The 139,030-nt window shown below is 36.0% G+C and overlaps 4 protein-coding genes and 2 pseudogenes across 4 annotated transcripts; 3 read left to right on the top strand and 3 right to left on the bottom strand.

Annotated features, from left to right (window-relative positions):
- Positions 1-40,287: 40,287 nt before the first annotated feature.
- LOC105977494 (pentatricopeptide repeat-containing protein At1g62350) lies at positions 40,288-42,465 on the bottom strand. Its single transcript, XM_013002800.2, has 3 exons — positions 42,240-42,465; positions 41,600-41,959; positions 40,288-40,753 (listed from the first exon to the last, which is right to left on the bottom strand). The coding sequence occupies exons 2-3, from the start codon at positions 41,921-41,923 to the stop codon at positions 40,349-40,351; spliced, it is 729 nt and encodes a 242-aa protein (XP_012858254.1). The 5' UTR covers positions 41,924-41,959; positions 42,240-42,465; the 3' UTR covers positions 40,288-40,348.
- Positions 42,466-48,165: 5,700 nt separating this feature from the next.
- On the top strand, positions 48,166-49,537 carry LOC148772211 (uncharacterized; annotated as a pseudogene).
- Positions 49,538-50,061: 524 nt separating this feature from the next.
- LOC105977284 (uncharacterized) lies at positions 50,062-52,613 on the top strand (annotated as a pseudogene).
- Positions 52,614-61,056: 8,443 nt separating this feature from the next.
- On the top strand, positions 61,057-62,225 carry LOC105977482 (transcription factor bHLH149). The gene is made up of 2 exons (XM_013002789.2): positions 61,057-61,265; positions 61,369-62,225. The coding sequence occupies exon 2, from the start codon at positions 61,410-61,412 to the stop codon at positions 62,025-62,027; it is 618 nt and encodes a 205-aa protein (XP_012858243.2). The 5' UTR covers positions 61,057-61,265; positions 61,369-61,409; the 3' UTR covers positions 62,028-62,225.
- Positions 62,226-93,987: 31,762 nt separating this feature from the next.
- LOC148772210 (uncharacterized) lies at positions 93,988-101,361 on the bottom strand. Its single transcript, XM_088826477.1, has 2 exons — positions 100,237-101,361; positions 93,988-94,186 (listed from the first exon to the last, which is right to left on the bottom strand). Exons 1-2 carry the CDS (start codon positions 101,267-101,269, stop codon positions 94,152-94,154), a joined length of 1,068 nt encoding a protein of 355 aa, XP_088682603.1. The 5' UTR covers positions 101,270-101,361; the 3' UTR covers positions 93,988-94,151.
- Positions 101,362-109,109: 7,748 nt separating this feature from the next.
- Positions 109,110-109,926, bottom strand: LOC148772209 (uncharacterized). Its single transcript, XM_088814934.1, has 2 exons — positions 109,692-109,926; positions 109,110-109,411 (listed from the first exon to the last, which is right to left on the bottom strand). Exons 1-2 carry the CDS (start codon positions 109,924-109,926, stop codon positions 109,110-109,112), a joined length of 537 nt encoding a protein of 178 aa, XP_088671060.1.
- Positions 109,927-139,030: the final 29,104 nt, after the last annotated feature.

The following is a 139,030-nucleotide window of genomic DNA, read 5'->3' as shown; positions in this document are numbered from 1 at the left end:
TTCATACACCATATTGAACTTGAGGTAATGATGTACATATTTAGAAGTTGACCTAGCCAAGCGCGGCCGGACAGAGATTTCTTCATATGCCATGCTCTGAGCCAATTTTGTAGCCGAGCTAAAAACTCTGATTTCATTTTGTTAGCCGCTCTATAATGGTTTTTGTACAATATATATATATAGCTTTGAGAAAGTACAAAGTTTGATTTCTTTTCAAAGCATATTACGTATTTTTGTATTAAAACCATAATGTTTTAAGTATATATAAAAAGGTTAGCATCCCTAACTTAATTGTGGTGATCCGATTGGATTATGTTGTTAGGTTGTGGGCTCTTACAGTGTGTGTGTGCGCGCGCTTTATTTGTGTGTATTTATTGTCGTGTATATGTGTTTTGAGTGCCATGTGTGTAGTGCTTGTTGTGGTGTGCACAAGTATCCTAGTTCCCCTAATTGCAATCTATTCTCCATTATTTTGTATATTGCAAAAGATCCCTCAAACCCTCCTATAAATAGATTCTTTCTCTACAGACTTTGAGCACAAAAAACCAATCATCCTCTTCTCTATTTCTCGTCCAAAAACAGCCCCAAGTAGAATTCATCTTCCACTTCTAAGCCAAGAAATCTCCTCCACAAAGACTTTGTTTCTCTCTTCAAATACTCCATTAAAGTCTCTCTCTCTCTCTCTCTCTCTCTCTCTCTCTCTCTCTCTCTCTCTCTCTCTCTCTCTCTCTCTCTCTCTCTCTCTCTCTCTCTCTCTCTCTCTCTCCCAAACTATTCAAGAATAGAAGTCTTCTAAGGTCTCCAAACTCATCCCAAGATCATCAATGGCCAAAGCTCAAAGATCACCATGTCAAACCTCCAGAAATCTTTCGATTTCCCCTTCCCTTGTCTTCGATTTTGATCACATAGATAAGAACCTTGGTCTTTACTGAGATTGTAATAAAGAATAATAATATTATTTTTATGTGTTATAATTATTTATACAATTAAGAATTAGTTTGGGTAATTAAGAATTAGAAGATATGAATTTTGATGAACACTAGTTAAATTCCAGATTCGTAGCCTCCATTTTAAGCACTTATTTTATTGATGATTTCTCTTCAGAAAATTATGAAATTTTAGAGGTGTCTAGATATCTCTACTAGCTTCAAATTGTTATACAGTTTGAATGAATCGAAATTATAATGATTAAGTTATGAATTATTTTATGAAACTGCATTATTTCTGAGTCATTCATGAATTATGTGTTTAATACGACTTTATACTAATCGAATTTATGTGATTCTACTTGGATATGATTATATACTGATATTCCTTATTTTTTTTATGTAATTTCATTGTGTTTCCTTGAAATAACGAATTGTTTGAATTTTTTGAAGTAGGTTGCTTTGTTCTGGAATTTTGATTGTGTTACTTACCTAAGCTAATTATTTCTCTTAAATGATTAAGTATTTTGCTGAACTGTTTTAAATGGATGTTTCCCACTAATAAGAGTATTGTTTTAAAGTTTCAGAATTTTTAGAGTTATGGTTTAAGAGAAACGGATTTTCAAAGTTAAAGTACCAAAAACTATCAGATTTTCTAAAGTAAATTGTTTTGAATAAGAAGAGATGATTGAAAGAAGAGTTTAAATCTTTGAGGCTGAAATTAATAGACAAATTGAACTTAGATTAAGTTACTAAGAGGATTAAGTTTATGTACAATACATTAAGTTTAGTTTCAATGTTCATTAAATTGTTACGTGCTACTACCTATATGTTTCGATTAATTGAATTAGGTGAAATTCATCATATTAATGTGAAATATGTGTTTGCATAACCGTGTATGTGTTTCTGCAATATGTGTTGATTTAATTAGTCTATGTGATAATATGTGACTAATAGTCTTTGTGTTATTATATTGTGACACATTTGATCGATATTTATGACACTGATTGAATTATGGTCTTAGTGTTCATGTCCGTGCATATCAAGCGTTTTAAAATTTGGAAAATTAATGGAAATCTTGAGTGAAAAAACCGGATATGGTAGGCCCGTATCCAACTAGGATAGAAAAATGGGTAGCTCTTACCAAGAAACGGGCTCAAAACACTTTATAGTTTATTGCTCGAGTACATAAATTAGTTTTCTACAGATCCGATAAAGTGAAAAAGATTTTTCCATGTATTGCAGTCAAGGAAATTTTGATCATTTTGAATAATAAAGCGATCTATGTGGAAAGAATGTGTTTTTGTGACTTATGTGGAAATAATGTGTTTTTGCGATTTATGTGGAAATGATGTGCTCCGATTGTACTGCAATTATGTGCTTAAGGTATTAAATTGATATTGCATGGACTTTTAGTCTATATGTACTATAGGGACTTTATGTCCGGAAGTAATATAAGGATTTTGTATCCGTATAATACGAAGGAGATTGTGTGTCCACTATATCTAGGTTGAGGTAAACGGTATTATAGGTTTATCTGTAGGACTATATGTTCGACTATGTGTTATGTGATTCCGTGGGCATCTATGATACTATTTCATGATCCAGTGTTCTTATCTTTAAAGCATAAAAGTATTTGTACTTATATGTGGTGATATGTGCTTTTACATATATGATCGAATGTCTTGATATGGATGAATAAATTGAATATAGATGACATAGAAGTTTTAGGCTTATCACTATACGAAAGAACATATAGACAATGACTTTAGGGCTCCTTTAGGACGTGAGTGACGCGTTGAGAGAGGCATGAGTATCGTCAGGCCAAAGTTCTTATTGAGCTAGTGGTTGGGCTCAAGCTTTATGCGAATCCCCTTTTCAGGTTCTCGAAGTAACCAAAGTGTGCAACAGAGCAGATTCAAGGAATCACGAACCTTGATGCCTAGCATGCCTTATCCGGATTTCGTAAAAGATTATCTTTTCACTGTCGCTTTTGAAACGGTCTTATATAAAAATAGAGATTTTCATAATTTTAATTTGTACTTTGATTTAGGAATCTAGTCTATTAAACGAGTGTATTTAAATAAATTTTATTTTCCTTCCGTTGTCTTACAAGTGTTTTCTAAACCCCGATGATGTTTTAGGTATCACTCTTTATGAAAATCGTAACTCTGAGTTGTTGGTTATATTGAAAGTAAATGAAAATACTTTGATAAATTATAAATTGGTTTTCAGAAAGTTCAAATTGAATCCGAAATTTTTAATGAAGCTCATTTTTTTAAATCGTACATTAAAATATTTTTTAATTACGTAAAATTCATAGAGAGTGTTACATATAAGTATGATTTGAGTGTACAGATCCTTTAGATACCTCATACAAAGACTGTTGTTTGAATTAAATATAAATTATTTTTTGGTCGGCTTTCGTATATGATTCTATTTTTATTACATTTATATTTGTCAAGTAACATTCTTGATTAACTTATGGTTGACAGTGCAAGACACGGGTTAGTTTACTTTATTTCATATATCGTTTATATAACTAAGTCATTCATATCCTAAAATTCAATAAGTAATGAGTAATTAGCATCCGAATTGAGATTACACACACAAACACACACACACAAACACACACACACACACACACACACACATATATATATATATATATATATATATATATATATATATATATATATATATATATATATATATATATATATATATATATATATATATATATATATATATATATATATATATATATATATATATATATATATATATAAAACAATGCAAATGAATCATCAAGTTGAGATATATGCATACCATGCAAGCTTATTCACAATTTTATGGAACTTTTACAATTGTGATTGAGTTTAATTTTAAGTTATTAACAACTGTCGAGTTCGGACGAGTTTTAATCATCGCTATGTACAAAAAGTGACATTTCAAATAACAAACATTAGGATTTTTAATATTAGTTAGAGCGGTCAGTGTTCTTAGATAAGAGAAGTTTTTTTTATTATTAACCAAAATTTCATGAAACTGTAACAATTAACATTCATTTGCGTACTTTTGCACATACGCCCTCCTTTGTTTCTTTTTGTGTGAAAAAAAATGGTCTCACAACATACGCACAATTAAGACTGGTCCCAGAATTTGTTGCTACAGGAATGGAAATGTACCACTTGATCATATGGTTAGCAGTTTTAATTTGTACATATGTCTTTTCACTAGTTTTGGATGCCATTGTGGACTAATTTCACAGCGTGCACTTATTTATATAACTATGAATTTTGATTTGACATGCTACACAACTCCTGTAAATAGTGTATACCATCTATGTAAACACAACATAAAGAGAAAATAATTAAGAAACAACGGAGAGAGAGAGAGAGAGAGAGAGAACAGATGATTAAGACCATAAGGAAAATTACGATCCAAAGATGATCATCAACATCTGTTAATCTGTTAAAAAGAACTGCATAAAAGTTTTCCTAAAATTTTCATTTTAAACGTAACGTATATATAAACCAATGGGTATTATATTGGATTTCTTCTCATTTATTGTTAGCGCATAAAAAAAGAATACTAATTATTCACTCTATAATTGTGTTTGGATATTTATCTTATATTAGCAAATAAGGTATATATAGTTAGTCTACAAATCTTATAGGTACTTCATGCATCGATTTTTTTTTGTGGCGTGAATTAAATAGAAAAAAAAATATTTTTTGGTCACCTTCGTTTATAAATCTATATATTCGAACAATTAGCCGAAAATTTCATGAGTCCTAACCACAGCTAGCTAAAAATCGGCATACAAATTTGGTTATTCATTTTAAAACATAACTGCTGAAATCATAAATCATTAGATATATGAATATATTGAAAAAATGTTGAATTTTTAGTTGAAAATTCTATTACATCTACTATATAATTGAGGAATCAAGTTAGGATATGAGTTCGTCTTACATTCTTATATGAATTAAACGTTTTGGGTTGTCCGAACCAGGGTCAATGATGTTGCTATGTATACATTTTATTACCATAATATTCTGCAAATCTCGGACATATTTTCTTGTTATTCATAATGGGGGTTTTTGTGCATAAGTCCCCAACCAAACATCTTTATTATTCTAGGTTTATGGACTATATCTCTTTCACCAATAAGCCCCTCCCTTTAATATTTATTATAAATAAAGGAAACATTCATGTATATGCCAATATTACCCTCAACCCTTTATACCCAATTCTTAATTGTAACCCCAATTTAATCAATTTTGTCCACAAAATCCAATTTTGACCACAAAATTCAATTTTGACTTTTTCTGGAGCATACTTTAATATGCTCAAATTTCATCATTAACTTAATTTAATCTCAATTTGACCCCAAATTTCACAAATTATTCAATTTTAACCCAAAATTTTTTTTTGCCGTCGGATTCTGACGTTGACTTTTCAAAAAAAAAATTTGTTTTTTTTGCGTTTTTTTTTTCTTTCGGATTTTTTCGCCGGTTTCCGGCGGTCTCCGACGTTGACTTTTTTAGTGTATTTTTAAGTTTTTTTTTTTTTTTTTTTTTTTTTTTTTTTTTTTTTTTTTTTTTTACGTCAGCCGCTAAACGTTGAACGTAATTGTGCTGTCACTAACACTAAATTAACGTAATTATACTGTCAATGACAGTTAATTAACGTAATTGTACTGTCGTTGACAATATATTTATGTAATTGTGCTATCGTTGACAGTAAATTAATGTAATATTATTATTTTTTTTTTGTTGTTTTTTTTTTCTTTTGTTTGATTTGTTGACAAGTCAACGTAATTATATTACTGTCGTTGACAGTAAAATAACTGTAAACACAATAATATTACTGTAAACAACATCAATATTATTATTTTTTTGGGTTTTTTGTTTTGTTTGAGTTATTCACGAAGTAACGTAATAATATTATTGTCTATTATTGTTATATTACTGTAAACACAGTAATATTACTGTGGTTGACGGTAATATTACTGTTGTTATAGTAATATTGCTGTCAACCACATCAATATTATTATTTTGTTTGGATTTTTTGTTTGTTTGAGTTATTCACGGAGTAACGTAATAATATTACTGTCTATTATTGTAATATTACTGTGGTTGGCGCTAATATTACTGTTGTTATAGTAATATTACTGTCACTCACAGTAATATTAATTCTTTTGGTTTTTTATTATGTTTACATTTGTTGAACAGCCAACATAGTAGTATTACTCTATTACACAATAATAATGAGTTTTGTTGTATTAATATTACTGTGCTAGAGATTAATATAGCAATATTACTGTGTTAAACTGTAGTTTAGTTTAATTTTACTGTGTTTAACAGTAATATAGTTAATATTATTGTCAATCACAGCAATATTGCTGTTTAAACGGAAAAAAAAAAGTTATAGAAAGAAAGAAAAGAAGAAAAAAAAAATCGATAAAGTCAACGCCGGAAACCAGCGAAAAAATCCGGAAGGAAAAAAAAGTTTGAAAAGTCAACGCCGGAATCCGGCGGGAAAAAAAAAGTTTTTGAAAAAAAAAATTTCAAAAAAAAAAACAGTTTGGGTCAAAATTGAATAATTTGTTAAATTTGGGGTCAAATTAAGGTTAAATAAAGTTAAGGATGAAATTGGAGCATATTAAAGTATAAGGGGTTAAGTCCTTTACAAAAATGTGGACCATGTGTGGACTTATTGGTAAAGAAGTTTTTTGTTTGGAATTGGAATTATATAAAATAAATTTGGAATTTTCGATTTCCGATCCGATTTGATTTCCGAAATTAATTCCGAAAATTTCCGATTTTTTTTTTCTTAAAATACACCTATAAATAATAAATATTATATAATATTTATTTTTCTGAAAAATATACCTATAATTGTTTTTAGGATTTTGACATAATGAATTGTTGTTAGAAGTTTTATTAGATATTATGTTGTATTTATTTTTATTTATTTTTTGAACTGAAATTTAGTAGTTATTAGTTTTACTTTTATCGACGTGGATGTTCTTATTTTTGGAAAATTATGAATATTTTAGAAATTTTTCGCTAAGTTTTGAAATTTTTAAACTTATGTGATTTCCGATTTTTTTCCGAAATTCCGAAATTTCCGGGCATTTTGGAATCGGAACGAATTTTTAGATTCCGAAAATTTTGGAATTGGAATTGGAATTGATTTTGTACTTCCGAAACTTTTTGGAAATTTTCCGAAAAGGCTAATTCCGATCCGATCCATCCGACTTTCACCCCTAGTAATTACAAAAAGAAACAACCATTACTAAAAAAATTAAATATCGCTAAAGGAATTACAAATACCGGTTAAGAATTTACATTATATTCTAAACTAAAACGATATTTTTGTGATTTTAAAAGTTGGAGGCATGTATTTATGTTATAAATGAATTCAAATTACATTTAAAGAAATATATATATGTATATATGCAGTGTGATATGTCTATTGGCCCAGCCCAATAGACCCATATTTACTGGGTCACAGGCCCAACTTAATAGCTATTTCTACGGAGGCCCAATCACATCCAAATAAGGTTGGGCCCGAGAAATTGATCTCGGCCCAATCAATAAAGTATAAATAGAACTTAAACTCATTTAATGAAGGTACACATTTATTATTCAATCACTTCTTCTACTCAAATTCTCTAGACTATTATCGATTATCCTCACGTCTGACTTGAGCGTCGGAGGGGTTTCCGCCGGATCAACCCCCGGCTTAGATTACGTGTTTTCTGTTCGCAGGATCATTGAGTTAATTAAAGTGTTTCAGGATCATTTAGCTCGTGAGCACGTGACCCATTTTGCTCTCCCAGCTTTAACACCCCTGGTGATTTATTTTTAACATCATCACAGTGGTTACAAATTATTTATTAAGAAGATAAGAAATTTAATTTGATTTGATTTGCTTTCAACTTGAGTAAAAGGAGAAAGTGATTCAAATAATTCGAAAGGGTGACACATAATTTGATCTCATATGCAACACGACTTGCGCTAATACGAACCACGACTTGCGCTAATATGAACCACGACTTGCGCTATGCTTGATGTATGAGGCAACCTAGAAGGATGAAACGAAAGTGCAAATATTGCGAATAAACCTAATATAAATCAAAATAATATATATTTCGAATTAATGTTCATTAAATGAAACGACTCCGAATAAACAAACCGTGGAAATATATATACATATAAAGGAAGGAAAATGATTCACCCATTAGGGTTGTTAGATGGTGAAACTTACCTAATCAGTCAATTATCCGATGAAGGAAAGTCGTCTTCCAGTTCGTACGAGTCAGCATTACTCATGCAGATTCCCATGCAGATTAGTGACTTTATAATATCTTCCTTTGACACATACCGCCACACGGTTTTCCATCTCTAGCGCATGTCTACGATTAATTGTGTTGACGAAGAACTTCTTTATGCCGTCGCTTATGTAGTTGTCTTGCAACATGAGAACCTCTGTATGTTTTTGATACCCCGTAGGACAGTGCAGATTTTATTCGGTCACAATTACCTATTTCGGTAAAGTTTATGATACCATCATCAGTCAATCAATTCGCGAAATTAAGTTACTAAATAGTATGAATTTTCTTTTATCAACTGAATTATTTAAAATTTTATCATGTTGGAAACATGTTAAACTCACAAAGATTGCGATCTTCTGGTAAATTGGAAAAACAAAAGTTTTATCATTAATTATGACTTCACATTTCACTATACCACATGAATCGAATCTCTGTTCCAAACAAGTGCAATCAATTCCTCAGTAAAACAACAACAAAGAGCAGGCACAGTGCAATCTATTCTCTGATTATAAAGCAATTTTCGATATCTTAATAGTGCATCGATACTTTACGTGAGATGGTATTTTTGTAATAGAAAAACTTATTTAGGAAATTGAGTCTCATTTTGGGACACTTCCCAGAAAGGAATGAATGTAAAAAATTAGCTCCGGAAATATTGCATTTATATGAGCAGACTTTATGATAGAATCTTGCAAATTGCTTCCGATATATTCCGGCAACTTTTGCATTTGTTGCGCACCCCTTTACTAAATAGTTTTTACTTGTCTGGCCCAAAATTGCCCCTTATATCAAGTATGCAAATAATTATCTTATTATAGCAACTCTGTAGAACTCATTTAATAGAATAAATTATAGTTCCAAACTAGAATATGAACCGGATACCAATAATCATGAATGCTAAATCATTGTTAGCAGATTTACTAGCAAAATGAAACGTATAAAATTAATGTCATAATAATGTAAAAAATTATAACCTATGTAGTACAGACACGTTAACGTGGACGCGAACATATATGGGCAAGGGGAAACACCATTTTAAACACGTGTAAATATATTAAAAAAATTATAGGGGTTCATTTATAAATTATAAAATACATGTCTCTATTCATTTACTAAAATGACCCACTAAGGGTCCAACGGGTGTCCGCAAGTATCCGACATGCGAATACGTTAACAAGTTTAAGTGTTCATGCAACATAGCTTATAACTACTTCCTCCTAATACCTATATCATGTATATCTCCTATTACCCTTGCAACAAGAAACTTTTTGTACAGTCCCAAGAATAATTTGGTCAAGAATCATATTGAAATTCTTTTTTTTTTTTTTTTTGGTTGCATAAAAAATGCTTAACATGAACTTGTATTTTTTTAGCCGCATATGTTATGACCAATGTTGTCAAGGGAGCTAAGGCGCTAGTATATTACTGTCTATTATTGTAATATTACTGTGGTTGACGGTAATATTACTGTTGTTATAGTAATATTACTGTCACTCACAGTAATATTAATTCTTTTGGCTTTTTATTGTATTTACATTTGTTAAACGGTCAACATAATAATATTACTCTATTACACAATAATAATGAGTTTTGTTGTGTTAATACTGTGCTAGAGATTAATATAGCAATATTACTGTGTTAAACTGTAGTTTAGTTTAATTTTACTGTGTTTAACAGTAATATAGTTAATATTAATGTCAATCACAGCAATATTGTTGTTTAAACGAAAAAAAAAGTTACAGAAAGAAAGAAAAGAAAAAAAAATCGAAAAAGTCAACGCCGGAGACCGGCGAAAAAATCCAGAAGGAAAAAAAAAAGTTGAAAAGTCAACGCCGGAATCCGGCGGGAAAAAAAAATTTGAAAAAAAATGTTTTGGGTCAAAATTGAATAATTTGTGAAATTTGGGGCCAAATTAAGGTTAAATAAAGTTAAGGATGAAATTGGAGCATATTAAAGTATGAGGGGTTATTTTAGTCCTTTACAAAAATTTGGACCATGTGTGGACTTATTGGTAAATGAGTTTTTTGTCTGGATCTCTTTATAAATAAGTACCATTGATGGGTTTATTTGTAAAGACCCCTTCATAATGCTTGTTATAAACGAGAATCAAATATTTGTAAAAATTAACAAAATATTTCATCTTCTTGAATGAATAACATAAATCCAGTCGTATTCACAAATGCATTTATGGTATTTTATTATAATTCACATACTCCTAAAAACAAGCAATTATAGCATTTTTTTTAATTCGACAACATTTCACTCATCAAAAGAAAATAGCAATATACTAGTTTTGGACACTACAAGCAGTATTTATTTTTTCCTATATTTGCCCCTACCTTCACCACTAATGACAAATTTTCATCGCCCTAATTTGCCCTTGTGGACTCATTTCCAAACCCTAAAGTTATGTGTATATATTGAAGGCACATTTGCCTTTTGACTTCACATTTCGTAGCAAAAATCTAAGGGGCATATAGTAATTTAGTGTTTGTTATTAGAGTGTGAAGACAAAAATTCACAAATAAAATTAGAAATAAATCATAAAGATGAAGATCAGAGGAAACTCAAATAACCAACATAAAGATACCACATGAGCATCAGCATCCGTATCTGGTAAAAGTTGCACAAAATAAATTTCCTATCATTTTTTTTTGAATTCGATAAAATATGTATGATGAACAATGTTAATTTAATTTTCTGTTGTACCGGCAATCTAACATTCATGCTCTTAATTTAACAGTTTGGATCTGCTTTTTTATTATTATCTTATATAAGTACGATTCAAGTTTAAAAATATTTTAGATACCTCATATAGAGCCTGTTGTTTTAATTAAATATAATTTTTTTTTGTCGGCTTTCGTATATGATTCTATTTTGATTACTTTTATATTTGTCAACTAACATTCTTGATTAACTTATCATTTGACGGCGCACGACACGCGTTAGTTTACTTTATTTGATTTTGCGTTTATATACTTGAATTATTATTTTTCCTTTTATTTTTACCTTTTTGCACGGTATATCTTAAGTAGATACGTCACAAAAAAAAATAGTGTCTCTGTGTTTTTAGTAAAATGGCGTTCATGATCGATGTACACAAAAGGGACTGGGATAGATAAAACGGGAAAAGTCAATCTTAAAAAAATTATTTTAGTAAAATTTGATAATATGTTGCATCTTGTGGATTTTATTTATACATGTCACGTATGTACATATTCATGAGGTGTATTGATAAAATAAAATGAGAGATGATATATATATATATATATATATATATATATATATATACATGAAGTGTAATAGAAGAATCAAAGTGAAAGAAATTAATTGTATTTTTTTGTTGTTGAGAGTAATTAAGTGCAATAAATAAGGGGTTATATTTGCTTTTTACATTGGCTATTTTTTACATGAATTAAGAAAACAAAAACTGGTCCGAAAATGTAACCAAACATTTGTTCAATGTTAAACATTAACATTTTATTTTTTTCCCTTAGCAATCGGGGCCAATCCAATTGGTCTCTCTCTCTCTCTCTCTCTCTCTCTCTCTCTCTCTCTCTCTCTCTCTATATATATATATATATATATATATATATATATATATATATATATATATATATATATTTTGATATACCTAAATGGGCCGGCCCAATGGGCCCTCAAATTCATATACCAATTAGGCCCATTACACGAAAGCCCAAGCTCCTTCAAAATAAGGCTTGGGCCCAACAAAGTAAGCCCAACCCATTCAACGATATATAAATAGATATTTTATTCATTCGAAAAGGGACGTTCTCATTTTATTGATAATCGACCACAAGTTTATTCTCTCTACTTTTCTCTACGATCCGTACATCTGACTTGAGCGTCGGAGGGGTTTCCGCCGGATCAACCCCCGGCTTAGTTCACGTGTGCTCATTTTGTAGGGACCTCAGGATCATCGAGTTGAATAGCTATTGATCAGCTTTGCTCTCCCTGCTTGTTTTCTACATCATCCTAGGTGAGCTATACTTTAGCATCATCATTTTGGCGCCGTCTGTGGGAACGATGCAAACCAGATCACGTAGCCAACAAGATCCTCCTGAGGCGTCAGCTCGGAGAGAAAATGACACAGCTAATAACCTCCCAGCCCGTGGAGGATCTGGCATTCCACCTCCTCCACGCGCCGCGGAGCAACTTCCTCCACGTGCCACGGAGCCAGCTCCTCCACGTACAGCAGATCCACCTCGCGAGGTTCAGGTAATCCCCCCTCGGGACCCACCACTCGCCGATCCACCACTCCCTGCTCCTCGAACGGTTCAAATAACCGAGGACGCACTCCAGCGTATGATAGCGGAAGCTTCTACTCGCGCCGCCACGGAGGCCGTAACTCAATATATCGCCACGATAGGAGCAAACGCTCCCAATGCGATACCGGCGCAAGCTCCACCTATAGTACCACCTGTGGCTCCACCGCCAATCCAAAATCAAATAAGCGTCTCCTCCTCTACGTCGGACCCACGGTCCCGAGTGCAGCTATCTACTAATCACAGAGGAGCACAGCCCAGACAACTACGTCGGCGCTCACCCCTTCGGGGGAACGCATCACCACCGAGAGTCCCTCTCTTTAACGAGGGAGAAGGCGAGGTAAACAGCCGAATGTCTCGCCAAAACCCTTTCTCCCAACCAAATAATCAAATGGGTGAAAGAATGCCTCTCCCAACAAGACGTAGTCCCTTCACTGTAGACATTCTCAACGAGGTATTACCTCAAGGAGTAAAGATCTCGGGGTTACCTCAATTTGAAGGGACCACCGACCCACAGGAACATATAGAGAAATTCAGTGCCATGGCGGATTTATATGGCCCGACGGATGCTGCGATGTGCAAAATGTTCCGCACCACTCTCTCCAAGAGGGCAATGAATTGGTTCAACTCCCTACCCATAGGGTCCATTGACACCTTCTCTCGGTTGTCGACCCGATTCACCAACCAATTCGCCATCAACAAACAATATGCCAAGACCCCCGCTCATCTTTTCTCTGTAGTACAGAGAGATAACGAAACGCTCCGCAACTACATTAAGCGTTTCGTAGAGGCCGTCCATGAAGTCCCCAGTGTGGGGCAAGACATGCTTTCCGGGATTATGCAGCAGAACTTGAAACCTGGTAGATTCAAAGAATCTATCGCCGGAAGACCCCCAGGCAACTTAGAGGAGTTGCTGAATCGAGCCGAAAAATACGTCCGGATAGAGGAAGCCTCTACCCATGCTCCTCCTAAAAGAAAAAGGGAAGATGACCGTCAGGACAATAGGAGGCGCGATGATCGACGTCCACCACTACCACCTCAAGGCCAACCCTCTTCCTCCTACAATAGGTTCACTCCGCTAAACGCTCGCCTCACGGAAATCCTTCACGTGATAGAGCAGAAAGGTTTAGCAGAACCTCCACGTCCTATGCAGCCAAACGCAAAGCGAGAAAAATCGGATCGTTATTGTCGATTCCATAAGGACAAAGGGCATACTACGGAAGAGTGCGCACAACTCAAAATAGCGATTGAGAGGCTGATCAAACAGGGCCATTTAGGCGAATACGTCGACAAGCCGCGAAATAAACGCCGTGATGATCCTCCACGCCGAGATAGCAATCGAGATCAACAACAAAGACGAGAAGATGGGGGTCACCGACGTGACCTAGATAACAATGATAACCAGCCTACCCGGGGAATCATCTCCTTCATCTCCGGAGGACCAGCGGGAGGCGATTCACAGAATGCAAGACGCACACTCGCTCGATCAGCGCGCATGAATCAAGAACGCGCTTCTCCATCCGAACGCGTATATCAAATACGAAGACCTGATCACAGCATAGTCTTCAACTCCTCCGACCTCGAGAGTCCAGATGAAGACCATGTCGATGCATTGGTAGTAACAACAACAGTGGCCAACTTCTTGGTCAAGAAGATATTAGTGGACGGTGGAAGCTCAGCTGACATCATGTACCTCCACGCTTTTAAGCAGCTAGGCATAGATAATGCCCGGTTTAATTCCGTCTCCACACCCCTGAAAGGATTCACAGGAGAAGGCATCTTATCCATGGGAGAAGTGGAGCTACCAGTTTCTTTAGGGGAAGACCCCTGTCGAATCACTAAACTAATCAAGTTCCTCGTCGTCGACAGGCCATCGCCCTACAACATCATCCTAGGGAGGCCAGCGATCCATACCTTCAAATCAGTACCTTCCTCCTACCATCAGAAGTGGAAATTCCCCACTCCATACGGAATGGGAGAAGTACTTGGAGATAGACGTCTCGCTCGAGAGTGCTATGCGAGGGCCCTACGAGAACCCTCAAAGAAGCCTAAACCACCCGGAAAGGGAGACGATACCCAAAAATCCGACAAACGGAAGTGGGTCAATGCGATCATTGAGGACAATAAAGAAATCCTCATCAGTGTACCAAACGACAACGTCAAGTTAGCGGCTGTCGAAGAGCTTAAGCTCATAGAGCTCACACCTGGAGATAATTCCAAACTCCTACGCATCGGATCCGATTTAGATCCTGAGACAGAGCAGCAGCTAATCAACTTCCTGCGACATAATGGAGATGTGTTCGCATGGAAAGCCCAAGATTTATCAGGCATTCCCCCACAGGTAGCCCTACATCAGCTTAACGTCGACAAGAGGATGAAGCCAGTCAAACAGAGGAAACGAACGTTTGGACCCGAACGCAACAAGCATATCAAGGCAGAAGTGGCTAAACTACTAGAGGCGGGTCATATACGACCAGTTCAGTATCCTGAATGGTTGTCGAACGTAGTGCTCGTTCCCAAACCCGGAGGAAAATGGAGATTATGCGTAGACTTCACTGACCTCAACAAAGCCTGTCCTAAGGACCCATTTCCTCTACCCAGAATCGATCAGCTCATCGATTCGACCTCGGGGTGCGAACTCCTCAGCTTCCTCGATGCATACCAAGGGTATAACCAGATCTTACTTGCACCAGAAGATCAAGAGAGGGCTAGTTTCATCACTGACCAAGGCATCTACTGCTATCAAGTCATGCCATTCGGGTTAAAAAACGCAGGAGCCACCTACCAACGTCTAGTGAACACAATGTTCGCAGATCAGATCGGTAAAAATATGGAGGTGTACATCGACGACATGCTCGTCAAAAGTGTCAAAACCTCAGATCACCTAACCGATCTGGATCAGTGCTTCGCTACCTTGCGAAAATACAAAATGAAACTCAACCCCCTCAAATGCTCGTTCGGAGTTCGAGGTGGTAAATTTTTGGGATACATGATTTCACAGCGAGGAATCGAAGCTAATCCCGCAAAAATCGAAGCAATTACCTCCATGCCTCAACCAACATCCATCAAAAAAGTCCAACAGCTTAACGGTTGTTTGGCATCTTTGAATAGATTCATTTCTCGATCAGCAGACAAGGCCCTACCCTTCTTCAAAATCTTAAGGGGAGGAAAGAAATTTGAGTGGGATGAGACATGTCAAAAGGCATTCACAGAGCTAAAGTCGTACCTAGCATCCCCACCCCTACTCACAAAACCTCACCCAGGAGACACCCTCCTACTGTACTTAGCTACCTCAGCTAATGCCATCAGCGCAGTCCTCATCCGAGATGGAGGAAAAGGCCACCAACCCATATACTACATAAGTCGCGCCCTCCAAGGAGCCGAACAACGCTACACCAACATGGAGAAACTCGCTCTCGCCCTCATCAACGCAGCTCGGAAGCTTCGACCTTACTTCCAGTCGCATCAAGTGGTGGTTCTCACCAATTATCCTCTGAAGCAAATACTAAGAAGTCCTGAGACATCCGGGCGATTAGCGAAATGGGCGATAGAGCTAAGCGAATACGGGGTCGAATTCAAACCCCGCCCGGCTATCAAAGCGCAAGTATTGGCAGATTTTCTAGTTGAAATGACCTCCGTAGAAGAAAGTACCTCTCTTCCAACTTGGTCCGTCAGCGTCGATGGATCGTCCACTGCCACAGGAGGGGGAGCAGGTATCGTCCTAACGAACCCTGATGGAGATGAGTTCGAATATGCTCAACGATTCGAATTCACAGCCTCAAACAACGTCGCTGAGTACGAGGCCCTGATAGCGGGAATCCGCCTCGCCCTAGCAGCTGGAGCGCGCAAGCTCCTAATCCAAAGCGACTCTCAACTCGTCGTTAACCAAGTACTCGGAGTTTACGAGGCCAAAGAAGACACCATGGCGAAATATTTAGCTCTCGCACACACTCTCCTATCCAAATTCGAGAGCTACGAAATAATACAAGTACCCCGCTCCAATAACGTCCATGCGGACAAATTAGCTAGGCTTGGAAGCTCCATGGCTAGCATCGGAAGTCGGAAGGTGACGCTCCTCACCTCACCTCAGCCAGAGATAACTTCACCCACTGAAGTACAATACACTGATAAGGATGACCCATGCTGGTTCACTCCAATCCTGAAGTATCTCAAGAAGGGAGAACTTCCAGCGGATTCCACCGAAGCACGAAAGTTAAAAACGAGAGCCGCTCGCTTCGTCATAGTGGGAGAAGAGTTATACAAACGAGGGTTCTCGTTCCCTTACCTCAAGTGCCTCGACCCAACCACAGCGGATTACGTACTTAGAGAAGTACACGAAGGCATCTGCGGAAATCACTTAAGCGGGAGAACTTTAGCTCTCAAACTACTGAGGCAAGGCTACTATTGGCCAACGATGCATGAAGACGCGAAGAAGTTAGTCCGGAAGTGTAAGCCCTGCCAAGAGCATGCAAATATCACTCACCTACCAGCGGCATTAATGCAACCAATTGACAGCCCCATCCCTTTCGCCCAATGGGGGATGGATCTAGTTGGACCATTCCCGCCCGCCACAGGAGGACGCAAATACCTAATTGTAGCAGTGGACTATTTCACCAAATGGGTGGAAGCTGAACCATTAGCACGCATCCGAGAAGAAGAAGTTATCCAATTTCTGTGGAAAAACATCGTGTGCCGCTTCGGAATCCCACGTTCCATCATCTCGGATAATGGGACCCAATTCTGCGGTGACAAAGTAAAAAATTGGTGCATCGGCTTAGACATCAAGCAGTTCTTCACGTCCGTAGCAAATCCACAAGCTAACGGCCAGACGGAGGTCACGAATCGCACTATACTCCAACACCTTAAGACAAGGCTTGGAAGTGCCAAAGCGAAGTGGGTGGACGAATTGCCTAACGCGCTATGGGCATATCGCACAACCCCACGAGCAGCGACTGGGGAGTCGCCCTTCAATCTAGCTTTCGGAACAGAGGCTATCGCACCCGTCGAAATCGGAGAACCATCTTGGCGAATCACCAACTATGATCCAACAACTAATGAGGAGGCTATGCGGGGAAGCCTCGACCTCGTAGATGAATTACGTGAAGTCGCATACATCCGGCAACAGATGTATAAATCACGCATGGCCAAGGCATATAACTCAAAGGTCCGCCCTCGCTCCTTTTAAGTTGGAGATTTAGTCCTCAGAAAAGCTGAAGCCTGTCACCCCATCGGTAAGCTCGACCCAAAGTGGGAAGGACCGTATAAAATCACCAAAGTCGTCAACACCGGAGCATATCGCCTCGAGAACACTGACGGACACCCTATACCCAGAACTTGGAATATAGGGAACCTCAAACGGTTCTACGCCTAAGGTATACATCTACCTTACTTCAGATCAGTTGAGATCATCACCCATATTTCTTCTATAGGAAAATTACTCACGAATTGCCACCCATGCAGGCTCCACGACCTTCCACGTCAATTTTCTTGTAAAGCTGCTTATACATGGTTGGAAATTTGACAGCACATAACGAGGTACGTTAACATCCCACCTAAACTGGGGGGCTAGTAAATTTATTTTCACCAGCAATTCATCATCACATCCCACCATCTTAATACAGATTGAGATCCATTACGAGACGATGCATATTACTCAAGCAACGGCCCAAAACGCGAGAACACTCCATACCACATCGCCAAGGGTAACTATAATTCCACTAGCATTCAACACACGGATGATCTTATTTACTCCTACTAACTTGAAAAAATAATTCCACTAGCAGGCATGATCGCATAGTAACTCGCAGCAACTCACGAGTTGATTTCATATCTCGAAGTGCGAGGAAGAAAAAACATCCCCGTAGTATGGTACGTAAATCGGCGATGCACATCCCCTCAGCTTCAATTAATAAGTTTTCAATTCAAATGCTCAGACAAAATTCTTTTTTCTCAATTATATTTGACAGGCATAGAGACGTCAAAGGAATTCATTCTACCATCAGCACAGCAAAACGAACGAGTACAAGAAGACGTGGAAGAAGAAGAACAAGTGTAGTATAATCACTTAGAACAATTTTATCAAGTTCAAATTTTTTTTTTGTTTCTCTCGCTCCACCAATAGTTATTTATCTTCGCCTCACGAAGGCCTATCGCATTAATCATTTACTTACATTCGCCTCACGTAGGCATGTAACAATTCTCCTTTGCTATCGTTGAATAAATAATACTTTTCGTTTACTATCTACGCCTTTACGTCTATACAAATTACCTCTTACCATGAGTTCAAGTCAATACCACCCTAAAAACACTTAGAGAGATTTAGATAATCCGTATAGCCTGGCCAGCTGGATTAGCTAAGTCCCTTTATTTGTTTCATGAGGTGTTAATTTTAAAACGTGGCCACGGACAAATATATTTAAGACCCAAGCGGTCCGAACAAAGGGCACAACCCTTAACAAAAACCTTGGGAGACTGATCCCCTCCCCAAGTACATCGCGTATAATGCTAATGTAGTTACATATAAGCAACGCATTAAATCTTGACAATGTCAGAAAATTAAATTAAAATATTAAACTTCAAAGTCAAACAAGGAAGAAAGTCAAACGAAATCATAGTGGACATACCCATCTACATCAGCACAAAAAAAAAAAAAAACAAGAAGGGAAAGATAACTATCCTAGCAAAAATAACTAAACTCCACCACCACGGGCAGAAGACGCCCTCACAGTGGATTCATCAACAACCATGTCATCCACGAGCTCTGTGCGCGTTTCGTTGCCATCGACCTCATCTTCATCTTCATCGGATATACCAGCCTCCATCCCACGAATCACTTCCTCGCTGATCCCACCCGCATCACGCAGATATTTGCGACAAGAACGCACTAATGGCTTATAAACCACGGCCAATGCATGCTCCTCAACCATAGCAGCACACTCATCGCTACCTCGGAAATTAACCTTCGTCTCCTCCACAATGGACTCTTTGTAAGCGGCACCACCCGATGTCGTGAGGAACCTTTTCCCCGTCGTCTTCTCGACATCGTATTTCTCCTTGAGCTGGTCGTAGCATTCGTTCAACTTGTGAACATCATCCTTATACGCCTGCACATCACCTCGGATGACCTCGAGCTCCTCTGTCTTCTCGGCAAGCTCCGCTGTCCTCCGAGCCAACTCTTCCGACCGTTGAGCAAGATCGAACCGCGCTATCTCCAATTGGCTTAGAAGCTCATCCTCACGCGCTTGACCTCGAGCCCTCTCCTCTTCCTTCATAGCTTCCGCATTCCTACCATGCTCCATGAGATATCTCCAAGTCGCTACCAACTATAAAAAAAAAAAAAAAAAAAATTAATAATAATAACAATATTATTCGCAAGCCAAAAGAGAATTTAACATAAAATCTTGTTTTAAATAGGCAAGTACTCACCCGACATATGTCTCCACCAGCTAACTCTAACATATGAGAAGGACCCTTACCAGACATCCGAGCACGATCATACTCTCGAACGAAACCCTCGGTACTCAACATCGGCAAATCATAGTCCGACACATCCCAGTACGACTCCTTACCATCGCGGTTTACTCCATAAGTAAACAGCTGTTTACCTCCTCCACCATGGAAAGCATAAGTCTCCTCTGGATCTACCCGTGGACGCTTAGGCACAGCCACATACTCGGTATCCACCCTCTTCCCCTTGGCACGGTCCCTCGTCGGTGGACGCCCCTCCACTTCACCAGCACTGCTACGATCATCTGCAACTACTCGAGGAGCTTCTACATGGACCTCCCCACGAGGCAAACCATTTGAAGAACCTCCCAAGGTAGAGGGTACCTTCTTCGATGCCTTCTTCGATGCCTTCTTCGACGTCCCATTCGCCTTAGCTTGAAGTGCCGCAAAGGTGATACCCCCATCTACAAGAGATAACGAATACATAAGAACCATGGGATATAAACTACAAAAAAAAAAAAAAAAAAAAAAAGAAAAAAAAAAAAAAAAAAAAAAAAAACAACAAAGAAGAGGAACACAAGTCAAGGCAACAAAATGATATACGATGCTGACCCTTCACCGTCGGTATCAAACTCCTCGGATCAAATTCCACATAACTCCTCGGATCAAATTCCACATCACACAACCCAGATTCCTCAATCCTCTTCGCCATATTTGCAGTCATCGCGAAACTCTCACACGTAGGATTCCAAACTACGGGAACGTCAAAAGTGGGAGCCCTCACGTAAAAAAAATAGGTCTTCCATTTCCCCAAAGATAGCTTCACAGTACTCTTCACGAATTGGTAATGAACACGAGGATGAAAGCAAAAGAAAGGCATCTTATTGGGCCGATGTAACGTAAATAACGCCTTAAATAAACTCACAGACACAGGCAGACCTACTCGAACCACCCTAAAATGAAACGCCTGGAACATCAGAACAGCACTGGGCGTTAGCTGACTATACCCAATCTTGAATTCCTCGCAAACCTTCAACAAGGTCGGATGCGGTGTAATCTGAGATGTACACGTCAAGTAACCCAAAAACACCGTATGAAATCCATCGGGTGGCGAATACAAACGGTCACCCTTCTGAGGTAACAACAACTCAACGTTACTTGGCGCTCCAGATAAACGACGAATAGAGTGCAGATGCTCTTCCGTCAACACACTATCAAAATCAACTAAGTCCAAATTAATTGACTTAATTTTCTTTTGCTTCCTCTTATCAATCTCAATATCACCTGGCGGAATATCATCTTCCTCCTCCTCTTCATCGGTCAGCTCAACTTCACTACTTGGCACAGCATAATCACTCACCAACGGGGCTTGATCAGAATCATCACTATCGCTCCCGAAATCCACGATTTGGCGTCGAGAATAACGCCCACTAGCCGCAACTCCATCTACTTGCTCACTAACGTGAATACTCGCTTCAACATCATCACTCCAAGATTCAATGATTTCTCGCCTTACGGAACCCCTAACATTCACATCATCTTCAACTAAAATTCCCTCCTCATTTCGCCCGACCCGCTCGCGCGAATCGCGGCGAAAAAGAGCCCCAGACGCTCTCCCACGCGCCGGATCTGCGCTCCCGGACGCGCCGCCACGCGCAGAAGCACCCCCACTCAGAGACGCGCGCGAACGCGCCGAAAAAGATGGCGCAGACGCGCGCGCACGCGCGGACACGTCAGACTCGCACAACGACGCTCGCGCGTACTCACCAGCTCCGTCCCCGGACGCGCGCGCGCGTCCACTCTCCGCCCAATCAGCCGCGCGCGTCCCGCTTCCTCGACCACCAACCGACGCGCGCGTGCCACTTCCTCGACCACCAACCAACGCGCGCGTCACAAACTCCCCAACCCTAGCAGACGCGCGCGCGCGTCCATCGGCCACCGTGCCCGACGCGCGCGCGCCACCTTCTCCAACCGCGCCACCGGCTCCCTCGGGCTGCGCACCCTCACAAATCCGGGAGTTGGAGCCTGATCGGTCCAAGCCAACTCCTCCAGCCGAGCCACTACCTCTACTAAGCTCCACCTTGCTCCTTTCGATTCGTGATTCTACTGACGCAGATCCGATTTTACCGCCGGATACTACAAGTTTCTCGCGTTCCATACCCACAGTACCAAAAGTTTTCTTGACACCTTCAACCGGATCTCGAAGTTTGATTCGCAAAGATTTCGAATTACCCGAGTTCGACATGAGAAAAATTTTTGCCCCGAAGAAATAAAAAAAAAAAGGGGAAGAAAAATTTTCAAGAGAAGAAAAGCACAGAAGAAAACCCAGAGTTAAAAGAACATACCCATATTTATTGCAAGACGTTGAAGTTTAATACTCTCCACCGCACAAGGAGTCTACTTATATGGCCCTGGTATAATATTTAAAACCCTTAAATATATACCTCGCTGCCAAATAAATACAATTATCCCTTATTTAATTAAGGAATTACTTCACCACCAACGAAAATAACGCAATTAACTCTCGACACGACCCGGATCCCTCTACACAAGTCCCCGTCTCGAATCGAGAGTTGGGGGCTTAATGATATACCTAAATGGGCCGACCCAATGGGCCCTCAAATTCATATACCAATTAGGCCCATTACACGAAAGCCCAAGCTCCTTCAAAATAAGGCTTGGGCCCAACAAAGTAAGCCCAACCCATTCAACGATATATAAATAGATATTTTATTCATTTGAAAAGGGACGTTCTCATTTTATTGATAATCGACCACAAGTTTATTCTCTCTACTTTTCTCTACGATCCGTACATCTGACTTGAGCGTCGGAGGGGTTTCCGCCGGATCAACCCCCGGCTTAGTTCACGTGTGCTCATTTTGTAGGGACCTCAGGATCATCGAGTTGAATAGCTATTGATCAGCTTTGCTCTCCCTGCTTGTTTTCTACATCATCCTAGGTGAGCTATACTTTAGCATCATCATATATATATATATATATATATATCCTATTTTATTGAATTGATAATTTTTTTTTCTCAAATCACTATTTTTCTGAATTAATGGGATTAAGAGATAGATAGTCATTAAATATCCACCTTATCTCCTCACCTAAACATTGGGTAGCATTTACTTCATATGCTTTTAAATAAAAATATACAATTCATTCATTTCAAGCACAATCAACCCGGAGGCAGTAGCCGCTAACCTCCCCACAACAAATATCGGCGATCAGAATCCGGCGCCATCGCAACACTTCATGCTAGACTTGACCACCGGTTCCGGTTCGGTTAGAACCGGAACCGGACCAGGGTCAACGATTTTAGAACCGAACCGGAACCGGTTTGACCGGAACTGAAAAAACCGGTTCGGTTCCGGTTCTCTCTCTCTCTCTCTCTCTCTCTCTCTCTCTCTCTCTCTCTCTCTCTCTCTCTCTCTCTCTCTCTGTATATATATATATATATATATATATATATATATATATATATATATATATATATATATATATATATATATATATTTAAGTATTAAGAAAAAAAAAATACGTATTTTAAAAAAATATTAAGTTTTTTAAATATACTTTCAACTTAAAAAAAAAAACTATTTTTAAAAGTTTTTTTTTCAAGTTTTTTAAAGTTTTTTTTAAGTTATATATATATATATATATATATATACATATATATATATATATATATATATATATATATATATATATATATATATATATATATATATATATATATATATATATATATATATATATATATAAATAAAATAAAATAAAAGTTATTATTAAGAACCGGAAAATTCTACGGTTCTAACCGGGAACCAAACCGCAACCGGTTAGGAACCGAACGGCAAGGAACCGGTTTTTTTTCGGTTCGGTTCTGGTTCCTCCAAAATCGGAACCGAAACTGAACAAAACCGTGGTCAGGTCCACTTCAGGCGTGATGCATATTTGTATATGCCGATGACCAACATCGTCCGAGTCTTACGTAGGGCGCTCCTGCCCCATGCAAAAATTTCCTATGATGCGAAAGAGATTATTCAAGAGTGTGTCTCAGAGTTCATATCCTTTGTAACCAGTGAGGCCAATGAGAAGGCCCACCGTGAGTAAAAAAAAAAAACCATCAACCCAGAAGATGTAATCGCCGCCATGGCCTCACTATAGGGTTCGATTTCTACATGGAGCCCCTGACGGTATTTATCAATAAATATCGGGCAGAGGATCCCAAGCGTGGGGCTTCGATGCGAGTTCAATTGTTGATGGTCATGCGCAGCGCCGCCCACCAACCGCCAGCTGCTCCAGTTGCTCCACCCGTTCCACCACCACCTCCGGCACCACTAGTGATAATGGGTGATGGGTCGGTGATAGTTGATGATGGCGAAGAAGTGGACCCCGAGGAGTATAATGGGTTCGCTGAAGTTATTAGAAAGTACTTTTTGAACGATTAGGGTGGTAGTGACGGTGAAGGCTCCCCTAGCGGCGGTGGCGATTAAACCATTTAGGATTGTTCGGCGAGGTTTTTGTCCTTAATCAAATACTAATGTTCTAGTTTGCAGCGGATGTTGCGTAATGACTTTGGATCATTTTATATTTACAATTTATTTTGATGAAATCTAATATTTTGCAAAATAATCCACATCCTATTATTTAACTACCACGATCCGATTGACTTTTATATTATTATTTATTAAATCTATTTTGTATATATTGTATGGGCATCAATTTATGAAATACTAGGGTTGTACTAGCTCTGCACCTAAAATAAATATACAAAATTAATTATTAAGTAATTTTTATGCACAAGACCAAATCAATTGGCTTATGTTTCGAGAGGTCTGGCGTTCTTAGATCCTAGAGATGCAATAGTTTGTATTCCTACATTCATTAATAATATTGAAATGCTATTCATAGTGCAAATTTTACCACCTTGTAGTGCATTTTTGGTTCATTTGTAACTTTTTTCAAAAAAGAATGAAAATCCTCTCAAATTCTCTCCAACACTCTTCCAATTCCCGCGTATTAAACGAGCAATCCGACAACAATTTGAGGTAAAACTCGAACTCCATTTCATTAATCCAATGTTTTATAATTGTCTATTAACAAAATGCATCAATTATCAGTTTCGTGAAAAAACAAATTCGCGAAATTAAACAAAGAGTTTCGTTATTTTTCACACGAAACGTTGTTTATTTCTTTGTTTCCTCTACTTTTCGTCTATAAAACGACGAAATTAAGACTTAAGTTTCGTAAATTTTCTTATGAAACTTAAGCTTTCTTTTTTGATGTACTATACATGAAACATGTGTATATATGTAGTTTATTTTACGTTTCGTGGCGAAAACTACGGAATATAAGCTTACGTTTCTTGTGTTTGCTCACAAAACAGGGCATTTTTGTTGCTTTATTTTTTCTTTTACTTAGTATTTTTATTTATACATTACATTTACTTGTTTAATGTCTTATCTGACAGATGGCAAGTCAAAGGCACTTATGCGAGCAGTTCGTGATGAGGTCGAGCATCAAGAGCGCGACGCGAGCGGGAGCGGATGACTATGTCTACACGATGTGTAGGAGAGAGGCTGAGAGAGCTGGTGTTGTTGGGTCATTGGTTACACATTGCCGATGTCGGGCCTTCCCATGCTATGGACGAGGAGGAGGCGGTGGACCCCGTTCACGAGACCGAGGTTGTAGCTCGTGGAGGTCGAGCACCGGGCCGTGGAGGTCGTGGTCGTCGAGGTCGTAGTCATGTCTATCCGTTTGTGCTAGATGGTCCATTTCCCGGTGGCCCCCGGGATCCGATTTTGGTTCCCAATTTCAAATCGCACGTAGCGGCATATATTTGGAGGGGAGAAGTAAGTTAATTAATTGTTTTAATTTTAATATTATAATTGTTATATCTTATTTTAAAATATTTGAATAGTTGATTAACTAATATGCGTTCTAACTAAATGATTGCAGGAAAGTCCGTTTGGACGAGTGGACTCCCGCATCAGCTCCCTGACCCATTTTAACTATGATGCGATTGGAGATGCACTGGCCCCGTTAGATATAGATGTCATTGTAAACAAGGATTTTTTTGCGGTTGACAGGTTTGTATCCCCTAGCCCGCTCTTTCATACAACGCATAAATGGTCCATTATTGTTTGTGTTCGTGGAGCGGTAGCAGCCAGTGACGAACAACTTCCATATGCCGTGGGGAGAGATGACTCTCACTATCCACGATGTCCAGATGATACTAGGTACTTATGTGGATCGACAGGTGGTCGCGCCTAGGTACGACTAGGACACCGAGCGGACAAACTGCGTGTATACAATGTCTAAGATTATGAACCTCGATTATGATGAGATTAACGACGCATGGAAGCATGAGGGCCCCACATGGAGGATGATACATGCACAACTGTTGATGCCCGACACGCCCATGAGATACCGAGTTCAGATATATTTGGTGTTTCTTCTTGGGTCGGTTTTATTCCCCGACAAGATGTGTGATCAGGTAAAGCCGTGGTATATGAACATGCTCGAGGATGCCGTACTTGATCAGGTCGGCACGTATTCGTAGGGTTCGGACTGTCCAGCCAATCTATACAAAGAGCTGGGTATATGCAGTCGAGCACAGTCGAGGAGCATGGCGGGTTGCATCGCCCTTCTTCACGTAAATTAATATGTTTTTTTTTTGATAATTTTTTTATATTAATTTATTCTATTTTTTATTTTAATTAAATATTCTTAAATAAAATATCACGGTGCTAGTTATACGAGTACTTTCCGAGATTTCAGCCGCCAGAGGAGAGCGATCAGTACCACAACTTCCAGCCTCGATGCAAGAGGTGGAGCATGCCTCCAAAAGTGGGACAAGTCGAGCATATTCGAGGTTTACTCGACAATATGAGTGCGGATGATGTAAGTTATTTATTTACGTGTATCCATATTATTTTTTATTTGAATTTATCGATTTATGTATTATTGTATACTTCAATTTTTTTATTTATCTATTTATATTTTACCTGTTTAGCTCTAGTGGCTTCCGTATGGTCGGGATATACACGAGAGGATCCCTTGTTCGTTGTATCATGGCACCATCCAGTACATGTGGGTCGTAGAGCTGCGTCCGATAATTCGGGTGGGTTCATGATAATCCACGCGGCTTGATTTCATCGATGGAGCCATGTTTACGCGGTCCGAGATGAGGTGCATCGTACAAGGTGAACTACCCATTTCCGGATGGTATGTGCGACATGGTCCATGCTCATTCCATTCGGACATAACGACTACATGATGCTCGACAACGGAGAGAAGTGGACGAGCACTACATGGAGTTGTACACCGATCGGACTCATCTGATGATCACCAACTCCAATATTGGCCCGGTTGTACCGCACCGAGAGAACGTGAGGCCACCAGATCAGCCGACTTATTATTAGATAGTACGTGCCTTGTACCCGATCACCAAGAGCACTAGGACTGTATGCAGCAGTTCGCCGATTTACGCCTGACCTTGGAGATATTATGCTTCCAGCCGCCCGATATATTGGCATCGACCACGACCACGACGATGATAATGATGTTGGTTATGAGGTGCATCCACCGAGGGGAGCGAGGCGGTAGTTTAGATTTTTTTTTATTGTATTATTAGGAACTATTTCATTTACTAGTTTTTTTATGTATTATTAGAAACTATTTCATTAACTTTTTTTTTTATTATTATTATTAGGATATATTTAATTTACTATTTCTTTTTTATGTATTATTAGAATCTATTTGATTAACATTTGCTTTTATTATTATTAGGAACTATTTAATTTACTAGTTTGTTTAATATTTTAATTTACTAGTCACTTGATTTTCTTATGTATTATAGGTAACTAATTTCATAAATTTAGCAACTACGCACAAGTTTAAAAATTAAAATACAAATTTAAACGTTCCAAAGCATAAGTTAAACAATAAAATAAAAAACACAATATTACAAATTTAAACATTACAAATTTAAACATTTCAAATTTAAACGTTCCAAATCATAAGTTAAACATTAAAATACAAAAACAACATTATATATTCAAACATTACAAATTTTAAACATTTCAAAACATAAGTTCAACATTAAAATATAAAAACAACGTTACAAATTTAAACATTTCAAAACATAAGCTAAACATTAAAATACAACACACAACATTACAAATTTAAACATTCTAACACATAAGTTAAACTTTAAAATACGGCCGATGGTTATTACTACCATCACTCACACTCAATCGCCTTAACCCATCATCCTTTGACTTTTTGCCAATTAACTTGAACGGACAATAATGTTTCTTCAATAGTCCGCATTGACGTCAAATAGTGTAATTTATGTGTTTTACAATGATTAATCAATTCATGATGATGACTAATTGTTGTGTCTTTTACGCCTCTCTACTATCAAACACGACACCACGTTGAAAGAAGTGACTATGATCATGAGATTTTTCTCTTTGTTCCTGCATAAATATTAAAACTTAAAACAAATAGTTTAGGGATTTCATGAGATTTTACACGAAATGCAAGGTACAATTTCGTGGAAACAGGTACGAAATCTAAAGAAAGACGTCGTCCACAAACTCACGAAACAAACATAAAACAGATAACAAGATACATTTCATGTCGTAATACACGAAATTCAAGCTTAAATTTCGTGAAAAAACAACACGAAATGCTTACAAATGTTGAAAATTGACAAAATAAAAACATGTATTTTCACCTCAAAATCGAAGTCGCTTTCATCCATGTTCATAATTGTTGTGCTCGAACTGATATTGTTAGAAAAAAATATACGATTTGCAAAGTTTCTAAATTTAAAGGTTTGAGAATGTTTGAGAGAGGACTTGGAGAATATTAGAAAAATAGAAAAAAATGAATTATTTTGCACTGCGAGTGGAAAAAAATGCACTGATAATAGCAAACTCCTTAATAATATTTATAAATGTCCCTACGGACATGTCATAGTGACAAAACACGAATAACGTAAACATAAACATAGCGAATTATAATTCGCTTGGAATGTTTCAAACCATATAAATCATCCTAGAGTCCAAGAAAATATTATAAGAAATATTTTTTATCATAGAAGAATATAGATTATTGGCGATAGCTTAACATATATATTTTCTTAAAAAAAAATTAAAAAAAAAAAGAAAAGAATATGTCTTGTAAAGGTTTCGTCAAAAGGCTTTGAAATAAGATGGGGTTTTTTCAGAACTATCTCAATGCTGGTTGGCTTGGTGTAATGGTAAGTTTGTTCGCTATGCGGGTTACTTCTACCCAATCATAAATAAAAGGGTAAATTATAAACACCCCCTGAGGGATGGTCAATTTACGAAAAAACCCCTCTTGTTTGGATAATTACATCTACCCCTCAACTATGATTTTTTTCTTTTATCTCCACCCTAATGGTGTCAAATTCAACATAATCATCTAGATTTCGTGGAATGTGCTCTAGTTTGTACTCGTTTTGTGTAAAAATACAGTTTCTCATGCACCACAATCTGATATATACAAGCCAAAAAACACATATAATGATCATCTTGCTTCCACATGTGGAGTTCGAATATGATAAAACGGGTACAAAAGTGATAATATTCCATAAAATCCCGAAGATTCCACTAAATTTGAAGTCGCAACGGTGGACGTGTAAGAAGATTTATAGTTGAGGGGTGGTTGTAATTACCCAAACAAGAGGGGGTTTGTAATTTAACCATACCTTAGGGGGTGGTTGTAATTTACACTAAATAAAATTGGTGAAAACTTGAAGAAAAAATTTGGATATTATTTAATCTTGATGAGATGTACTTGAATAAAAATTTCTAGTGTAACTAATTATTAAAGAAATTCCTTTAAACATCAATCTCCTATTTTTCATCCTTAATCCTCTAATTATTCTGCAATGAAGTCTTTGACTTTATATCCTTCATTGCAAATTGGATATTATATGGTTATGGAGTCCTTATTCGGGCAACCCTAATCGTGTATTTGTACATTATTTTTTTTCTTATTTCTTTTCTCTTCAAAATTTGAAATTATACTAAGTTAAAATGTTTAAAAAGTTCACGTGGAAACCTTTCGACATCAATCTCCTATTTTTCATCCATTTTTCGTAATTATTGTGCAACAAAATCTTTGACTCTATATCTGTCATAGCAAATCAGATATCAGCTGGTCATAAAATCTTAATCCACTACCAACAGATGATTTTTTTTTTCTAATTAGTTTTTTTTATTAATAGCATACACCAACATAAAATCCTTCATCCATGATTAGAACGGCAAAGGAAGGTATCTTATATACATTAGGGATGGCCATGGGGCGGGTTTGGGGCGGGTTTTGCATTCCCCGTACCCGCCCCGTTAACAAACCCGTTCAACCCGCACCCGTCCCGCCCCGCAACGGGTTTAAATTTTCTCAACCCGCACCCGCCCCGTGGAAAACCCGCGGGTACCGGCCCCGCCAAAAGACCCGTAAAGCTGAAGAAAAAATTAAAAAAAAATAATAAAAAAAAAAAATTGAATAACCCTAATGAAAACAATAATTTTAAATCAAGATATTAAATATATTATAATGATATTATAAAATAATATATATATATATATATATATATATATATATATATATATATATATATATATATATATATATATATATATATATATATATATATATATATATATATATATATATATATATATATATGCGGGGCGGGTCTATGGGGCGGGTACGGGGCGGGTATATACAAACCCGCACCCGCCCCGAACCCGTTTTCGGGTGAAAAATTAGAACCCGTACCCGCCCCATTTATTTGCGGGGCGGGTATTACCCGGAAATTTCGGGGCGGGGTAGGGCGGGTACCCGCGAGTCGGGTAAAAATTGCCATCCCTAATATACATACGATCTTTCCTCAAATTAGAGACTTTTTTTTTTTATTTTAATATTATTGCTCATTTAGACAAAATTCACTCATGAGCTCTTGAATTATTGCAACGTGAGCACAATTTTTCTATTTCAACCAATCAATGTCAATCCTAAATTAAAACAATAGAGGTCTCGTCCATAAATAATTTTGCTCACTGGGGTTCGAGGTCTATATATAAAAGAAATAAACGCTTAGCAACCCTAGGGTAACCCTACCCTAATGTCATTTTTGTATTTTCATTCTAGTTATATTTGAAAAATCTGTGTGTATCTTTTTTTTTCGTAGACAAGAGGAATGCACGTTTGGCAACCCTAGGTAACCCTAAATTCATTTTGTAAAAAATCAATTATTTCTGAAAAATACATGTGTATCTTTTTTATTTTGTGTTATTTTTTTTTTAAAATCCCTATGTATCAGTCAATTATGCAATTTTTTTTTTTTTTTTGTTATTTTCCATGGTCGTTCTAATTGTTATGCACTATAAAAAAAATTAGTTTCTTCCCTTTTAGAATGTTGTAATTTTTTTTATTCTAATTATATTGTTTATTTTTATTTTCTATACTAAAAGTTCGTTTCTTTGCCATCTCAAGAGAAAGATTTTTCACTTTCTTGATTTTAGTGTTTGAGATGACTTATCTCGTATCAACCGTAACACACAATGCATTGCCTCTCATATATTTTTTTAACTTCTAACCCGTTCACTACTACAAAAATCTCAATACTCATACACAATCGACAAACAAACAACAAGCTTTCATTGGCAAAAAAACTGGAGCACTATCATCGTTCCTCCATCAGAAATATACTACGTTAAAAATCATTTTAAAATTATCATGTAGCCAACTACAGAAAAAGTGAAATATATCGTAAGATAAGCGGTTATTTGTTGGAATTGTATCGGCACAAGCAAGACTAATTATATGTATTCTCCACTATTAGAGGCATAAACTGAAACATTTTGGAGCTAGAAAGATAGTAATTAAATCGTTAGCACCGTGTTAAGTGTATATTTTTACACTTTATCGTACCTTTTTATTTGGGCTTTTGGTGTGTTTTAATGATAATTGGTGCTTAAAAGTTGATTTATTGTATTTTAGGTACAAATTGAAGAATTGGAAAAGTATGGGGTCAAAACTGCAATTTTGGCGAAAATATGGGTCAAAAGTGAAAATATCAAAATTCTGAAGAAACAAGGCTCGGACCCCCGTCCCAGTTTTAGTGCAAATTATGGGACCCCCGTCCCATACCCCGAAGTTGCGCAGTAAAGGGATTTTAATTGCACAAGGAAACTGCCTTCTTCCCCAAGTTCTTCACCCTATATAAGACCAATCCAAGCACACAATTAGGGATCTTTTTACTGAATTTCAAGAGCAACAAAGCAATAACGAAGACGAAGAATTCGAAGACTCTAAGCAAAGATTTATCGTCTATGATTTATTTTATTTGCGTTTTTGCTTTAATCATGAGTAGCTAAATTACTTGTTTCTAGGATTTTATTTGGAACCCTATGTGAGATTTATGAACCCTTTTCTATGATTTTATGCAAGTTTTAATTCCGGATTATTTCTTCTACTTGTTTTATTAAGTTCATGAAACTGGCCACTTTATGTGCTTTTATGTTATTGTTAATCGCATGAATCGGAAGATCGGGTTAATAATTAGAACTGTGATAGAAGAGCCTTTGTGGTATTAACATAGGAATATAGTTAATCTCTTAGGTAGCCATTATTGAGATTTGTGTTTAATGCTGTGTTCTAGAATTAATTGCATAGGAATATAGTAATTGAATCTAGAGGATTAGAATCGTAATACACGCGGAAGCGGGTTATGATTATTTTAACATCTCAGGTTAATAATCCGGGTTAATTGCTTGCATAATTGAAGGAATTGGGGGAGTAATAATCACATAGGGGGAAGAATAAAATCCTAGGCTTGCTTATCTTGATTAAATCTTCGTTTTAAATTGCTTTCTTGTTTTTGCCTGTCTTTTAATTTATTTTAATTTAGTTAATTCTCTTTAAAGTCGACTGTGTAGGGTGGGCTTGATAATAATTGGTAGAATTTAGCGTCTAGGATTAAGTAATTAAATATTCCCTGTGGGTTCGATATCCGGACTTAATTGTCCACTATATTACTTGTACGATACGTGCACTTGCGTGTAGGTTTTCGACCAACAAGTTTTTGGCGCCGTTGCCCGGGGAATATTTTAATTATTTATTTTATTCTAGCTCTAGATTTGAACAATTTTCACGATTCACCCATTTAATTTTTGTTTTATTTTATTTTTGTTTTAGGTACGGTGTATGCCTAGGAGACTCGATCTTGCTAGAGAACCGTTTGATCCCGAAATCGAACGCACTTTTCGAGCCGCTAGGAGACTTCAACGCGAAAATAATAGAATGGAGGACGAAGAACGCAGACGCGCAGAGGGTAATTTACTCAATGCCAACGGAAACCAAGTCCAAGACCCACCCCTTCAACTTCCATTACAGCCAGCAGCTAGGCCACGGGCACTTCAAGACTACATAATCCCGACTCATGACGGATTCCGCCCGAGCATCCAATATCCACCCATTGAGGCGCACAATTTTGAGATCAAGCAAGGCCTCTTGACGATGCTCCAAAATAACGGGTTATTTAGTGGATTGGCAGGTGAAGATCCCCATCTTCACATTGTCAATTTTCTAGATACCTGTAACTCTCACCGTCAAAACGGCGTTTCCCAAGAGGCGCTTCAATTAATTCTCTTCAAGCACTCGTTACAAGGAAGAGCTCGCCAGTGGTTGATGTCCCAAGCCCCCCACTCTATCTCGTCGTGGCCTCAACTTCTCAACCTCTTCATGAAAGTTTATAGCTCACCCGAGAAGGACGAGAGAATCCGACGAGAAATTCATAATTTTTTCCAAGAGCAAGGCGAGTAATTATACGAGGCATGGGAGAGATTTAAAACTCTTTTGCGGCAGTGTCCAACACATGGAGTCGAACAATGGCGGCAAATCCACATATTCTACCAAGGGATTAACGAGAATGCAAGAACGGTCTTAGATGCATCAACCGGGGGAAATTTTATGAGTCAATCGATACCGGATGCTTTTATCATGTTGGATCAAATTGCTCAAAATCGGTTTGCCAAGTCAAGCGAGAGGACGGTTAGTGGAGCCAAGAAAGTACCCGGAGTGTTGGAGTTAGATGCAATTACGGTCCTTCAAGCTCAAGTGACCCAAATTGCTCAACAAAATCAACTCCTTCTGCAGCACATCAAAGCAAGTCCACCACAACAAGTCCAAGCAATCGATTCTTCATGCTGTGAAATTTGCGGGGGAAATCATTACACGCTCCAATGCCAACAAGATGTGGAGTCGCTCAACTACGTCAACAACGCGCCTCGCCAATTCCAAAATCAAGGGTGGAGATCACAAGGGCAATATGGAGGAAATCAACAAGGCCAAGGATACCAAAGACCTCAAGGTCAATTCCAAAATCAAGCCCCTCCTCAACAAAGCTATCAAGGCAACAATCCACCGGCCCAAAAATCAAACACGGATGAAATATTGGCCCAATTCATGACCGCTACCCAAGCCTCGTTGCGAAATTTGGAGAATCAACTCGCTCAATTAGCTTTGAATCAAGAGAACCGTCCGCAAGGAGCATTGCCATCGAATACGGAAGATCCTCGAAAGCAAAAGTTCGAGACGTGCCAAGCTATCGATGTCAAGATCGAAAAAAGGGAAGAAATTCAAGCCAAGCCGCAAGTCACGGTAGCCGAATGGGTGGAACCAATCCCATATCCACAACGATTGCTAACAAAAAAGATCGAGGTCGAGACGTGCCAAGCAGTCACCTTGAAGAACGGCAAGAGATTGGAGGAAGCCCCACGAAAAGAGAAGAGAAACACGATAATCGAGAAGCCGAAAGTGAATGAGGAAAAGGAATCAACTCATGAAGAGCCACCATCAACGGTTCCTTCACAAGTCCCTCCAATTCCTTATCCTCAAAAATTTATAAAGAAGAAGCTCGATGTTGAATATCAAAGATTTTTGGACAAGTTGAAGGAAATTCGCATAAATATTCCTTTCATTGAAGCACTTCAAAAGATGCCAAAGTGGGTGAAGTTCCTCAAGGACCTCGTGAAGAAAAGTAAGAAATTGCAAGGGAACGAGATGATCCAACTCACGGAGCAAATTAGTGCAATTCTTACTCGGCCTCTTCCACAAAAACTCGGCGATCCAGGTAAGTTCACTATTCCTTGTACTATAGGGGGTAAAAATTTTGGATCACTCGTTGATTTAGGTGCTAGCATTAATCTTATGCCGTACTCTACTTTTAAAAATCTTGGGTTAGGAGAAATTGAACCGACGGCTATAACTCTTCAATTAGCCGATAGATCTTTAGTTTACCCAAAAGGTATTTTAGAGAATGTGCTAGTGAAAGTCAATAAATTTATCTTCCCTGTCGATTTCGTTATACTTGATATAGATGAGGATAGGGAGATACCTCTTATCGTAGGGAGACCGTTTTTAGCCACGTCGAAAACTCTCATTGATTGTGCTAGTGGTGATCTTACAATGACTGTGCATGATCAAACAATCAAATTCAATGTTTTTAGTGCTAATAAAAATCCATATGATAATAATGATTGTTTTGCTATTGAGCTTATGGATTTTACAAATAATGAAAAGTTTGATGTTTCGATCTTGGACAATGGCAAAGCATCTTTGAGTGCAGGAGATGATGGCGGAAACGGGAATCGGACGGAGCAAGTTTATTTCATGGACTCACTTTTAAATCCTCCGAGAGAAAGTCATGCGAGTCGAGGTCTTAACAACGATGAGAATGCAAGGAAGATGTTGCCACCCAAAAGCTCGAGCAAGTCACGAGAGAAGGATGAGTCAAGCTATTGTGGTCGTAAGGAGAAAATCAAAAAGGAATTGCACAAAGGACTATCGGTGTTATTGTGCAAATCCCGTCTTTGGATATTTCCAAGAAAGCGCAAATCAAAGTGGTCGCGGCCATTTATTGTCCAAGAAATTCTTCCTCACGAGGTGGTCAAGATAAAGGAGCGGGATTCAAATCGTACGTTCAACGTAAAACGGAGCCGGCTCAAACCGTATTGGGAAGCGAGTGAAGATTGCCAAGTGACTTCGGTCACTTTTGCTTGAAAATAACGAAGCAATGTCCGGCTGAAGACTTTAAACTTAGCGCTTCTCGGGAGGCAACCCGAGTTTTATTGTTTTTCGTATTTTTCTTAAATTTTTCGTTCCGTTTTTAATATCATAAGCATGCATTCTAACTTATTATTTGAATTTTACTTTTCAGGGTCGAAAACGTGATCGAGGGTCGAGTCGGCTGTCCGAAAAAAAAAAAAAAAAAAAAAAAAAAAAAAAAAAAAAAAATTGCAGCACTGTATTTGGGACGGCCGTCCCAAAATATACCTTAAAAACGGGACGGCCGTCCCACAACCAGAAGGAACAAGTACCCTTGGACGGCCGTCCGAGTTTTAGCCTTAAAACCGGGACGACCGTCCCCAAACCAGTGAGGGCAGACAAATTCTCGGACGGCCGTCCGAGAATTAGGCAAAAACGTGGGACGGCCGTCCGAGCTCAATAGGGGGCGTTTCAATTTTCAAAAATTAGATTTTCTCCCCCATTATTTCTTAAACCCTCCTCTTTCGTTCTCTCTAACTCCCACACACGAATTTTCGAATTTTTGAATTTCTCGTCCAAAAATTCCTCAATTTGACACACATAATTCACTCACGCACTCTCCAATTATTATTTTGTGTTGGTATTGATAGGGAGGCTCGAGAATCGAACCAAATTCTTCAAAATCTACTCTTTCAAGGCACGTCCACAAGGTGTTCGACAATTTGCCTCAACCAAATTTGGAGGTCGATTCTTGTCCAATTCTTACCGCATCAATTCCAAACGTTCTCCCAACTATGTCGTCCAACAAAAGAGCATGAGCGTGAGAGAGCGAGGGAGGAGCACCCTACTTACATCGACTCCGACTAAATCAGGTGTTTTCTATTCTTAAACTTTGTGCTAATTTCGTTGAGGGCAACGAAAATTTTAAGTTTGGGGGTGAAAAACATGTTATTTTTGTGCTTATTTGTTTTAGTTTGCATGCATAAGGTTTTATTTGTTTTTATTGCTTTTCTCGTTTTTCCGGAATAAAAAAAAAAAAAAAATTGCTTGAGTCAAATGCATCTATGATTTATGATGATGAGAGATGATCAATGTTTGATGATGAAATTGCTTGTTTTATGTGATAAGGAATTGATGTTTGTTTAGCTTTTGATTCAACGGGACTTAGAAGCGAATTATTGCTAGGAATCACATTTTGTGCATTGCTTTTGTTGAATGTTTTGTATTTTAAATTTGGAATTAATTTGTGCTAGATCATGCTATGTTCGGTTTTAAGACTCACCTTAGGAAATTTATGATACGAAGTATTGAGTAGTGAGTGATTTGGGATATGATTTGGGCCTTCTTTGAACCGTTTGAGCCTTTCAAGCCGACCCTTTTATCGAAATTCCTTAGAACCTTGATTTGAGCCTCGGAGAAAAGGTGTTCTTTCTTTTAGCCATGTGTATAAGGTAGAAAAGTGGAGACTCTTGAAAAAAAATTACCCCTTGGAGTTCGGTCGAAATTTTCATAAGGTCCTTCTTCTTCTTCGAAAAAAAAAAAAGAAAAGAGAAAAAAAAAAAAGAAATAAAAAAAAAGAAATAAAAAGAAGACAAATATCTATGCTTCTATATATATATTTAAAAAAAAAAAAAAAAAAAAAAAGTAAAAGAAGAAGAAGAAGAGACTAGAAGGGAGAAATAAGGACTAGTTGTTGAATTATTTTTGAAAACTCGATCCATTGCCTCAAAAGCAAAAGTGGAGACTTTTGAACTTTTGTGAATCGAGTTTATTAAAGTCCGTAGAGGTGAATTCATTGTTTCAAACGCCTATCTTTCAAATTTTGGCGTAATCACCTAAATTCAAGAAGAATAGCCACACATACCCATATTTCCTACCTCGAACCAAAGAGCCTAACAATTGAAAGCCACAAAGCCCCAATGATCCCAATAGCTTAATGTTCGATATTAGTAGAGTAGAATAATTTGGTGAGTATTTGGAGTCAAGCATATGCATGTAAGTATAAATTCTTTCTATCTTTAATTTGCAAATATTGGATGCTTGAAGCAATTGTATGAATTGTGGTTTTTGGTAATGGTGAGTGACTAAGTGTTGTTGAATTTTGAGCTTGCGAATGCCTAAGAATTGTCATTATAATTACAAGTTCTGAAAACGTGAAGTTGATCATTGATCTATGTGATGAGATGTAATAGTTGAGTTATTTGCTTGAGGACAAGCAAAAGTTCAAGTTTGGGGGTGTGTTAAGTGTATATTTTTACACTTTATCGTACCTTTTTATTTGGGCTTTTGGTGTGTTTTAATGATAATTGGTGCTTAAAAGTTGATTTATTGTATTTTAGGTACAAATTGAAGAATTGGAAAAGTATGGGGTCAAAACTGCAATTTTGGCGAAAATATGGGTCAAAAGTGAAAATATCAAAATTCTGAAGAAACAAGGCTCGGACCCCCGTCCCAGTTTTAGTGCAAATTATGGGACCCCCGTCCCATACCCCGAAGTTGCGCAGTAAAGGGATTTTAATTGCACAAGGAAACTGCCTTCTTCCCCAAGTTCTTCACCCTATATAAGACCAATCCAAGCACACAATTAGGGATCTTTTTACTGAATTTCAAGAGCAACAAAGCAATAACGAAGACGAAGAATTCGAAGACTCTAAGCAAAGATTTATCGTCTATGATTTATTTTATTTGCGTTTTTGCTTTAATCATGAGTAGCTAAATTACTTGTTTCTAGGATTTTATTTGGAACCCTATGTGGGATTTATGAACCCTTTTCTATGATTTTATGCAAGTTTTAATTCCGGATTATTTCTTCTACTTGTTTTATTAAGTTCATGAAACTGGCCACTTTATGTGCTTTTATGTTATTGTTAATCGCATGAATCGGAAGATCGGGTTAATAATTAGAACTGTGGTAGAAGAGCCTTTGTGGTATTAACATAGGAATATAGTTAATCTCTTAGGTAGCCATTATTGAGATTTGTGTTTAATGCTGTGTTCTAGAATTAATTGCATAGGAATATAGTAATTGAATCTAGAGGATTAGAATCGTAATACACGCGGAAGCGGGTTATGATTATTTTAACATCTCAGGTTAATAATCCGGGTTAATTGCTTGCATAATTGAAGGAATTGGGGGAGTAATAATCACATAGGGGGAAGAATAAAATCCTAGGCTTGCTTATCTTGATTAAATCTTCGTTTTAAATTGCTTTCTTGTTTTTGCCTGTCTTTTAATTTATTTTAATTTAGTTAATTCTCTTTAAAGTCGACTGTGTAGGGTGGGCTTGATAATAATTGGTAGAATTTAGCGTCTAGGATTAAGTAATTAAATATTCCCTGTGGGTTCGATATCCGGACTTAATTGTCCACTATATTACTTGTACGATACGTGCACTTGCGTGTAGGTTTTCGACCAACACACCGCATAAATAGAAGCTTTCAATTATGGCTCAGTTTCCTAGGTTTATTATGTCGTCCATAATCCACCCGGCGATGGCACCAACAGCCCGGCACAAAGCACAGTTTACCGAAAAACACTAGGTCTCACCGGAAACACTCGCCCAAGCCCCCAACTTCTCACATTTGAACTCTCTCGTGTTCACCTCACTCAGAGTAGATCTCATGCGCTCACAACAGAGCAGAAACCCTAAGAAACCAGAGATTCAAATTGCGTCTCTCACTCTACCTCTCTCTCCAAGGTTGTTTTATAAATAGAATGAAAAGAAGAATTGTCTCTGAAACAGAGGGCAAGAAAGGAGATGCTTCATCATGGTCAAACGGCTCTGTCGTCCGAAAATGCCAAGAGGCATTGAATGCGGTAGTGCGGCGGAAAGAAGTGAGAGAGGCAGAAGAGGCAAAAGTTTTAGGCCTGAGAGAGGTGATGTTTAAATACCTCAAGTGAATGGCTCGGATCAAACGGTGGAAAGCAACGAACCAGATCAAAGGTCTAGAGGCTTCTCAGAGTTGGACAGAGTGAAGAGAATGGGCTTTGCTTTTGCTAGGCTTTGTTGCTTGGACGCCTTAAGTGGAAATCGGCTAATTGGGCTGGATATCTAAATAATCCATTTTGGGCCCAATAACTAACAAGAGTCTCTAATTGTTTATTCTGAAGTAAAGTGTATCTTTCAGGAGCATGAATATGATGGATTTTTGCAGACATGTCATCTAGCCAATTAACAAGAACTAAATAAACATTTGCAGTATAATAATTAGGGCAACGAAGAAAAGTTATTACACAGAGTTCACTAGTTACACTTTGGCAAGGTCAAGTCCATCTCTAAGAAATCGGCATATTGGCCGTAATATCTGTGAGCATCCTGTTGTATAACAGCTAAAATATCGATTTCTTTATTTGCTTCTAAACCATCTATCAGAATTTTAAACGACAGTCTGTCGGGGTCACAAGATACCGATTTCATCAAATAAAAACACTCGATCGCTAAACCAGTGAGATTTAAATTCATTAAGCTTTGCAGCAAAGCATTAAACCCCTCAAGATCGGGATTAAGAAGACAACTTTCTGCTTTAAGTTGGGCGATAACAAGTTCCGCCTCTTGAAGCAATCCATTGCTCCCCAAAACCGTAACCATTTCGGCAATCAGCAACAACTTAGGCTTATACCACTCTTCTTTCCTCACGTCCTCGAAAACCTACATCCATACATCAATACAGATTATTACACTATATAAACGGCAGATAGACACAAAAAAGACTCAGTATTCTGATGCCAGAATAAGCATTCATTCTCTCGTATTTTCATGTATCGTATTTGTGCCAATATAACTATCCTTTGAACTTTGAAGTTCGTTCATTCTTTCAAGTTGTCTTTGGCAAAATGCTTTCGGAGCGTTATTTATAAAATTTACATAAGACGACTCGAAACTTCTTGCCGAGCCCTAATATGAGTTCTGTCTTATCTCTTTATTGGACAAAAGCAACAACAACGGCTTTAAGGATTCTGATTACAGTATATTGTGATTGAAGGCTGATAAGATTGTACTAAAAAGGGAAGCACATAGGACTACAAAAGCAAGAAAGTAGTTATTAAGAGCAAATATGGGGAAAACACAAGAAATAATAATTCATAGGACAAAATGCACTTCACCCGCTATAAATTTCCCATTTTCACACTTCCCCCCCTAAAAATTTCAAAAAAGGGATACTCCCCGTTCGAAATATTATTTTGGTTGCACTCCCCAGAAGCCAATTTTTGGAGGGCATTGTGCAACAAAAATAACATTTTAAAGGGGCAACGTGCAAAAAAAAAAAGTCGTGTTTTTAAGGGGCAATGTGCAATAAAAATAACATTTAAAGGGGCAATGTGCAACAAGAATAACATTTTAAAGGGGGGCATTCACCTTTAAAAATTCGGTGGGAGTAAAGTGCGAAAATTAAAAATTTACAGGGGGTGATATGCAATTTTCCCTAATTCATACGACAGTGTCCATTTAAACCTTAACATTCAACAACAAGATGGTGGGAAAAAAGACGAAAACCTTAAGGGCCAAAAGGCATTGGTTCTGTCGAAGGAGTTCGCGGAGAACAGCAATCATATCAAATTTGAGTAAACGCCTGAATTTGTTATCGTACACTTGCTCCAGGGATGATGCATCCCGGGATGCTCGTTTTAACGCTTGAACTGTTTGGATAGCTTCGATGCTAAGATTCCTCCCCTTCTGAAGGGGCTTTCTGTTCTTGCTTCTGTCTCTCATCGTAATCATGCTCATCGTTCTCCGACTTTTCTGATGATGCTCACTTGAATTCATTTGCTTCAAGTTCACGAGTCCCGTAAAATTCCCGATACAGTACATTCCGGTCATTCGAATCAACGCAGCCTCTCTATTTAAATTAAAGAGCTGCCAATCACAAAATTGACAGTTCATATTTCAATCAGTCAATCCTATTTAATTTGGCAAGAGCCTACTCCTAAGTAATTCCAATTCCTTAAATTCTTAAACCCAATTTCATTATTGTCCAGTTTGCCCCCAAATCCCAATTCCCCAACCCTAATTTCCCCAATTTTGTTCGTCTTTCTCTTACTATCCAGAAGTAAATTTACAATGCCCAGAAGGCGATAATCATCCGGAATACTGAAATAGAGTTAAAAAGACGAGAAAGAGCGGAGAAATGACAAACCTTTTTTTTTTAGCGGCGGGCGTCTTCTAAAATTTAAAAGAAGCGATTTATCAGCCGGAACGGCAATATATGCCGCTCACGCGCACCGTGGCGGTGGTTTATCGGCCGGTACGGCTTCTGGCGGTGTTCGTGGTGTAACTGTGTTCTTCGTGGCGGCGGAAATGAAGTAGAGCTGTTGGCGCCGATAATTTTATATTATTTCTTATTTGGGCAGAGTCGATTGCATGAATACAAATCGGATTAGGCTCACATAAGTTTTCAAATGTTTCAACTTAGTCCCTACATTTTATGATTTCTATTAAAATAAACTGATTTATTCAGAACATACACTTTAACCCTTAAATTGAGATTTTCTGCATTTTTGCACCCTTTCGCAAATTTAAAGTTTTTTGGGGGGTGTTGTTTGTAACGTTGATGATTGATATAACATTATTGTTCTATTGTAATATTATTCTGTAAATAATTATATTACAATTTCAATATTACATATAGTACAAGGAGTACCCACAAAGGATCACGAGTTACAAGGAATTACATGGGTATAATCCTTTTTTAACACAACTAGCCTACATAATGACTTATAATTTATGGCTTATCAAATTTTTCTTTTTTTACTAAATCAAGTCCTTTAATGGAAAGTGGGGGAGAGGGACTCGAACGCTATATCTTTACCCTATTGGTAAGGCTAAGTACCAAATCTTCTAATAAGGGTTGGTAATATTCAAATCGATCAATTACGAACTGGGGAAGTAAAGGTCGGGTAGGATTCGAACCCTAAATGTTACTCTAATAGTAGAGGCTAGGTATTAACTCTTCTAAATATAATTAATTTAACTTATGATTTTTTGACATTCGTATGTTATACAAATATAAAATACAATTATAACATAAAAATTCCTCACATAAATTGTATAACAAAGATTAACGATTAAGATTATATAACGAGTAATAAAAATATTACAAATACTTTTTTAACTTGTTGAAAAATAACCACTAGTTGTAACTAACAATATTTACTTTATCTATTATCTTTTCCATTTTGAATAAAATAAAGAGTTAAATACAAAAACATCCATGTACTATGAACTTTATTTCATATTACCTCATGTACTGCATACAAATAGAAAAACTCCCCTCATATTGCATTTTTTCCAATCTATAACGTATATATACCCATACTCAAGTTTTATATATATATTTTATTTTATTTTTTCTGAGCCATTTTTCACTATATATTTTACCATTTTTAGTCAATTTTACGTGAGAAATTTTGGTCATTATATTTTTGTCTCCAAAACATCTAATTGCTTAGATTTTTTTTTATTTTCTGAAAAACCTTTTATTTTTGTCATTTTGAGTTTCTTCATGTTTTTTCTTAAATGTCTTCTGGTAGTTTAAACATCCTACAAACATCTTTACAATCCGATGATTGTTGAAAATTTGAACTACCGAAAGTCATTTAAGAAACAAATGAAGAAATTCAAAATGACAAAAATAAAAGGATTTATTCAGAAAATTAAAAAAAATCTAAGTAATTAAATATTTTGGAGAAAAAAATATCAAAATTTCCCAAATAAATTTGATCGAAAATGATAAAAAATATAGTGAAAAATGGCTCAAACAAACCCTTATATTTATAGGCTTGGCAGGGCTATTTTCGCCAGATTTTGGAAAAAATATAACAATAGGGAGGTTTTTATATGTATATGTAGTACATAGGTATATGATACAAAGTCTATAGTACATAAGTGTTTCTGTATTTAACCCTAAAATAAATTACTTATTAAAATATAATTATATTTAGTATTATAAAATTAATTATATTTCCTTATAGTAGTCGTACTTGTAGATAATCAACAATGTGGGTTTACCCACCACTATTAACATTTACGTAACTTCCAGGCGCTTATGGCTATATTAATGAGAAAACTTTCTTACTATCTAACCCCTATAATTTTCTCTTTACGAATTTGTTCTTTGCATTCTTTCTTTCTCTCTTTCTATTGTTGTTATTGTACTGTGTTTCCACAATAATCAAACCGAAGAGCAAGACGAAAAAGCTGTTTACAACACATTATGAGCACGAAGTGCTCGTCGTGATCGTGGAAAGACAATCGTTCGTTGGACTAGAATACTTCAAGAATTTGTGATTCGGGTGCTCATGGAAAACGAACCATTTTTGGGTGGACGCTTGAAAAACTTGTCATTCAAGTTCGTTTGTGAAATGGTAATCTTGTTCAAAGAATACAATATATTCTTCAATATTTGGGTTTAAGCGTTTTAAGTAAGCCATAACCCCTTGCAATTTCGATTTCGTAAGAGATGCATGCTAAATCTATTTACTAGTATGAAATGTATGAAGTATATTTATCTTCAAGTCATTACTTCATTTATACCGTGGCTCATTAAAAATATAATGTGATTCGTAATTATTGGAAGCACGATTAATATATTATAGTATGGTATAAATATCAGAAATAATTGTTTTTGGTATCTGATGCATGTCATGTTGTAGCAAATTATTTTATTATTTTCATCGGATTCAATGAATTGTAATAATAAATATGTGATTGCATATTGTCAAATGATTATAATACCTTATAGATTTATTTTATGCTTTTTGATAAGAAATTATATTATGAGTGCTTTATTATTACATTTAGAGTATAGTGCACTTACAAAACTTATGAATAAGTATGCACTGTAGAATGTGGGGTGAATATATTTGACGATGAGTATGAAATTCTTTATGTTTCTTTTTTAACGTGATTGTAGCCACATGAATGGAATTTTCTTTGCGTGGTTGAATTTATATCGCATGAATTTCTATAAAATTTTGCTCCAATAACTTGGTCATTTCATTTTAAGATGATCTAATGCTTTGTTGATACTTGATAGTATGCATTGGACAGTGCTCGTGAATTAAGCTTTATGGGTCTATTTAGTTAATTTATGATTAAGTGCCGAAATAATGTTCGTATTAGTTCGTGGAATTTGTATGACATTATACGTGCTATATATGGTTTATATTATTGAGCGTGTTATATTTTATATATTTGACGGTTTCATAGTCTTAATTGTATGAAGGTTTTGGTCTATCTCTAATGGAGAATTATCTTCAATTGATCCATTATTTATCTGCCATAAGTAATTTTGTGATACAAAAATGGTAAGCAATATTTCATTCGTCGTTATGCTTTCTCATATGAATGTCATGAACGTGCATGAATATGTAGTACATGAATTATTAAACCGGAAGTTCTGATATGTTAAAATATTCATGAAATTGTTTATGGATGTTACATTCCCATAAAAACTAATACTCTACATTTTATTTTATTCGAGAATAAACTTGAGTTCACCCATCTTAATGTATCTGGTGAAAGTTATATTAATTGGAAAATGGATGTTAAGATCCACCTTCTTAGTATGAAACTGAGAATTGTTGTCGAGTGCAATTTGCTAAGAAAAGTCCAGAAGACTGAGGTTATGATTCTGATCAAGAGACACTTAGATGAAGTCCTTCGTTTGGACTATATTCATCGAACAAGGGTCTCCATAAATTATGGGATATACTTGTTAATCTATTTAATCGCCTTAAAATTATAATCTTGCCTCAAGCAAGGAATAAGCCGATTCTATTATGGTTCATGTAAAATCCGAATCAAAATCAGATCATACATACACATTATATATGTGGTGGATTCGGTCATTGTCGCATACCTGAAGTGCGAGGAATGTTGTGATGCAAATAATAATGCAGCAACATAGAGTGATTTGGTGGATGCCAATGTTCTTAATGTGGAGCCCGTTGCTCAACTCCCATACTTGGGCACATTTAACCAAATGATCCATGTTGGGATATGATTGAAGTATTGATTTCATGAAATATGCATTATGTTAATTTACGACTCTAGTTGATTAGTTTATTGGATTTCATTCGTTTTATATCATATGCTCATCGATTATGTTTAGCTTATGCTATGGACCATATTTTTATGTGACTATATATTTTAAATCAGTCATTATGTTATTCACTGGTGTTTGCTTGTTGAATTCTATTTAATATTTGAAGTACTTAATATATAACTCTCTTGACATGACATGTAGGGATAAATGTATGGCAGATAGTGCGACTTCACATGCTATCCTTAGTGATAAGTATTACTTTATTAATTTCATGTCTAGTAGTAGTAAGACCTCTCTGACAAATATATGAGCCACGTGTAATTTTCTAGATGGTTATTGTAATGTCGACATTATGTTATCTCATGGCACACTTTTGGCCATTAAAGTAGCTCTCTATTCTCTATGTTCCAGTAGAACGTTGTTGAACTTTAAAAATATTTGAGCTACTGGTTATCATATTTTGAAACAATTAAGAAAATAGAACAAATATATGTGGATCACCTCTAACGTGTATGGAAAGAAGCGTACATGGAAAAATTAGAGGGATTTTTTACACAGTTGTATAGAACCACCATTTGAATGCCAAAAACATAAATTGTCGATTGTTCTAAATCAAGTAACTTGATTATATGCTATCATATGCACATACTTGTAATCGTTCCCTTGCTTTCTTGGAGTTAATCCAAAAACATATATTAGGACCGTGGTAGTTAATCTCACGATATATCACGATACGGTATGCTTTCAATCAAAACGATACAACTCGGGCTCCGTATCGATTATTCATAAGATATCGTATCGTATCGCAATATCACGATACGATACAATATTTACGATATTAGTCCAACAAAAAAAAAAGGAAACTCAATCGGTTGTACATAAAACCCAAATTTGAACAAATCCCTTCAACATCCCAACCCCAACTCACACTCTTCTCTTCAATTTCTTCAACAATCCTCACAATATCTCAACTCTAATATTCAATTTCTATTGAATCCTGCGATTTTTTTTAGATTAAACACCAATTCAATGGCGATTTTGACTAGGTTTTGCACAATTGGAACAGGCTTGCGATCTAGAGCCTTATTTCTTCAAATTTTCATTCACTCAGGGCTGGGTTTGTTCGTTTTTGTCATGGATTTGTTCAATTTGAGGTGGGCTCATTGATTTGTGGTGATTGATTCAAATTTCACCATAGTTGGGGGGTTTTGTGGTATTTTCAGCATTGTTGGGGTGTTTATGCAACTTTCAGCATTAATTGGGATTTGCTTGTATGATTTTTAGCATTGTTGGGGTCGTACTTGCATTTTCTAGCATATTTGGGGTGGTTTGGGCAATTTTCAGCACTTATTTTTTCATAAAGAATAGATTTTGTGGTTGTATTAACTTTTGGGTGTTTTGGATTGTAATGGCTCATAGAAAAGAATGAAGTAATTGGATATTGCATGAAACCATTGTGCAGCCGTTGTTGATCCTTCGTAAACAAAACATCTTCGATGTAATTATTGTGGTAAAGATTATTGGGGTGGTGTTACGAGAATGAAACATCATCTTGTCGGATTACGTAATGAGTGTACCATTTGTGAAAAGGTTCCAGATGATGTAAGAGAAATATTTGCTAAAATAGCAAAAAAATGAAGAATGAGGCAAATAATCTTGAATTTTTGGATGAAGAAATAGTCGAAGATGTTAGCAAAGAAAGAGGAGGATTACATCCATTTTCTCTAAAAATGGAGCTATTTTGAAACAAACAACGATGAATGGAGCACTGAAAGATAGAGAGTTAGTGATTCTTGACATATATAGATGCATATACGGTAATGCTCTACCTTTCAACTTGGTGAGAAGCCCCTTATTTACTCAAATATTAAAGTCGGATGGGGAATATGGTAAAGGTTTGAAGCCTCTTTCTTATAATGAGGTAAGAGTTTCTTACCTTAGGGATGTAGTTAAACATGTCAAAAACTCCATGGAGAAATATACAGATGAATGAAAAAGATGGGGATGCACATTCATGTGCGATGGTTGGACCCACGAAAATCTCGATCAATCACTCACTTTCTAGTCAATAGTCAAAGTGGCACGGTATTTTTTAAAATCCATCGATACTATTAATGTGATCAAGGATGGTAAAAAAATGTTTCACTTATATGATTTTAGAAATTGGGGTTGAAAATGTTGTTGAAGTTGTAACTGATGGTGCTTCTAATCTTGTGTCTGTTAGGGAGAAGTTGGAAGAGAAGTACACGAGCTTATGTTGGTCTCCTTGTGCCGCCCATTGCCTTGACTTAGTGCTTGAAGATATTGGTAAAATTCCGATCTTCCATTCCACCATTACATCGCCAAAAGGATCACCACTTACATATATAGGCATCAATGGGTTCTAACATTATTCATAGATTATTCTCAAGGAAGGGAATTTGCAAGACCGACTGTAACAAGGTTTGCAACTTCTTTTCTTACTTTAAGTTTCATCTTGAATCAAAAAAGTGCTCTTAAGTCCATATTCGTTTCAGAAGAATGAACTTCAAGTTCTTATGCTCGTAAGCATGATGGTAAATAAGCAGTGGAACTTGTTTCGTGCAATGCCAAATTTTGGAGTTCTATCAAATATTGTTTACGAAGTGTGAGTCCAATTGTTAAAGTATCGAGGCTTGTAGTTGGTGACTCACAACCAGCAATGCCTTATATTTATGAAGCAACGGATAGAGCCAAAGATTAAATATCTCACAACTTCAATAATATTGAGTCGGGGTATAAGAAGATATGGGAAATAATTGATCCCCGTTGGAACCGGCAACTTCATAGACCACTTCATGCGGCGGCATATTATCTTAATCCTAAGTAATAATTTTTTTATTTCTTTTTGTTAAATTTGAATTTCATAAATAACTGTTTGTTATTAATTTATTTTATTTTTATTAGGTTTCATTATGCTGAAGGGTTCGAGCGAAAAAATAACATTATATATGGTTTACATAAAACCATTGAGATGATGATTACGGATTATACTAGGACAAGAATTTTGATTGATTCACAATTTGAAAAATTCAAAAGAGCATACGGACTATTTGGATTAAAAATGGCTAAGAAAACTTAGGACAAAAAACAACCTCGTATTTTTTTTCTTATGGTTTTACTTTTAAGAATTGTAGTTTCTTAATTAATTATTACTATATACTTACTAAATATATTTCATGTTCTAATTATATTTTATGTTAATTTTTGTTTTCATAACTCTTTGGTGGGAAAGTTATGGTAGAGAAGTAAAGGAGTTTCAAAAGATTGCTATGAGAATTTTGAGTCTTACATGTGGTGCTATCAAATATGAGAGGAATTGGAGTACATTTAAATAAGTGCATACAAAAAGAAGAAACCGCTTGGAATAACTGATGCAGGGGTGGCAGAGGTGGAATTGTGTGGGGCCAAAGATTTCCCAACCAGAACGACGAGGGGAGCTAAACCCATGGCTACGCCGTAACGTGCGGTGGATTTTGGCGTTTCGAGGTCGTTTAGGCCTTCAAAACAACGTTTTTGCTATTTTAGGAAAAATTTAAATAATTCATAATTAATTTTAGAAAATTCGGATTTGAAATCCGCAAGTTGGGATGTTCCCAATTTTTGGTATTCTACTAGGTTTGGGAGTTATTTCGTTTTTTTTTTTCGTTTTTTTGGTAATTTTCTCGTTTTCCAAGTTGATTAGGGTTTTTCGTTTTCTTTAGTATAAATTGTTGCTCTAAAGTTTATTTTTCCGCATCTTTAATTATCAATAAAATTTCTGAGTTTTCTTTCAATTATCTGGTGGCCTCCAGAATTATCGTGTTCTATAGGATTAATTCGTAGAAATTAATTCTTTTCCGTGCTTCCATTCTGCGTTAGTTGGCATCAGTAACGAGGTTTTTTTCCTGGTTAGATGGCGAGAGGCGTGAATCATGAAGATGACAACCGCGATGGCGATGACTTCGATGTTGATAATATTCAGGCGGCGGTCGAACTCGCTCGAGTAGAAAATCAACGGGCTATGAAAGAATTTCTAGTAGAGGTTCGAGGTAAGCTGCGGCAACTTTGGCACTTGCTAGAGGGAATTGCCCTCAATGGCAACAACAGGAGGGGCGAACCTAATGTAGCGCACGCTGGGGAATTAGCCCGAGGCGCGCATGTTAGGAATCAGATTCGTGACCAACCATGTCTTCACCAGGACAGTGATGAAGACTTGGATGAGAACGACAGAGCGATAATCGACGAAAATCAACCTAGACATAGACAAAGGCAGTACGACGATTATCCGACAAGGGCTGAGATCCCATATTTCCATGGAAACCTCCCCATAGAGGATTTTCAAGATTGGGTGGTCGAAGTGGAGAGCGCTTTTGATGTAATGAACACCCCACCCGACAGGATGGTCAAGATGGTTGCGTACAAGTTGAAAGATGGTGCGGCTGTATGGTGGGACCAGTTTCAGCGATCACGGACTCGACAAGGGAAGGGCCCAGTGCATTCTTGAAGGAGGACTCTTCTTCATGATCGATTCCTACCGCCCGACTACAAACAACACTTATATAATTTATACCATAATTGTTCGAAGGGTAGCAGGTCTATACACGAATACGGTACAGAATTTCTGAAACTAGCAGATCGAAATAATTTACGGGAGTCGGAGAACCAGCAAGTGGCCAGGTATCTGAACGGGTTGAAAGCTAATATCCCTGACCGAATAGCTTTGCAGCCAGTTTATACCATTCAGGATGCTCAGAGTATGGCGTTGCGAGCAGTAGAATTTGAGCGACGGAACAATGCGAATAATTATCGTAGACCGCCAAATTATGCCCCACCGCCGGTTGATAGGGGTAAGTTTGTATCCTAAAACCCTAATCTTGTTGCCCCACCAACACGGGCACCACAGATCCAGACGAGAGCCGGTGCCAGTAGTTAGTTCGAGCACGCCCGTTCAGCCTCGAACAAACAATCCTTATGCGAGACCAGTCCATGAAAACTGTTTTAGGTGTCACAAATATGGACATCGTTCCAATGAATGCCTTGAGAGGAGACCCGTGATCTTAGTAGATGGGTCGGAGCAGAGAGGCGAGAGTGATCAGGAAGGTTATGATGAAGACATTTTTCAAGGAGAAGAGGATACGGCAGAATATCATAGTCAAGAGGATGGAGAGCAAGTTAACTGTGTGGTACATCGAGTTCTTTGCACAGTGATACAACAAAACCAGCGAAATAGCATATTCGTTCTAAGTGCTCAGTTAATAAGAGTGTGTGCCACCTGATAGTTGACAATGGTAGTTGCAAAAATTTTGTTGCGATAAGATTAGTTGATTATTTGAAGTTACATGTGGAAAAACATCCAGTCCCTTACACTATTGGGTGGGTTCAGAGAGGGCCAACGGTTAAAGTGACAGAAGTGTGCCGTGTGCCTATCTCAATTGGAATGAACTATGCCAATGAGTTAACATGCGACGTGATAGACATGGATGCTAGCCACGTACTACTCGGTCGGCCTTGGCAGTTCGATGTTAATATGACCTATCAGGGGAGAGAAAACTCATGCATATTTGAGTGGGGTGGGCGCAAGATTGTGATGTTACCCCGACCGGAGTCGACGGTCAAGCTTGCCAGGATAGTGGGAATAGAACCAGTTTTTGTGGTCTTTCAATCTGAGAGCGAATTCATAAAAGATGTCGAATTAGCAGCTGAAGTGTACGTGACGATGACGAGGTCTTTGGGGATTCAAAAGGAAGAAGAAGTTCAGAAACAAACCATCGAAATTCCTGAGAATGTGCAACCGTTGCTTACGGAGTTTGATGAGTTGATGTCCGATGACCTTTCGGATTCGCTGCCGCCTATGAGAGACGTTCAGCACCAGATTGATTTAGTGCCCGGTGCTAGCCTGTCAAATCTGCCACATTATCGGATGAATCCGCAATAATGTGAGGTTTTGCGAGAGAATGTGGAGGAGCTGCTGAAAAAGGGGTTTATGAGATAGAGTATGAGCCCGTGTGCGGTGCCTGTGCTACTAGTGAAGAAGAAGGATGGCAGCTGGATGATGTGTGTTGATAGTAGAGCAATAAATCGAATCACCATAAAGAATCGTTTTCCCATTCCGCGGCTTGACGATATGTTGGATATGTTGGAAGTTGCGAAGCTGTTATCAAAAATTGATCTTCAGAGTGGGTATCATCAGATTTGGATTAGACCCGGGGACGAGTGGAAGACATCGTTCAACAGAAAAGATGGATTGTACGAATGGTTGGTGATGCCGTTTGGATTGTCGAATGCGCCCAGCACTTTCATACACGTGATGAATCAGGTATTACGACCATTTTCCGAAAATTTGTCGTTGTGTATTTCGATGATATTCTGATTTATAGCAAACACGAAGACGAGCATATAGGACACCTGCGTGAGGTCTTAACTGGTTTAAGGGATAATCAGCTATTTATCAATTTGAAGAAGTAAACTTTCATGGCTAGTCGATTACTGTTCTTAGGATTTATAGTTGGGGTTGAAGGAATTCATGTCGATGATGAGAAGGTTCGGGCGATTCGTGAGTGGCCCACGCCTAAGAATGTTTCGGAAGTCAGGAGTTTCCATGGGTTGGGGACATTCTACCGACGGTTCATTCGGAATTTCAGCACCATCATGGCACCAACTACTCAATGTATGAAAAAGGGAAAGTTTATGTGGGGTGACGAGGCAGATCAGAGTTTTGCAGTGATCAAGATGAAATTAAGTAATGCACCTGTCTTAGCATTGCCTAGTTTCGAGAAGGTGTTTGAAGTGGAATGTGACGTCAGTGGAGTAGGCGTTGGAGTTGTTTTGTCCAAGGAAAGGCGTACGGTGGCTTTCTTCAGCGAGAAATTGAGTGACACACGAAGGAAGTGGAGTACTTACGATCAAGAATTTTATGTGGTAGTCGGGGCTTTGAAACAGTGGGAGCACTATCTGATACAGCGGGAGTTCGTGCTATACACCGACCAACAAGCTTTGAAGTTTCTGAATAGTTAGATGAATGTCGACAACGTGCATGTAAGGTGGACGAATTTGCTGCACAAGTTTCCGTTTGTCATCAAGCATCGGAGTGGGATCATGAACCATATCGTGGACGCACTAAGTCGGCGAGCTGCATTACTTACCACTCTTAGTGAAAAAATGGTCGGATTGGAGTGTTTGAAGGAGCCTGTACGAGGGAGATGAGGATTTTGGAGAGATATGGTCCAAGTGTGTTGGGCAACAGCCGATGGATGATTACTATATTAATGAGGGATTTATGTTTAGAGGTAACGAGCTGTGCATTCTGAGGACTTCTCTTCGCGAGAAGTTAATTGTGGATCTACATGCGAGCAGGCTAAGCGGTCATTTGGGACGAGACAAGACGACGAGCAGCGTCGATGAGCGGTTTTATTGGCCTCAACTTAAGCAAGATGTTGGTAAGGTGGCTGCGAAGTGCTATGTTTGACAAGTTTTGAAGGGTCGGTCTTAAAATACGGGGCTGTATACACCTCTCCCGGTCCCAAGTGGTATGTGGGAAGATCTGTCGATGGATTTTGTGTTGGGTTTACCGCGGATCCAGCGAGGAGTTGATTCGGTTTTCGTGGTGGTTGATAAGTTTTCCAAGATGACTCACTTCATTCCGTGCCGAAAGACTTCTGATGCGTCTCATATTGCGAGACTGTTCTTTCGAGAAGTAGTTCGTTTACACGGCGTACCGAAGACCATCACATCCAATCGAGACGTGAAGTTCCTTAGCCTCTTTTGGCTTGTCCTTTGGAAGATGTTTGACACCTCCCTCAAGAGAAGCACCACAGCGCATCCGCAAACTGATGGGCAAAAGGAGGTGACTAATCGAACTTTGAGAAATTTGATATTGTGGCGATCGCCCGAGGCAATGGGATCATGCTTTACCACAGGCGGAATTTGCCTATAATAGCGTTGTGCATAGTGCCACTGGAATGTCCCCTTTCGCGTTGGTTTATAGAGCAGCTCCGAAACATGCAGTGGATTTGATACGCCTCCCTCAAGAGCACCTAAAAGTATGGCAGCGGAGCGATTGGCTAATGCAGTGCGAGACGTGCAAGCGGAGGTTAAGGAGAGGCTCAAGCAAAAGAATGCCAAGTATAAAGCTGCTGCGGACCAGCATCGCAGGCTGAAGACTTTTGATGAGGGGACGATGTCATGGTATTCCTTTGGAAGGAACGATTCCCGGTGGGAACATATATCAAGCTCAAGCCAAAGAAGTATGGACCGTTCAAAGTTCTTCAGAAAATTAATGATAATGCTTACGTAATCGACCTCCCGGTTCACATGGGTATTTCGAAGACTTTCAACATTTCAGACTTGCACGAGTATCAGGAGGATACTCCACTTTATCCCGATACAAGCTCGAGGTCGAGCTCTTTCGAAGAAGAGGGGATTGATGCAGAGGTGGCGGAGGCGGAATTGTGTGAGGCCAAGTTTTTCCGAACCGGAACGACGAGGGGAGCTAAACTCACAGCTATGCCGTGAAGTGCGATGGATTTTGGCGTTTCGAGGTTGTTTAGGCCTTCAAAACGACGTTTTTCCTATTTTAGGAAAATTTTAAATAATTCATAATTAATTCTAGAAAATTCGGATTTGAAATCCGCAAGTTGGGATGTTCCCAATTTTCGGTTTTCTACTAGGTTTAGGAGTTATTTCATTTTTTTTGTTTTGGTAATTATCTCGTTTTCCTAGTTCGATTAGGGTTTTTCGTTTTCTTTAGTATAAATAGTTGCTCAAATGTTTATTTTTCAGCATCTTTAATTATCAATAAAATTTCTGATTTTTCTTTCAATTATCTGGTGGACTCCTGAATTATCGTGTTCTATAGGATTAATTCGTAGAAATTAATTATTTACCGTGCTTCCATTCTGCGTCAATACAATCTCCAACTTGATGCGCGGCAAAAAATTCGAGCAGAGAAGGGAGAAGCTTATGATCCATACTATCATTTACTATTATTTGATGTATATATATATATATATATATATATATATATATATATATATATATATATATATATATATATATATATATATATATATATATATATATATATATATATATATATATATATATATATATATATATATATATATATATATATATATATATATATATATATATATATATATATATATATCCAAGTTTGAGACTGATAAGAGAAGAACGGGAAAGACCAAAGTTCGAGTTGATGAAGTTGAAGAGATTGATAAAGATGAAGATGCAGACAATCGTTTGAAAATGGTGGATGAGGAAGATTTAACTAATATTGATCTTCAAGATTTCGAGTGATGGATTAGTTTATAAATTAGGGATTTGAATTTGAACTTCGATTGATGTTATTTAATGAACAATTATGATTTTTTTCATATTTTATAATTTGATGTTGAAACTTGAATTTGGATTTTGAACTTATTTTTTAATTAGTGTTTGAATTTAAAATTTAAAAATTTACATGTTTATAATATTTTTATTATATATATATATATATATATATATATATATATATATATATATATATATATATATATATATATATATATATATATATATATATATATATATATATATATAAACCATTTTAGTAGATGGTTAAATATCTCATGGTAAACGATACGGTACAAGATGTGGAGCAAAACAATACGAGATATTTACGATCAGATAACCATGATGTGGACTATGTATCACCATCTATAACAAATATTTAAAACCTTAGATAGGCGATTCTTTACAGCTCATATTGCGGACTGTCACTTCGATGAGACCGTCTTCCCGCAGTTAGAGGGACGAAAGAACATCCAGACTAACGTTCCTGAAGAATGGCGTAAAGTCAAGATCCTCTAAATTAGAGAATTGATATATGAATTAATAGAGCATCCAAACTAACATTCCTAAAGAACAGCATGAAGTCATGTAGGATGACCATATAGATCTGCATGTAACGTCCACACTAGCGTTCTCGAAGTACTGCGTAAAGTCGTGTGGGACGATTAATAAATATGCAAAGAACAACCATACTAATGTTCCCGAAGAACAACATGAAATCGTGTGTAACGAATAATGTCAGATTCGTTCTCTGATTTAAAAAAAAAATGACGATATCTCAAGTAAGCCTGCAAGGATAGAGGTCCTAGGGGTAGGCCACCAATCCATGCTACCCGGTCTTGCCTCCCTGCCCAAAAGAGAGGGAGAGAAATGGAATCAAAGAATTCTCACACCCGAAAGTGGATAAACCCAACAATGGAATCTTGTTAGCCCTGGAACCAATGGGATCCCACCTAATCCATCTCATGAAATAACTATGGAATATGGATTCGTCCAGGAGACGAAGTCGGGGAATGCCTCGACGTCAATATGCATTTTCGAGAATAGAAAAATCTTGGTTAGTTATTCATGCATGAATGAGATGTGGTATCGAACTAAAATTATCATCGATGACATACTTGCTTGCGCAGTATATATTGTACTTATATTGAGTGATGAGATAAAATCTCGATCAATTAATAAGTGTAAACAAATGGATGACGTGGAGCCGACATTAGAAAATCAATCCGATCTGAGTTTGATTCATTGATAAAATAAAGAGGTAGAGATCAGTAGTTCCTACACCTCCTTGAATTTATCCATGGGATATAAATGAGTACAAACAAAGAAATAAATGAGGTTTTGAGCCAGAAGACTCGTGTCATAGCTCAAATGATATAGGAAGTCAGAAGTCTAGTCGCATAGCTCAAATGAGATTGAGAGCCAGAAGACTCATCTCATAATTCAAACGTGATTGGGAGCCATAAGACTCGTCTCATAGCTTAAATGAGATTGTGAACCAGAAGACTCGTCTCATAAGTTTAATAAAAATTATAAATGTAATAAATAAGTTTTATGAATACTTTTTGCTTCAATATGTTTCTCTATTGTGAATTTGGTTTTGAAAATTTGTGCGAAGACAATATATTCTGTATTATCTCTTACAAGATGGATGAAGCTTGAAGGAGTATTATCGAAAGAAAATACACAAAAATTATAAATGCATAAAAAAACAATGCCGAATCAGCAAACTTAGTAACGAGGGAGATAAGTGTTACTTCAGTAACATTAGAGGGAAAGTGTTACCAACCACATACTCCTGAGATGATCTGTAATTAGCCCTAAATATATTTGATAACCTACCATTACCATTGGGTAGAAATCTTTGGATAAGCAATATATTAAAAAAAATCAAGTCCATGAATATGATAATAGAGGAATATATTAGAAGTATATTTATCATTACAATATAGTAGTAGTAAAATCTTATATATAAAAGAAAGAAACGCTAGGGCAACCCTAAGAAACCCTAATGTCATATTTGTATTTTTTTTTTCAATTTTTATCAAATTTTTATCTCCTTAATATTATTTTAAATATTATTTTTGAATTTTATCATATTTGTATCCCCTAAATATTATTTTTTATTTTTATCAGATTTTTGTCTCCTAAATATTATTTTTTATTTTTATCTCCTAAATATTATTATAAATAATATTTTTTTAATTTTATCAAATTTATATCTCCTAACTATAATTTTAAATATAATTTTCAACTTTTAGCAGATTTTTATCTCCTAAATATTATTTTCGAATTTTATCAAATTTATATCTCCTAAATAATATTTTAAATATTTTTTTCGAGTTTTATCATGTTTTTATTAGTTTTTTATCTCCTAAATATTAATTTTTTTTATCAGATTATTGTCTCCTAAATATTATTTTCGATTTTTATCAAATGTTTATCTCCGAAATATTATTTTAAATAATAATTTTGATTTTAATCATATTTTATCTCCTAAATATTATTCTAATTATCATTTTCGTATTTTATCAACTTTTATCTCATTAACATTATTTGAAATACTATTTTCGATTTTTATCAAATTTTTATTTCCTAACTATTATTTTAAATTTTATTTTCGATTTTTATCTCCTAAATATTATTTTTTGATTTTTTATCAAATTTTTATCTCTTAAATATTATTTTAAATATTATTATCGATTTTCATCAATTTTTTATCTCCTAGATATCTTATATATCTTATATATAAAATAAAGAAACGCTAGGGCAACCCTAAGAAACCCTAATGTCATATTTGTATTTTTTTTTCAATTTTTATCAAATTTTTATCTCCTTAATATTATTTTAAATATTATTTTCGAATTTTATCATATTTGTATCCCCTAAATATTATTTTAAATATTATTATCGATTTTCATCAATTTTTTATCTCCTAGATATCTTATATATAAAATAAAGAAACGCTAGGGCAATCCTAAGAAACCCTAATGTCATATTTGTATTTTTTTTTCAATTTTTATCAAATTTTTATCTCCTTAATATTATTTTAAATATTATTTTCGAATTTTATCATATTTGTATCCCCTAAATATTATTTTAAATATTATTTTTTATTTTTATCAGATTTTTGTCTCCTAAATATTATTGTTTATTTTTATCTCCTAAATATTATTATAAATAATATTTTTTTAATTTTATCAAATTTATATCTCCTAACTATAATTTTAAATATAATTTTCAACTTTTAGCAGATTTTTATCTCCTAAATATTATTTTCGAATTTTATCAAATTTATATCTCCTAAATAATATTTTAAATATTCATTTCGAGTTTTACCATGTTTTTATTAGTTTTTTATCTCCTAAATATTATTTTTTTTATCAGATTATTGTCTCCTAAATATTATTTTCGATTTTTATCAAATTTTTATCTCCTAAATATTATTTTAAATAATAATTTTGATTTTAATCATATTTTATCTCCTAAATATTATTCTAATTATTATTTTCGTATTTTATCAACTTTTATCTCATTAACATTATTTGAAATATTATTTTCGATTTTTATCAAATTTTATTTTCGATTTTTATCAGATTTTTATCTCCTAAATATTATTTTTTTTATTTTTTATCAAATTTTTATCTCTTAAATATTATTTTAAATATTATTATCGATTTTCATCAATTTTTTATCTCCTAGATACCTTATATATAAAAGAAAGAAACGCTAGGGCAACCCTAAGAAACCCTAATGTCATATTTGTAATTTTTTTTCAATTTTTATCAAATTTTTATCTCCTTAATATTATTTTAAATATTATTTTCGAATTTTATCATATTTGTATCCCCTAAATATTATTTTAAATATTATTTTTTATTTTTATCAGATTTTTTTCTCCTAAATATTATTTTTTATTTTTATCAAAATTTTATCTCCTAAATATTATTATAAATCATATATTTTTTTATCAAATTTATATCTCCTAAATAATTTTAAATATAATTTTCAACTTCTTATTGAGACACCCTAGCTTAATCAAACTATTTATTGGAAAGGATCTTATATGCGCTAAAGATTATTTATGTAGAAACATACCTAAACATCTTTATAATACAATTCATCAGTTTGGTTAATATACGCTTGAAGCAATCAAGGAAACCTATATGGTTCAATATAATACCGAGGAGTGGTATGAATGTGGAATTGGAGTTATTACGGAATGATTTTAATCATATTTTATATCCTAATTATTATTCTAATTATTATTTTCATATTTTATCAACTTTTATCTCATTAACATTATTTGAAATATTATTTTTGATTTTTTATCAAATTTTTATCTCCTAACTATTATTTTAAATTTTATTTTTGATTTTTATCAGATTTTTATCTCCTAAATATTATTTTTTGATTTTTTTATCAAATTTTTATCTCCTAAATATTATTTTAAATATTATTATCGATTTTCATCAAATTCTCCTAGATATTATTTATAATAATCTGATTTTCGATTTTTACAAAAAAGGGTAAATAAATCTGATTTTCATCTCTAGCGGATTTTGTGACATCGTTTTACAGAATGTCTGCAATATTTGAATTTTATTTCTTCCCTACCTAAGGCTTCTTCTTTTGGTAACCCGAGTTTAGATTTTGTTTCTTATCTTCTTCTTCATCCTATCGACTGTGTGGCAATTAGTTTACATCTTTTTCCATCATGGCTTATAGGTAATTTCGTTTTGTTAAATTATGTGTTTCATTAATTTATACCAAAGTTTTCAAATTTTATGTATAACAATTATTTCATTTTATATGTTATTGGACATGTTATTAAAAGGGATGATTTGAGAAAATTAACCAAAAATGGGCGGACCCACAAGCTATTGGAAATCGACCTTCAAGACTTATTGTTTGTATGCGATATTTAATTTATTGTTTGTATTTATTTTTGTTTCTTAATTTTCCAATTGTTAATTCCATAGGCAAAACAGCCTTAAAATGAGGCAGTGGAGAAGGGCTTAGTTCCGATGCAAGATGTATAGATGGCCTTTTACGATGGTATGTTGTCGATAGTTTACTTTTGATTATGTTAACTTAGTTATTAAATCTAATTACTTTTAAGCTCAACATGAAAGACATAATTGATGATTTTTTTTTGGTTTAAATTTTCAATCTACTGGTATTAGCTTATTCAATTCATTTAGAAAATTATTCAACAGTAAAGTTATGTCCTTTTTTTTTTGTGTAGTATACTTAATCATGTTCCAGTATAATAGAATTTTGATCATACGATACATCAAACGTTTGTTTATATTCTTACAACATCAAAACAATGCAATTTGTTGTCCCGTGCATCGCACGGGTACAATTACTAGTAATAATAAAAGTAAAAACAAATAGTGATGATGTGGTGTAATGGTGGTATTACCTCGGCCCTTGAAAACGAGAGAGGGAAAAAAGTGTATCGTGGCAGTGCATTCAATTCATGAATAGACAAAAGACGCGTGTCTTGTCGTTTCCTCCCCCTCTACCTCAACTAGTGCTCCACTACACCACTACTCTCCCTCTCTCTCTCTCCTCTTTCTCTCTCTTACTAAACCATTTCCTATTTCATTTTCTCCTCTCTTCTCATATACACCCAAATTATCTCTTTCTCTCTCTCTCTCTCTCTCTCTCCCGAATCCCCACCCTTTTCTCAATCCTTTCTTGCAGGTGAGGCACCCTTTTGCCTCTCTCCCGGAGTTCTTTTTCAGATTCATCAATCAGGTATCTCTCTCTCTCTCTCTCTCTCTCTCTCTAGTAATAATTCTTTTATTTATTTAATTAGTTTTTGCTTCTTCTTTATTTATGTTTTATTGACTTTTCTCAGTCAGTTTCGGATTTGGCAAGAACAAAAGGAATAATACAACTATGGCGGAATCCTCTTCGGTGTCGAATAATCCAGACGGGAATTCCGACCTATCGCGCAAGCGTAGAAAAATTGAGCCGGAACACCCAGCCGGCGCCGGAGGAGCTCCCACAGAAGCCGGCGGGCCGCCGAAATGGCGAACTGAAGTCGAGCAACAGATCTATTCGTCGAAGCTCATCGACGCCCTTCGCCACCTCCGCCGCCCTGAATCCGCCCAGGCCACCAGCAGCGCCGTCCGCGACGCCGCCGACCGGGTGCTCGCCTCCTCCGCCCGCGGCAAAACACGCTGGAGCAGAGCCATCCTCACGCGCCGCCTCAGCCTCCGCCTCGCCCACATCAACAAGAAGCACAAAAGGGCGGCTAAACCGGCCGCCGCCGATTGCCGGAGAAATAAACCGGCCGGTCGCAACGAGCTGCCGCCGTTGCGGAGGAAAGTGAAGGCCTTGAGCCGATTGGTTCCCGGCTGCCGGAAGCTGAAGCTGCCGAACCTTCTAGAAGAAACAACTGATTATATTGCGGCTCTGGAAATGCAAGTCAAAGCTTTGACTTTCATCACGGCTCTACTAAATGGCGGCGGTACGGTTACAGCCGCCGCCGCTGCCGCAGCCGGCAGCTCGTGAGTCAATTTTAGTTCTTAGGTGGTTCTTTCTTTTTTCTTTTTTTCTTTTTTTTTATTTGCTTTCAAAATTATTTTTGGGAATGAATTATAGTAATAGTAATTAAGGTTTATGTTAGAATTAATTAGAAGGTTTAAAATATTCGTGTATTTTATAATGTGTATAAATTTGCCTGCGTTTTAATTATTTCTTTTTCTCGAATTATCTTTCTTTGACTTTGAATTGTTTTATCTTTTATGAAATTGGAAAAAGCCAAATTGCCAACTAATATAGGGTGGATTTTTACGTTATTAAATTGTTGATATTAACTTAGGGGTGCAAGTTGGAACAGAATTTCCAATTTCCGCCGGTTCCGATCCGAAAAGTTCCGATTTTGGAACAACTTTTTTCATTCCGACTTCCGAAATTCCGATTTCCGAATTTTTCCGATTTTTTTGGATTGGAATTGGAATTATATAAAATATATTTGGAATTTCCGATTTCCGATCCGATTTAATTCCGATATTATTTCCGATTTTTTTCCGAAAAGTACACCTATAAATAATATATTTTATATTATACTTATTTTCCAAAACAATACGCCTATAAGTTTTGTTTTAGGATTTTGACATAATGAATTGTTGTTAAAAGTTTTATTGGATATTATGTTGTGTTTATATTTATTTATTTTTTTGAACTGAAATTTAGTAATTATTAGTTTTACTTTTATCGATGTGGATGTTCTTACTTTTTTAAAAATATGAACATCCTAGAAAATTTGGCTAAGTTTTGAAATTTTAAAGCTTATGTGATTTCCGATTTTTTTCCGAAATTCCGAAATTTCCGGGTCTTTTGGAATTGGAATGAATTTTTAGATTCCGAAATTTTTGGAATTGGAATTGGAATCGATTTTGTACTTCCGATTTTTTTTGGAAATTTTCCGAAAAGGCTAATTCCGATCCGATCCATCCGACTTTCACCCCTATATTAACTAATTCGTAATTATCTATTAACTTGTTCAATGCTTTATTAGGGCATCTCATGTGGAGGCTCTATACTCCACATGTTTCTTTACTTTAGAGATTTTTATTTTAGAAAAAAAAAAAAAATAGAAAAAAAAATACCAATTGTGGTCGAGTCTCTAAAATACAGAATATTCCAAAAGTTTCTATATACTTTTTTTTAAAAGAAACTCTAATCTATAGTTGTCCCACTGCAAATTAATAAAAAAAATGAAGAAATTAGAACTATTTTTTTGTTTTTGTTTCTTGAAATTTGTACGTTTATTGTTGACAAAAAAAACTATTGAAATTTAAAATTTAAGATAAAATGCAAAGGAAAAATAACTATTGAAAAGGTAATGCACAAAACTAAGATATAATCAAGTTTATAATATGAAATAACTCATAAATTAATACAAAAAAAACAATTTTATAGAGCCCCTTTCTGAAGATTGATACATGAAAGGCTTTCTTAGCTTATAGGAAACATATAATTAATTTGGAAAATGTTCATTAGAATTTTTCTTTTAATTTGATATTATTTTTGGATTAAACTCTTGGATGATGGATGATGCAATTATTTACCGGTCAAAAAAAGAAAAATGACTTTAAAAGAATCCATTTGAATTGAAGTAACTAATATATTATTTATCAAAAAAAAAAGAAGTAATTAATTTATTGTTTCATATTATTTGATAATAAACTTAAGTAGATTATATATGTGATCGGGTACCATGAATTGTAGCATCTACAAGATAGTTGTAGCATTTGCATGACTGCAAGGCCACGTTGAAGTAAGTTGCATAATTAAAATTGAGCGAACATAAATTAAATTACTTGTAATGTCACATTCTTTACAAACACCTTATGTTAAATTAAAGCCAACATAGTTGTAACATTTGCAAAACTGCTAGGCCACGTTGGAGTAAGGTGGTGTTTGCAAATGCTTTTTGAAAGTGATTATGCGATTTTTTTTTGCTCATAATCTGTTTTTAGGTGTTTGCAAAATCTACTTTTGCTTTTACTTCTCTTAAAATAATATGTTTTAAGCTATTTTTTTAAAAGCACCTCTAACCCTGCTTTTTCGATTTTAGTCCGTTTTCCGAAATATTTGCAAACACCCCCAACTTTTAGAAATAAACACTTAAAACTAACTTAAGGTGGTGTTTGCAAATGATTATTTAAAAGCAGAAGTTAGTGATTGTGATTTAAGTTAGTTTTAAGTGCTTGTTTCTAAAAGTTGGGGGTGTTTGCAAATATTTCGGAAAATGAACTAAAATTGAAAAAGCAGGGTTAGGGGTGCTTTTAAAAAAATAGCTTAAAGCAGATTATTTTAAGAGAAGCAAAAACAAAAGTTGGTTTTGCAAACACCTAAAAACAGATTATGAGCAAAAAAAACCGCATAATCACTTTCAAAAAGCATTTGCAAACACCACCTAAATCACAATCACTAACTTCTGCTTTTAAATAATCATTTGCAAACACCACCTAAGTTGTATAATAATAAAAAGAAAAAAAAAAAAAAAAGCAACTATGTTATTTACAAACACTTTATGTTAAATTAATAATACCAACATAGACTTGTTGAGGAAAAAAATTGCTCGTTAATTATTCTAGTTTAAAAGGGGAGATATACTTGAAAGAAAACTCTCGAGAGTACCTTATATATAAAAGTAATTAACGCTAGATCAACCTAAAAACTTTAATCAAATAATCGTAATTTTTTAAATCATTTAAAAAAAATTTACCTCATATTTTCCATCCTTCAAATAAATTTGTAAATTCGCAAGCAAAATTCTAATCCACTCGCATTTTTTTTTAATCTCCTATTTTCCAGTTAGGTTGTTACCAACACACGAATTCTAGGCGGCATATTTGTAATTATATATATTTTTTTTCTTTTTTTTCTCTACTAATTCTCTAACTTTCATTTTTGAAATATTATCCTGCGCATCGTTTGAAAAAATTAAAAATAAATAAATAAATAAAAAAGAAAAATGGTGGGATAGGGAAAAGCCCCACAAGTTTGAAAATAGACAAAATCAGCCAAGAGAAAAAACAGGCTGATTAATTGGCAGCAATATTTGCCTGTCATGTTCGAGGCAGCCCCACCCATTTATGGCACATGTGAGTTGCCTACTAAAGACTAAAGATTCGAAACATTCAAATTTAATGGCCTACTTATATTATTATTAATATAATTATAATAATTATTATTATTATTTATATATCCACCCCCAAACATTACTTTTTTTTTTTTTTTTTAGTAATTCAAGTCATTACTTTAATATATCGTGCAAAAGAATGATATGTTATTAATGACGTAGGTTGAAAGTGGGAATCGAGTCTCTAATTAATTTCTCTCGATTGCGTTCTATAACTTTTCAATTAGATAGTTCGAATATGTTCTTTCTTTCTCTATTCCGAGTTTTAAACTATATTTGGGTTATATCATTATTTATGATAGATGTGGAATATATAGATGACTTAATTTTAAGTTTTCTTCGAGATTCACAATGAGTAATTGGTGAAACTAGTTGTATTGATTTTTTTTTTTTTTAAATCTGATCTTATTTTCTGAAAGTTTATAAAATTTCCAAAAATTTCGAGACTTATCAAAATTTCAGAAGTTGAGTGATTTCAGAATTTCTAAAACTTTTGGAACGGGAAAGTAATTTGGACCGAAATAACTAAAATTGGAATTATATTTGAACTTCCAAAAATAATAGTAATTCTTTGGAAAGGTCTACTCCAATATGTTCCATATTTGAGCTTCACCCTTAGTTAATGTAGATGATATAATAAATATACTATGTTTAGTATATATTTGAATGTCTATTATTATAAAATTATGTTTAGATAAGAAGTCCTAGTTAGATTGTTATTACGCCTCTTATAAATAGTTATCTCCACGAGTGAAGAATACACAAATCAATTTACCATGATCCAATGGAATCTCGATCAGAATTATTGTCTATTTACAACAATTTTGCAAACATGGTTGAAATCCAGTTTTCTCAATATATTAAAACTTTTATATCTGATAATGCCCTTAAATATACACAATATACCTTTCATACTATTTTACAATCCTATATTGTCTAGGAACCTTTCAAAAAGAATGGTTGGGTCGAACGAGAACTTCGTAATATCCTTGACACTGTATGTGATCTCCTTCACTCTGCTACGATTCTTGCACCTTTGAAGGGTGAAGTTTTTCTTCATGCAGTTCATGCTATCAATTGTATGTCAAGTCCTATTATTCATAATAAGACTCCTTATGAGAATCTTTTCGATAAACCTCCAGATTGTCATGACCTTTGCTCTTTTGGTTCGCCTTGTGTTGTTCTTCTTCAATCACACGACCACAACAAACTCAAGACTCGGTCTAGACTTTGTTGTTTCTTTTGCTATGGAAATACTCAAAAGGGTTGTCGGTGTTATGATCCTGTGTCTCATCGTCTCCGTGTCTCTTATAATGTGGTCTTTGGGAACATCGCCTCTTTGTGGAGATGTCCCATTTTCGTTCTTCTTTAACCTCTTCATTCATGTTAGGAGTATTTCTAGATAAGTCTCATTATCATTTTGACTTATTTGAACATATTTATATTCCTCCTTCTAGTTAACCCCTTGGTGAGCTGGTTGGAAATGCAGAAGTCGAACAGAAAAATGTAAAAACTGAACAGATGAAAAATGAACAAGTAGAAACATGAACTAACCAGCTTTGACCATGAGTCCCATCCACTGATGCACATGCTCCGCCTGAAGATCTTGCAAAAATTACACAACCTCCTTGTCATTCAAATCGGGAAAGATACTCATTTACTTGATTATCATTTCAACGAGATCCCAATTAAGGTTTCTAAATAATGCATCAAGTTCATGTTGGTGAAAAGGTACGACGAGCGTAAAAAAGGTAGGGTTGTATCTGTTGATGAAAATACATATACGCCAGTGCACATATCGTACAAGTAATATAATGGATTAAAAGTTCGAGTATCGATACCACGAAAAATATTAAACTGTGTAATTCTAGGCGCTAGATTCTACTAACTATTTTCAAGCCCACCTTACACAGTCAAATTAAGAGAAGATTAACTAAATTATACAAAGAAAATAAGAGCAAGTAAGAGAGAATAAGCAATTAACAAGAAGGTTTATCGAAAATAAACAAGCCTAAGATTTTATCTTCCCCTATGTGATTATTGATCCCCCATTTCTTCAATTATGCAAGCAAATAATTTGGAATACTAATCTGGAATGCTAATTTAATCATAAACAGCTTCCGCGTGTATTACGATTCTATTATTCGGGACTACATTACTGTATTCCAACGCTTCAATCAAGAACAAATCATTAAGCACAAATTTCAATAATGGCTAGCTAAGAGGTTAACTATATTCCTGTGCTAACTTAACAAAGGCTCATTTACTATAGTTCCAATTGTTAAACTGATCTTCCGATTCTTGCATTCAACAATAATAATAAAGAACATAAATTGATCAAGTTCATTCACTTAATAAATCAAGTAGAACAAATAATTTGAAATTAATATTTGCATAAAATCATAAAATTTGGTTCACAAATCCCACATAGGTTTCAAATTAGAAACAAAAAGTTAGCCACTCGTAATTTAATGATAAACAAAATAGATTTTATAAACGAAATAAGAAAAAACTATGGTTGAGTCTTCGTCGATCTTCGTTCTTCGCATTCGGTGGTGTAAAATTTATTGCTTATGATGTCGATATATTCTTTTCTTGATAAGGAAGTGGTTGACACCTAATATGATTCAATTTCCGTCACTTTGCCTCACTAGGATATGTTCTCTGATTTTGACCATGTTAGAGTCTGCATTTTGAACAATTGCATGAAATAAGAATTGTAGTCCTTGAAAATATATTTTCATTGTCGGTGGATTAAGATGATTTGGAGCCCGAATGAGATAAATATTTCCCGAATAGTGGACACTGTCAAAGTTGTTGCAGGATTCCTCTTCAAAATTGATTTTATTTCCCTAATTGCAACTTTTCCCTTTCTTTTTATCATTTTTCCTTCATGAACACCTAATTCACGATTTTCACCTATAAAACACAAAATGCATCAATTAAAGTACGAATATAATTAACTCTCAACAAAAAATTCACATAAAAATAAACGTATTGCGTGTAAATTACACACTCAACGGTATCCTAATTTTTTTACGTGATTTTTGAATCAATTTTTTCTTATAAAAAATAATTATGAAAATTATGTTTTCATGTGACGCTATGCATAAAATGAAAAACTCTTTTTCTATGCCGTTCATTTAAATAACACGCAATGGGCATTGTGAAAAGTCATTTTTCTTGTTATGTGGAAAATAGAAGTCACGTGGATGAGACGTGCAAATTCTGTCAAACTTAACTGAAAAACTTAACGAAAGACTACCTTTGTTAAATAATAGCATGATTAGGGACTGCTATTGTAACTAAAAAATGTGTAGGGACAATATCGAAAAATCAAGTGAAATTTGAGGACGAAAAAAGTAAATTTTCCTTCCTACCCAAAAGATTCATTTTCCAATCCTTCAAATAACCCATGAAGGGGTAAAAAATAGAAAGAACAAATTATTGGTCGAGGGCACAACAAATCCGGAAAAGAAAATTCTGTCCCCAACACAAAAATTATTTCACATAGCATGCGTATGTCGATTGTGCATTTTGCTGCTTTGTGCCAAAAAGCACTAAAAACGCCAAAACAAGTCTTGTCTATCTACATTGTGATGTTTGTATTTCCACAATTAATTCATTCCCTTTAGACCACATTAGTTTGTCAAATTAGAATGTTGTGCCCGATTAAGTCAGTCCCTCTAAACAACATTTTTGTGCAATGTTTATCATAAAGGAATTAGAAAGGATAATTACAGTTTTGACCTCCCAAGTTGGCACGTCTTTCGTTTTTTATCATCCATTTACTATAATCAACAAGATACACTCTCATGTTGCCACATTTTATCTCATTGAGCTCTTCCATCTGTTTAATCGTCAACAACTAACTATCAACGGCCGAATCATTGCTGAATTTTGGGATTTTTCTTTGAACAAATTGCAATAAGACCCCTGAATTACTTCGGACTCCTAATAAAGTTCTTATCTAAAATTTTGTGTCCGGTGTACAATTAAAAAAAAAAATCCTATAAAGCCCTAATTTCTTCCTCCGAAATTTCTTCCTAAAATAATCTAAAGGAGGGAATGCTACACATCACCATATGGCCCGAATCCTTTTGAAAAAGGGAAAATGCTACAAATCACAATATGCACATACAATTAAAATGGAAAAGAGGAAATAATATAGATATTCAATATACATAATCTACTTAGAGCAGTTCCAATTGAGAGATATCAAAATGGAGCATTAAACATTCATTAGATACTTGATATAATACTTTGATACTTCTAGAAAAAAAAATCACTCCAACCACAAGTCAAATAGAGTATCAAATTTTAAATATATGAATAATTATATTTTTTAATTCCACATGTCAAATAGTGATAGGTTAATGAGATGGTTATATTTTTTATAACTTATTTTCCAGGGAGTATTTTTGCACCTCGGGGTGGTTGAGTATCAAAATAATTCTCACTTTAATGCCTCTATTGGAGGAGGATTTTTTAATTTTGGGAATCAAAGTGGTGGTTTTTTTGTTTGATGCTTCATTTAGTTCCTCCATTGGAGTTGCTCTTACTACTCTTCTTAAAATGTCAAAGAAATCACGTGTCTCTTTGAGTATCGTTTAAATATCTATTATTGCTCTCGAATAAACTTTCATAACTTTTTATTTATTTTTTATTGTTATTCTTTTCTTAAAAAGAAAAAAGATGATTTTTTATCCGGCAAGTCAGCACCGCCAATCTTCCACAATGACTTTTTAAAAAATAATTATTTTTAAACTATTTTTAGTAACATTACTGTGTTAATATTACTAATATTGTCTCAAACAGTAATATTACTGTGTTAGTATTAATATTATTGTCTCAACCTGCAGTATTATTGTCTCAAACAATAATTGTACTGTATGAGTGTCTCAGACAATATTTGACAGTAATTACGCTGTCTCAGTGCAAATTGTCGCACACAGTATTTTTACTGTCTAAGACAGTGTTGGTTGTTATTATAAATAAAAAGGAAAGTCAACATTGGAAACCGGCAGTCAACTCCGACGACAATCGAAAAAAAAATTGGAAAAAAAATATATTTTCTGAAAAAAAAAATTATTTTTAAAAAAATTTGTAAAATTTGAATGAATGTGATATGTTTATTAAATTTGAGGTCAATGTGCAATATTTATGAAGTTAGGATTTAATGGATGAAACTGATTTAAATTATATCATAAGCGGTCTCTTAGAAAAGGAAAACAAGATAAGAGACAATTTGAATTATATTTTGAAAGAAGAATTTGAAGTGTAAAATAAGTTTGCTGCGTATTTTAGTGAACAATTTTGACTGCAACAGTAAAATCATGTTTGTTAGAGAGTCATATTTTTCAACTTCTTTTGAAAAACTTTTTGGAAAAAATAATTTTATTTTGAAGAAAGAGTGAAAATAATTTGAAATATGAAGCAAACATATCCAAATTCGATAGATGTAACACACAAAAAGTGTGCCACTGCAGTAAATCCATCCTTAGCTAGTGACGCGAAACGGCCTTGCGCTGTTTTGACAAAGATGTTTGCTTTTTCTCTATTAAATGCCATTGAATTGCAAAAATGTACAAAAATAAAAAATAAATCTCTGCAAACCCCAAAAAATTATAATTTATATCACATGAAATAAAGCCCAACATTTCTCCACATGACTACTAGTACTTGCTCGCTGCTGCTACCAAAGGGACAAAAGAGAGTGAGAAAATAAAATTAAATAAACCCTATTTTTCATGGTCTACGAGGTAACACGTCGTACGTGCACAATGATTTTGCAATGGAGGGAGGAGGACCACCTCTCATGTTTGTCGGCAGGCTTATCTCAATTATTTATTACAAAATTTGGTCCAAATGTGCGATAATTATACTTTTGGTTATATATACTTGCCACCGTCTAAGTCTTTAAACTTTCGTCACCATGAATTTAGTCATTAAAATTACTATTTTTCGACTGTTTTGGTTTGGCAGTTAAGTTTTACAGTTAATTGGACAGGTTTTGTTATGTGTGAATCAATTCAAATCAAATTGGAACACACCCCAAGTCCATTTGGCAGTCTAAACATGAGGTAGAGTAACACTTAGGGGTGCAAGTTGGAACGGATTTTCCAATTTCCGCCGGTTCCGATCTGAAAAGTTCCGATTTTGGAACAACTTTTTTCATTCCGACTTCCGAAATTCCGATTTCCGAAATTTTCGATTTTTTTGGATTGGAATTGGAATTATATAAAATAAATTTGGAATTTCCGATTTCCGATCCGATTTAATTCCGAAATTAATTCCAAAAAATACACATATAAATAGTATATATTATATGACACTTATTTTCCGAAAAATACACCTATAAGTTTTGTTTTAGGATTTTGACATAATGAATTGTTGTTAGAAGTTTTATTGGATATTATGCTGTGTTTATTTTTATTTTATTTTTTTGAACTGAAATTTAGTAGTTATTAGTTTTACTTTTATCGACGTGGATGCTCTTATTTTCGAAAAATTATGAACATTTTAGAAAATTTCGGCTAAGTTTTGAAATTTTCAAGCTTATGTGATTTCCGATTTTTTTCCGAAATTCCGAAATTTCCGGGCCTTTTGGAATTGGAATGAATTTTTAGATTCCGAAAATTTTGGAATTGGAATTGGAATTGATTTTGTACTTCCGATTTTTTTTGGAAATTTTCCGAAAAGGCTAATTCCGATCCGATCCATCCGACTTTCACCCCTAGTAACACTTCATCCCTCTAAAAATTATCTCAACTCGATGTGTAAATTTACTAAAACACTTTAAGTCTAAGTTAAAGATATAGCCTATGCACCGCATCTATTGATTTTCTTCATATACGCGCAACAATAAAAAAACGAGATATAAAATGGAATGGAGGGAGTATGAACGTTTGACGAAAAAATTAACATTATCAAAATTCACAATAGCTATGACATAATATTATATTTTTCTTCCAGTATCAGATATATATTTAGTGACTACCACACAATTTCAAGAAAATCTAAAATTTACTACTTTCTATATAAAAGAAATCTATAGCATTATATATGCATTTGGTCAGGGCCGTTCTTGATAATTAAAAAAATTGTAAAAATAGGGTCCTATTGTAAAGTTTACACATTTATTCGCTCTAACGAGCACGGTTGAACAATAATTTTTTGATTAGTAGTTGAAAAATGTGGAGATAATATAACTAAAATATAACTCAAGTTAACAAGGTAAATCAAAAGTTTACAGGGGTTCGACGCCTAACCTACAAGTTTTTTTTTTAAATACTCATAAAAATATTATCGAACAAACAAATATATGTAACGTTAGTTTAAATGCAATAAAATAAAATATTGTATTATGAAATTGCCGAAATTCCTTGAAGATGGTTGATGCGAAGAAATTTATAATATTATGAAATAAAATATAGATTATTATTATTAAATAATGCAAAGAAATTTATTGAATTTGAAAAGGGGTTAGACTAAATGGTTCGATCCTCTTCTCTTGATTTCTCGAACCGAGACTTCCATGAATTGAGATCCTGATGGATATATATATTCAAATGGTCCAATGCGAGCAAGAATTTTCAGGAATATTTGGAACATTTCGTTTCAAGATTGCTGGAGAAAAAAGAATCTTGAAATAGACATAAATAATTTTGATAAAAGAACCTAATATGTAACTAAATAAAATTGTTCTAAAATATTCCATTCACATCAATTACAAGAATAAGTATACAAATTTCCAACAAATATTTAACCTACGTCAAATAATATAGTTATGGTCATTCAAAATGATGAATTATTGATATATTTTATACATCATATAACACATTGAGTACAAAAAAATATTTAAAACCCCTAATTTTTTTTTAAAAATCGGCGACCGCCTCTTTCATCTATAATAAGAACCAGCCATCACCTGGTAAATCCAATTTCGTGCAGTAAACCACAAATAATAAGAGAAATAAAAACCGAACACTCACACTGAGCAAGTTTTGTGCGACGAGCTAAACCTAAAATTTATAGTTCAAAACATACACTAGGCTGTTGTGAAGCCAACAAAGCAAAACGTAGCCAGGCAACATAAAATGTAAATGCTGAGTCACATTTAGCAGCCCAAGAATTTGTTTTTGTTTTAGTTTTTGGAGTTTTGCAAAGACAGATGAGATGAGTATATGTATATCATCATCTCTTTTGCTCCCTCTTTAATTGGAAATAAAAGAAAAACACAAAGAGAAGTCCAACAGTATCACATGCATCCATGTGGCTTTAATTAAGGCAGCCATCCTTTTCTTTTGGATGAATTCAATTATTTAATTATTAGCCCACAAATAAAATAAATTACTCGTGCACACCTTTCTTGTCATTTTCATTATGTTTTTTTATGCATTTTTTAATGACTGTGTTAGTACGGTGGTGGGACCGCCTCTTCTCTGCCAGCTCTGTGGTTTTATATCTATCATGTAATCCATGTAATAGTGTCATTTTCACATAAATTGTAAAGCAGATGTGTCATTCAATTCTATGTGGTAGTACAAATATTGTTTAAAAAAAAAAAGAATTGGAGAGGATAAGTTGCTATATTTTAATTTGTTTTAAATTTATTTTTTAGTTACACTGTAACTATGCACGGGACCATAAATACTTACGGGACCATAATGAGTATTTTTGTAGATTGCAATTCATATAGTCTTGATTGGGTGAAAATATTTAATTAGAATGAGTAATTGTTGTATATAATGAAAGTACAATTTAAGAACTTTTAATTGGAAGTTATCGAATTGCATAATTTAGTTAATTGGAATTTTACTTGGTATTTTTGGATATAAGAATTTCATTAGGACTTTTTACTATTTTATCCTAAAAACTATTATTACATTCTTCTCAATTTATTGGCTTAATTCCACTTTGCACCCTTGAAACATACCATTTTGGCATTTTGCACCCTCGAAAAATAATAATAGCACTTTGCACCCTCAAAACACAATAAACCATTCACAATGCACCCTCAATTGAATAATAAAGGCAATTTCATTTTCCATTGGTGTTTTTCTTTTTGGGGTACAAAATAAAAAAAAATGTTATTTTCTTGAACCTCAAACATAATTTCGAGTGGACAAAGTGCGAAAAAATAAAAATTACACCGGATTATTTAAAAAATCTACATTTTCTTACAAAAGAAAAATAAAAAATAAAATTTTATCACTAAATTATTCGATTGATAAATCTTTTATGTAACTGTTTGAAAATATTAGGTGCAAATAATTGGAAGAAAATATAATTTTCAGATAACTTGATAACGGAATAGCGGAATGATTTTTTTTCGTAAAATATTTTATTTTGATAAAAAATATAATTTTTAAATATGTTGATGAAATGTATTTTTATTTTTGAACTTTATAGTTTCAGAATGATTTATGAATAAAAAAAATATTTAACATTTGGCATCCTAAAAAAATATCACTAAAAATATTAAATTTATATTTTTTAGCTTTAAAAATTCATTTGGGGTGCATTGTCGTTTTGGGCTAATGCGCACATAATAAAAATTTAATAAATGTGCCTGGACTCTACAAAAATTATAATAAAATGACTAAAGAAATCCTCTCAGTAAATTGTCTCACCATTTATTATCTTAAAAAAATAAGGGCAAAATTGAGGGAAAAAAACAATAAATGTTTTATCAGAATTTTAAAGTGACGAATATTTTGTAATACAAATATATTTTCTGAAAAGACAAATAAAATGCGAAAAATGGAGAATTGTCTATGTACTCTAGGGGTGCCCACTCGACTGACAAATCGACTGAACTGAACTGCATCGAAAATTAAGTACAGATCGAATGCATAAATGTTTTCTCGGTTCGATGTCTGCTAATAAGAGTTTTTAAACATATTCGGTTTGGTATACTGTTGAGTGTAGATATTACACTCAATACGTTTACTTTATGTGGATCTTTTGTTTAGATTTAATTATATTTGTGCTTTAGTTGATTGATTTTGTGTTTTATAGGTGAAAAACAAGAATTAGGTGTCCATGAAGGAAAAAAGATCAAAAAGAAAGGAAAAAGTTGCAAATAAGGAAACAAATCAAATTCGAAGAAGGAATCCCGCCACAGCTTTGACAGTGTCCACCATTTCGAGCATATCTCTCTCATACGAACTCCGAATTAGGTGATTTTGACTGTATTGGAAAGATAATTTCAAGGGCTACAATTATTATTTACACAACATTCCGAAATTCGGACTCCAACGTGGCACAAATCGACGAACAAATCCTGATGGGGAAAGTGGCGGAAATTGATTCCTATTAGGTTTCCACTACTTCCTTATCAAGAAAAGCCTATAAAAGCAACAAGTCTCTACACCATAAGCACGTAATTTTACACCACAAAACGCGAAGAACGAAGATCAACGAAGACTCAAGCATAGTTTTTCTTATTTATTTTATTTATTCTATTTTGCTTATCATAAGAATTACGAGTAGCTAAGTTTTTAATCTAAGCTAGGATTTTTTTGGAACCCTATGTGGGGATAGTGAACCCGTTTTCTTGAGATTATGCAATTATGATTTTATGATTATTTCTTCTACTTGTTATGATTGTTAGTGCATGAAACTGATCAATTTATGTGCTTTATCTGTGATTATTGGGATTGACTCGACAGAGCTATTTTGATAATTAGACGGTAAGTAGAAGAACCTTCGAGTAGTTTTCACCGGATGAGTGTGTCAATTGCATGTGGTGTCGTAGACATACAGATATCACCTTAGGTAGCCATTTACGAGACTTGTTAGTTAATGCTTCATTCATAATTGGTTTGCATAGACATATAGTGAATCGTTTATGAATAATAGACTCATAATACATGCGACAGCGAGTTATAAGTAAATTAGTGTCTCGGGTTAATAATCATGAATCATATATTTCATAATTGAGGGGTTTTGGGTGAGCAATTCTTGCATAGGGGGAAGATAAAATCCTACGTCTGTTTTCATTGATATTTTCTCGTGTTATTTGCTTTCTTAATTAATTTAGTTTTTTAATTGATTTAATTTGACAAACTTGCGTAGGCTGGATAAAAATCATAGTTGCTAGAATTTGGTACTTAGGATTAGATAATTTAAGTATTCCCTGTGGGATCGACATCCGACTCTTACGAGTCCACTTTTACTACTTGTTGCGATACGTGCACTTGCGTGTTAGGTATTTAGCCCCAACATATACGATAGTGAAATCCGGTGTACCGTACTGTATGGAATACCGATTTTTTTTTTCTATTTATATCATTATATGTAATTAATGGCCCAGCTTTTGTGTTTAAGAAATGGGATTTGTTGAACTATTTATATGTAATTAATGACTGAATATTGTTTCTTTTGCTTATAGTAGTGATGTCTTAATATTGTTTCTTTTATGCTTTCTTAGAGCAACTCCAATTGTAAAATATTAAAATAGATCAAAAAATATTTATTTGATGCTCATATACTCCATCTATACTGTAAGCCTTAAATGGACCAAAGAAATTGAGGTTATATTATAACATTTGCTTGAATGGGAAACAAAGGAACATATGAGAGAAAACTCTTGTGAACGTGAAAAATAAATATTAATAACAATGGAAAATAAATATAAAATTGTGTGTTCTTTTGAGAAGAAAACTATTTACGTTAAATAGTCCTCCAGAAACATGGTCCTTACGAATCATATATTCATAATAGAACTCTTAATATTGAAATATACATGGTGCAAATTAAATACGCAATGTGTGTAAAATCTTAGTTAACTCTGTGCCAGAAAGTCGCACAAACGGTTTGAGACACACTCACAGATATATACTAAAGGAAATCTAGACGAATTGTTTTCCTAAAAATAAAAGAACCAAAAAACGCAGATAATCAAGAACGTAGTTATGCTACATTGTGCGTGAACATTTTTCAAAAACAGAAATGATGTGCTAGTGAACAGGAACATGAAACTTCGACAAAGAACGCTATTAATTATACTACATTTGTTTTGCAATAATAAATCCAAACAAATCGATTTCTTAAACATAAATTTTATGTCAAACAATAAATGCTTTAAATGTATATAAGACTCGTGCATTCAATCTAGTCAATTAAAACCATCACAATGTATTATAGGTACTTATAGGTATCACGAATAGTAGACAATCTGATTCCAAACAACGTTTGCAGCAATGTGTTTATTCCTCCGTCAAACAGTAAGATCTGAACCACTCACTTTATTATCCTAATCATAAATAAAACATCCAAAAAGTAAAATTATTACATAATTAAATATTTTATGTATTTTATGTTATGATATATTAGAGTCTGCATAACAAAATCAATCTCTATGAAACTCATAAAAATGTTCACTTGCCTACGAGAAAATTTTCATCGGCACCATCTAGGATATTATTAAAAATCAAAACTCACTGTATATTGGCAACAAAGCTAATCTTGTATATATGAATGGCGTATAAAATAGAAACCTGTTCGAATCTAGTGCTTCTTATTTTCAACAGTTTCTTAAACTTCTTGAAATAAAAAATAAAGTTAAAGTTCAGATGCAAATAGATATAATGCATTCACAATAATGATACAAATATCAACAATGTTGGTAAAATTTGGAGCCATTCTGCATGAACATGACAACAACATAATCCATATGATCAGAATACACTCGTTAACTCTCAACATGATGATCAAATGTGTATGAGATGTATTGGAGATATTAATATTAAATGATACATTTCACTAACAACTTAAGATTTTGGTTGAGATGGTCATTCAACAGTATGGAATACAATAAAAATCACAATGAAGACTATACAAAAGAAGACAATTAATGGTAGCAAATTTTCGAGAGATAAGTTGAGTGATATGAACGAACATAAACTAAACCCTTGACAAATTATTACATGCATCATACAATTCAAAACCAACACAAACTTGAGCAGTTGATGGGCGGTTTACCAAAAATAAGAAAAAAATCTGCTCATACAACATGATGGAAGGATCCCCCTTTTGTTTTTTTTTTTTTATTGCAGTGGTTAACGCATATATAGGTTTGAGGAGAGACGTTGTTGAAAGATTAGAAATCGTGTATTGCAGTTGACACAGATCGTGTGTTGCAGTTCACACACATCGTGTGTTCAATTTTGGGTTTTTTTTTTTTTTCGATTTATAAAGAAAAAACCAACCATAAAATCCGGAAGAAAAAAATACCATAAAAAAGAAATGAGTAAACTGCCCCTAGGTTTAGGTCTAGGATTATAGGTCAAAATATCTTCGTTTTATATATAAGATGTATATATAGATTATAGGGCAAAGTACGGTCACCGGTAAGTTCAAATTACAAAAAAACCCATAATGTTTGGGTAATTACAACCACCCCATTAACTATGAAGTATTTTTACGCATCCTCTCTTACAATGTTAATTTTAGTAGAATCTTCTAAATTATGTGGAATGTTCTCTAATTTGTACCCATTTTACTCCATTCCAACTCCACATTTTGAAACTAGTGATCATAATATGTGGCTCTTGCTGCTTTGTAATTATCAGATTGTGGTACATCAAAAACTGCATTTTTGCATAAAAGAGTATAAACTAGAGAACATTTCACTGAATTTAGAAGATTATGTTGAATTTGACACCATAACGGTGCCATAAGGGTGAACGTGTAAGATGATTCATAATTGAAGGGGTGGTTGTATACCTAAACATGAAGAAGTTTTTCGTAATTTGACATTACCTCAAGGCGGTGGCCGTAATTTACCATAGATTATTTTGTATTCATAGATTTAGGTGGTGTTTGTAAAAACTAATTATTTAAAAGTAGAAATTAGAGATTGTGAGTTAAGTTAGTTTTAAGTGTTTATTTTTAAAAGTTGTGGGTGTTTGTAAAATTGATGGAAAATAAACTTAAATAGAAAAAGCCAGCCGAATGCTGCTTTATAAATTATTGATTAAAGCTGTTTATTTTAAGATAAACAAAATGTTACGATAGATATATATATATATATATATATATATATATATATATATATATATATATATATATATATATATATATATATATATATATATATATATATATATATATATATATATATATATATATATATATATATATATATATATATATTAATAATTAATTATTATTTTTTTGAGAAAATTAATATTTAATTATTATTAATATATATTAATATTTAATTATTATTTCAGCTGTTAATTCATTAGAATAGTATAGGTAGCCGGTAGGTTTTATAATAGCTGTGTGTTTCGTTTTTAGGAATACTAAGTATTTACTTAGAGCAACTCCAACCCAAAATATCAAAATGAGATATCAAATATTTATTTTGATATTTAATAGGGGATTTTGTGATAAAGTCCCTAACCAAGTATGTTTATTATTCTAGGTTTACGGACTATATATCTTTCATCAATAAACCTGTCCCTTTAATATTTATTATAAATAAAGGAAACACTCATGTATATCCCCATATTACCCTCAACTATTTATACCCAATTCTTAATTGTAACACCAATTTAATCAATTTTGTCCACAAAAATCCAATTTTGACTTTTTTTGGAGCATACTTTAATATGCTCCAATTTCACCCTTTAACTTAATTTAATCTCAATTTGGCCTCAAATTTCACAAATTATTCAATTTTGACCCAAATTTTTTTTTTCACAAACATTTTTTTCTCAATTTTTTTTTTTGACGCCGGATTCCGGCGTTGACTTTTCAAATTTTTTTTTGTTTTTTTTTTCTTTCGGATTTTTTCGCCGGTTTCCGGCGTTGACAGGCCAGGCCGGCTGGTGACTTTTTTTTTTTTTTGCTTTTTTCTTTTCTTTTCTTCCGGATTTTTTCGCCGGTTTCCGGCAGTCTCCGGCGTTCACTTTTTTTTTAAGTTTTTTTTTTGGTTTGTTTTTATTTTTACGTCCGCCGCTAAACGTTGACCGGAATTGTGATGTCACTGACAGTAAATTAACGTAATTATACTGTCAATGACAGTAAATTAACGTAATTCTACTGCCGTTGACGTACAATACATTTATGTAATTGTGCTGCCGTTGACAGTAAATTAATGTATTATTATTATTTTTTTTTGTTTTTTTTTTTATTTTGTTTGATTTGTTGACAAGTCAACGTAATTATACTACTGTGGTTGACAGTAAAATAACTGTAAACACAATAATATTACTGTCAACAACAACAATATTATTATTTTTTTGGGTTTTTTGTTTTGTTTAAGTTATTCACGGAGTAACGTAATAATATTACTATATATTATTGTAATATTAGTGTAAACACAATAATATTACTCTGGTTGACGGTAATATTACTGTTGTTATGGTAATATTGCTGCCAACCACATCAATATTATTATTTTGTTTGAATTTTTTGTTTGTTTGTGTTATTCATGGAGTAACGTAATAATATTACTGTCTATTATTGTAATATTAACGTGGTTGACGGTAATATTATGTTGTTATAGTAATATTACTGTCACTCACAATATTATTAATTCTTCTGGTTTTTTATTATGTTTACATTTGTTGAATGGTCAACATAGTAATATTACTCTATTGCACAATAATAATGAGTTTTGTTGTGTTAATATTACTGTGCTAGAGATTAATATAACCATATTACTGTGTTAAACAGTAGTTTAGTTTAATTTTACTGTGTTTAACAGTAATATAGTTAATATTACTGTCAATCATAGCAATATTGCTGTTTAAACGAAAAAAAGGTTACAGAAAGAAAGAAAAGAAGAAAAAAGAAAAAAAAATTCGAAAAAGTCAACGCCGGAGACCCGCGAAAAAATCCGGAAGAAATTTTTTTTTGAAAAATCAACGCCAGAATCCGGCGGGAAAAAAAAAAGTTTTTGAAAAAAAAAGTTTTGGATCAAAATTGAATAATTTGTGAAATTTGGGGTCAAATTGAGGTTAAATAAAGTTAAGGATGAAATTGGAGCATATTAAAGTATGAGGGGTTATTTTAGTCCTTTACAAAAATCTGGACCATGTGTGGACTTATTGATAAAAGAGTTTTTTGTCTTGATCTCTTTATAAATAAGTACCCATTGATGGACTTATTTGTAAAGACCCCTATTTAATATTGTATTTTGATACCCATATAAATTATTTTGCTCCAACCATAGATAATCAAAAGACTGTTAATTAAATATAAATAAAATAATTGTATATTCAATTGCCATATATTATTTTTTAATTGGTTATTTAGGTGGTTAAATTTGTAACTTCCATTTGTTATTATTTCTCCAGGATGTACTTTTACATCTCCAGATGTGAATTATCAAAATACAAACCTTATTTGATAACTCCATTGGAGTGGAATTTTTTTAATTTGAAATATCAAAATGGTAGTTAAGCGTTTTGATAATCCATTTAATTACTCTATTGGAGTTGCTCTTAGTGTAGGTAATTGTGTTTCCTTGTTAGATTAGGATTTTAGAATTTTTCATATCTTTAAATAGTTATTTTGTGCTAATATTTATTTTGAGTTTTCATGAAGAAATCTTATGATACCCAATAGATAGTATCAATTAGTATTAGAGCAATGCTGCGATAACAATTACAACGCTTCGCTAATAAAGCAACGATTATATCAAAACTATGCTGAAGCAAAGTTGCGATCACATCAACACTTTGCAAAAATCATGATGTCAGAAACAAGACGATTGGATCTATTGGAAAGTACTTTAACAATATACAGATTAATGTCTAGAAATTGCTAGAACAACGTCAACGCCAATATAAAATCTTATTGTGAAGAATAATATTTATTTTGAGTTTTTTTACGTTTTGTAAAAAAATCTTATGATACCCAAGGATCATATCACAAAAGTAAATATTCTTTTTCAAGCTCTTAAAAATAGATTATGAGAAGAAAAAAAAAAATCAAAATCTATTTATAAAAACTTTTGCAAACACCACCTTAAACTTCTAAGTTTATGATATCATGAACTCAGTTTTTATCGCTATAACCACAAAAAAATATGAATGACATTATGATAATCAAAAGCGTTCTTTATCTTTTTCAAGATGTCCTTATAAATATTAAGAACTGTTTTATGTTCAAATAAAGTTTATTACATAAGTATTAAATAGATTTAAAAAAAAATATTTCATCTGTATATAATATTAGGTATCCTTTCCAAAATTAAAAATAGTTATAATGAATACTTTAAAGGGGCTTTAAGATATGCATCCCTAGTGGGAAAACATATTGGAAGCTACTCCCAAGCTCAAAAAAACATTAGCCCCACATCCTTTTTTAAAATAGTGCCTATACTACTCTTACGGTGATTTTTAACACCGTGTGTTTTATGATTTGGCAAGATGAAATAAAATCCCACTAATCTCGCCATTACTAATATAGGTGATTCTAATTTCCCAAATCCGTTATTAGCCGCATCATATTACACCTAATTTTATTGTCTTTCTTTTCTTTCTATTCCGCAAAGCGGGCGGGGAACACTGGTGTAATATACAACAGAAGAAGTCAACTTTCGTCGCCATCTATTCATTCCACTGTCTACGCTTAATCATATATCGAGTAAGATTTTGATTTTGTAGTTTACAGTTTTCGTTTTACAAAATAAAAAACTAGGGCTTTTACAAATCGATTTCGCAGGGTAGATGAGGATGGAAGACACGCAAGATATAAATGCGCTAGATTCATGTACTAATGAACATAAATATGTTTTGTTGTTTAATTATATTAAAGTCTTCTGGTGTCTATGAGAAAAAAACTATACAAAAATAGTTGTGTGGTTGGTTTTGTAGTTGATTATCTGAAGATTGTAGTATATATTCTAGATTTTTTTTTACATATGAGTGCTACTGTACTGTATATTATGTAAACGTTGTTGGGTTGAGTGATTCGTGAAGATTATTGTTCTATATGTATCTGTAATTATCTATGTGTTCTATGTACTACTGTGATAATCTATAGGTATCATAGTACTCTATGGGTACTGGTGATAGACTGAGTATTGCTTTAATGATTATAGTCCATCTAATCTCCTTGAATGTATTAGGACAATTCATGGTCTGAATTCCATTTTGCGCAAGTCCTTAAGATAGTCAAAAAATTATTATTGAATAAGCACAATCATACCAATGTTGAAGTCTTGAATCCTGATTCCTCAATCCACCTTTTTTGGACATGTAGGTTTTTTGGTAACTAATTATATACATATGTAATACTGTGGTACTCTATGGGAACTATGATATTCTGTAATTGTCTACGTAGTAGAAAATGCCAAATTCATTAAAACATTTACTTCTTTTGAAATTATATGGTATATGTATTTTTTGATCTTCTACCATACATTTATCTTTCCTGGTAACAAATATGATTTGTCAAATTTGCAGGCAAGGCAATGTTTTCTTCAGTGACCCTTAGAAATAAAAGAAGCAAACGAGGGGGTCACAAATAGGGGTGTAAACGAGCCGAGCCGACTCGTGAGCTCGAAGAGCCGACTCGTGAGCTCGAAGAGCCGACTCGTAAAAAGCTCGAACTCGGACTCGAGATTTTCGAGCTCGAGCTCGAGCTCGCGAGCTCGAGCTTTCTAACGAGACGAGCTCGAGCCGGTTTTCAGTTGTTCATGAGCTCGCGAGCCGGCTCGCGAGCCGGATTTATTATTATTTTTTTATTTTTATTTTTATTTTTTATATGTTATTTTTATTTAAATAATGTATAATAATGTAAAATATTATAGAAATAAATACAGATATTAAAAATATATATAATTACAATTTTGTTTTTATTTTTTATTTTTTTAAATAATTTTTAATAATAAAATAATAACTAAAAAAATATTTAAAAAAAAAAAAAAAAGACAATGGGCTCGAGCTCGAGCTCGAGCTCGAGCTTGACAAAATTGACACGAGCTCGAGCTCGAGCCAAAAACAGAGGAGCTCGCGAGCTCGAGCTCGAGCTCGAGCTCGACAAAATAAACTCGAGCTCGAGCTCGAGCCAGCCAAAAGAGGCGAGCTCGGCTCGAGCTCGGCTCGTTTACACCCCTAGTCACAAACATGAGAAGGAGCATTGTAGAATATCTTTTAAATTACAAGATGGAATGAACAATTAATTTATCTCATTTTGTTTTGTTTCTTGTATGCAAATGCAAATAAATTACGAATAATATTTGCAGTGTTGCCTAGTTAAACATAATTTTGGTTTTAAATCTTTAGTTTTTGGGTAAAAATATTACAGTCTAGCTGGTCATTGTTAGCACTCTTTCATATCTATATATTATTGTACCTTTTCAAAGTAATGAGTTGAAGTCATAGATCTCATGTGACATATACTGTTTCATATCTTCGTACGTTTGGTGTATCGCCTGCATTACGTAAATTAATTAACCAAATGCCCACTGTTACACAACCTAGTAGTACTCCGCAAGGATTATCAACTATATAATCCTATGTTATACTGTATGTGTCTTTGGTATGCTATGTTTAGCTACATGAACTTGGTATTTGCGCAATGAGTGTTTATGGTGCACCATCCCCAAATAAATTGCATTATCTTGGAATATGGACATTGTTCCAAGGCAGTCTTTGATATGAATTGAAAAAACAAAAACAATACAAATAAGTTTCTATCAAAGCACACTTGTCTACAAATGGCTGAATTTAGCGGGAACATAAATGAACTAAATACAAACCAAACACATCTAAAACGAAAACAACTCACAAGATTATTCAAATTTGAATTTTGTAACTGAAATAAATATTCAAGTACTCAATCAACAAGAAAATCCATGAAAGTAAAAGAAAACATACATCGCAAAAATATCACGATGCTGAAAAGAAAAAAGTACTACTCAAACATAATTCCATGAAAAGAAAAATAAAACAAAAACTAATGTTCAACTTTAAACGCAAATTAAAACAGCTCAAAAGCAATCCAAACGAACCTACTCAATACGCCTTATGCATGTCTTCTTGTTGTGCGTTCCAACCTGGTGGCAACTACACTTCATCCTCCTCGGTACACTCTCACCCCTCAAAAGCAATTATCTTCGTGTTTGGTTTACCACGTTTTGGCTGGAACTCAGGCTGACCACAGACATAACGGAGGGTCAGCAATAGGTCTAGCAAATGGGAAAATTGCTTTAGCATAACTTTATCTGTATGACGAAACATGAAAGTAATCTTCCACATAATTGTATCCTTCTATCGTCACTTTGTAGAGCACACAAGCAACATGAGCACATGGGAATCCCGAAATTCGCCACATTCGGCATAAACATGATTTATTTCATAAATCAACTACAACAACAGGTTCACTCAACACCTCATATACCGAGTCATATATGCAACGAAACACGAAATATGCAACGAAACACGAAATATTTTTAACAAAACACCTAACATGAACACATAACGATTATACACAATTAAATTAAATAAACCATCACCATGAGAAACGGAAAAAAAAGACATGGTACAATATGCATCTAGCGCCATAAATTAGCCTTATATTTCAAAACTTGAATTTGCAAACCTATGGTAAAAAATCATGTACCCAATTGAACCAACACAAAACACAAACCCATTAATATGTTACGATGAAAATCCATACCTTCTTGCGGTTGAATCTTAAAAAAAACACACTCAATTTTTAGCAAAATAACATTGTATAATGATATCTGTGATATCTTCTTCACTGGCGTGTTGTATATATTAACGAGATTAGATTATGATACGGTTAATTTCAATTTGGAACGTGATCCCTAATTTAAAGGGACGTGATATTAATTAAAATATGTAACCCCACAAAACGTCACAAACGTTCTGTTAATAATAAGGGTAATATGGGATTATTTAAAAAAAATCCCTTATTTCATATATTTTACCAAATCAGGATTTAGTTACGAAAAAAATATTGAGCTCGTATTCCACATCTAATTAAGTTTTGTTTAAGGGACTTGCAGTGTATTATGATAATTTAGGTTTTTATACACCGTTAACAACTTAGTAAAAGAAAAATAATCTTATGTTTGCCTACTATGCACAGTATATTATTCAAATGATTTGTTTTAAAATTATTATGATAACTCTTATAATTATTTTATCTTGTATTTCTAAATACTGTTTAAGCATGACTACGGAAATACATAGTTAGGAAAAATAGGTATGTCGATGGTCTTTATAGAATATTATAAAATGGTTGAAGAAAGTAATTACAAACATTTTAAAATTTAAATAAAGAAGGTAGGCTAAATATGGTTTTATAAATGGGCAAGACCCCCATTAATCAAATGTAATTAACGAAAATTCCTGTCCAAAAAATAATTAGTGGAAACCCCATTAATTTGTAGTAAAATGTGAAATCCCTCGATCTCAGGGAGCTCCCATCTTTTGGCCCGACAAGTATTTGAAGGAGGAATGTAAATCATGGTGACTCAATAGCTCGTTAGGGTAGCGGACCCGGACTTGGTGCCCACAAGGAACCAACCCTCATTGAAGTTGAAATTCCTATACTGCGGCTGTCAAGATTCGATCCTAGGACCTTGTACCAAGTTACCACCCCTGTAACCAGTTGAGCTATACCCATACCGGCTAGAAACCCCGTAGCTAATATTCCACCAAAATGCTATTTTTAATAATTCTAAAACTACACTTAATCGTCCAATGGACTCTTTCGAAACCATAATCTCATTTTTTCATTTATCCTATCTTCATTCTCGTTCCTTTCTTCTCTCTCTTCTTCTTCTTCTTCTTCTTCTTCTTCTTCTTCTTCTTCTTCTTCTTCTTCTTCTTCTTCTTCTTCTTCTTCTTCTTCTTCTTCTTCTTCTTCTTCTTCTTCTTCTTCTTCTTCTTCTTCTTCTTCTTCTTCTTCTTCTTCTTCTTCTTCTTCTTCTTCTTCTTCTTCTTCTTCTTCTTCTTCTTCTTCTTCTTCTTCTTCTTCTTCTTCTTCTTCTTCTTCTTCTTCTTCTTCTTCTTCTTCTTCTTCTTCTTCTTCTTCTTCTTCTTCTTCTTCTTCTTCTTCTTCTTCTTCTTCTTCTTCTTCTTCTTCTTCTTCTTCTTCTTCTTCTTCTTCTTCTTCTTCTTCTTCTTCTTCTTCTTCTTCTTCTTCTTCTTCTTCTTCTTCTTCTTCTTCTTCTTCTTCTTCTTCTTCTTCTTCTTCTTCTTCTTCTTCTTCTTCTTCTTCTTCTTCTTCTTCTTCTTCTTCTTCTTCTTCTTCTTCTTCTTCTTCTTCTTCTTCTTCTTCTTCTTCTTCTTCTTCTTCTTCTTCTTCTTCTTCTTCTTCTTCTTCTTCTTCTTCTTCTTCTTCTTCTTCTTCTTCTTCTTCTTCTTCTTCTTCTTCTTCTTCTTCTTCTTCTTCTTCTTCTTCTTCTTCTTCTTCTTCTTCTTCTTCTTCTTCTTCTTCTTCTTCTTCTTCTTCTTCTTCTTCTTCTTCTTCTTCTTCTTCTTCTTCTTCTTCTTCTTCTTCTTCTTCTTCTTCTTCTTCTTCTTCTTCTTCTTCTTCTTCTTCTTCTTCTTCTTCTTCTTCTTCTTCTTCTTCTTCTTCTTCTTCTTCTTCTTCTTCTTCTTCTTCTTCTTCTTCTTCTTCTTCTTCTTCTTCTTCTTCTTCTTCTTCTTCTTCTTCTTCTTCTTCTTCTTCTTCTTCTTCTTCTTCTTCTTCTTCTTCTTCTTCTTCTTCTTCTTCTTCTTCTTCTTCTTCTTCTTCTTCTTCTTCTTCTTCTTCTTCTTCTTCTTCTTCTTCTTCTTCTTCTTCTTCTTCTTCTTCTTCTTCTTCTTCTTCTTCTTCTTCCTTCTTCCTTCTTCTCCTTCTTCCTTCTTCCTTCTTCTCCTTCTTCCTTCTTCTTCTTCTGCCTTCTTCTTCTGCTTCTTCTGCCTTCTCCTTCTTCTTCTGCTTCTTCTTCTTCTTCTTCTTCTTCTTCTTCTTCTTCTTCTTCTTCTTCTTCTTCTTCTTCTTCTTCTTCTTCTTCTTCTTCTTCTTCTTCTTCTTCTGCTTCTGCTTCTTCCTTCTTCTTCTGCTTCTTCTTCTTCTGCTTCTTCTTCTTCTTCTTCTGCTTCTTTTTCTTCTTCTTCTTCTTCTTCTTCTTCTTCTTCTTCTTCTTCTTCTTCTTCTTCTTCTTCTTCTTCTTCTTCTTCTTCTTCTTCTTCTTCTTCTTCTTCTTCTTCTTCTTCTTCTTCTTCTTCTTCTTCTTCTTCTTCTTCTTCTTCTTCTCCTTCTCCTTCTTCTTCCTATTCTTCTTCTTCTCCTTCTCCTTCTCCTTTCCTTTTTTTTTTTTATTCTCTTTTCTCCGGCAACAGCCTCGACGTTGGTCACGAGGGCCATCGTTTCCACCAACAAGGAAAATAAGAATTAGCCGAAGAGGAAGAACTAGCGGAAGGAAGTTCTAGAAGAGGAGAAACCCCATCCACCGCCGCCGGAAGATGGTGAAATGCGGGGAGTCTCCACCGCCACGATCACCACCTCTTCTGTCTCGGCGATCAAGAGCCTGCTCGACGAGGTCAATCCGATGGATTTGGGGAGGAATCCAGACGAATTTTCGACAAAGTGTAGCATAAATTTTCTGGTCACGGCAGATTTTGAGGACGACGAGGGCCGATGCAGATGAGGCGGCGCTCCTCGTGAGAGAAGGTGGGCCCATGTGGTATTTCTACTTTGGTTTGTGGTGGGGGTTGTGATTTAGTTTATTTGTAAAAAAATCGTCAGAATATCTAAGTGGGGGTGGTGATGGTGTGGTGTGGTGACGATGGGGAAGAGATCTAGGGTTTTTCGGTAGATCGGCGGAGGACGGAACGGGTAAATAAATTCGCGCAGGCTGGACCCTTAATCGACTATGTATTTTGGTAGTCGATTAAGTTAATCGACTATACTCTGGTAGTCGATTAAAATGTTAATCGATTGTTTGGTAGTCGATCAAGGCTACTCTATTTCATTTTTTAATTTTTGTGTAATGATTCGGTTTATATAAACCAATTACAATTGAAGTATATTATTTGTTTTGTCAAAAAATGTTAATATTTGTTTTTATGTAATTGTGTTTTTTTTACTAGCCAGTTCTCTAATTTACTATGCTTCATTATAGTCGATTAATATACTTGATAGAGAAAAAAATTAAAACACGAAAAATAAATAAAACATTAAAAAATCAAATGAAATAAATAATAAATAATAATAACAAATTAAAAATAATAAAAATGGCTGATGAGGTAGCAATGGCTGATGAGGTAGCAGCATAGCAGATGATAGTGCTGATGAGGTGGCAGGGGCATAATTGAAAAAAATGAATGGCTGAAATTGGGAGTGGACTTTTTTTAAATGATGCACAATAGTTTGAACCTCTCCCTATTAAAAGAAGTATTGTGGGTTATCAAAGAACCCCATTATAAATACTTTATAACCTCTCCGACAACTTTTTTTGTTTTGTAGATACCTCAAAGGATTTTAAGACATTTCAAACATAGTTAGTCATCTGATGATCCTTATTAGTCAACTACAATATATGGAATCGAAGATATGAATCGGGTTACTGACCAAATGCTGGATGACCTTGAGATTCATGCGTAAAAACTAAACGTGAACAAAGTCGGGGTCGATCCGGCGGAAGCCCCTCCGATGCTTAAGTCAGATACTTGGATCGTGAAATAGTCGAGAGGATTGTAATAGTTGGATTGCTCGAGTAAAAATAATGTACCTTGATTGGGTCGAAACCAATTTTTGGGCCAAACTTTATTTGTAGGTGATTAGGCCTTCGTAGTAATAACTTTTAAACTCGAGGCCTAGTAAATAAATAAATTGTGGGTCCATTGGGTTGGCCCAATAGGCATATCATTAAGCCCCCACTTTCAATTCAATGTAGGAACTAAGTTGAAAGAGGTGTCGGATCGTGTCGAGAGTAGATTGACTTTAAAAATTATTTTGTTGGCGTCGTGGAGGAAAAAAATAATAGTAAATCTTTTAATATCGTTTGGCAGGAGGATATCAAAATCCTCGCCAAAGAAATTTTCGTCTTATAAAGTTGCGTAGGAGATATTTATATCTTTCGGAGGGAATAATTATGGGTAAGTGATCAATTTTTCCACTGTATACCCTGTCGTAGAGTAGAATATATTCCCTGGTTGAGCGGTTCGTTAGATTAAATTATTTTATATGAGCGAAGTAGGCAAGGTGAAACAGCTGTGAATTATATTGTGAAAGCCGGTGGTGGAGAATGAGATGACTTTTGGAACATTGAGAAAGATGATTGGATCGAGTTCCGGTAAAAACATTGTGTGGATGATTGCGTCGGAGGACAAAATCGTGCGTCCGATTGACACACGATTGGAGCTTGTGGAAGCGGCGGCTGCCGAGCCGCGCGACTGCTGGATGAGAGAAGAGCCACGCAAACTGGAGGAGCCACGCGAATGGTTGGTGAGAGAGGAGCCGTGCGATCGGCGGCTCGCGTTCACGGAGCCTGAGGTCTGGAGAGAGAGAGAGAGTGAGGCCGCGCAATTTGAAGAACGCGCGGACGCACGATGCGCGACTTGTGACACTGCGCGCGACGCGCGATTGGAGAATGCGCGCCACACGCGACTGGGGCAGATGCGCAACGCGCGGGCGCGTGACTGGAGCTGATTCTAGTGCGTTGGGGTGCGTGGTTAGTGTTGATTCGGTGGTTTTGGGGAGGCGCCAACGTGTTTCTACTTGTAGTGATGATTTTGTATCGAATGCTGGTATTTGTAATACGATCGATGAGGTTGGTAATAATAGGCGACGTCGTAGATCCCAAATTATAGATTTTGGGAGTGATAGTGGAAAATTAGTTAAGTCAAGTTCGTCCAGTGAGTCTGAGTGATCCGAGAGTGAATTAGACCCAGATGGTGACGTGTAAGGTGAGGATGACATTCCACTTGAAGATGTCGTTATAGACAAAAATAGAGGGAATAAAATAAAACCGACTAATATTGATCTAGTCGATTTTGATAGCTTTGCAGACCGAGCAGCAATTTCAGGTTCTTCGTCAGCTAGTTGAGGCTCCGAGGAATATTGAAATCCGTTTGCCCAAAAAAGGCGAACGATTGTACGCACCACCTGATGGGTTCCATACGGTGTATGTCGAATATTTGACGTGTACTTCCCAGATTGTGCCTGAAACGACCCTCTTGAAGATATGCGAGGGATTTGGGATAGGGTATTGTCAATTAACTCCGAACGTGATTCTCACGTTCGAGGCGTTTTATCGAAGAATGACGCAAGTAGGATTACCGGTTAGCGTCAATATGTTCAAGGCATTGTTTATGTTACCTCGTGCGAGTAGTTTACCGATCTTCTGCACACATCCTCGGGTTCCTTACATTTTTTTAAGGCGATCAAAATTGTGTGGAGGAAATAGAGTTCATATTTATTTTATGTGAAGGCTCCGACGTTCGATGTACACTCTGTCTGAAATCCTATACGTGCGAATTTCAAGATAACAAAGAACATGGTGAATCGGATTAGGTAGACGCGGTTATGTGACTTAGAGTTTGATCTGAAGCATATGATTCTCGAGGCTCGACTGCTTATATCCTGTCGTGTAGTCTACATGATTAACTTATGCATGTGTGCCTTATTTTATCTTGTTTTTATCCATCTGGTAGTAATGATTAATTTTTTTTTATTATTTGTTTTTTTAGATGGATGTAATGATTTCGCAGCCCTCCGGGCTAAGGCTTATGGAGGTACTAGAAAGCCAGTGAACAAGGCCCCTCCCACGCAAGGGAAGTCAAGTAGTAGTAGATTGCACAAGGTGACTCACGTGGAGACCCATCACGTGAGTGGAGATGATCGTAATCGTGATATTAAGGGAAAGGTGTGAGTGTTCGAGTAGGTGACCAATAAGTCAACTTGTGGCTGTGGTCTTTCCATTTATTCTTGTAATAAATAATTATTTTTCATATAAATGATAAAACACCTTGGCATTCTAGATCTTTGTCCCTTGTAGAAACATAGATATAGTCGTTACTGTTATCACAATTACTCATAATTGATATTTTACGATCGTGAGATATTTTTTAAGTATTATAATTGTTAAACCGTGTTCCTAATCGAAGGGTTACAATACCAATGACGATATCGGCCTTTCCTATTAAGAGACTAACACTTAGTGTATGTGTACTGTGTCTCATCATAAACGGTATTGTGATATCGACATGCATAAGTGGGTGCTTGTATGTTGACGAGTTCACCGAACTCCTTCATCCTAGGAATCTCTAAGTGGTTCTCAATAATCGAGTAGAGATCTCTATGATATAGTTGTAGACCATTAGTCCTTAAGACCTAGACATTACCATTACTTGACTAGATGACCAGCTGTATCGTGACCTGTCCCTGAGTTCCACCGAGGACTGCCCCAAGGGCCTGTGTTCGTGCAATCTGAAATCTAGTGGTAGGTCTGTGCATTGTAGTCGGGGATTCGTTCGCTAGAATAGTCTTGGATGTCCTGTGTGTTCTCAAAGTTTGTAATCTTTAAGTCTATGGCCACAGTTGACTAAGTGATGATTAGGGAATTCAATTTTCTAAGTCATGCACGTACCGATTAGAACGATTGCACAGTTGGAGGTCTCGATGAACCAATGCCTCTAGTTCAATCGGGACATATGAATCGAAGGATTGTTCTGTACGTTAACTATATCACACGGTTCTTGCAGGTACTTCATTTGTATCTAGGAAATCATGACGGGTAGTTGCTAGACGCCAATCTTGATTCGTTGGGTGATTAAGTTGAAACGAACTTCATCTTAATAATAACTCTAGGGACGAGTTTAAACCACAAAGAGTTGTAGACCCATGGCTATCTTACACCTGAACCATCGAGGTTCACACTTCTCGTGCACTCGAGATCTTTGAATAAACGGTCAAAGATAAAAATGTTTAATATTTGTATAATTGGAAGTTAATATGATTGAGTCCAACATTCGTTATTTGGAATTACGAATGAGAATAAGAAAAGGAAAGAACTAAGCGAACATCTTAGTGAACTTTCTAAATTGGGAAATTTCCAAATTTAGAAGGTCCACTGAATTAAGGTTTCCAGTTTTACAAATTGGAAATCGAGAATTGGCATTCGTAATAACGAGGACGTTTCAATGAATTCCGAAAATGTAATTGTAAAAATTTTCCAATCATTGAGTTGTGAGACACAAGCGAAGAAAGACTAACGAACTTAAGTTGTTGGGCCCGATCCAACTTAAGCCTGTTAGGGCTTTGATACAAGACACTATAACTATAAGATTTATAGGTCTTACACTACACAATCCACAACACAAAACCCTATCCACTCACTCCTCTCACTCATCACATCCGCCGCCAACCGCCGTCGCCGCTATCGCCGCCGTTGCATTAATTCGGCGCCCACGCGCCGTCTAGTTCTTCGGTAGTATTACCTTTTAATTATTCTGTAGCACCCCCCTTCTAGACGGGCGATAAATCGAACCGGTTTATCGGAATCTTTATTAAACTAGCGGAAGCAAAGGATCTCTTTGTCATTTTTGAAACATTGGAATGGGGTGAAAATGCAATTATTAAAAATATGTTCTTTTGGGTATTTGAAGGCTTTGGATTTTCGAAAACTTTGTTGGATTGCTTTAGCCGAATACAAAGCTTTGATTTAGAAGTAAGTTTCGAAAGGAGGTTTCTTATTCGAGTGCTACATTCTCACTAAACATTCTTTTCGGTTCGAGAATAAATCAGAGTTCGAAAAGGTTATTTTGGTGGATAATTCGAAGTTTTCCAACGAAGGCATGAAAATAGTAATTTACGGAACTTAACATATTAAAGTAGGAAATAAGTACGATTCATAAGGAAACGAGTTCAAAAGTACGAAAGGGAAATATTACGGTTTTAGAGTTACACCACCAAAAGAAAATAACCAAAAGCCTAGCATCGTTCATAGGTCCTCGTACGTCTTCCAAAACCCCGGGCAAGACCTCGATCCACTACTCGATCCATCCCGGTTGAGGATTACTACTACCTGCAATTAAAAGACATCTATATGAGCTATAAAGCTCAGTAAGAAATCCGAGTATTATCAAACTTTGGAAATACGTTATAAATAATATATAATATTGTATACCCGTTCTTACCCACAATCCGCACACAACACGAGGCAATCGATCAAAGCACATATCTCACGAAAATACCTCAGTTAACAAAATCACGTAAAATGACTAGAATGCCCTTTTTGTGAAAATCATGAAAAACACATTTTTCGGTTTATCGGATCCGTGAAAGATTAATTTCTGTACCGGATAATAAACCTGTTACGAGCCCGTTTTCACTAAGTGGAATCAAACCACTACCACATCATCCTAGTTGGATACCGGCCCACTATATCCGAGTTGTTTATTATCCGATATTCCATTAACCTTTCAAGTAAAATTCATTTTTATGCAACTTTTCGAAATTATGCTTATGACCCACACATAACATCACAAATGTCAATCAAGTGTCACAAATCACACAAATACTACAATTTACCACATATTTATGATTTGGGCAAAAATCCCAATTTCACACATAAACATACAACCACACACGGCACACACACCATGCACAATCAGCACCCACACATTCACACATTTGCAGCACACACACATGTACCATCAACACATTGAACACCACTAATTATTCATCAAAGCAAGCTTAAGAATAAATACCCCTTTTTACCTTTCGTTTAATGGACTTATTACCACATCTAGGTAATAATCCATTCCAATCAATTTCTCACAACCATTAAACACATCCAGCAACAAATCCAAGTATAAAAATACCAAAACTCATCATTTATAACCATTAAATCAAAACATGAACACTTAAGGCACAAAACATATGTAAAAGGCATGCAATTAACCAAATTTCGAAATAATAGCAAACTAATTTCAAAAATCCCCAAATTAAATCCTAGAACTCCTAAATGACTTAAATTCCAGATTCTGAAATTATTTTAAAGTTTTACAAAGTTTCGAATTTTCTTGAAATTAAAAACTAGGAAAATCCCTTTTTCAATTTAAAAATCCAAAACTCTAATATAACTCTAATTGAATTAAAAACTTGTTAAATAAAACTTTTTCATATCTAATACTTGCTGAAAAACAGATCTAAACTTTAAAAAAATGAGATTTTTAGGAAATTGCAGTTTTGACCCAAAAGTTTCAAGATTTACACATGCAACCACACTAGAAGTTCAAAATTAACTTTTTCATGAAAACCCCTAACAAATCTGAAATTCCACTTTACTAGATGCAGAAAATGAAGTTGAAAAGTCACTTTATGCAGAAATGTCGGAAATTACATAATTTGCCCCAAAATTTCTAGATCTACACATGCAAGCCTACTAGAGTTTCAAAATCAACTTTTTCTTACAAAAATTCTTTAAATCCGAAATTTTAGTTCAATAAATGCTGGAAAACAGTTTTGAAAGCATTTTTCGGACAGACTTTACAAAAATTACAGATTTGGCCCAAACTTTCGAAGATCTACACATGCAACCACAAAAAGTTAAAACTCTCATTTTCTTGAAAACCCCTTTTTGAAATCTGAAATTTTTAAGGCTTTTGGCCAATAAATGCTGTATCTCACCACTATCCACATAGATTATGCATGCAAGAACAAGAATTTAACAAGAAACACTTAATTTCCATTTTTCTTCAAAAACCCCTAAATTTTCGAAATCACTCCCAATCTTTTAGAAAATTTTGAAAACCCTTTGAATACTATTGATGCCATTTAATTGCAGCAAGAAATCGGAATTTCTTACCTTAAAATCGAGGAAAGTAAAATAACCGAAAGGGAGGAAAGCTTTCAAGCACCGAAGTCCAACCAAGCCACCTTGATTGTGAAGGAAATGGTGTGAGCTTCAAGGAGGGAGGAGTTGTGATCTCCCGAAAGAAGGCAAGTGGTCTTGATGGTGTTCTTGGAGTAGTCCAAGGCAAGAGTTAAATAAGGAACTCTCATTTTTAATTTTGGGAAATTTCTTGAAAATGTGAAGTGAGGTGGAGAGAGGAGAGCCGATGATGGTGGTGATGGTTTCGGTGGAGAGAGGGGAGAGAGACAAGTAAGTGTAGATGTGTTGGAAGGAAAAGAGATGAAGGTGTCTCTTCATCTTACTAATGAGGGTGGAGTGTAGGATTAGGGAAAATGATGAGTGTTTTGCCAAGTGTAATGCATGCCTAATTACATATAATTTATTTATTTAATTTAAAGCACAACTTGCATCTTAACACACACATACACATCCGAACACACACACACACACAATTTCGGACATATATATATATTCAAATGTATAATGCAAGTATTAGTATATATGTATATATACGTATGCATGCATGTATGTACGTGTATATATATATATATATATATATATATATATATATATATATATATATATATATATATATATATATATATATATATGTATACAATTCGCATACTTCACCAAGTTTCAAATAATTTATCAAATAACTAAGAATACGCAATTATTCACATAAACCACGTAATTCACGAAATTTCATAGTATTTTAATTTACGGAAATTTAAATCATATAAATCACACATATAATAACGCATGTAATTATTCACGTAAGTAATATAGTTAAATTCACGTAATGCATATAATCACGTAATAATATTTCCTAAGGGTTTTCTCGAGGTAGGAATATCAATCCCAGGTTTTAGGATTTTCGGGTTTTGGAAATGTGGGGTGTTACAATCTCCCCCCCTTAAAGAAATTTTGTCCCCAAAATTGTTACCTGAACAACTCGGGGTATCGCTCGCGCATTTCTTCTTCTCGTTCCCACGTAGCTTCTTCGGGTGTATGGTTTTGCCAAAGGATTTTAACAAATTTAAGGTCTCGGTTTCGAAGAGTTTTGGTTTTGGAATCAAGTATTTGGGAGGGTTGTTCTTCGTAGGATAAGTTGGGGTTTAGTTCGACCGGTTCGGTTTTCAATATGTGGTCAGGGCTGCGAATGTATTTTCGAAGCATCGAAACGTGAAAGACATTGTGGAAGTTGGATAAGTTGGGCGGTAAGGCGAGTCGGTAGGCGCGAGTACCAACTTTGTCGAGAATTTCGAATGGGCCAATAAATCGTGGTGCTAATTTTCCCTTTTTCCCAAATCGCATAACTACTTTGAAAGGCGCCACTTTTAGGAATACGGAGTCTCCGACTTCGAATTCGAGATCTCTCCTTCGAGTGTTGGCATAACTTTGTTGCCGATCTTGGGCGATTCGCATTTTCTCTCGGATATTTTTGATGATATCGACGGTTTGTTGGACTAGGTCGGGACCAAGGAATTTTCTTTCACCGATTTCGTCCCAATGGAGCGGGGACCTACACTTGCGGCCATAAAGGGCTTCGTAGGGTGCCATTCCAATTGACGAGTGAAAACTATTGTTGTACGCGAATTCGATTAGTGGAAGGCGGGATTCCCAATTTCCTCCAAAGTCGAGAATACAGGCGCGGAGAAGATCTTCTAGGGTTTTGATAGTTCGTTCGGATTGACCGTCGGTTTGGGGGTGATAGGCGGTGCTGAATTTCAATCGCGTTCCAAGGGTTTCGTGTAAGCTTTTCCAAAATTTTGACGTGAATCGAGGGTCTCGGTCGGAAATAATCGAGACGGGGACGCCGTGGAGTCGGACTATCTCGCGGATGTATAATTCGGTCAGCTTTTCTAAACTAAACGTCATTCGGATCGGGAGAAAGTGAGCCGTTTTGGTCAGTCGGTCAACGATCACCCAAATGGCGTCGGATCCTCTTTGGGTCTTCGGAAATCCTTGCACGAAGTCCATTGTGATAGCTTCCCATTTCCATTCGGGGATTAGGTTCGACTTAAGTAGACCTCCGGGTCTCTGATGTTCCGCTTTGACTTGTTGGCACACTAGGCATTCTGCTACGAATCGGGCCACGTCTTTCTTCATTCCAGGCCACCAGTAGAGCTTTTTGAGATCTTGGTACATTTTGGTTTCTCCGGGATGGCAAGTGTACGTGGTTTGGTGAGCTTCGGTTAAGATTAGTCGGCGAATGCTTGAGTCGTCGGGGACGTAAATGCGATTTTGGAATCGGACGAGACCATCTTTGGTGACTTGAAAGTTGGGATTGGATTCGAGGTTGTCGCGAATTTTGAGAATTTGCGGATCGTTTTGTTGGGCTGATTTGATCGATTCTCCCAAGTTAGGTTGGACTATGAGGGCGTTGATCGATTTGCGGCTAAGTGCGTCGGCGACCACATTTGCTCTGCCGGGGTGGTAGAGTATCTCGCAGTCGTAATCTTTGACTAGTTCGAGCCATCTTCGTTGCCTCATGTTCAAGTCTTTTTGGGTGAAGAAATACTTCAGGCTCTTGTGATCGGTGTAGATGGTACACTTTTCACCATAGAGATAGTGTCGCCAGATTTTGAGTGCGAAAACGACGGCGGCTAATTCAAGGTCGTGCGTTGGATAATTGCGTTCGTACTCTTTGAGTTGACGTGAGGCGTAGGCAATGACCTTTCCATTTTGCATAAGTACGGCGCCTAGACCTAATTTCGAGGCGTCGCTGTAGACTACGAATTCTCCGACTTTCTCTGGTAGTGCGAGAATTGGTGCCGAGGTGAGTCGAGCTTTTAATTCGGTGAAACTGGCGTCGCATTCGGGAGTCCACTGATACTTGACGTCCTTTCGAGTCAATCGGGTGAGTGGAGAGGCAAGCTTCGAGAAATCCTTCACGAATTTGCGGTAGTAGCCGGCTAGTCCAAGGAAACTTCGGATTTCCTTTGCGTTCTTCGGAATTGACCAGTTTGACACCGCTTCTATCTTGCTGGGGTCGACGGAGATTCCTTGTTCTGAAACAATGTGACCAAGGAAAGCCACACTCGAAAGCCAGAACTCGCATTTGCTGAACTTGGCGTAAAGTTGATGCGATCGGAGGGTTTGGAGTACGGTACGAAGGTGAGACATATGATCTTCTTGGCTTTTGGAGTAGATGAGAATGTCGTCGATGAAGACAATCACGAACTGGTCCAAGTATTGATGAAAGACTCGGTTCATAAGGTCCATGAAAGCTGCGGGGGCGTTGGTTAAACCGAAGGGCATGACAACGAATTCATAATGGCCGTATCGGGTTCTGAAAGCCGTTTTGGGGATATCGGTTTCTTTGATTTTGAGTTGGTGATAGCCGAATCGGAGATCGATTTTCGAGAAGACTGATGAGCCTTGAAGTTGGTCGAAGAGATCATCGATTCGAGGAAGAGGGTATTTATTCTTGATTGTGACTTTGTTGAGTTCACGGTAATCGATGCAAAGGCGGAGGGATCCGTCCTTCTTTTTGACAAAGAGAACCGGTGGGCCCCACGGGGAATGGCTGGGTCGAACATAGCCTTTGTCAAGCAATTCTTGGACTTGATCTTTCAGTTCTTTCAATTCCACCGGGGCCGTACGATACGGTGCTTTGGAAATTGGCGTAGCGCCGGGAATCAGATTGATTTCGAACTCGATTTCTCGATCGGGTGGAAGTCCGGGAATGTCATCGGGAAATACGTCGGTGAATTCTTGGATAGCTCGAATGTCGGAAATTTAGGCTTTGGAATCGGATTCAGATTTTAGAATATCCACTAGATAGCCGGAATGGCCTTTGTGAATGAGTTTGACTGCTCTGATCGCGGATATGATTGAAATCGAGGGTTTGGGTTGACTTCGAAATTTTAGGGTTTCGCCATTCGGAAGTGGAAAAATGACCGTTTTCGAGGCACAGTCGATTTGGGCTTTGAATTCGGTTAACCAATCCATGCCTAGTATAACTTTGAAGTTTTGGATCGGTAGGAGGATTAGGTCGAAATTCATGGTTTGAGTGTGAACTCGGATTGGGCAATTGAGTATGACTAGGTTAGAGCACATTTCTTCGCCAGAGGGAATGAGAATTCGGTATTCGTACTTTAATCGATTCGGTTCGAGATTTAAATGCGCAATTATGTCTTTCGATATAAAGGAATGAGTAGAGCCGGAATCGATAAGAGCGTAAATGGGTTCTTCGAGGATAAATATGGTACCTGCTATCATAGACGGGTCTTGCTCGATCTGTTCTTGAGTCATGGCGAACACTCGACCGGGGACGTTCGGTGGGGGTTTCGGGCAGTCTTTCACCATGTGTCCGGGCTGATGGCATCGAAAACAACTCCGTGTTCCGTGTACGCATTCTCCGGAGTGACTCTTTCCACACTTTGGGCAGGTTGGCCTCGGCGGCGGTGGCGGTGGTCCGGTTGGTTGACGAATGGGCTGCGTTCCTTTTCCTCGGAATGGGCGGTTGCCGAAATTGTTCTTTTTCCATGGTCGTTGAGTAACTCCTTGTGGTCGGCGGCTGTTTTGAATGTCGCGTTCGTCTTGGGCAGCCATGAGTGCTTTGTCTACGAGTTGGCGGAAAGTTGAGGCGTCGGACATACGAATGTCTCTACGAATTTCGGATTGGAGGCCACGAATGAAATGGTTCTTCTTTTCTTCAGCGTCTCGAGCGATGAATGGGGCGTAGAGGCAGCCACGTTCGAAACGGCGGATGTATTCGATCATTGGTAAGTCGCCTTGGCGGAGTTCGAGGAATTCTTTGAGTTTGTGGGCTCGCACATCTTTCGAGAAATATTTTTCGAAAAATTGCACTTTGAAATCGGTCCATGGCAGAGTCTCGAGGTTTGTTCCTTCCTTGATTCCTTCCCACCAGTGACGAGCTTCGTTTCGGAGGAGGAATATGGCACAATGCACGCGGTCGCGGTCGGTCACTTGCATGTAGTCGTAGATGACTTCGAGAGATTTGATCCACTCTTCGGCTATAGTGGGGTCGGTTCCACCGTGAAATTCGGATGGGTTCATTCGGAGAAATCGCTCGTATATGGCTTGCGGCGCATTATTTTGAGGCGGGGTTTGGTTACGTTGGAGAAGTTGCTCGATTTGGCATTGGTGGTTTTGGGCTTGTTCACGGATTAAATTTGAGAGATTGTTAATGGTTTGATTGGGGTCGTGGGGTTCATCGGCGGGATTGCTCGGGTTTGCTCGGGTTATACGTCTCGCCATTATTTCTATATTAATTATCATTAATAAGTAAAGCAAATAAAACACATAAAGAAAATAATACACATACGTTACCGGATGGTCCGAGCTTCGTGTCTCGAGTAGTCTCTAAGCCCGTGAAGTCCGTACGAGTATCTATGAACAATGCTCTGATACCACTCTCTGTAGCACCCCCCTTCTAGACGGGCGATAAATCGAACCGGTTTATCGGAATCTTTATTAAACTAGCGGAAGCAAAGGATCTCTTTGTCATTTTTGAAACATTGGAATGGGGTGAAAATGCAATTATTAAAAATATGTTCTTTTGGGTATTTGAAGGCTTTGGATTTTCGAAAACTTTGTTGGATTGCTTTAGCCGAATACAAAGCTTTGATTTAGAAGTAAGTTTCGAAAGGAGGTTTCTTATTCGAGTGCTACATTCTCACTAAACATTCTTTTCGGTTCGAGAATAAATCAGAGTTCGAAAAGGTTATTTTGGTGGATAATTCGAAGTTTTCCAACGAAGGCATGAAAATAGTAATTTACGGAACTTAACATATTAAAGTAGGAAATAAGTACGATTCATAAGGAAACGAGTTCAAAAGTACGAAAGGGAAATATTACGGTTTTAGAGTTACACCACCAAAAGAAAATAACCAAAAGCCTAGCATCGTTCATAGGTCCTCGTACGTCTTCCAAAACCCGGGCAAGACCTCGATCCACTACTCGATCCATCCCGGTTGAGGATTACTACTACCTGCAATTAAAAGACATCTATATGAGCTATAAAGCTCAGTAAGAAATCCGAGTATTATCAAACTTTGGAAATACGTTATAAATAATATATAATATTGTATACCCGTTCTTACCCACAATCCGCACACAACACGAGGCAATCGATCAAAGCACATATCTCACGAAAATACCTCAGTTAACAAAATCACGTAAAATGACTAGAATGCCCTTTTTGTGAAAATCATGAAAAACACATTTTTCGGTTTATCGGATCCGTGAAAGATTAATTTCTGTACCGGATAATAAACCTGTTACGAGCCCGTTTTCACTAAGTGGAATCAAACCACTACCACATCATCCTAGTTGGATACCGGCCCACTATATCCGAGTTGTTTATTATCCGATATTCCATTAACCTTTCAAGTAAAATTCATTTTTATGCAACTTTTCAAAATTATGCTTATGACCCACACATAACATCACAAATGTCAATCAAGTGTCACAAATCACACAAATACTACAATTTACCACATATTTATGATTTGGGCAAAAATCCCAATTTCACACATAAACATACAACCACACACGGCACACACACCATGCACAATCAGCACCCACACATTCACACATTTGCAGCACACACACATGTACCATCAACACATTGAACACCACTAATTATTCATCAAAGCAAGCTTAAGAATAAATACCCCTTTTTACCTTTCGTTTAATGGACTTATTACCACATCTAGGTAATAATCCATTCCAATCAATTTCTCACAACCATTAAACACATCCAGCAACAAATCCAAGTATAAAAATACCAAAACTCATCATTTATAACCATTAAATCAAAACATGAACACTTAAGGCACAAAACATATGTAAAAGGCATGCAATTAACCAAATTTCGAAATAATAGCAAACTAATTTCAAAAATCCCCAAATTAAATCCTAGAACTCCTAAATGACTTAAATTCCAGATTCTGAAATTATTTTAAAGTTTTACAAAGTTTCGAATTTTCTTGAAATTAAAAACTAGGAAAATCCCTTTTTCAATTTAAAAATCCAAAACTCTAATATAACTCTAATTGAATTAAAAACTTGTTAAATAAAACTTTTTCATATCTAATACTTGCTGAAAAACAGATCTAAACTTTAAAAAAATGAGATTTTTAGGAAATTGCAGTTTTGACCCAAAAGTTTCAAGATTTACACATGCAACCACACTAGAAGTTCAAAATTAACTTTTTCATGAAAACCCCTAACAAATCTGAAATTCCACTTTACTAGATGCAGAAAATGAAGTTGAAAAGTCACTTTATGCAGAAATGTCGGAAATTACATAATTTGCCCCAAAATTTCTAGATCTACACATGCAAGCCTACTAGAGTTTCAAAATCAACTTTTTCTTACAAAAATTCTTTAAATCCGAAATTTTAGTTCAATAAATGCTGGAAAACAGTTTTGAAAGCATTTTTCGGACAGACTTTACAAAAATTACAGATTTGGCCCAAACTTTCGAAGATCTACACATGCAACCACAAAAAGTTAAAACTCTCATTTTCTTGAAAACCCCTTTTTGAAATCTGAAATTTTTAAGGCTTTTGGCCAATAAATGCTGTATCTCACCACTATCCACATAGATTATGCATGCAAGAACAAGAATTTAACAAGAAACACTTAATTTCCATTTTTCTTCAAAAACCCCTAAATTTTCGAAATCACTCCCAATCTTTTAGAAAATTTTGAAAACCCTTTGAATACTATTGATGCCATTTAATTGCAGCAAGAAATCGGAATTTATTACCTTAAAATCGAGGAAAGTAAAATAACCGAAAGGGAGGAAAGCTTTCAAGCACCGAAGTCCAACCAAGCCACCTTGATTGTGAAGGAAATGGTGTGAGCTTCAAGGAGGGAGGAGTTGTGATCTCCCGAAAGAAGGCAAGTGGTCTTGATGGTGTTCTTGGAGTAGTCCAAGGCAAGAGTTAAATAAGGAACTCTCATTTTTAATTTTGGGAAATTTCTTGAAAATGTGAAGTGAGGTGGAGAGAGGAGAGCCGATGATGGTGGTGATGGTTTCGGTGGAGAGAGGGGAGAGAGACAAGTAAGTGTAGATGTGTTGGAAGGAAAAGAGATGAAGGTGTCTCTTCATCTTACTAATGAGGGTGGAGTGTAGGATTAGGGAAAATGATGAGTGTTTTGCCAAGTGTAATGCATGCCTAATTACATATAATTTATTTATTTAATTTAAAGCACAACTTGCATCTTAACACACACATACACATCCGAACACACACACACACACACACAATTTCGGACATATATATATATATTCAAATGTATAATGCAAGTATTAGTATATATGTATATATACGTATGCATGCATGTATGTACGTGTATATATATATATATATATATATATATATATATATATATATATATATATATATATATATATATATATATATATATATATATATATATATATATATATATGTATACAATTCGCATACTTCACCAAGTTTCAAATAATTTATCAAATAACTAAGAATACGCAATTATTCACATAAACCATGTAATTCACGAAATTTCATAGTATTTTAATTTACGGAAATTTAAATCATATAAATCACACATATAATAACGCATGTAATTATTCACGTAAGTAATATAGTTAAATTCACGTAATGCATATAATCACGTAATAATATTTCCTAAGGGTTTTCTCGAGGTAGGAATATCAATCCCAGGTTTTAGGATTTTTGGGTTTTGGAAAGGTGGGGTGTTACATATTCTTCCGTTTTATTCTGACTTTTGCGTGTCCAGTTCCACGTATCAGTTGAATTCGGTATACGAGTTGAATTAGATCTGCCGGAAAGCCGCCGCCGCCGAAGATAGGGCGTGAATCTCACGCGCCGTTGCTGATCCGCGCGTCCGCCGCCGTCGATTCGCCGCTGCTTTTCCCGACTGCACGTACTGGTTCCATGGCAGTTTGCGTCAATCCGAAAGTTTGTCTCACGCTTCGTGAGGTAATTTTCAGATCCATTTTAAATTAGATTTTAATTTAATTAGATTAAATTAAATGTTCATATTCGCTGTATAATTTTTCGTGAATTGCTATACGTGATTGTTTATGTATGAATTTTTGGTTTACTGCGAGCATGCTACGTGATTTAATTATCGAATTAATTAAATGCATGTTGCAATTTTAAATTTCGCTGGAAGCATCAAGGTACGCAATTAATTGTTATTATTGAGTACGTGATTATATGATTAAACTTGTTTTTCATTTAAAACTTTTATTTTCCGCTGCGTACACGTGCCTGATTCCCAACAGCGGGATCATATGGTTAATAATGGGAAGGATAAGTTGGTGGAGGCCGAGTACCTGCCTGTATCGAAATTATCTCGAGTGGATCCTGAGGTCTCTTACGTGTTTCAAGGTTGGGCAGGCAAGTGCATGTTCACTTATGGAGTGAACCGAGATGGGGACGATTCCTTGTGGGATACGACATATCGTACTATCGTGATGAAGAAGACCGAGGGTTTCATTGGAGAGTACGACCAAGGTCGGATGTCGGACAAAGGTCGTGCTTATATGCTTTCGTTAGCTGGAGGAGACATGTGTCGAGTAAATATTTGCTTTAAGTTAATGTGCTCTGTAATTTAATGTTTACTTGTTGATATTTTGATATACGCCTTAGCTCGTTGGAGGTATCTCATATAGTAAGAGGACAAAGTTGAAGAAAAGAAAGAAGAGGAGCGCGCTCGATGGGAGGCAAGAGAAAAATACCTACGGGCTCAGTTTGAGACAGCACAATCCAAGCTAGAGGGAGCGGCAATCCACGCTCATTCAGAGGACGGACGAGCTTGAGATTAGTTGGAGCGAGACTGAGGTAAGTACAGTCGAGTTAAAAAAGATTGACAAATGCTATGACGAACTGAAGAAGAAATATGATACCGAGAAATTAACGGGGAAGAGTTTTATTGCTTCCTCTGCTGGAGCTGTCTACAAGGCGTTGGTCGTGAAAGAAGGTGAGCTCCGCTTTCAGAAGAGTGATGCCTATCGAGCAATAATTGAGGAGCGAGCGATAGCGGCAGTCTATACTCTGTTAGTTAGGGCGTGCCACCAGTATCTACGCAATGTTGGTGGGATCGATGAGAAAATCATTCGACATATGGAGGAGGTCATCCCTGATGAGGGAAAGGAGAAGAGGAAATCGATGGTGCACGCAATGAGATACCATTGGATGATGAGATAGATGACTAGATTATCTGAGCAACTTCGGCTCACGATAAGGATTCTTAGAGTAGTATAGTTTTAGGTTGATAGGATAGTTACCTGTTGGGTGTTAAATACCTAACACGCAAGTGCACGTATCGCAAACAAGTAGTAAAAGTGGACTCGTGAGAGTCGGATGTCGATCCCACAGGGAATACTCAAATTATCTAATCCTAAGTACCAAATTCTAACAATTATGATTTTTATCCAGCCTACGCAAGGTTGTCAAATTTAATCAACTAAATAAAATAAACTAATTATGAAAGCAAATAAACAAGAGAAAATATCAATAAAACGGACCTAGGATTTTATCTTCCCCCTATGCAAGAATTGCTCACCCAAAATCCCTCAATTATGAAATATATGATTCATGATTATTAACCCGAGACACTAATTTACTCATAACCCGCTGTCGCGTGTATTATGAGTCTATTATTCATAAACGATTCACTATATGTCTATGCAAACCAATTATAAATAAAACATTAACTAACAAGTCTCGTAAATGGCTACCTAAGGTGATATCTGTATGTCTACGACACCACATGCAATTGACACACTCATCCGGTGAAAACTACTCGAAGGCTCTTCTACTTACCGTCTAATTATCAAAATAGCTCTGTCGAGTCAATCCCAATAATCACAGATAAAGCACATAAATTGATCAAGTTCATGCACTAACAATCATAACAAGTAGAAGAAATAATCATAAAATCATAATTGCATAATCTCAAGAAAAGGGGTTCACCATCCCCACATAGGGTTCCAACAAAATCCTAGATTAAAAGCTTAGCTACTCGTAATTCTTATGATAAATAAAATAGAATTAATAAAAGAAATAAGAAAAACTATGCTTGAGTCTTCGTTGATCTTCGTTCTTCGCTCCTCTCGCTTCAAGGTTGTCTCCAAAAGTGCTCTAATTCGTGCTTGGTTTGCCCTTATATAGATGTCCCAACTTGGTAGATGATTTTAGGTTTCCTTGTGTGATTAAAAGTCCAAAATTGTGTCCAGCGTGTGTTGGCACGGCCGCGCGAAAATCAGTGCAATTCTCGCACGGCCGCACGAGAATCGCCGAACCTTCTGCCCAAATTCAGCATTTGGCACGGCCGTGCCAAAAATAGCCTAATTTTGGCACGGCCGTGCGGGCCTGTTTTCAGCCAATTTCAGCATATTTTTGATTATTTCACTTTTGGCCCATATTTTCTCCAAATTTGCAGTTTTGACCTCAAACTTTTCCAATTCTTCAATTTATACCTAAAATACAATAAATCAACTTTTTAACCACCAATTATCGTTAAATCACACCAAAAGCTCAAATAAAAAGGTACGATAAAGTATAAAAATATATACTTAACATTACCTCTCAAGAGGACTTAATTTTTTTTCTTTTTATCTCTTTAGTAGATGGGTATGCCCACTACTATTTGTTTGCATTGCTATTTGGTTTTCATTTACACTTTGAAACTTGATATTTATATTGGAGTTATTCACTTATTTATTCCATATTGACATTGCCACCGATTTGACGCGTTGCATAAATGTTTTACATTTAGCATTGTACGTAATGTACTTGATGAGGGTATCAATCTCACAAGGTTTTTTTTTAGCGTGCCCCTTGTTTGGACCTCGTGGGTCGTATATATGTTAAGACCGTGGCCACCTCTCAAATAGAGGACCCATTAAAATCATGTAGATAGATTCAGATGATCAAGCTGGCCAAGCTATATAGATCGTCTGAATATCACCAACTGTTCTTAGGGTTGTAACGATATTAACTTGAGATGATAGTTTAGTAGTAGAGATACAACAACACGGAAAGTGAAAATAAAAAAACTTGTTTTATGCATGTGCTGGAAGTGCGAATTGTTACAAGCCTGCGTAAGGAAAAGGGAAATGAACATGTAGAGAGCGACTAGCTCGCAATAACAAAAATTATACTAAGTAGATATAATAATTATTTCTTCTTCCACGTCTTTCCTTTGCACATCCATACTTGATTTTTTGATGATGTACAAAACACCCTTGATGTCTCTAAGCCTGAGATGGGGATCGAATAAGCCTCTTGCACATCGAAATAGATAATAGATATTGGATCCATCGAACTCGAAAACATGCTCATATGCTCATGTATGTGAAATTATGTAACATTAATATGTTAGGAGATATACTAAGTATGTGTATAAATGATATCAACTGACTAGGGATGTGGAGTATCTTCCATCTTAGTAGGTCCTTGATCTATAAAAAGAGTTATCCATCATCTTAGCAGGTCCTTGATCTATAAAAAGAAAGATGTAATGATGTTAGGCGATTAGGAGGTGGGTAATGTAAGTAGCCCCCCAGTTAGGGTGAGGCGATCACGTACCTCGTCATGGATTTAGACGGATCTCGAATGTCCGTGACATCCTTGCAAGTCAAGGGACGTGGAAGATCGCAAAGTCTATAAGGTTGAATAAACAGCTGTTGTAGTATAAAAAATGTAGTTGTTAACCTATAGTGCTTTAATGCAAGATGAGAGTATACCTGAAGCGTAGAACCTCTTGAGGTTCCCTATATTGCAGGTTCTGGGTATAAGATGCCCATCAAGGTTCTCGAAGCGATAGGCTCCAATTTGACCACTTGAGTTACATTGTATGGTCCTTCCCACTTGGGGTCAAGTTTGCCAATAGGACGTGAGGCTTCGGCTTTGTGAAGTACTAAGTCCCCTATTTTGAAGGAACGAGGGCGGACTTTGGAGTTGTAATCTTTTGCCATGCGAGCCTTATACATTTGTTGACGAATAAAAGTAATGTCTCTTAACTCATCAACAAGGTCAAGGCTAACTCACATTGTTTCTTCATTGGCCTCATGTGAGTAATTTGTAACTCTTCAAGAGAGTTCACCAATTTCAACGGGCGTAACAACTTCCGTTCCGAAAGCTAAGTTAAAGGGAGATTCTTCAGTTGCTGTCCATGGGGTTGTTCGATATGCCCATAGAGCGTTGGGCAGTGCTTTGAACCACTTTCCTTTAGCACTTCCAAGCCTTGCTTTGAGGTGTTGGAGTATGGTGCGATTAGTAACCTCGGTTTGACCAGTAGCTTGGGGGTTGGCAACCGAGGTAAAAAACTGCTTGATGGATAAACCAAGGCACCAACCCTTTACTTTGTCTCCAGAAAACTGATTTCTATTATCTGAAACAGTGGAACATGGGATCCTGAAGCAGCATACAATGTTCTTCCATAAGAATTGGATGACTTCCTCCTCTCGAATGCGAGCTAAGGGTTCGGCCTCCACCCACTTAGTGAAGTAATTAATCCACGGCTACAACGAGGAACTTGCGTCCTTCTGTGGTGGGTGGAAAGGGACCAACCAATTCTATACCCCATTGAGCGAAAGGAATGGAGTTGTCAATCGGTTGCATCAATGCTGCTGGCATATGAAAGATGTTAGCATGCTCCGGACAAGGCTTACATCGTTGTACTAGTCTCTTCGCATCTTTATGCACGGTGGGCCAATAGTACCCGTGCCTCAACACCTTGAGTGCTAAGTTTCTTCCACTCAAACGCTTTCCACAAATCCCTTCGTGTACATTTTGAAGTACATAATTTGTTGTGGTTGGGTTGAGGCATTTGAGGTAGGGAAGAGAGAAGCCTCGTTTGTATAGGAATTCATTTACTACCAAGAAATGAGCTTCTCTTGTCTTCATTTTCCTTGCTTGGACGAGGTCAGTTCAAAGTTCCCTATTTTTAGATAATTTATGATGGGAGTGATCCAACATGGTTCATCCTCTTCGGCGCAATGCACTCCGTCGATGGAGACTACCTCTGGTTGGGATGCTGTGAGGAGAGTGATTTTCTGACTTCTGATGCTTTCCATGGAGCTACCAAGTCTCATCAACTTGTCTTTGTGGATATTGTCGGCTTGTGATACTTGCTTTATCTAGTAGCTATCCAATTTTGACAGCAGTGTAAGTGCGAGAGCAAGATATTTGGCCATGGTGTCTTCTCTGGCCTCATAGGTCCCAAGGATTTGGTTGAATACTAACTGGGAGTCACTATGAATTACGAGCTTGCAAGCTCTGGCTGCTAAGGCGAGGCGGATCCTAGTGATCAAAGCTTCATACTCGGCTTCGTTGTTGGATGCTACAAATTCGAATCGCTGAGCATATTCGAACTCATCAGTGTTGGGGCTGTTGGGGATCAGACACGTGTACGCAGTGTAAAACAAAAAAAATTATTATTTTATTTATATAAACTAATTTATATAAACAAACATGTGCACAATAATTACAAATCGCGTACCTTTTCGCTTCCAATCACCGACAAACATGCTCGCGTATATAACTAATTTAAACAACATAAATTAAATCATCATAGCCTGCTCCCGAAATTAAATCAAATAATAAACATGCTTAACGAATGATTCACATAACACATAATCGAACATATAGATTCATGTGATACAATAATCAATTAACATACATTGATCTCAATTAATATAAATTAATTAATATATAAATTAATTGTTGTGTTTTCTCACGCTACTGGTAAATAATCTATTTCGTATTAATGATAAAAACCTCTTTTGGCATTCTATATCTTTGTCCCTTGCATAAGCATATATATAGTCCTTACAGTTACTTAATTACTATAAATTGAGCTAGTATAATCGTGAGATTATTTATTTAAGTATAGTAACCGTTAGACATAGTTCCTAGTCAACGGGTTACACCACTAATGAGGATATCAGCCTTTCCCATTTAAGACTAGCACTTAATGTATATGTACTGTATCTCATCAGTCAACGGTGTTGTGACATCGGGAAATATAAGTGGGTGCTCATAAGTAGATGAGATAATTGAACTCCCTCAATCTAGAGATCTCTAAGTGGTTCCCAATAATCAAGTAGAGGTTTCTATGATATAGATGTACACCGTTAATCCTTCAGACTTAGACATGATCGTGACTTCACTAAAGGACCAGCTGTATCGTAACCTGTCCCTGAGTTCCACCGAGGACCGCCCCAAAGGGCCAGTGTTCATGCAGTCCGAAATCTTGTGGGAGATCGCTCATTGTAGTAGAGGATTCGTTCTCTTGATCAATCATGGATATCATGTGTGTTCTTGCGATTTATAATCTATGAACTCTATGGCCACAGCTGAAAGTGTTGTGATTAGATATATGTGTTTCTCTAAGTCAAACACGAACGGAATATAAAATTAAGAACGTCCACACGGTTATTGAACACATAAAGAGGTGTCGACGAACCAACATTTCTAGTTCAATCGGGATATATATATGTATATATATATATATATATATATATATATATATATATATATATATATATATATATATATATATATATATATATATATATATATATATATATATATATATATATATATATATAAGGGATCGTACTGTACGTGAACTATATCACACGGTTCATGCAAGCACTTCATTTGTATTTAGGGAATCATGATGCATAGTCGCTAGGCGTCAATCTTGTTTCGTTGGGTGGTAAAGTTGAAATGGTCTTCTTCTTAATTATAACTCTAGAGACGAGTTTAAACCACAATGTGTTGTGGGCCCACAACTAGCTTACACATGAACCATCGAGGGTTACACTACTCGTGTACTTGAGATCCTTCAATGCAATGAGCTAAGATTAATTAGTTAATCTTAGTGTAATTGGAAGTCAATGTGATTGAGTCCAACATTCGTAATTTAGAGGAAAAGAATCTGACGCAAATTTAGTGAACTTTGTATATTGGGAAGTTTCCCGATTTGGCAATTCCTAAATTAGGGTTTCCAATTTCGGAAATCGGTAAATTGCAAAGTGGTACTCGAATTTGTGCTCGTCGTCAAAATATAACTGTTATATTTTTGTGAGCATTCGTTTGTTAAAAACGAGCCGAGAAAAGAGAGTGGACTTAAGTTGTTGGGCCTAGCCCAACTTAAGGCCTGTTAGGGTTTTCTCAAAGATCATATAAATAGGATTTATGTCTTGTGAAACACACAAAAGACAAGCTTGAAACCCTAGCCTATCTCCATCCATCAGCTGTCCACCTTGCAGCCGAAACCCTACATCCGCCACCAGCCGCCGCCAGTTGCCGCCGCATCGGCATCTTTTGTTTCCACTCGTTCTTCTTCGTTGTACTTAGCCTATCACGTATTTAGTTATATGTGGATAGTGCATTGAATATACGAGGTGAAACCTAAGAAGAGGAAGATTCTTATGCTGTCAACGCCGCCACTAAGGTCGTCTCCACGCGCCGCCACAAGCAGGTGATGTGACAAGGCAATTCTGAAAAATTGCTCTCGTCTGCGCAGTCTAGAGAGAAAATTCTCCATAAGTCAACCACTTTTCGAATGAATGTGAAATTTTGAAATAAGCTTCACCACCCATGGGTATACAATATCTCTGAAGGAATTATCCATAAAATAAATACTAATGGAGATATTGAAGTCGGAGCAATCGTGTAATTTCATATCAGAAAATAGGTCGGATCAGTAGGAGTGGGAAGAGCAGCTAGCCATCTTCTCGAGTATTCATTCAGTTCACGCTTCAAGGGTAACAGTTTGTTTTCCCTAAGTAATATATATTAATTAATTTATATTAGTTTAGATTAATGAATGATAATTGATTATTGAATCACATGTATCTATATGTTCAATTATGTGTTTATGTGAATCGTTCGTTGATCATGTTTATTATTTGATTTAATTCCGCGAGCATGATATGATGATTTAATTTATGTTATTTAAATTAATTATATATGCGAGCATGTTGTCGGTGATTGGAAGCGAAAAGGTACGCAATTAATTGTAATTCATGTGCATGTACGATTTTGCTTATATAAATTAGTTTATATAATAAAATAAAATGAAATTATGCTGCATACGCGTGCCCGATCCCCAACAGTGGTATCAGAGCTATGGTTTCGCGATTAATTGCCTATGTGTTTATTGCTTTCGATTGCATGCAAACAGTTTATTGAATTCATTGACTTGGTGAAATCGGAATTTGGGTTGGTGTAATTTTAATTTGATTTTAAAATTGGATTTGATCGATTTTAAATTGGAATTAACACATTAGATTTTGGTTTTAAAATTGGATTTGATCGATTTTCAAATTGGAAATGGAAATTCGATTTAAAACTTAATTTGGATTTGAAATTTAAATTCCTAAATGGTTTTTTGACAACTGTCCGGGCAGGACAACTCAGTTTAGCCAGTCCAACCGGTCGGACTGGGTCTGACTGGTCCAGACAATGGAAATGCCCAAACCAACATAGCTTCCTAGCTGAAAGAGCTGCCAGAGCAGAGGAAGGTAAAGTTATTATTTCTATAACATAAAATCAGAGAAAATAAAGATATTGTTCACCGAAAGATAGAAAATAAATTGACTTCCAGAGCGGAAGGGGATACTTAACCGCGCCTCGAGTCCCAGTCTCCTAGTGGTGGGATGGTAAAGGGCAATGTTCGGTTCTGGCCAAGAGATGTCTTTGCACCGTCCCCCTTCTTGTTGGTTGGTACAAGCCCTTATAGTAGTCAGTCTTTCCTCCGGCCGGATGTTAGAGTCAATTCCATTGTTGCTTTGACCATTAAGTGAATGCAAATATAGGTAGAATTTGAATCAATGACCTAAGAGTCTTCTTTTGCCTATCGTAGTTACCTTGATGTGAGAAATGGTCCTCCTTTCTTTCAAGATCTGATATCGAGAAACTCCTGCTCCGAAACAAAAATGTTTATTTTTCCAGAAATTAAAATTAAATCAAAATTGATTTTTAATTTTCTGAAATTATTCGTCAATTAAAGCTCAATCCAAATATTTGATCAATTAATCAATAATGTTCAATAAATGAGTGTTTGATTAATTAATTAATTTAAATGTTAGATTAATTTTATTAATATAACACATGTATAATGATGATTATACTTCCACTTAATTAATTGTACCTTAATCTTATTTGATTGATTCTGTTGATTAAGGTCCTTTAATTATTTTGAAACAAATCCTTATAATTAATTATAATTTTGGTCGAATATTCATGTTAGGGCAATATGCGTTTCCATATACCTTTAGAGAACATAGTTGTAGGAATCCAATCGACATGTTCAATAATTCTGATGAGGTAACAACAAAACAATAATAAATTCCTCACTCTTAATTCATTAAGAATCATTTCAAGCTATAAAGAAAAACCAATACGTTGAATTTTTCTTTCCTTCAACCAACGGTTAAATTGTGTGTAGCTCCTTGCAATAGTGCAGGAAGCTGTGTTAGCGGGGAGTGCAATTGTAGGGTAAGCTATAATTTAGTGGACATAATGATAAAGGTAGTCATAGAAAGGGTTATGCTAGGTTGACGTGGTCGGCTAGATTAACTAGGGGCTGCATAAGTTTGGTATAATCAATTCTATGAGCATCTTTGATTGGTAGGTTAGAGTTGACACACAAATATTTTGAATTCGCGAGATTAACTTAGGTCATTATCAAGTGTGAGGCAAATAAATCTTCAGGGTTATATAACGAAATGATTGATGGAGATATACCTTTGGACAAATGTAATTGGGCTAGATTAACTACGGGTTACATTGGCCTATTGGACCTAAAGACCATTAAAAGAAAAATAAGTTTTCTCGTTTGTCCACTAGAGGGTAGTGGAATTCGATAAAATTTAGTGGGAGTATAATTAAATGATAACAATCCAAATCTTTAATTGCAATCATTAATAATGAATTGTCATTTATAAGTTTACTTTAAGATTTTCAGTATAAATGCGAAGAATCCCTTATCGTCGATTCTCGACAGCAACAAAATTTAATGGCAACAATTACCTTGATTGGCCCTATAAACCTTCGTTTGGTGCTTTTGCTCAAAGACCAATTGTTCATACTCAAATAAAAATCCCGACCAAACTTCATGATAACTCGACTCACTAGGAAACCAGCACTCATTGGAAGTGGATCGGAAGAAGGGTGTCTGTTTTGACGAAGTGTTATATGATAGCTCATAGTCGCCCAAGTTAGCGATGAATTATGAGAATGGCCTTTATGTTGTTAACGCAAAGGCTCATCTCGAGATCGTGTGTGGTGAAAGCATTATGACAATAATGTTTGTGACGACTAAAGAGTTGATGTCTCTTAGGCTACGCGAAAGGACTCCGGTCCATGAGCATGTTTTTAAGATGACTCGCTCCCAAGGAAATTGCGTGACCACAATTTCGTTCTCCCACCAGAGTTCTTGGTGAATCTCATGCTTCCATCACTAACTACCTCTTATGAAAGAGTTCACAATTAATTTCAATGGGAATATAATTGAATTTATTTTTCAAAGAGCTTGTCAGCATGTTGAGATACGAGTCAGTTATATTGGAAGAAACGTTTGTTTTACCGTCGGCACATTTTATATCTTTTTCTAAGACTAGTTCAAAGTGGAAGAAAAGGGTAAAAGGAAAATAGTTTCTAGTTGAGCAAACAATAGACTAGGGGTCAATCGAGTATTCGCAAGGATAAGGAAAACAAGCATATAATTGATGCTTGCTTCCACTGTAGAGAGAAAGACCATTGGGCTCTGTAAACTGCACAGAGTGTCTTCATCGGAAATATTCTGAGAAAGATATGTTTTTCGTTTAACCTGAAATCAATAGAGAAGATAACCCAACACAACTTTGACACATTTAATTAGGACATATTTCTTTAAGAATAATGAATGAGTTTTCATGTGTGGGATTGTCCACGTTGGATGGTGTGAACTCACTGCGGGCTTGTGAATCTTGTTTGAAAAGAAAAATGTCCAAATTACATTTAAGGGACAAATGGAGCATACTGAAGGTCTCTTGGATTTGATCCATGTAGACCTGTGTGGTCCACTAAGTGTTAGTGCGAGGGGTGGGTTTAACTACTTCGTAACTGTTACTGAATATTACTCAAGGTATATGGTTACGTTTACTTGATGAAGTACAAATCTGAAACCTATGAAATGTTCAAAGATTTCATAAACGAAGTAGAAAAACAACTCGGATGAAATATTAAGAAAATATGATCTGATCGTGGTGGCGATTACTTAAAATGAGAGTATATCGACTATCTCAAAGAGAATATGATTCACTGAGTTATCGGCGTACTTATAGGATCATGCACTCCGTACCGCCGCATATTTGCATAGGGTTAACACCAAAGCAGTTAGTCCCACAACATATGAACTTTGGCATTCCCGATAAGCAACTTACATGAAGTCACTAGTGGGAGACGTGCTAGATAGTCGATCCAAATCATGCCATTTCGTGGGGGTATCTCAAAATTGTTTTAGATTCTTATTCAACTATCCCTTGAAATAAATGTGTTTGTCTCGGGGAATGCCACCTTCTTAAAGAAGAAGTTTCTATGTGATAGAATAGGTGTCTGATTGAACTCGAAGAAATTCGAGAACCACGAATTGAAGTTCCACCAGCATAAATAGAACAAGAGCCAATAAAAATCAAATCACCCATTAATGTACCTTCTCAGCCATCTATGTGGAGATTCGAAAGGATCTGTAGAGAACTCAATAGGCTAACCCTCATACTCAAAACGAAGTTGACGAGGGATGTGATCCAAGAACCTTCAATGAAGTTGTATTTGATGCAGTAAGGGACATTGGCTGAATGCCATGAAATCTGAAATGGATTCCATATACTCCAACAAGGTACGAACCTTGATGGATCCACCCAAGGGAATCTTTTGTTAGAATAGGTGACCAACAAGCCAACATGTGGATGTGGTCTTTCGTATTTATTATGGTAATAAACGAACCTTTATTCGTATTAATGATAAAACACCTTGGCATTCTATATCTTTGTCCCTTTGTCACAAGCATAGATATAGTCCTTACAGTTATTACAAGTACTAGTAATTGATCGTTAGGATCGTGAGATATTTACTTAAGTATTATAACTGTTAAACATGTTCCTAGTCGAAGGGTTACGCCACCAATGAGGATATCGGCCTTTCCCATTAAGAGACTAGCACTTAGTGTATGTGTACTGCATCTCATCAGTAAATGGTATTGTGATATCGGCATGCATAAGTGGGTGCTCGTAAGTTGACGAGTTCACTGAACTCCCTCACCCTAGAAATATCTAAGTGGTTCCCAATAATCGAGTAGAGATATCTATGGTATAGTTGTACACCATTAGTCCTTATAACCTAGACATGACCGTGACTTCACTAGAGGACCAGCTGTATCGTGACCTGTCCCTGAGTTCCACCGAGGACCATCCGAAGGGCCAGTGTTCGTGCAGTCTGAAATATAGTCGGAGGTCTGTGCATTGTAGTCGGGGATTCGATCGCTAGAATAGTCTTGGATGTCCTGTGTGTGCTGATAGTTTGTAATCATTCTAAGTCTCTGGCCAAAGCTGACTAATTGATGATTAGAGAATTCGATTCTCTAAGTCATGCGCGTAACGATTACAACACTTAGAACGACCGCACGGTCATTGAACAGATAAAGAGGTCTCGATGAACCAATGCCTCTAGTTCAATCGGGACATATGAATCGAAGGGATCGTACTGTACGCTAACTATATCAAACGGTTCTTGCAGGCACTTTATTTGTATCTAGTCAATCATGATGCGTAGTTTCTAGACGCCAATCTTGATTCATTGGGTGATTAAGGTGAAACGAGCTTCATCTTAATTGTAACTCTAAGGGACGAGTTTTGACCACAAAGGGTTGTGGGCCCATGGCTATCTTACAACTGAACCATCGAGGGTCACACTGCTCGTGCACATGAGATATTTGAATAAACGGTCAGAGATAAAATGGTTTATCTTTGCACGATTGGAAGTCAATATGATTGGGTCCAACATTCGTAATTTGGAATTATGAATGGGAATAAGAAAAGGAAAAGAATAGGCAAACGTATTAGTGGACTTTCTAAATCGGGAAGTTTCCAAATATCGAAAGTGCACTGAATTAGGGTTTCCTCTTTTGGAAATTTGGAAATCGAGAGTTGGCACTCGTAATGACGAGGACATTATAATGATTCCGAAAATGTAATCGTTGCAACTTTCCGATCATTGAATTGAGAGAGACGAGCAAGTAAAAGAACTAACGAACTTAAGCTGTTGGGCCCGGTCCAACTTAAGCCCGTTAGGGTTTTATGCAAGACACTATAAATACTTGATTTATAGGTCTTGCACAAAAAAAACACAAACCCTAACCCTAGCGGCTCCTCTCTCTCTCTCGGCCACTCTCCACCGCGGCCACCATCACCGCCGTCGCCGGATTCTTGCCGGAATCGGCCATCACTTGGCCGATTCACATTGGTAGTTCTTTCCTTCTTTCTATTCTTCCATTTTTCTAACTATTACGTGTCTAGTGCAACGTGTTTAGTAGATCGAAGTATACGAGGTGAAATCCGAGAGGAGGAAGATCTAAGATCGAAGAATCGAGGAGTTGCACACGAGCTGATGCCGCACGCATTCCCACGCGCCGCCCGAAGACTGCGCGTGAGCTACACGCGCAGCCGTAGCTTGTCTTGCTGCTGCTGTCGTTCAGCCGCTGCTGCCCCGGATTGCATGGGTTGGTTTCCGTGGCAATCTAGCTTTGCTTAGTGCGCCTACCTCACGCTTCAAGAGGTAAACTTTCGAATCAATTGTCGATAGATTCGGTTACGTTTAAATTAAATATATATGTTCGTTCTTGTTTGATTTTATGTGATTACATGAAATGTTTATTCGTTGCGAGCATGATAATTTGATTTAAACGCAAGCATGCTAATTGATTTAAATTCAGTTAACTAATTAAGCATGTATGTTGTTTTTAATTTCGCTGGAAGCGCAAAGGTATGCAATTAATTATTTTTCAATTATCGGGCATGTGTTTATGTGTTTTAATGTTGTTTAAATCGCATAAAATTTTTGTTTTCCGCTGCGTACACGTGTCCGATTCCCAACATCTTTCCCGTTGGATGCAAGGGGATCTATAATCTTTAAGTTGGAATACATGGAAAGGTGTCGACCTATAAAGCTAGATACATGAAAAATAGTTATACTCTTAGATAAGTTTTTATTTGTGAGATAACTTTTCACTAAAAACTATGTCATAATTCCATTAGGCTTTTGTTAGCCATTTCTGCGTAGTATGACTACGAAATATGGAACATGGATATGAAGATCACCTACCTCAGTGGCGAGATTGAGAAAATCAGAGTGGAGCAACCGAAAGGCTTCGTATCTTCAGGAAATTAGCAAAATGTTTTCAAAATTCCAGCAATCCATTTATGGATCGAACCTAGCATCCCATAAATTAGAATGTTCGGTTCGACACAAAAATCAAGAAATTGATTTAGTAACAAATTCGAAACGGCCTTAAGTTTACAAGAAGGTTAGTGGAAGTGCCACTACGTTTCCCAATGTTTTGTGTTGATAGCATCATACTTGTTGGGAATGTTGTAGGGATGCTTCAGTCAACTAAAGCACGATTGTCCCAACATTTCTCAATAAATGAATTTGGGATAAACTTCCTAAGTATAAGATGATGCATATTCATAGAGATAAATAAAAGATGTCGCTTTTTATTTATCCCAATTCATATTATAGACATGATATAATGTATGCAGTGAAGCATCACTATAGATATCAGTGTAACCCCAACCAAGTTAGTTGGATTGCTACGGAACAAATCCTTAAATACATGTGAAGTACTAAGGACTTGTTCATATATAGTCTATGGGGATTCCGAGTTGAAAATAAAGTTGTTCGTTGACTTTAGTGTTTCAATCTAAAGTGGCCAACTCAAAAAGAACGTCGGAATTTATATTCATGCTTATTAACGAGGTGTCGTATGTGTTCCAAGTGAAACTTGAAGGCGGATTCCACCTCCTAAGCTTAATATATTGCGGCATTACATGACGCAAATGTAGCAGTTTGGATTCGAAATTACATTCAAGTGTTAAATATGTGTTTTCATAAAGTCTCATCAGAATCCAAGCATATACTAAATCATAATTATCTCATTGGTAAGATAATTAATAGAGGCGAAATTTAGTTCGAGCAAGTTTCCTCGGTAGACAACATTCTAGATGCCTTTACTTAGCCTTTACCCTAACCAGTCCATGAGAAAGATCGAGAATCGATGGGACTTAGGTAATGAGTAGTTGGCTTTAGGTCAAGTGGGAGACTGTTAGAGTAGGTGACCGAGGAGCTACTCGTAAATAATCTATTTCGTATTAATGATAAAAACCCCTTTTGGAATTCTATATCTTTGTCCCTTCATAAGCGTAGAGATAGTTCTTATAGTTACTTAATTACTATAAATAGATCTGTAGAATCGTGAGATTATTTATGTAAGTATAGTAAATGTTAAACATAATTCTTAGTCAACGGGTTACGCCACTAATAAGGATATTGGCATTTCCCATTTGAGACTAGCACTTAGTGTATGTGTACTTCGTCTCATCAGTCAACGGTGTTGTGACATCGGCATACATAAGTGGGTGCTCATAAGTTGATGAGTTCACTAACTCCCTCAATCTAGAGATCTCTAAGTGATTCCCAATAATCGAGTAGAGGTTTATATGATATAGTTGTACACCATTAATCCTTAAGACCCAGACATCATCTTGACTTCACTAGACGACCAGCTGTATCGTCACCTGTCCCTGAGTTCCACTGAGGACCGCCCCAAGGGCCAATGTTCTTGCAGTCCGATATCTTTTGGTAGGTCTGCGCATTGTAGTAGGGGATTCGTTCTCTTGATCAATCATGGCTATCATGTGTGTTCTTGCGATTTATAATCTATGAACTCTGTGGCCACAGCTGAAGGTGTCGTGATTAGAGATATGTGTTTCTATAAGTCAAACACGAACGGATTATATAATCAAGAATGTCCACACAGTTATTGAACTCATAAAGAGGTCTTGACGACCCAATGCTTCTAGTTCAACCAAGATATATGTATCGAAGGGATCGTATTGTACATGAACTATCTCACACAGTTCCTGTAGGCACTTCATTTGTATCTAGAGAATCATGATGTGTAGATGCTACGCGCCAATCTTGATTCGTTGGGTGGTTAAGTTGAAACGAGCTTCTTCTTAATTATAACTCTAGGGACGAGTTGAAACCCCAATGGGTTATGGGCCCACGGCTAGCTTACACCTGAACCATCGAGGGTGACACTGCTCGTGTACTTGAGATCCTGAAATGCAATGAGCTAAGATTAATTAGTTAATCTTAGTGTAATCAGAAGTTAAATTAATTGAGTCCAACATTCGTACTTTTTAATTACGGATGCGAATAAATAGAGGAAAAGAATCCGACGCAAATTTAGTGAACTGTCTATTTTGGGAATTTTCCCGATTTGGCAATTCCTAAATTAGGATTTCCGATTTCGGAAATTGGTAAATTGCAAATTGGTACTCGTATCGGCGAGAATTTGTGCTCGTCGTCAAAATGTAACTATTAGTCTGTTATATTTTTGCGAGCATTCGTTTGTTAGAAACGACCCGAGAAATAGTGTGGCCTTAAGTTGTTGGGCCTACCCCAACTTAAGGCCTGTTAGGGTTTTCACAAGGACCATATAAATAGGATTTATATGTCTTGTGAAACACACACAAGAAAAGCATGAAACCCTAGCCTCTCTCCCTTCATCAGCTGTCCACCTTGCAGCCGAAACCCTACCTCACCCACTAGCCACCGCGCCGCCGCTAGTTGCTGCCGCATCGGCATCTTCATTTTTCCCCCATTCATCTTCGTTGTACTTAGCCTATCATATATATAGTGCTGCGTGGATAGTGGATTCAATGTACGAGGTGAAACCTAAGAGGAGGAAGATTCTTCTGCCGCCAACGCCCCCACTAAGGTCATCTCCACTCGTCGCCACAAGCAGGTGATGTGAGAAGGAAATTCTAAAAACTGCTCTCGGATTTTCTGCGTAGTCCAACTAGAAAATTCGCCACAAATCAACTAGTGATCGGATGGATGTGAAATTTTGAAAGAAACTTCAGCACCATGGATCTACGTCATTCCGAAGAAATTATCCATCTAGTAAATAACCATGGAGATATTGAAGTCAGAGCAGGCCTGTAATTTCAGATCAGAAAACAAGTCGAATCAGTAAAAGTGGGAAGAGCAGCTATCCATCTTCTCGAGTTTTCGTTCGATTCACGCTTCATGGGTAAGATAGTTTTTTCCTATGTAATATGTATTAATTAATTTATTTTAATTGAGTATGAAAATTGATTATTGAATGACATGTATCTATATGTTCGATTATGTGTTTATATGGATCGTTCGTTGAGCATGTTTATTATTTTATTTAATTTCGCGAGAATGCTATGATGATTTAATTTATATTATTTAAATTAATTATAATTGCCCAACGAATCTAGATTAGCGTCTAGCAACTACGCATCATGATTCCCTAGATACAAATGAAGTGTCTGCAATAACCGTGTGATATAGTTCACGTATAGTACAATCCCTTCGATACATATATCCCGATTGAACTAGAGGCATTGGTTCATCGAGACCTCTTTATGAGTTCAATAACTGTGTGGACGTTCTTGATTATATAATTCATTCACGTTTGACTTAGAGAAACATATATCTCTAATCACGACACTTTCAGCGATGTGGCCACATACTTCATGGATATAAATCGCAAGAACACGCAGGATATCCATGACTGATCAAGTGATTAAATCCCCTACTACAACACAGACCTCCCACTAGATTTCGGACTGCACAAACACTGGCCCTTGGGGCGGCCCTCGGTGGAACTCAGGGACATGTCAGGATACAGCTGGTCCTCTAGTAAAGTCACCATCAGGTCTAGATCTTAAGGATTAATGGTGTACAACTATATCATAGAAACCTCTACTCGATTATTGGGAACAACTTAGAGATATCTAGATTGAGGGAGTTCAGTGAACTCATCAACTTATGAACATCCACTTATGTATGTTGATGTCACAACACCGTTGACTGATGAGATGCAGTACACATACACTAAGTGCTAGTCTCAAATTGGAAAGGCCGATATCCTCATTAGTGGAGTAACTCGTTGAATAGGAACTACGTTTAACAGTTATTATACTTAGATAAATAATCTCACGATTCTACTAAATTTATTTATAGTAATTAAGCAACTGTAAGAACTATATATATATATATGCTTATGCGAGGGACAAAGATATAGAATGCCGAAGGGGGTATTTATCATTAATAAAAAATAGATTATTTACGATTAGCGTGAGAAAACACAATAATTAGTTGGCTCTTGGCTCACCTACTCTAACAGAGGCTCGTAAGCACAATACCCGAACCTCCTCATGTAGCTGTAGTGGATCCATCAACGTTGATGGTCCAAGTGGGTAAGGAGGTGTTCTCCTCCATTATAGTCATCTCTAATAGAAAATAAGCTAAGACTTGAGCCTTGATGGCGGGGCGTGGTTTAAACTCGACCCCGTATTTGCTCAGCTCTATAGCCCATTTTGGCTAGTCGCCGTGAAGTCTGGAGACTTCTCAATATTTGTTTGAGAGGATAGTTGGTGAGAACTATCACTTGATGCGATTGAATGTAAGGACGTAGCTTCTTGGCTGCATTGATGAGGGTGAGAGCGAGTTTCTCCATGTTGATATAGTGATGCTCTGCTCCTTGAAGAGCTTGGCTTATATAGTATATCGGTGGTTGACCTTTCTCACTGTCTCGAATGAGCACCGCGCTAATGGTGCCAGTGGAGATAGCCAAGTAGATCAAGAGGGTATCTCCTGACTGGGGCTTTGTTAGTAGAAGAGGAGAAGTAAGACATGCTTTCAATTCAGCAAAAGCCCTTTGGCAATCTTCGTTCCATTCAAACTTTTTTCCACCCCTTAGAATTTTGAAGAACGGAAGACCTTTATCAGCTGACCGGGATATGAACTGGTTCAAGGATGCCAAGCAACCATTAAGATGTTAGACCTTCTTGATCGATGTGGGAGGAGCCATGGAGGTGATAGCTACAATCTTTGCAGTATTAGCTTCGATCCCTCGTTGTGAGATCATTTATCCTAAAATTTTGCACCCTCAAACCCCAAATGAGCATTTTAGAGGGTTGACCTTCATCTTGTATTTGCGTAAAATATGGAGAAGCATTGATCTAGATCCAACAGGTGATCCGAGACCTTGATGCTCTTGACTAACATGTCGTCAATATATACCTCCAACTTCTTGCCAATTTGGTCTGTGAACATCATGTTCACAAGACGTTGGTATGTAGCTCCTGCATTTTTTAGACCGAATGGTATAACTCGATAGGAGTAGATGCATTGGTTTGTGATGAAGCTAGCTCTTCCCTTGGTTGTATCCTTGATATGCATCAAGGAAGTTGAGGAGCTCGCATCCAGATGTTGAATAGATAAGTTGATCGATCCTTGGTAAAGGAAATGGACCTTTCGGACAAGCTTTGTTGAGATCAGTAAAGTCCACACACAATCTCCACTTGCCTTCTGGATTGGGAACAAGTACCACATTGGATAACCATTCGGGGTACTGAATTGACCGGAGATGCCCTGCATCCAAAAGTTTTGCAACTTCGACTTTGATGTGTTTGTTGCGTTTGGGATAAAAGGTCCGTTTTCGTTGTTTGACTGGCTTCAAACGTTTATCGATGTTGAGTCGATACAGGGCCGCGGAAGAGGGTATATCCGTCAAGTCTTCAGCCTTCCAAACAAAGACGTCTTAATCACGTCGGAGGAAGTTAATCAATTGATCATCCATCAATTGGTCTAAGTCTGACCCAATGCGTAAGATCTTAGAGCTATCGCCAAGGATTAGCTGTATCATTTTCAATTCTTCGACAGTCGCTACCTTGGCGCTGTCGTCTGGTACGCTGATCAAGATCTCCTTATCTGCTTCAGAGATCGCGTTGACCCATTTTCATTTGTTAATTTTGGGGTGTCGTCTCCCCTTCTTGATGACTTGGGCTTTTTATATGGATCACGTAGAGACTTGCGTAGCACTTGCGAGCGAGGGGTTTATCTCCAAGTACTTCTTCCATCCCGTAGGAAGTGGAGAATTTCAGCTTTTGGGGGTAGGATGAAGGCACCGCCTTGAGTGTATGAATCTTCGGCCTCCCTAACGTGATGTTATAGGGAGATGGTTTGTCGACGATGAGGAATTTCACCATCTTTGTAATTCGATAAGGGTTTCCTCCTAGCGAGATGGGTAATTCCACTTCTCCCTTTGAGAAAACACTTTCTCCCGTGAACCCTTTCGGTGGTGTAGTCACAGGGCTAAATCGGGCGTTATCTATGCCCAGCAGTTTAAATGTATGGAGATACATGACGGCAGTTGAGCTCCCACCGTCAACTAGTATTTTCTTGACCAATAAGTTGGCCACATAAGTTGTGACTATTAAAACGTCGATATGATCTTCAGCTGGACCTTCGAGGTCAGAAGAGTTGAAGACGATGCTGGTATCAGGTTTTTGTACCTGATAAATTGATGCAGAAAAAGATAAGTGATCCTGACTCACGTGATCTTCAGTACCTGATAAATTGATCTGGAAGAAGATGCGTGATCCTGATTCACGTGTGCTGATCGAGCGAGGGCGCGCCTCGCGTTTTGTGAATCGCCCCTGCTCGTCCTCCAGAGATGAAGGCAATGACCCCTCGAGTGGTTTGATTGTCATCGTCATCTCGATCGCGTCGAGGAGGTCCCTCATTTTGACGCTGTTGTTGATCTCGATTGTTATATCGACGTGGAGAATCTGTTAGAGTAGGTGACCCACAAGCCAACATGTGGCTGTGGTCTCTTGTATTTATTATGGTTATAAACGAACCTTCTTTCGTATTAATGATAAAACACCTTGGCATTCTATCTCTTTGTCCTTTTGTCACAAGCATCGATATAGTCCTTACAGTTATTACAAGTACTAGTAGTTGATCGTTAGGATCGTGAGATATTTACTTTAGTATTATAACTGTTAAACATGTTCCTAGTCGAAGGGTTTCGCCACCAATGAGGATATCGGCCTTTCCCATTAAGAGATTAGCACTTAGTGTATGTGTAATGCATCTCATCAGTAAACGGTATTGTGATATTGGCATGCATAAGTGGGTGCTCGTAAGTTGACGAGTTCACTGAACTCCCTCACCCTAGAAATTTCTAAGTGGTTCCAAATAATCGAGTAGAGATATCTATGGTATAGTTGTACAACATTAGTCCTTATGACCTAGACATCCCCGTGACTTCACTAGAGGACCAGCTGTATCGTGACCTGTCCCTAAGTTCCACCGAGGACCATCCCAAGGGCCAGTGTTCGTGCAGTACAAAATCTAGTGGGAGGTCTGTGCATTGTGTTCGGGGATTCGATCGCTAGAATAGTCTTGGATGTCCTTTGTGTTCTTACAGTTTGTAATCTCTCTAAGTCTCTGGCCAGAGCTGATTGAGTGATGATTAGAGAATTCGATTCTCTAAGTCATGCACGTAACGATTACAACACTTAGAACGATCGCACGGTCATTGAACAAATAAAGAGGTCTCGATTAACCAATGCCTCTAGTTCAATCGGGACATATGAATCGAAGGGATCGTACTGTACGCTAACTATATCAAACGGTTCTTGCAGGCACTTTATTTGTATCTAGGCAATCATGATGCGTAGTTTCTAGACGCCAATCTTCATTCATTGGGTGATTAAGGTGAAATGAGTTTCATCTTAATCGTAACTCTAAGGGACGAGTTTTGATCGCAAAGGGTTGTGGGCCCACGGCTAGCTTACACCTGCACCATCGAGGGTCACATTGCTCGTGAACATGAGATCTTTGAATAAACGATCAAAGATAAAAATGGTTTATCTTTGCATGATTGGAAGTCAATATGATGGGTCCAACATTTGTAATTTGGAATTATGAATGAGAATAAGAAAAGGAAAAGAATAGGCGAACATCTTAGTGGACTTTCTAAATCGGGAAGTTTCCAAATTTAGAAAGTGCACTGAATTAGGGTTTCCACTTTTGGAAAGATGGAAATCGAGATTAGGCACTTGATATGACTAGGACGTTATAATGATTGCAAAAATGTAATTGTTACAATTTTCCGATCATCGAATTGAGAGAGACGAGCAAGTAAAAGATCTAACGAACTTAAGTTGTTGGGCCCGGTCCAACTTAAGCCCGTTAGGGTTTTATGCAAGACACTATAAATACTTGATTTATAGGTCATGCACACACACAACACACGAACTAAACCCTAGCCACTCTCACCTCTCTCGGCCGATCTCCACCCGCGGCCACCACCGCCGCCGTCGCCACCATCTCGCCGGAATCGGCCATACGTTGGCCGATCCTTTTGGTATTTCTTTCCTCTTTTATATTCTTCCGTTTTTCTAACTATTACGTGTCTAGTGCTACATTCTAGTAGATCAAAGTATATGAGGTGAAATCCGAGAGGAGAAAGATCGAAGATCGAAGAATCGACGAGCAGCACACGAGCCGACGCCGCACGCAATCCTACGCGCCGCCCGAAGACAGCGCGTGAGCCACACGCGCCGCCGTAGCTCGCCTAGCCGCTGCTGCCGTTTCGCCGCTACTGCCCCGGATTGCACAGATTGGTTTCCGTGGCAATCTAGCTTTGCTTAGTGCGCCTATCTCACGCTTCAAGAGGTAAAGTTTCAAATCCATTGTCGTTCGATTCGTTTTCGTTTAAGTTAATATATGCATGTTCGTTTTAATAAAAAACATGTATAATTTTATGTATCTACATGAAATTGTTTTTGTTATTGCGAGCATGATTATTTGATTTAAACTCGAGCATGCTAATTGATTTAAATTCGGTTAAATAATTAAGTATGTATGTTGTTTTTAATTTCGCTGGAAGCGCAAAGGTACGCAATTAATTGTTTTCAATTATCGGGCATGTGCTTATGTGTTTTAAATTCGTTTAATTCGCATAAATTTTTTTTTCCACTGCGTACACGTGTCCGATTCCCCACAATGGTATCAGAGCTCGTTGCGCAATTAATTTTATGCATGTTCGATTTATTAAAGTAGCGATTGTTGTATTATGTAATTGGGAGTTTTCGAAAGTTTAAAATATTTTTGAAATATTGTTTAAAATTTTTCCAGCTTTAAAATTGTTTCAAATTGGAAAATCGGATCTGAAATTTAATTAAAATGTCGGTTTTTAATTTGTTCGGATCGAACCGGTCGGACCGGCCGGTTCGATTGTTATGCACGATCTAATTGACCAAATCCATGTGGATTCGGGTCGGCCAGACCAGTTCTCGATCCGACTGATCCGGCCCACTGATTTGGGTCAACTGGACCGGGCAGTAAGTCGTGTAGCGGGGAGTGCTATGGTAAAGTAAGTTGTAATTCAATTGACATAGCGATGAAGGTAGCATAGAAAAGGGTTATGCTAGATTAATGTGGTCGGCTAGATTAACTATGGACTGCATTAGTTTGGCATAATCAAGTTCTATGAGCATCTTTGATTGGTAGGTTAGACTTGACACACCACGATTTTGATATTCGCGAGATTAACTTAGGTCATTATCAAGTGTGAGGAAAATTAATTTAGGGTCATATTGTGGATATGATTGATTATGATCTACCTTTGGGCAAATATAATCGGGCTAGATTAACTACGGGTTATATTTGTCTATTGGACCTAAAGCCCATTAAGAAAAATCAGTTTTCTCGTTTGTCTACTAGAGAGAAGTGGAACTCGATAAAATTAGTGGGAGAACAATTAAATAACATCAGGCCAAACATTTAATTGTAACAATCATTTAACGCGAATCTCTAATAATCCTCTTCTCTATACCTCTCAGATAATCATGTCTAAGAATCCCATAATGTCAATCCTCGACAATAAACTCAATGGCCCTAATTACCTAGATTGGTTGCGTAGTCTTAAGCTTGTGCTAACCGTTGAGGGGCGTCTCTATGTTCTTAACGAGAGACTTCATGCCACTATACCAGCCACATCGACTGATGCTGAAAAGAAAACTTATGAAGCATGGAAGAAATATGACACTCATGCTAGGTGTTATATGATAGCCGCCATGGTGCCCACGCTTGCGAGGAAATATGAGTCTCACATGCATGCTTTCGATATAAAGGCACAACTCGATAGCATGTATAGTGAGAATATTAGGGCATCGAGGTAGGCTGCTATAAAGGAGTTGATCACGGCGAGAATGTCCGAAGGGACTTCGGTCCACGAGCACTGTCTCAAAATGATCACTCTCCTTGAAAAGCTAGTGAATCTCGGTGTCACCCTCCTGGCCGAGCTCTCGTTACATTTGATCATGTTGTCTCTTCCTAGTTCCTATGAATCGTTCATAGTGAACTTCAACATAAACAATCTAGATCCTTTCTTGGATGAGTTAATGAACATGTTGGTCAGTTTCGAGTCCACCATTAAGAAAGAGAAGTATGTTCTCATTGTTGCTACTTCTGGAAAGAAGGGTTCTTCCCAAAAGAAGAGAAAGGAAAGAGTTCCCTTTCCAAACAGCAAGTTCGAAGTGGGTGAAGGTAGTGGGGGCCCCAAGGCAAAGGTCGGCAAGCAAGTTGAAGATGCTTGCCATCATTGTGGAAAGAAAGGACATTGGCGCCGCAACTGCAAGGCTTACCTAAAGCAGAAAAGTTCTGAAAAGGGTACGTATTTCATTGACGTAAATTTGTCTGTGAATTCTTCTTCTTGGGTATTGGATACGGGCTGTGGCTCACATTTGTGCAATGATTTGCAGCTAATGACAAAAAGTTGAAAGCTTGGAGAGGGTGAGACCTACCTAAGGATGGGGAATGGAGCAAGAGTTGTTTCTGAAGCCATTGGCACAATTTACTTAAATGTTTTTTATTCGAGTTTTCCTATTGTTTTGAACGATTGTTTATTTGTTTCGTCTCTCATTAGAAACCTTATTTATATTCATGTATTAGATATTGAAGGTTTTACTTTTGTTTTTGGAAAATCGATTTGCATTATACAAAAGAATGAAAATTTGATTTGCAAGGGACGACAATTAAACAACTTGTATGAACTAAATCCAAATGAAATACCTATTAATGTTATATCAGCAAAACGTAAGGAAATAGATCAAAACCCCGCACAACTTTGGCACGCTAGATTAGGTCATGTCTCTTTAAGAAGGATGAACGATTTTGTTAGTGAAGGATTTTTTCTCTTTGGAGGACGTGAAATCACTACAAACTTGTGAATCTTGCCTTAAAGGGAAAATGACCAAGTCACCCTACAAAGGGAAAATGGAACGAGCCGACGGTCTTTTGGATTTGATCCATACAGACGTATGTGGTCCACTAAGTGTTAGTGCGAAGGGTGGATACAACTACTTCGCTACCTTTACCGACGATTATTCTAGGTATGGGTATGTGTACTTGATGAAGTACAAGTCCGAAACATTTGAAAAGTTCAAATATTTTAGACACGAAGTAGAGAAGCAACTCGAACGAAGTATTAAGAAGCTACGATCCGATCGTGGTGGAGAATACTTGAGCATCGAGTTCATTGACTATCTAAAAGAGAATGGAATACAATCTCAATGGACTCTACCTGGAACTCCTAAACTTAGTGGAGTTTCTGAACGTCGGAATAGAACCTTATTAGATATGGTTCGATCTATGATGGGGTTCACCAACTTACCGGCATACTTGTGGGGTCATACACTTCGCACTGTCGTGTATTTGCTGAATAGAGTTAACACCAAAGCAGTTAAATCCACACCTTATGAACTTTAGCACTCCCGGAAACCCAACTTCAAACATATTAGGATATGGGGTTGTCCCGCTTATGTGAAGCGATTAGTGGGAGACAAGTTGGATAGTAAATCCGACTTTTGCTATTTTGTGGGGTATCCCGAAGACTCAATGGGATACGAATTCTATTATGTCAAGGAAGCAAAGACGTTTGTTTCGAGAAATGCCACCTTTTTGGAAAGGGAGTTTCTATCCGATAGAAAAGGCAGCATGATAGAACTTGAACTAGTTCAAGAATGGCAAAGTGAAGTTCAAGCGCAAGAACAAGTAATCCAACCAATACAACAATCCATTAATATACCTCCTAAACCTACGGTACGTAGATCCGAAAGAGTTCGGAGAATGCCGGATAGGTTATTCCTCCTCGAAAATGATGAAGATCATGTTGATCTTGGACAAGATCCAAGAACATAAAATGAGGTCGTATCGGATGCGGACATGGGACATTGGCTAACTGCCATGAAATCCGAAATGGACTCCATGTACTCCAACAAGGTGTGGACCTTGGTAGATCCACCTAAGGCAATTGTTCCCATAGGGTGCAAGTGGGATCTATAAGAAGAAAATTGGAGTGGATGGAAAGGTATCGACCTATAAAGCTAGATTGGTAGCTAAAGGATATACTCAAAGGCAAGGTGTTGACTATGAGGAAACTTTTTCGGCGGTCGCGATGCAGAAGTCCATTAGGATTTTTCTGGCCATAGCTGCGTGGTACGACTACGAGATATGGAAAATGAATGTGAAGACCGCCTTCCTTAATGGAGATATTGAGGAAGAAATTTACATGGCGCAGCCGGAAGGCTTCATATCTTCTGGAAGTGAGCAAAAGGTTTTCAAGCTCCATCGATCCATTTATGGATTGAAACAAGCATCCCGTAGTTGGAACATTAGGTTCGACTCAACTATCGAAGACTTTGATTTTGAGAAGAATCCGGAGGAACCTTGTGTATACAAAAAGGTTAGTGGGAGGGCAGTGATATTTTTAGTGCTTTACGTTGATAACATTCTACTCATTGGGAATGACGTAGGAATGCTGCAACAAACGAAAGCATGGTTGTCCACACGTTTCTCAATGAAGGATTTAGGAGAAGCATCTTATGTATTAGGAATACGCATCTATAGAGATAGAGCAAGAAAAACGCTTTGCTTATCCCAAAGCCTGTACATAGACACAGTTATGAAACGGTTTAGCATGGAAGAATCCAATAAGGGATTCTTGCCAAGGGTTTAGCGTCTAGGATTAAATAATTAAATATTCTCCGTGGGTTCGATATCCGGACTCACGTGTCCACTTTATTACTTGTACGATACGTGCACTTGCGTGTAGGTACTACAACCAACACGTCGTGCGAAACATCTTGCACATCGCCGCATCTGTCAGGCCATATAGATCTGCCATGGCGTGTAACTTCTAGTGTGGATCGGTTGTTCCGTCAAACTGAGGCGAGCCCGAGACCTTTACTACTTGAGGTATTACCTCATTGAGTATGTCAGCAGTGAATGGGTTGTCACTGGAGCTGGTACTCCTCTACCGATAGGGTTAGCTATTCGAGGAAGGGGATTCGGGTGAGATATCCCACTGTTAATTTATTCTTCTCCAGAATCAGATGGAGGAGCTCGCTGATGAGAGGCATTGCCTCTTGAAGCTGGGCGTCGACGTTGTTGGTCGGTTTGGGCCTGCAATTGAGACCTAGGGTCTGAAGTGGATGTCGACGACCCAACTGGGTGGATTTCGTTATGCTGTGGTGGTGGGGGTGGTTGTGCCACGGGTGGAGCTGCAGGAGGAACGTTAGCTCGTGGTTGTACCCTCGGTGGAGCTGCAGGAGGAGCATTAGCTCCAATTGCAGCGATGTATTATGCCACTGCTTTAGTGGCAGCACAACCAGAAGCCTCCGCGATCATTTGCTGGAGGGCCTCTTCGGTTATCTGAACCGTTCGGTGAGCAAGAATTTGTTGTTCCCCTTGAATTCCGGACGGGGGCTCTTCTATAGGGTCTTGCGGTGGAGCTTGAATTTGGGGAGGAGGGCGAAGCGGCAAGCCAGAACCTCCGCAAGGCAGATGATTGGTAGTTGTGTCATGCTCCCCCTGTGTAGATGTCCCAACGACATCCTCTATGCCACGTGATCTAGTTGTGATTCCCACATATGGCGCCGTATGACGATGCTTATTAATCACCCGCAATAAATGTAATCGAAGATATGAATCGGTTCACTTACCACGTGCTGGATGACATTGAGATTCCTATGTAAAAAGTAAACTTGAGTCAGATAATTGGATCGTGAAATAGTCGAGATTATTGTAATAGCTGGATTGTTCGAGTAAAAATAACGTACCTTGATTAAATACATTAAGTTCTATTTATACTTCCTTGATTGGGTCGAAACCAATTTATCGGGCCCAAACCGTAAGGTAATTGGGCATTCATAGTAATAACTTATAAACTGGAATCGAGACACATTAAATAAATAAATTGTAGTCCCTTGAGCTGACCCAATAGGCATATCATTATCATTTATCAAATATTTTTTAGAAGTTGTATATACTTGAATATCGTACAAAATATTTTTAAGAACTTATAAGCTTACACAAACACCTATCAAACAACCATCAATAAATTGTGGTTTACACTAGCTGCACTTTTTATTTTCTTTCTATTTACATTTTGTTACGCTTAAGGCCTAAAGTCAATAGTTGAGACATTCCAAGCTTTTCTAGGATAAAAAGGAAAGTAAAAGTAAGGCCCATAGACCAAATATACTAGATTTATAAAATAAAATAAAAACAAATTATGGCTTAAGCTACTTTCACAAGTATGACCCTTTAACAAAACATTTAATTATATAAAATTAATTTAAAGAAAGTTGTTTTTTTTTCTACCGATGATTTGCTTGATTTATCTTTTAATCATGAATAGTAAAATATGAAATGCAATTAAATAATAGAAAGGGGAAAACACGAAGTGCGACGCGCGAAGCGCAAAATAAGATATAAAAATAAATGAAATCATTTAAAAACATATAGTACAACTATTTCATGGAATGCAATTTATTACACCATGTAAATCTTATGCAAAACAACTAACTCAATAATAAATAAAGCAACAAAGAAGTACTGCAATATAATTCAAATGACCTGCAACTTATCATTAACAGTAATGTATAGTCCTCAAACAACAATAGAACATGCAAATATTCTAAAAAAAATAAGATGTATATGCCACAATCTTGACTGAACCATGTGTTAAACACGAAATAAATAATACCATATATTACTAATACTAATACTAATATTAATACAATTTTTGTAACTTCATGTAATAGCCATACTAATACTAATAATATTATTACTACTAATACTAATACTAATACTAATACTAATACTAATACTAATATTAATACTAATACTAATATTAATATTAATACTAATAGGCCTTGTTTAGTTGCCAAGATAAGATAATTCTCCTTATAAAATAATAAGCCAATTATTTTATAAAATGTTTGTTATGAAAATTTGAATTTTTTATCTCCCCATTATTTAATAGTGTTTGATGTTTAGTTTCCTTAACATCAACCCAATTACATGACAATGACTGAATTACCCTTTCTTATTGCACATAGTTTTTTCATCTTCTTTTTAATATTTATATTTTTCGAAAAGAATATTTTTTTTTACTTGTTTTCTTCAGTTTTCCGAATTTTTTTTTATTTTTCAAAAAAAAAATTCAGAATTTTTTTTTTCGATTTTTTTCTTTTTCGGGTTTTTTTATAAAAGAATATTTTTTTTATTATTTTTCGATATATTTTTCATAAATTTTCTTTTTATTTTTTCGAAAAAAAATATTATTTTTTCAATTTTTTTTCGATTTTTTTTTCAGAAAAATATATTTTGTCATTTTTATCGAAAAAATAAATTATTTTTCGAAAAAAATAATTCCCGATTTTTTTGTTTCAAATATATATATATATATATATATATATATATATATATATATATATATATATATATATATATATATATATATATATATATTCGAATTTTTTTTCTTTCTTTCTTTTTTAATTTTATTTAATTTTATTTTATACTAATTATTTTTAAAAAAATTAATTGAATATGTAATTGTGATAAATAGATGAAAACTAGAAGGATAATTGTGTCATTAACGTATCTAATCATACCACAATAATTTGATTGGACCTCTCAAGGTCCAATTAATTATCTCCCAATTAGCCATGATAAGCCATGACAACATTATTTTGGCGGGTCGACCCGAAAAATAATAGTGTTAGCCAAATATCAAACTAAACCTTATTATTTAGTTAATCTTGGCTAATCTTGCCAACCAAACGGGGAGTATTATTATCACTCTCACTATATTTCTAATACTATTACTAATACTAATACTAATACTAATACTAATACTAATACTAATACTAATACTAATACCAATACTAATACTAATACTAATACTAATATACTAACGGCTCGTTCGGTTACATATATTAGATTAGATTGACTTACACGAGATTGGATTAACTCCCTACTGACTAATTAATTATTTAATTTAGTAGCATGTTACGTTTCCTAGATTAGAATTTCTATTAATTTTTTTAAAATCAGTTATTATATATGAATTGGCTATAAAATCACTTAGTTTACAATAATAAAATATGATTTTAACGATAAAATTGATTTTTTTTCTTTTTAGTCACCCTCTATAAAATTAATCTCGAGGGGAGGGGTGCTACTAATTTAATGAAATAGTAGCATTCAATAGCTGACTTTGATTTTAGTAGTGGGTTTGGAAAAGTGTGAATCTTGCCAACCGGACAAGTTATTAGCCCCTACTATCTAGTCAGTAGAACCTTATAGCAGTAACCGAGTGAACCCTAATACTAATACTAATACTACTAAGGGCTCGTTTGGTTACATATATTGGATTAGATTGGATTACATGAGATTGTATTAACTCCCTACTGACTAATTAATTATTTAGTTAGTAGCATGTTCAGTTTCTTAGATTAGATTTTCTATTAAATTTGTTAAAATCAGTTATTACACATGAATTGTCTATAAAACCACTTAGTTTACAATAATAAGATATAATTTCAAGGATAAAATTGTATTTTTTTTTTTTTTAGTCAGCCCCTATTAAATTAATCTCAGGAGAGGGGTGCTACTAATTTAATGAAATAGTAACATTTAATAGCGGGCTTTGAATTTAGTAGCGGGTTTGAGAAAGTGTGAATCTTACCAACCGGACATGTTATTAGCCCCTACTATGTAGTCAGTAGAACCTTATAGCGGTAACCGAACCAGCCCTAATGCTAATACTAATACTAATACTATTACTACTACTATTTCTATTACTAATATGCTAATGTGAATGCTAATATACTAAATTAACACTAGTACTAATGTTAATGCTAATCTAAATACGGGTTTTTGTGCATAGATCTCTAACCCAATCATTTTTATTATTCTAGGTTTGGGGGCTATATCTCTTTCATCAATAAGCCCATTCCTTTAATATTAATAAGGGTTAAATACAAAAACACCCCTATACTATGGACTTTGTGTCATTTACCCCCCTGTACTACACATAAATACAAAAACACCCCTCACATTGCATTTTTTCTAGAATATGACGAAAATACCCCTACTCAAGCATATATATATATATATATATATATATATATATATATATATATATATATATATATATATATTTGGAGCCATTTTCCACTATATATTTTACCATTTTCAATCAATTTTACGTTGAAAATTTTGGTATTTATACTTTTTTCTCCAAAACATCTAATTGCTTACATTTTTTTTTCTAAATAAAACCTTTAATTTTTGTCATTTTGATTTTTTTTTTCTTAAATGTCTTCCGATAGTTCAAACATCCTAAGATTACAAACATATTTACAATCATATTATTGTTGAGGATTTGAACTACCGGAAGACATTTAAGAAAAAAATGAAGAAATTCAAAATAACAAAAATAAAAGGTTTTTATTCAGAAAATTTAAAAAAAAAATCTAAGTAATTAAATATTTTGAAGGAAAAAATAAAAAAATAAAAATTTCCCAAGTAAAATTGACCGAAAATGTTAAAAATATATAGTAGAAAATGGCTCAAACAAACCCTTACATTTATAGGTTTAGCAGGGGTATTTTCGTCAGATTTTGGAAAAAATATAATAAAAAAAGCAGGGGGGTTTTTGTATTTATGTGTAGTACAGGGGGGTAAATGATACAAAGTCCATAGTATAGGGGTGTTTTTGTATTTAACCCTATTAATAAATAAATGAAACATTCATATATATGATAGAATTACCCTCAATCTTTTATACTCAATTCCTAATTGTACCCCAATTTAATCAATTTTGACCAAAAAAAAATCAATTTTGCATTTTGTTTTTAAAAACAAAAAAAAAATTGTCGCCGGATTTCGGCGTTTACTTTTCATTTTTTTTATTTTTTTTATTTTTTTTTAGTCTGTTTTTTTTCTACCACTGAATTCCTGCATTGACTATCTCATACGTTGACTTTTATTGGTGTTTTTTTTTTTTACGTCCGCCGCTGAACGTTGACCGTAATTATGTTGTCACTGACAGTAAATTAACGTAATTATACTATCAATGACAGTACATTAACGTAATTCTTTTGGCCTTTTATTATGTTTACATTTTTTGAACGGTCAACATAGTAATATTACTCTATCACACAATAATAATGAGTTTTATTGTGTTAATACTACTGTGTTAGAGATTAATATAGCAATATTACTATGTTAAATTGTAGTATAATTAATTTTACTGTGCTTAAAAGTAATATAGTTAATATTATTGCCAACCACAACAATATTGATGTTTAAACGAAAAAAAATGTTACAAAAAGAAAGAAGGAAAGAAAAAAAAAATCAAAAAAGTCAACGCCGGAAATCGGCAGCGGAAAAATCAGAAAAAAAAAAAAAAAAAAAAAAAGTCAACGGCGGTGACGGACAAAATTGTCCACAAAAATGTGTTTTGGGTTAAAATTAAATAATTTGTGAAATTTGGGGTCAAATTGAGGTTAAATTAAATTAAATGATGAAATTGGAGCATATTAAAGTGTGAGGAACTATTTGTCTTTTACAAAAAATTGGACCATGTGTGAACTTTTTGGTAAAGGAGTTAATTGTCTGGATCTCCTTATGAATAAGTACCATTTATGAGCTTATTTGTAAAGACCCCTTCATTTAAAAGAATAGTGAAAAAAAATTGAATCTACGAGTGTAGACAGTAGCGAGTCCATGATCTAATTAAAGAGTGGGCTTAATTTTTTGGGGTTTTGGGGGCAACGAGCGCCCCTTAAAAAAATTAGGATTTTTTTAGACATAAACTAGAATTTTTCTTTTAAATAAGAAGAAAAACGAAAAAGAAGATTGAGTGTTTGGAAATAATGGGGATTTTGGGTGGGCTATAAAAATAAATATATAGATATAATGTAGTGAAAAAATTAGGATTTGTTGCATTAATTTAAATTTTAGAAGGTCTTACGGATAAATATGGGATGGGCTAAATAAATATGGGATTATTTTAGAGACCTTCCTCATATGGAAAATATATATGTACAACTAACCAACAAGTTAATAACAACCTTGTGCATACCCCCTCCATTTTGAAATTAATTTAACAGACCCCCTCGCCCACTCCGAAGTATGTAAAATGTTCTTTTAAAATTAGTTTTAAACCCTAGCCAGTCACCGTCGTCTCTCTCTTCCTCTCTCAACTCTCAGATTCAAATCCCGCATCTATAGATCCCCAACCGACGAAGTTGCTTCCTGGAGTCATAACTCTCTCTCCGGTGGTCAGAAATCGACGGTTTAACTACCGTTGAATTCCTCTCATCGAGCTCTTTATTTATATGGTTGATTTAATTTAATTTGGAGTGTTTTATATGTTTCTGCAATTTTTTTTCAGTCTGCACGTATTTTGACGACGATGGGTCTTGCCCGAGGTGTAATTTGTGTTCCACCAGTCGAAATTTGACGGGCTACCCACCGTTCGATT

The sequence above is a fragment of the Erythranthe guttata genome, chromosome 2 (assembly GCF_056151865.1).
Source record: "Erythranthe guttata isolate IM_541 chromosome 2, IM_541, whole genome shotgun sequence".
In the NCBI taxonomy this organism is placed as follows: domain Eukaryota; kingdom Viridiplantae; phylum Streptophyta; class Magnoliopsida; order Lamiales; family Phrymaceae; genus Erythranthe; species Erythranthe guttata.
The sequence above is the reverse complement of the archived record's forward strand: the minus strand, read 5'-3'. Positions and strand labels throughout refer to the sequence as shown.

Excerpts from the sequence above, each read along its gene's own strand:
- LOC105977482 (XM_013002789.2), top strand. The coding sequence starts at position 61,410 with ATGGCGGAATCCTCTTCGGTGTCGAATAATCCAGACGGGAATTCCGAC.
- LOC148772210 (XM_088826477.1), bottom strand. The coding sequence starts at position 101,269 with ATGATAATTAATATAGAAATAATGGCGAGACGTATAACCCGAGCAAAC. Across the intron at positions 94,187-100,236 it reads AGACCCGTCTATGATAGCAG|GTAGTAGTAATCCTCAACCG; the intron begins GTACCATATTTA and ends TTTTAATTGCAG.
- LOC148772209 (XM_088814934.1), bottom strand. The coding sequence starts at position 109,926 with ATGAAGACAAGAGAAGCTCATTTCTTGGTAGTAAATGAATTCCTATAC. Across the intron at positions 109,412-109,691 it reads GAAGAGACTAGTACAACGAT|ATAATAGAAATCAGTTTTCT; the intron begins GTAAGCCTTGTC and ends CCACTGTTTCAG.
- LOC105977494 (XM_013002800.2), bottom strand. The coding sequence starts at position 41,923 with ATGACCGGAATGTACTGTATCGGGAATTTTACGGGACTCGTGAACTTG. Across the intron at positions 40,754-41,599 it reads AATGCCTTTTGGCCCTTAAG|GTTTTCGAGGACGTGAGGAA; the intron begins GTTTTCGTCTTT and ends GTATGGATGTAG.